Genomic DNA, 132,453 nt, shown 5'->3' with positions numbered 1-132,453 from the left:
ACCGCGGCCCGTTTCTAGCAGACCCGGGCGACTGGCGCAAAAATAAGAGTATGCAAAGTAATGGCGTCGCGACGCTTACCGAGCACTTTGAATCCGAGTCGATTCCCGCTGAAAGTTGTGACCAATATTTATTGTACATTGTCACCACCGGCATCACACTTCTTAGTTCACTAAGAAGGTTGGTGCAGGCGGTGCACATGCACGGTTGAGAACAAACAGAAAAATGAAGACTTGAGAGAAAATCGACAAAATGACGTCTCAAATGTTTTGTCTCTTCTACTCTTCGATGTGTCTTCTCTACACCAGTCTCAGGAAGACAGGGTTGAGAAGAAAGATAAAAAACGTAGAAGAGACAGAAAATAGACAAGACGACGTCTCAAATTTTCTGTCTCGTCCACGTTTCGATGTGTTTTCTCTAGCGCAGACTCAGGGAGGCAGGGTTGAGAAGAAAAATCAAAACGTAGACGAGACAGAAAATAGACAGGACAACAAGAAAAAGCTTGATCTAGACAACATCTATTTACTGGAAAATATGACAAAGGAAAACAAAGCACTATTGTGGACGACAAAAGAATGGGCGAAAGAAAAGTCGTATCAGTTTGCTTGGCAAGTGAATGGTAATATTCTCGTGAGACAAAAGGCAGGTGAGCTGGCGGTTGTGATTGAGTCTGCAGATGCTCTGCCTAAACTGCGTTAGATGATACGTGAAAGATTAAAAGAAGGATCCATCTTTTGTAATTCTTTATGTTTATAATGTGCTTCCTCGGTACCTGAAACAGCTTCTTGGTCACAAAAACGAGGGGTTTTTTTTTTCTTTTTTTTTTTGTTTTTAAGGTATTCACGTGAATGCACAATCTGCTAAAAAAAGCGCTTAGTTTAGAAGTTCTTTTTGCACAGTTTCAATTTTCATTCGATGTAATAATGCTGACCGAAACGTGGCATGCAACAGAAATTGAAGTCTTTGAAGTGCCATTATACTCCAGTTACGTTTTGAATCGCACATCTTGTCACGGGAGTGGTGTGTGTTTACATGTAAATAAATCAATAAAATGCGAACTTTGGGCTGATTATTGCTGTATCACTCAAGACTCTGAAGTGCTTTCTGCGAGAACAGGGAATACCGTTATAAGAGTGCTTTATCGACCACCAGATGGCCGCAGTATTTCGTCTTTCAGTTTTGCGAGCGGCTTTTACATGGTGTAAATGATAACCAGTACGATTTAATTTCGTGGGAGACTTTAATATCGATATGTCTAAAGATGGCGGTTGTAAGAGTGAATTGAATAAATTAATCGAAGCAAACGGATGTGTCAGCGTTATTAAATCTCTCACTCCAGTCACAGTGGGCAGTGAAACAATGATCGATATTTTTATTACGAACGCACAGCCTGATAAGATTACATTCGGAACGCTAAGTTCTAATATTAGTAACCACCATCCAGTATTACTATGCTTAAATGCCAAACCATATAAAAAAGTTAGAAACACAGGAACATTTGTATTTCAAGACATAACAGACGCAAATTAAATGATTTTAAAGCAAATATCTCTGAAATTAATTGGAGCCCATTATACAATTGCGAGGATGTTAATCTTGCGTATAATACATTTTTGGGGGAAGTCACAACTATCAACAATCGTCATCTTCCTTGCAAAACTTTGAAAGTGTCTAAAAAGATCCGCAAGCCATGGATAACGTCTGAATTGTTGAAGAAAATTGAGAAAATAAAATGCGCTATACCAGAACTTCCTTAAAACAAGGGAACCGTCTCAGCTTCTAAGTTTTAAGGTTTATCGAAATGAATCAACAAAAATACTATAAAAAGCTAAGGCAGTGTATTATACAAACCCTTTTCAGGCGTAGTCTACGTTTGCGGATGTTATCTGGAGAATGTTAAATTTCGGTTTATATTGCGTTCGAAATCGGCAGACTCTAGGTAGCATTGTCCATGAGGGGTGTACTTGGATGGTAGTTCTTTAGCTAACACATTCAGTGAATACTTTGCAGGCTTAGTTAGTGACAATACTACCACAGGTGCTTTTTGCAGTTACTTAGAGTATAGAAATAACCATTCTATTTTTCTTGAACCAGTCACAAGTTCTGAGGTTTGCTCCCTCTTTATGCAACCGAAAAATAGCAGTAGTTGTGACTGTGACAATTTGCAAATTCGACCTATTAAATACATACTTGATTTAGTAGCACCCTATCTGTGTCACATTCTTAACCTTTCCTTAACAACAGGGTTATTTCCTGAAACGATGCAGATGGAGAAAGTTGCAGTGTTACATAAGAAGGGTGATAAAAATATTCTCAGCAACTATTGACCCCTTTCTATCCTCCCGTTATTCTCCAAAGGCCTAGAAAAAATAATACATACCCGTTTAGTTTAATTTTAGAATAAACAAAACCTGCTGACTCCCGGCCAATTGGGTTTTAGAAAAGATCAATCGACCGAATTAGCATTACTAGAGCGAAAAGAATATATTTTAAAAATTTCGAGGAAAAAAAGCAGGTTCTCGGTGCATTCGTGGACTTTGAAAGCCTTTGATTTTATCAATCATAAAATCTCACTTAAACAAATTGAGCTTTATGGTGTCCGCGGGTTACCTTTGGAACTTTTACGCTCCTACTTGCAACACGGTTTCCAATACGTTTCTATTGGCCGATTTTTATCTGACGTTAAACCTATTCACTCAGGCGTCCCATAGGGGAGCATTCTTGGACAGTTTTTGTTTGATAAGTAAATTAATGACATTGTAAACATAAGTCCCGAAAAATTTGTCATATATGCCGATGACATTAGCCTATTCTTTTCTTCAGATAGAATTGATGATTTTGTCACAATCGCCAATGACACTTTGTCCAACCTTGGGGCATGTGCAAAAGATAACTGCTTAAAAATTAATACTGATAAAACTAAAGCTATCATTTTTCGACCCAAGAATAAATGCGTAAATCTAACCAGAAGCATTGAGCGTGACTCTAAGCCAATAGAAATCGTCAGTAATTTTAAAAGTCTTGGAGTCATATTTTCGGAACATATGTTGTGGGACCAGTGACATTAACCACTTACTTGCAAAATTATTAACCATCTTAGGTCTGAAACTCCATTATGGCAAAACGCTCCCAGGCAGTGTGAAGCTATTAATTTACGATTATTTGTTCTATTCTCATATGAGCTACTGCGACCTTGCCTGGGGTAACACCACCTTCGCAAACCTGCAAAAAATAGTTTTACTGCAGAAAAAATGGTTAGAGTAATATGCAACCTGCCTTATAATTTCCACACATGCAGTTTGCTTAAGATTGATTCTGAGTTTAAAATTAGTAAGAAGGAAACATTATAAATCGTTGTTAACTCTAGCGGCATTGACACCAAATCTACACGTTCACTTAACTAGACACATGGAGTATTGGAACGTTGTGTACCGTTCTACTAACTATGGTAGGCAAATGATGCGATATACCAGACCAAAACAGTTAAATTTCCTCTAGAAAAAAAAAAAATTGCATTGAAGCTATCTTTTTCGAGGCTTTGCAAACTCTTTATCTGTATCACTGATTTACGTCCCCCACTTAAATGAATCCTTAAATTTGTTTATGCTATATAGCATGCGCTGTTTTTGTTTTTTTGGATTTCTGTCTGCAACGAGTGTGCATGCCATCTGTTTAGGTGATTAATAACTGTTTTGTAATCTCATGCATATATATATATATATATATATATATATATATATATATATATATATATATATATATATATATATATATATATATATATATATATATATATATATATATATATATATATATATATATATATATATATAAACGAATATGTGCAGATGCATTAACCGTACTTAATCCAATTAATCAAAGAATCAAAGTTTTCAGGAACCCGCCGAAAGCCAAAAAACGGCGGAGCCAGGATTAAGTACGGTTAATTCATCTGCACATATTCGTTTATATCCTCCTCGGAGACCACGTACGATGGTGTGAAGTGCCCGTGTTGTATATATATATATATATATATATGTATATTTTTTTTCTGCAATGTTAACGTATGGAGCCAAGGGCTGGTGGAGCCTCCTTTGAGGCTTTATACAATTTGCTCCACCATGCTTTCATGGATAATAAACTATTATTATTATAACGCTTCACATTCTTTGTCTGATCTACGTGTCAATGCGTGTCCTCTACCCCATTCTCAGGGAGACAGGGTTGAAAAGAAATGTCAAAACGTACGTTTTGGTGTGTCGTTTCTACCCCAGTCTCAGGTTGACTCAGCACGGCGTTAAAAGTATTTTGCGTTCTCGTACGGATCGCACTTAACTCTCTGTTTGACATGTATTCCGTATTACCAATACGAGTCCTATCATCCGCATTAGTCTGCTTTGCGCGAATAGGCTCGAGTTCGCATTCGTCATGATTTACGTGTGGTGAATTTTTCAGGCTAAGAATTATTGTATAATGTCATAACTTCCTTTTAAAAAACTTTTTTTACTAGAATTTTATTTCCAGTAAAACATTATTTTACTTAACTATGGGACTTGTTTCACTTCCAGTAAAGCCGGAATTTACTAGAATATCACTGGATATTCTACCATAATTTCATTTCCAGTAAACAAAATTATTTTACTAGATTATGGGACTCTTTTCTCTTCCAGTGAAGCCAGAATTTACCGGAAATCACCGGATTTGCCGCAATGAAGCGGAACTTACCGTGTTTGTTTTTTTCGGACATCAACAGAAAGCATACAGGAAGACGCCTGTGAACTGTGGGTGATGTATGTTTACCAGATGCTGGACGATTCGGTAATATTTAAAACGCGGCTAGTACATATAGGCCTGAAATATCCATGTCTTTGTTTCACCGAGTCGGTACCACTCAAACAATTTGAACAGCTGCGGACAAACGCCATGAAACCAAATAGGAACAACCGAGTTCTTTGCCGCAAAAATATCTTTCAAGGTGCTCAGAATGTCGCTGCGTAAATTCCTAGATGCACGGTAGTTCAACAAATCAAACCGAGCAGCTGTACCACAAGGACACACAAACACCGTCACTAGCACGCTTAGCGAAAACCACGAACGTGCGGAATGAACGTCCACCGCCGTTGAGAAAACAGGGGCACAGGCACGGCATCTCCGGCGTCTTTTTCGCTCACTGGACTGTCCCCCCGAAAAAAAATTCCCGGCTACGCCACTGCTGGAAACCCTGCTATGATGGCTATGGTACCACGATCTCCTGATGTGCATAGCTCAAGCGAGTGTCAGGTTGATGAAAAATGCCGCGAGGTGTGATCCTGTTTTGATGAACTTTCACTTTTTTACACTGAGGGCACGATTGTGACCGACGCCTCACATCTGCGTTGATGTCCAGCCACACACAGCGTTATGTGACTAAACGCTGAGTAGCGCGTGTACAAGTGTGTGGCAGCGTATGCAGTGCGTGAAGCATAGTGTGTGGGATTTCCGTAGAGATGTTGGTCGCCGTGTGCCCATAGAAACGTCTCAAACGATCGTCCTGTTGCTGTCAGAAACGTTGACGTCTTAAAAGGTGAGGGATGCTTTAGATGTGCACAGTTCGCCTGTTTGGCTCGAGCGAAAACGGCAAAGTCTACTACTTGTCGAATTGAAGAGATCTCGTTCATGTGCGTTCGAGCTAACGCATCGGCGACGGCGTTGTTTTTGCCCGATACGAATTGTGTTTGTTTTAACTTCGGACACGAAGGACATATGACGTTTCTCTCATAGGGTGTGGTTGAAGTTGTTAGATTGAAACGCGTATGTGAATAGCTTGTTATCCGTCCAAATACAAAATTGTCTACCTCCCAGGAAATGGCGGAAGTGTTTTACAGCAAGATACAGTTCAAGTAGCTCTCTACCGAGTGCACTGTATCTTGTTTCTGCGGGCGAAAATAGTTTTCAAAAGAACGACACTGGACGCCCTTGGTCGCGTTTTAGCTCTAGTAGAACTCCACCTGCTGCGGTCTTGGATGCGTTAACCAAGATAAATGTCAGAGTGAGTGAACGGCGTTGCTGTCGAGAGTGCCTTTTTAATGGCCGAAATTCTGCAATGGTTGGTTCTGTCCGAGTTAGTTCGTTCTTGCGCTTGTATCTTGCGAGACGTTGATTGACTGGCTGGAGTGTGGCTACGCAATTCGGAATAAAGCAACCATAAAAAAACAACAGCATCTCCACGTGGTGAATGATGTTGATTGGGGCGAGGCTCTGGGGGTGCTTGTCTGCGTAGACGCTGAGCCGCAGCATGCCGAGCCTATCGTTCGTTACCATCCATGTCACGCTGCGGTCAAATGCTCAAATGCGTATATAACCACGTTCCATACCACATATTCTCTTTCTGACATGAATGAAAACGAACGAAAGGCTCGGCATGCTGCGGCTCACCGTCTACGCAGACAAGCACCACCAGAGCTTCGCCCCGATCAACATCATTCACCACGTAGAGATGCAATGTTTTTTTACCCCTACACGAGCACGGGACCACGTGCTCACATTCGTGAGCATGTGAGCGCGTGAGCTCACGAGCAGGAAGCAATAATCGGAGCGGTCAGTTTGGGAGGGATTCCATACTTGGGCTTCATTTATCCCCGTGCGACTGAAGCGCTCTGTGAGGCCGAACATACTATGTTCGCCGCGTCGGGCAGAGAGTCATCACCTAAATGTATCTTGCACTGTGCGTCCGGGTCACCTTTCTTGGGTTGCTTAAAAGAGTAAGGAGTTGTAAAAATTTAATTATACATTATATTTGAGTACTCCTGAAGAACCACTGCTAAAAATCCCCGACACATTTTGAAAGGCTACCACACCAAACTTGTAAATGCACTGAGTTGTAGCCTTTCAAAAGAAATCGGGTATTTATGAAAGTGGCTCTTTAGAATTTCTCAGTTTGTTATCTTTGGAAACTTTATTCACTATGATGTTGAGCGGTACTTGCAAAAACAGGCAACATGTATCGGGTAGTGCATCGCGCCAGTCCTCAGCGATATATTTTAGCACAACTTGATAGCACTCTTAGCAGCCGGTTTCAAGGGTCCAAAGTAAAGGAAGCTTTAGATACGTAGATGATTTCATAGTTTTTACTGCTTCCGATACCAACGCTTTTGAAGCAGAAACTGCGAAAACCATGACCCCTTTTAAGTAATGCCTCTGCACGCTTGACGCCACGCATGGGATGCCCGTAGACAACACTATATGTTTTCTTCACCTCAGGTTTTTATTTCTCGACGATCACATCCGCGTGCGCATAAGCCGCTGTTTCCTCTTCATTCAGCAAACTCCAAGCTGATCAAAATAAGTATTGTTAGCCTCTGTCTTAACAATGCATTCAAACATTCCACTGAGCATTTGCCCTTTGCTGGTTTTGAGCAGCACGCAGTGCGGTTGGCCGCAGCTGGGTACTCTAAGCACATTTTTGTTGCGGTTGCTGCAGGCGTTCTAGGAAATTACTGTCTCAAAGGAAAACAGTGGAAGCCAGCAGGCGATAGAGAAAGAAAAAGTTGTTGTTATATCGTATATTCACCAAGTGTCGCACCCTTCGAAGAAAATGGCTTTACAATCAAGTGTAAAGGTAGTGTTTTCCGCGCCCAATACGCTCATGAAATTGTGGAAACTAACAAAACTTGACGTGGCTGCCAAACACAGATGCGAAAAGAAGCACTGAACAAAATTTGTCGACTGTCAGACATTTAATGGTATATTGAAATCCGCTGTGTTGTGGCGTGCAGTACGTCGGGCAGACGGGGCGATGCGTAAATGATGGGCTTCGGGAGCACTGTAACAATGTGCAAAAACACAAGGTGGGTTTCTTGAGATGCACAGCAGGACATGCAGTTATGCTCCACTAATTGAGAGATGCGTTATAATTAAAAAAAGGCGAGGCTACGATAACACGTAAAATTGTAGAACCTGAACGCAATAATTACTTAGGCGAAACGTGTATCGCTAAGCCTTGGATAGCTCTATCTGAAAATGAACTTGCTTACCTGGGAGCAAGATAATGCTGTACCCTGAACATGCTCTAAGATGGTTGTTTGTTTTGTTTTGTGACGAAGTTTGACTACAAAAACCGGAACGCGTTTCAATAAAAAGTCATTTGGAAGTTGTCTCAGGGAGTCTCGGGAGTGCTGCACACTTCGTGGACTCCCTCAGAGAGAGCCACTCGGAAAGACCTTCTCTACAAAATCGCGGGAGCTTAGACTGTTTTATGTTTCTAAAAGTGAGCGTTTTGGTATTAGGTGATTATTTAGTACTGTTGAAACCGAAAGCCCAGCTTTTATACTACCGCACTTTCCCCCTTTCTTACGAGCCATCAAGCCGCTATTTGCAAACAAAATAGCCAAAGAAACAAAGAAATGAATCTAAGTGTTAGGCAACCTGAAGAAAGGCTTCGAGCTTCTGAAGGCTGCCATGCTCTGCGTTTTATAAGCGCTAGTGATAACGTGATTTCGGTAATGGTTATATTAAAAACAAACCTGAACAAATTTTGTTCGTGTTTATAATCCCGCTTTTTTCATACGTGAAAAAAAACGAAAATATGAAGAATTCAATCATTCCTTTACCTAAATAACTAATGCGATTACTTTAGAATTACTTTGTAAGATATGTAGATAATCCCTTCACAATTACTGAAAAAAATAATAAATTATAAGTAATTTCGTTACTTTTAAAGGAATACATACATGTTTACTTACTGCGATAACCTGCACAAACCTAGCACACGCAAACACGTTCATGAATGCACGTTGCACAAATCCCTGGCACCCTTGATTACTCTTGAATTTTTATAGCCACCTTTCTGAAAACACGATTCACCTTAATCATTATCGAAGCAAAGCGTTTTTCTTTTATTTTTTTATTTTTTTTTTACAAAATATCCGATTTCTTTTAATAATTTAGTTTCTCAACATGTTTTAGTTTCTCGGATGGTCCAAGGGTTGAATATCTTAGTAAACATAACATTCCCGCTGTAATTATTTGCGACGGCGGATACAACTGCCTGCTCCACTGTGCTTTACTGCGCATGTCACAGCCTCTCTGTATATACTCGTGAACAATTTTATGTTACATTGAAACCACAGCTACAGAGCAGCATCACGCCATTTCACTACGCATCTGAGTATAGTTCAACGAAAATAATCTGTTGGGCGCAGTGGCGTACCAACTTGTTTTTGAGTGTGGGGGGGGGGGGGGGGGGGGGGCAAACCAGAACCTCCCCCCCCCCCCCCCCCCATGTCCGGGGCGGTCTCTTGGTTTGCTTGTGGCACCGCCGGCTAGTGTTTGCCGGGCCCAGTGGTGCCTTTTTCACGGGGGCAAAACACATGCCTTGCCCCTTCCCCCCCCCCCCCCCCCCCACTCTGAGATTTTGGGGGTTAAGCGCCCCCTTTGCCCCCCCGGTTGGTACTCCCATGGTTGGGCGTAACATAACGCATAAAAAAAGTATATATAAAATTGTTATTTTAGCCCTAGTTCTAAAATGTGACCACAGTATTAGTCAGGATGACCCAAACGTGTAGCATCTATTTTGTAGCCCGTTCGGGCTTTCTTGGTTTAAGTTCACCGTTGGGGTCTTCTAGTTCAGTGCAAAACGAACATGGTGTTTTTTTCGTGTGCGTCGGGTACCATCGGTATTGCGTATCGTCGGTACCTTCTGTAAGCTCGCACTTCGTTCACCCCAAAGGATTTTCACAATGTTTGGCAACCAAATATCGTCACAACAAACCAAGAAAGTGATGTGCAACGTGTACGCATAACTCATTCAGAGTGAACCGGTACCCTTCACTATATCCATATACCGGCAGCGAGTTCACCGGCGTAGATGAGCAGGAGTGGGTATTGAGCCTGGGATCCCTGGCTTCTGCTGGGCGAGCTTTCGCTATGCGTGTTCCGAGCTGAGGTGCACCGACGTCTCCCTCGCGGACCTAGGGGTAACTTATCGCGATCCAAATAGAATTCGCGCCGTAGCGTGTGCGTGCTCATATTTTGTTATCCGCTCCCGCGCTATGATTTTTCTACAACAGAAGAGTTTTCCCATTCGTGACCTCCCTAAAATAAGCCAGATTCTGTCCGATCGTCATGTCGACAATATATATTGTATATAGTTATGAAGGAACAGCCCATGAAACAAAGAATGCGATGGCGCAATCCACCGCCCGTTAGATAGGGTACAGCTGGTACAGCCACTCTCATCTATCTATGGCAGACAGGGTTGTGGCAGTTCTGATGACAGGCTGCCAAAAAAATAGCCGTGTGTGATATTTTGTGCTTGATTGAAATTCCTCAACGAAACATATTGTTGAAACCCGGTGTAATGGTAGCCAGATCTTTGAGGACCTGGCGAAAGCATCACGAAATCACTGCACTGGGGAAAAGCAGCACAGCTCGCAATGAAAGCGGCTTTGGTCAATGGTGGGGCGCACACACGCTTTTGCGTATCTCCGGCTCCTCTTATGTCTTAAGGCAATAGTACTCCTTCGGCAAAGGGGCCCCCTGTTATCGATAGGCCGTGAAAAATTCACTTAGTTTAAATGAATTTTGTTTAGAACGTCCCAGGCGAATATATGGTATAAAAATATTTAAATCACTCACGGGCACATCGGCACACAAGTTTGTGGAGAGACCCCGGTGGATATATACACTCGCGAGGATTCCCCGAATGATCGCGAGCACTTCCGCGGCGTCTTTTGATTCGTATCCAAGCGTTCGGGAGCCTCAAGACTGAACTCCATGGGACGAATATGCTGTGAATAACAGACGACTTTTGGCCGTTCTGCGGGTGGAATCAACACAGTGGCTGCTCCGACCCGCGCAATACGAGTGTGCCGTCGGGCGGCGTTCGCCAGTTACTCGTCACATAATTCGTTCCATGGAGTTCAGCCTTAAGACTTCACAACCAACAAAATCACACCACCACCTGCCAACAATGTCGAACCGCGGAGGGGCCCATTCCCGGTAAGGCGTCTGCTTTCGATGCTATCTCCCCTGCTTTCCCCCAGTGCTGCGCTATCGCAAAACTCTCGCTGGATCCTCAAAGTTGAGGCTACCGTTCACGCCGGGTTTCAATAATCTGCTTCGTCGAACAACTTCAATCAATCACGAAATATCAACCACGCTATATTGTACTAGACCCACGCCTATTTGTATGGCACCCTGCCGCCACAACGCAGTCCGCCAAATTACTATATTTTCTAGACAGAATATAACTCTACCAAGAAGATGACTGAGCGTGGTGGCATTCTCGGCCATAGGCGGAGCTGGTTAAACGCCATCTAGCAAATACACGTAGAAATCAGTGGGTCGCGGTGACTCAGGCACAGATGATAGTGGTAGTTTCCGTTGATTGGCTCCCTGCCATCTGCTCGGGATGGGCGAGTCCTGACGTCAGCGCTAGTTCGGACGTATGCCAGATGTCAAGAGCTTCTTATAATGAAACAGAGGCCCACTCGCGAGAGGCTTTTTAGTATCTGTATAACTTGTACGTATCTGTAGCCAGAGGTTTCCCTCTTTCATCGATTGCTTAGATATAATAAATAGCCTGGTTTAAGCACTCAAAAACGAAAGCGGCGTGTTGTCGTCTTGTAGGTAGGAAATATGAGCTCAGGCCAACTCGGTTTCATGCTTATTGTCAGCACGTTTTTTTCGGTAAGTAAACATTACCTCTCACAAGCAATGAGCAAAACACTCTAATTACTCAAAAATATAAACGGCATCTAGGATTGCGAAAAAATAAAATTGATTATTCGGGTGCCTTAGTTCGTAAAATTTGAGCAAAATGGGGGTGCCTAGAACAATATTTGGAGTAGTTAAACCTCCCCCAAAGTCTGAAAGATTTAGAATGTTCCGCCAATAATTCAAGGGACTCTTTCAATGAGCCAGTAGCTAATATCTACAAAATGCGAAGTACAATCGCTATCCGCTAATCCCAACGTCGCAACACTGAAAAGATTACATTTTGCTAGATTCTATATCTAGCCCCAACCCAGCCAACGCTACGACCCGATGGAGCCAGGCGTGCACCGCCAAATGTGCATGGTCATGGCTCTCGTCATTTTTGTGTGTTTGAAATCACCGGCTCAACCAATTCACGCAAAAAAGTAAGCGCAGGACGCGTCCCATTTGCCGTGCGTGATTTATTTAGACAGTCAAGATGGAAGGGCTGCGTTACGAAATGAGAAATCGGCTTTGAGCTGAACGGATGTTCTGGAAGACAAGGTTTGCGGCAAATGTGCCGTATTGAAAAAAAAACAAAAACATTACGCCCAGTTTTAGCACAAAGCTAAGATTAAAGCGAAAAGGTCTAAGTGTTGATCCTTTCATACATGTGCATGCCCTTCGACATTTCAGTTCTCAAGAAACTTTCGTGTTGTTCGATGAATTGTTTACGCTCAAACTTGAAGTTGGCTACTTAGCAAATGATTTGCTGCGAAATAACAGGATACACAATGGGACCGTTGCGTATCCTGTTATGAAATGAAAAATAAAATGCTTTCGGCATTCATATACAAACGCAGAAAAACATAATTCTAAACGTATCGTTGTTATGAGTTTCTCCTTCTTCGCTTTAAATGGTATATTCTGCACGTTGCTCATTAAGTGAATCTGCAGATTGAGTGTCAGTTGCCAAGCGTAAATAATTAAGTTTTAAAAATCGGATATCAAGTTATTGGGTAACCGTTAGCGTTAATTTTAATGCAAAGTTCCTTGTCGTATACAGATACTGCGTTGAACAAGACGACTAAATTGCTACATACATGGAAAATTGGTGAGGAATGTCATATATCAAAAATATATTTGTGATGTTTCCCTCATCAATACAGTTAGGCGCTCAAATTTTAAAATTGTATGCAGTGTTGTTATTTCAATCATTAGGTGATCTTAAATTCAAATACTTTGGTCAAACCTGTTTTATGTTTTAAGTGGGACCAGTTATTGATTGAAATTCTAACCCAATTGATCGTTATCATTTTATCGCTAACTATATGATTACGCTCTTGCGTTGACGTCCATGCATATATCTAAAAAAAGTATAAAAACTAATTTCTACGAAATTACTGTGAGAGGGCAGGCGAGCTTGTGTATATTGTCACGAATGACAAGCTATGAGGCAGCAAATGACTCAGTAAACTGAACGTTTAAGGGGGGGGGGGGCGAACTTGTGCTCAAAAATAAAAGGAGAAAGAAAGATAACAACAGAGCGTCGCGGGCGTTGAAGGCGGCGAAGCAGCGGGATCGCACGCTGAGGCGAAACTGACTGCAGATCGCCACGCGGAGCCCCTTATGTACACGCGTTGGCTTCTGGAATAATCGGCCTAGAATGTTCGGCGACTGGAACTTTCGGAACTCGATCAGACGAGAATGTTCTCGAACTCACGAGAACGAAATGTTGAAAGAATAAATAAAAGAGCATTCCAGTGGCTGGAATCGAACCTAGACTTGTCCCTTGAACCTCTTGTTCCCCTTCTCCAGGGATTATTTTCATCATTCTTGTCCACCTCACTCGCACCTTTGCATTTAATTGCATTATAATTCTAGGCCGATCGTTTCAGAAGCCAACGCGAGTACACAAGGGGCTCCGCGTGGCGATCTCCAGTCAGTTTCGCTTCAGCGTTCGATCCTGCTGCTTCGCCGCCTTCGACGTCCGCGACGCTCTGTTGTTATCTTTCTTTCTCCTTTTATTTTTAGGCACAAGCTCGCCCCCCTTTAGACGTTCAGTTTACTCAGTCAAAAAAAAAAAAAAGAGCATTCCACTGGCTGGAATCGAACCTAAGCTTTCCGCGCGACAGTCAAGCGCGATAACCACTCGGCCACGCACTTTTTTTTTCTTTATTACCGGACTTGGACACTACACAGTAGCTAAAGTCACAGACAGTACGCATACAAGAGGTAATGCTAAAATTGCCAGCCGGCTTGCGGCTAGCAGTGTGGGGTTAAAATTTGCTCATGTTCACCTGCTTTTCAATGCAAGGCAGCCACTCAGGCGCGAATTTGTGAGCCTTATGAAGTTCAATAAATGAAATAGTGCTTTCACGGCAACACTCCCTTGCTTCACGCATATCATGGTCTGCATGGCGGACAGCCATCCGAGACCTCCAGATACCATGCAGGCCCAGCAACATAACAAGATCGAATGGGCGCCGCCCTCCTTTTCTACCGGAAGGTACCTCATCCCGTGAGAATCAAGTGGAAAGTCTTTCTTCAAGGTGCGCTGTAGGACATCCTAAAGGAAGACGCCATCCCCAAGAAGACGTGTTCAATAGTCTCTGTTTTTTTACGCAGGAAACAATGAACACCCCACGGGACAAACAAGCCCCTCTCTTCCATCCACGTTTTAACCGGTAATGTACCGGTAAGTAATTTAAAGAAAAAAGACTTGACCCCGGGTGGAACTGACATCTTTTTCACACTTTTCAAGACGGCCTGTCCTGGGCCTGTAGAGTACATGGTCCTGTACAATGGAACAGGAAAAACAGCATCGCAAACATCCTTATACAACCGCTTACGGGTTACTACGCTCAAATACTCAAAAGAGAACCGGGCCGCCAAAAAGCGGCATGATGCGACTACTTCTTTGAGGTACCCATGAATACCGCCAGGCACACTGGACGAGGAAACAGCAAACTCAGGCAAACATAGACCTAATCTTACTCTACAAACCGTACGCAAAAACGGATCACTAACATCACGAAAATAACGGAAGCGGTTTACTATTTGGCGCAAAAAGAGGTGCGATAAGCCTGTTCCTCCCTCGCGAACTCTTCGGAAAAGGTTCATACTGCTTATTCGCTCCCAAGACGAGCCCCAGATGAACACCGCAAAAACACGATGCAGTTTCTGTACGTTAACATGCGAACAGTGTAACACCTGCAAAACGTACCACAGTTTGCTCACAAGAAATAAATTGCAAACTGTGGCACGCGCAAACATCGAAAACCCATTACCCCTCCATTTTTCGGCTTTCTCGCGAAGGACTACTGATTGACTGCGCAAATATTCCTCACTCACACGATAATACTCAAGGGGCACCCCTAAGTACTTTACAGGAGTGGTGACCCATTTAACATTGGCAAACACACTAAGGGTAACACTCCACTCTCCATGCCAGAAGCCCAGACATTGATGCCAGTTGACCGCACTACCACTTACACGACAAAAATGTTTGACTATATTGACAACACTGATGATACTCTCGTGATTCGTACAGAAAATAGCGATGTCGTCCGCATACGCAAGGACACGAACTTCAGATGAAAATAATTTAAACCCACTGACAATGTCTTGCCTTATAATACTTAAACAGAGCGATTCCAAATAAAGGCAAAAAAGACGAGGTGACAAGGGACACCCCTGACGAACAGAGCGCTGCACTTGAATGCGCTTGCCTACGGACTGATTTATTACAAGTCGCGTTGTACAGCCGCTATAAGCCATGCGTACTCCTTCGCGGATCACTGACCCAATATTAACATGATCAAGAACAGCCAACAACACGTCGAGCGGTACCCGATCAAACGCTTTCTCTAGATCTATTTGTAGCATTGCCACGCCACTCTGCATGGCGTCGCAACACTCCAACACACTCCGTGCTTTATGAATATTTGTGAACATAGTCCTACCTTTAATACCGCATGTTTGGTGGGGGCCAACTATTTCCGTAATTACAGTCTGTAACCGCCTGGCCAGTATCTTCATAAATATTTTATAATCCACATTAGACTGATAGGTCTATACAAAGTTACCTGTCGCAGTTTGACAGTGTCTTCGGTTTTCGGGATTAAAATGATGTTGGACGACACGAAGGATGGAGGTAGGACACCCAGTTCGAAAGCCTCATTGAAGACCTTAGCCAGAACTATTGAAAGCCCATGCTTCAGCGCCTTATAAAATGCAGCGCTGAGCCCGTCTGGCCCAGGGGACTTTCCCGGGTTCAGGGCTTCAATGGCAAACAAAACGTCCTCGGCCGTGATGGTCGCTTCCAAAATCTCTTTTGTTGCGTTGTCTAACCGCGTCATTAAAGGGGCACTGACACATCAAAATCATACTTTTTTTATTATCCGAAACGATTGAAAACGATGCCTGGACATTGCCCTCAAATTTTGAAACTTGGGAATTCAGTATTTCTTAATTAAAAAAAACAATTCCCAAATGCCGAATTTGAAGTTCCCGCGTGATCTGCGCCAGTGCAGTGAGTCAAATTTTGCGGTCTCCTGGGACTCGACTTTCTTTGGGACCTCCGCCGTTGCCACAGCAACCCGAGGCGAGGAGGTGAGCAGGCGGGATAGAAGCCGGCGCGGGAAAAAAAGTTTCTTCCCCGTCCAGAGCCGTACTGTCCCCGTCTCGCCGTTAGCGCCGCCAAGTTTTCCGAGGGGGGATACAAATCCAGGAAGCGACATCACACCGAAATCTGATTTTTGGTATTTCAAAAAGAGGGGCCGTAGTGCGTTCGCAATTGCGTTAAAAAACATGTTTTACTATTGCTGTTATTAAATGTTATAGAAATGTCGCCTACAAAGCTTCTAAATTTCCTGATTTTTTACTTCACCGATCAAAAGAAGCAAGGAGGTGAGCGCGGGAAATATAAACGCCAAAAATAAAAAGGCGCGCGTGCGCTCGGGGAACTTTTTTTTCGCGATGCGTTGTTTTTTTTTTTTTTTGTTTTTTTGCGTGTATATGACTACTATTTGCATCGTTTTAGACAATAAAAAATAATACGACCTTTGGGGTGTCACTGCCTCTTTAAAGGCAAAAAGTCACGTTTAAAGCTCTCCACATCGACTGGACTCGCCGCGAATAAGGTACAGTAATAATCAAAAAAGGCGCGCACGATTTCCACCCTGTCGCTCGTGATTGCACCGTCACATTCGACCTCAGTTATCTCATTACGACGGGCGTATCTTTTTTCCATGCTCAGTGCTCGTTTAGTCGGCGCCTCCCCCGTTATGAACCGTTCCGCTCTCGCCCTGACAAGTGCGCCACGATAACGCTCTTTATCTAAAATCTCCAGTTTTTCCTTCACAGAACAAATGTCGTCTTTACATGCTCCCGGCATTATGCATTCCTCTTTGACCAACATTTCCAAATTCAAACGCAACACATTTTCAATTTTTTTTCTTCACTTTTAATTATACTAGCTCGTTCTAATGCCTTCATCTTTATCTCCTGCTTAAAATGTTCCCAGCTTAACCTATACCCACATGCCTTTACATCCCTTAATTTTTCTATTGCGGCCTCGACATCAGCTCTAAAAATGTCGTCATCCAGCAGCTGACAATTTAGTTTCCTTAAGTCCCAACTAAATACTTTTCTGTTTCCCGATTTTTTACCAACGCAGAACTTGACCAGACAGTGGTCGCTGAAGGAAATAGGACACACCGTGTAGTCGAAACAAAATGGTACCAACTCCAGCGATACATGCGCTCTGTCTAGACGGGAATGACTGGTCCCTTGAAAATGGGTAAACTGAACGCCCCCCCCACTATTGACACATTCTCCCACGTCCTCGAGGCCGTAGTCGTTAACTATGTCGCATAAAAGCACGGTGCTCGAGTCTTGGTACGGCGTAGAGCTTGTTTTATCGTGTGCAGAGCACACACAGTTAAACTCCCCCAGCAAACAAACAACCCGTTCAGTATCACAGTAGTGCCGAACACTTTCGAAAAACTACTCGGCCACGCACGCGGTTGCTCGCCGACGAGCGTGGCAATATTCACCACTGCCCTAGACTTCGTAAAAAAATCCGTCACTCGGGAGGGTCATACTGCAGTCTTGAGTTAAAGTATCCCTATTCAAAAATATATCTTTACCACAATTTTACTGCCAGTAACATATTATTTTACTGAATAATGGGACTCTTTTAACTACAGGTGATGCCGGAATCTGCCGGAAGTCATCGATTGTTTTGCCGGCGATTCATTTCCAGGGAAAAAAATATATATATTTTACTGAATTAAGGGTCTTTTTTTACTCCAGGTAAAGCCGGAGCTTAGCGGAAGTTACCGAATTTTCCTGAATTCACCAGAATGTATCGGACATCACCGGATTTTCCGAAATTCACCGGAACGATTTTTTTTTTTCGGACGTCAACGTCAACGGAACGCACTTAGGAAGAAGCCTGTGAACTGTGGGTGGTACAAGTTTAGCAGATGCTGGACGATTCGGTAATAATGAAAACGGTTGGTTCATATACGCCTGAAAGATCCATGTCTTGATTTCCCAGGGTCGATATCAGTAAAATAATTTGAAAATCTGTAAACAAAAGAAATCGGAACAAATAGCAACAACTGAGTTACTTGTCGCTAAAAATATATTTAAATGTACTCACAGTGCAGCTGAGTAAATTCACAGATTTACGGTAGTTCATCTAATAAAACCAAGCAGGTGAACCACACCGACACAAACACACACACACACACACTGTCAGTAGCACGTTTAGCGAAAACCGCTAACCCGCAACCAACATCCACCGCCGTTGAGAAATCAGGGGCACAGTCACGGTGTCGTCCCTGATGCTGACGCAATGGCATCTCGGGCGTGTTTTTCCCTCGCTGGATGCTTCTGAAGTCGGAGAGACGAAGAGGCGCAAATAAAGGTCACTGGAAGATTTGTTTATCCGCACGCCCAGCTGCTCTGGATGATACAGGTTGCGCGCATGGTACGGGAACCCGACACTGAGCGTCCGTTCGTTGCCGTTGCTCGTTGAAAGACAAAGAAACCGTACTTCTTCAAATGAGAAGACAAAAGTCCCACTCACATTTTTTGCACGCACCGAATGGAAGGGAGAGAGGGTGCATGGGGAAACGAATGACAGCCGGTGAAACTTCCAGCAAAGCCGGGTCGTCTGATTCACAAAAGTGGCTGCCGGTAAAACTCCAGCGAAATCTGGTAACTGATAGTAGCTGCCGGCAATTCTTCCATGAAATACTGGTAAAATGCGCTGGCTTCAGAAGAATACGGGTGAAACTTGACCAGTATTAACCGGATGTCACTGGAAGTTCTCGCTGAATTTTTCAGCGAGAACTTTTGGATGGGACGCGGCCCGCCGTACTCCTACTCCTCGCTAACTCTAGGCATGTCGATACTGCCGCTGCAGGTTTGTGCTTCAACGAAGGCTGTCACGAAGGTGAATGGGTGCAGTAAGCGAGCGTTGAACTAATTTCCCTGCAGCGCCGAGAAGACGCGGCGATCGAAACCGAAACCTCGTCATTCCTTTACATGGCTAGAGTGTGGTACGCCCTACCATGTCCAAAGATGCCCCATAATGCCACACAGGCAGTGTTGCATGCAGGAAATTACGGAAGTAGCCTATTCCTTTTACAAATTATCGCTACTGTTTTTCGTTCCTGCTTCAACCGAAGCTAGAAACTAACTCATTGGGTGCACAAATGAATTCTCCTAATATCATGAAAACCTTGTCCACAACTGGAAGATGTGAAACGAAACAATGTGCCGGATGCGAACCGGCTTTCGACGGTATTTCGTCCATATTTGAACAGTTCACTGAAATTTCAAATAAACGAAAGTTTATTCGAGCAACGACAGCTAGAATAAAATAGCATGAAATAACCAAACAAATGAAAAACTGCAAAGTCCATCACAAACACCGAAGAATTGTGCGTAAACACATTCTGCTTTTATGACTTTATCCGTAGTATCAAGATAAATCAAGCATTTTTTTCTGGCAATAACACGCGGCTCGACTGATCACGTAGCCAATTAAAGGGAGGGGTGACCCGGATAATAATTGCCGCGTTTCTCGGGTTATGTAAGCCACTCCTCTGTACACTTATATCGGAACGGTTTATGAAGCGGGCCTGCCGACAGACAATAGAACAGTAGATGCCATGCCTATATCAGGTTGAATCCCCTCTACGCCATAATTATTCTAGGACCTCTTCGCCTAAATTCTCCAATTATATTTTATAATCGAGATTCGTGTGAACTAAATTAAACTTATGGCAACTAGGATTCCCAGGTAAGTCGTTTGTGATGGTGGTAAAGGGCCCCTAGATGGATCACAGCAGAATTAGATTTTTACTGAGAAAGATATAAGCGAGGGGTCTATATTTTCGTTAATATATAAAAAAAAAACGAAAAAAAACTACAACTTCATTACTTGCTTCTTCGCTTGTCAAATATTTGCGAAAGAAGTTAGTTTACATCTCGAAATTTGTTTGTATTTTATTCAAGAAAATGTATATTGAAAATTGTTTGAGTGTTGACCAAAATGCGTTGCGAGTTTCTATCCTGTCCAACTGGGAATTGTGACGCCCGAGTTCCATTAGAGCAACGAACAGAAACAAATAGCGACAGGCCTCAATCCAGAGTCTTTCGCAATTTGACAGGCTTTGTAGAATAAATGTGGCTATGCTCAAACACGAGCACCATGCTCGCGAGGGTGTATTTGGCAGGCTTGCAATCACTCGTGCTTACTTCTCGAGCACCGAACAACTAAGCGCCTGCAGAAAGGTACCATTGTTAGCATGCTACCTGTGTTTGAGGCTTGTCGCTCTCTTTTGTTTCTGTTTGTCGCTTTAGTGGGACTCGGGCATAAGCGACTCATACAACGCTCTTACGTTCATTTGAACACAATCACAGATTTGAAAGTGTGCTTATTTGTACCCCATTTATTTATTGTGACCTCTGTTATGGTCTCCAAAAAGCAGAAGGCTGAAATGAAAAAAAAAAAAAAAAAATATGTTGAGAGTGCCTAGATGGGCACGTATTACAAAGTAACGTTTCCACGAAGAAAATAGCGTACTTAGAAAGGTCTCAGGAATAGAATATGCATTCGAAAACACAGTTTAATTAACCTCCTTTTGTTCACATTTACACTTCGTTAAAGGGCTTTTGAAAAGAAAATAAAAGTTTGATAGTGTGGTTGGGGCACGCGTGTCGACAAATAAATTCTATGCAAACAATATATTATAGAGCCATATTGACGACGAGAGATTTATTTGAAATTCTGTGTGCGAAGTTCATGACGTAAAGGGTAATTCCGAAATGACCATCTCGCTCCTGAAGGCGAAGCCGATCAACACCTCCTAGAAGACAAGGCCGTAGCGCTCTTCTCGTGACGTCGCAAAGGAAGGCCATCGAGGGCGCGCGTCGAAGCGAAGGCAACGCGCGTGGATCGACCGCCGTAACGCGTTTTTAGGCACATATGCATGTCATATTAGCTAAAATGAAAGCTGCAGATAGCAATGGGTATAGAAAACATTTTATTACACGATCAAAATATTACACAGCTAAATAATCGGTACGAAATGGCACGAGGTATGCGTATAAGACGTCTATAGAAAAATGTGACTGTTTTAAGTCGAAAACATTGAGTCATGCAGTTATTGTTGTAGGAATGCATATCTTATACAGAAATACTTCGACAAAATGGCAAGACACGCAGTGATTTGGAAACAGCAAAACAGAACAGTTAAAAATCAGGTAGACGTAGTCAACGCGGACAAGGCAAGACAAGTGATTCTCACGCTCATGTAAGCGACGTTATCGCGTGCAGTCACTGAATTCTTGCATCATACCCCGGCCACATGGCAAAATTAATGTAATTTCGATCGAGTGACATTATGGGGTCGACAAATCCGCTTGCGGCGCTCGTATAATCACTCAAGACCGCGAGCTGATTAAATCATATTGTCACGGGTAGTGACCAATAAACAATAATAAACAGAAAGAAATAAACGTTTAATGTGGCGAACTTGTGCCAAAAATAAAAGGGTACAAAAGATAATAACGGAGCGTCGCGGGCGTCGAAATCGGCGTAGCAGCAGAGTCGAACGCTGGGCGAAAACTGACCGCAGATCAGCACGGGGAGTCCCTTATGTACGCGCGTTGGGTTCTGGAACAATCCGCCTAGATTGTTCGGCGACTGGAACATTCAGAACTCGATCTGACGAGAATGTTTTCGAACTCACGAGAACGCAATGAAAGAACAAATAAAAGAGCATTCCACTGACTGGAATCGAACCCAGACTCTTTGCACGACAGTCAAGCACGGTAACCACTCGGCCACGCGTGCGGTCGCTCGCTGACGAGCGTGGCAATATATAACTGAATGAAAATATATTAACTTTTCCGTGTGGCAGGGGTACTAAACTTACTACTTAGTCTACTAATTTATCTCTCCCTATGGGCTCGAGCTGCCTTAGAACAAAACATAACTTATTTTGTATATAATACCATTAAGATTCTAGTATAAACGCGGTAAAGGCAATACAATAACCTTAGTATAAATAAACACAGAACCACAAAACAACGCACTTTCAAGAATCACACAAACTTGTTTTTCACCTTCCAGTGAAAACTAGATTACCGCGCATATTTACAAATGTCGACGCAACTGCATACGAATAACGACAAAGAACAAAATTGCAATCTATCATGCGATTAAAAAAACGATTGCAGCATTTTACTTACGTCCTACATGACCAAGAAAGCCCGTAAATAAGTTGTTTCTCACCTGTCGATCGTATCCATACTTCCAACAATATCCGTGACGAACACATTTGAACACGAACTCCAAGCCTCTCTCCGTCGAGAGAGGTCTATCGATTAATCGACCAGAGTCTTCGATGGCTAGTTGTCACACGTCACTCAAACCGTAGCAGGACTTGTTTCACGAATCCACGTAAATGCCGTAATATCCAAGCGAACACAAAAAAAAAAAAAAAAAAAACTACCCGAGACTACGGTGATGACAGATATACGACGGGAAACAAGTCTCAAAAGTACCACACACGAGAGCAGCGGCGACGAAAGGCTTAACGCTGTCGACCCATCTCTTGCTGGTGTGCGCTCCCTGCGACAATTACTGATTTCTTTTCGGTTTCCTTCCCTTCTGAGATGTGTCAGCGTTCCTTTTCAGACAGTCAGCAGCTCACACACAACGTAAATTTACCATAATCAGAGCCATGTGGCATCGGCAGCATCGCAGCCGGTCCTTTTCAAAAGTGTGGGGTGCTGCGGAACAGCACGTAGTCCCGCGGTTACGGGGATATTCATAAATATAAATTTGGTACTCTCAACCTTGGAAGCGCGTTGTATATTGCGTTTATATTATATATATAATAAATTGTACAAGACTGCACCTTTAGATCGTATAATAATGTCAGATAAACGCGCATGAACGAACACCACCGCGCCGCTTGTCTAGGATCATTTTTTTCACGTCGATAGCGTATTCTCACGTAGTTGCGCCATGGACTTCCTTCCTCCGCCATTGTGACGTAACCTCTCAGAGCGCTATGGCCTTGTCTTCTAGGAGGTGTTGAGCCGATCCACCTCTCCTCCACGCGCCCGAAATGCCGAGAGAAAGAACAAGTGGAAAGGAGGTGACTGCCGACACAACTGCACCTAGCGTCGTCAATATTGCTCTAAAATGATTTCTTCTTTTTTTCTTTTTTTTTTTCGCGCACAATAATTTTTTGACAGACGTGTCCCATCCAAACTGTTAATTTTTTTCTTTCTTTTCATGACTCTTTAATATAATCTGCTATGAAATTTCATTAATGTTGACACCACGACAAAAATCTTTCTCCACTGTGATGTGTTCTGTGTTTATTTCAGAAAACTATAACTTGGTTAAGAGTTTGCTGAGGAAAAAAATATCATTCGTGGTTTATTGCGTTTATCTCTTTTTATTTGTTATATCACTGCAAACCGCACCAAGATACGTAAATTTAATAATATAAATAAATGTAACAGGAAGGATTCACATAAAATGAGACTAGAGTTCTCAAGAAAGCGATGTGAACCTTCTCGGCGAGTCTCGTGACATTGTTCGGAATTAATTTTTCTTAGTTGATGTGGAATCATTTGATTATTCTTGCACAGCTGACTTTCTATGAAAGTAGCGTAAGTGAACTGATCCGCACCATTCCAACAAACTTTCCCAAACTATTTTCAGGTTGTTATTAATAATAATTAACACCTCCTAGATCTTCTCATATAAACACGGTTATCTCCTACTTGCCATTTACAGCGGGGGTATGCTCAAGGTACATAAACGAAGAGAACGATGATTTAAAGAAGATATGTGGACGACGGGGAGTCCAGGATACCGTTTCTGAGCGGATTAGTAATGGTACCGAGGCGGCTCCGGGCTCCTGGCCGTGGATGGTGGGGCTGTATACTGCACAAGACCGGTTCTTTTGCGGTGGCGTTTTAATAAGCCGCCAGTTTGTTTTAACTGCTGCTCATTGCTACAGGTATGTATACATTTACTCCCCTTTCTTTTTCTCCAAAACAAGGATTATGTTTCGAGAGCCCCCGTTGAGTTCCGGGATTTCAGATTGGTTTACGTGTGTATATAAAATTCGAACTGTTCATGAAGTATAGTATCTCTATAACCGTTACCGGGAACATAAGTGCGCGTGTTCTCGGGTACTACCAGAACGCCCTAGCAGCCCAGCTACAACTGCAGACCGTCCGAATCACTATACTGCAGCCTTGCCATACCGAATGCTCTAACAGCGTCTGATGCCAAGCGTCCCCCTGTTTCCGGTAACTGCGATTATGACCGTGCACAGACGAGGCAGACAAGTTTTGGGGCTGCTATTACGTAATCCTTTACGGAACACTTCTCAATTTTAATGTCTGTAAAAACTAAAAAATAACGAGTTTTCGTAACTGCACTTTTAAGCCAATATATAATTGGATAAGTGGTCGCTCTCTTTTTTTTAACACTGAATTAGTAAAAATTATGCAAAGTATTGATGTCTTGTTTTCGTTTTTGAGATGTTTGCCGTAATAAATGTTTCCGTGTTTAAGTCGCAACTTTATAAAAGAAGCACCCCCTTTAAACGGTCGTTTTCAGAGAAAAGAGGAAACATAAATCGCACCCCCCCCCCCTCCTCATAAACAAAGTATTTTTCTAAAAAAGTTGTTTCATATCTAAGTTGCACTTTAATTTGTGTACCCTAACACGCGGCCCTGGCGGCACGCCGCAGTTATTGGCAGGGCGCATGCGCAGAGCTCTACTTCGCGCGAATCTGGTTTCTGCGGTGGCGTGGTGCCAACACCTCCTGCTGGAACTGCGCCTGTGCCCACACTTGCTGGGGGCATGTTTGCAAGGAGCTCGTCGGCCTATAGGGTAACGCCACGCCAGACGATCCAGGCCTAAATTTGAACCTCACGGATCGGCTTAAAATAAGAAAATACAACTGTATTTGCTATTGGTAGGATTCCGTATTTTCGGAGTTTATTTTTCCTGAACTTCGGAGGGTGTAGAAGGTTGAGCGTGTTGGTTATTAATTTACGATAAGGAAAGAGGAACATTTAAGACAGACAAGAGCCTGTCTTGTCTGTTTGTCCTAAATTTTATTCTTTCCTTATCATTAATCGGAGGGTGTTTTTCGCCGTTTGTGTTTAGCCGAAAATTCGGAGTTTATCGAAGTTTATTCTTTGTTTTATTTCCGTTTCTCTAGAACTCGGAATTTAATTTCGCTCTGATTCCCACTAATAATAAAGGAATACCCAAGTAATATTTCGGTGTAAATGTATGCAAGAAAAAAAAATGGAAATAAATAAAACTCTATAGTAATGAATAGTATCTCAGAGTTAAAAGAGCGCGAAAAGACGAGGACTAGACGAAGAATTAAAACGGGCGCAGCGCCGACTTACAAAGGAGTTTATTGATCGCAAAATCGCAATATATATCTGCGTGTTCACGAATAAAAAAGAAGAAATTAGAGAAGGAATTCTGCCCACCGGATACACCACAAAAAAAAGGCGCTATTTCACAGCTTTGAAGAGCTCGTGGTAAAGAAAAAAAAAAACACGCAAGCCAGAGAACTAGAAAAATCATATCTTTGCCATATAGGGCCAGAGGAGGACTGCTTACACATGCAGCGTCCAACCTCACTATCTCAACAGCCTCGAGATTTTCACGAGTAAGCTGGTTCCTGTGACGCTTCCTGACACCGTTCGAAGTCGGGTAGGGAACCACAATCACGGCAATGAACGCCCCCATGACCAGACATGGTTGTGGAGACACTGCAAGCGTGCTCTCTTAAGCGGTCATTGAGACAGCGGCTCGTCTGGCCAAGGTAACGCTTGCCACACGTTAGAGGAAGAAAATAAACCACCCCCTCAGAACACGTGACGAAGCGATCCCGATGCGTCATGTTGCAAGCCGTGGCCTCTTTCGAAGAGGGGTTAACAGTTCCGCACAACTTGGACAGCTCGTCCGGAAAATAAAACGCCGACGTCACACCTGCCCGCAATGCGTTTAAGGTTGTGGGCCAAGCCGTGAATATAGGAAATGAGAACGAACTTTCTTCTTTCCCTTTCATCTGTTGACCTCTTCCTCACTTGTCAGAGGCCTGCCATTGATATGTTTGAGCGGAGACTCGGCGACCACTGTAAACACGTGGAAGGGGAATCCACCATCTGCGAGGTGTTCACTTTTTCTGTCACAGCTATGTTGGATTTCGTGATAACAAGACCTCCGCAGTGCATGTGAATACCAAATCCTCGCAATCGCCCGCTTAACAGCGTTTGAGGGAGTTGACTCGAAAGGCAACAGCGGCTTTCCAGCACGCGAAAAGACAATGCTGTATGTTGTGCATGTTCCACTTCGTAGTCTGTGTTTTCGGAGTGGTTTTCCCCATCATGAATAACGTCAACCAACTGGCCCAATTTACCAGCTTATGATTGTTTTACTTGTTGACAATTCTTCAATATATTCAGCAAAAGCGCCGAGTGCCATATCCTTGATTTTACAAATATTTGGCTTAGGTGAGCGTTGCTCACAAGCAAATTTAATTTTTCTCTTGTTTCATTTCATGAAGGTAATGCGATCTCAAACTTCGGCGTTTTCTCATTAGCACTAGCGTTGCATTGTAATAAAGTTTCAACTTTCGGCGATGCGTAGTTTATTTGCACCACCCCAAAACCGGGTGCCGCTTTTCTCAATTAAACCCGGTGGAATAGTGATACGAGTCTTATAGAGCGAGGGTGAGCGCCCTTCGCTGTCGAGTCGTTTCAATGTAGTATTCAGGATCCGTTGTAGCAACCACTAGAGCTGGCCAAAGCGTACAATTGTGAACGTCAAAAAAAAAAAAGAAAAGAAACGAAGGTAATTGTGTTAAAAAACTTCAAATATTAAGCTTCCGAGCGTCGTTATTAAGGCGAACGAACATTTTCTGTACATCAGCAGATGGGGCAGAAGTAGATAGAGCATTACACATGTCTTTTGATTTCGATACAAATATACTTATCTTAAAAATACAGCAAGAGTCGAACGAGTGCTGTCTTCCCCATTTAATTATCAGGCTTGGCGGGCATCAGATAAGGGAAAAACCGTCACGGAAAGTTAGCCAATTCACTAAAATCTAATATTTCGCTTTTAGTATTTTTTTTAAGGATGTTACAATCGCAGTATCGGCTGCAAGTAAAACAGGAGGCCACACAAATTTAAAAGAAATCGCGAAAAGCTGATGGCTTGTTAGGGGTCGATCAATGTTCCCTTTGGCTTCCTGTTTTCTTTTTTCTTTTTCTTGGGGGGAGGGGGAGAGGGGAATTGGAAGAGCATTTTTGTATGTGCGCGAAAAAATAACGTCGCAAACGTCCACAATGACGCTTAGTAGAACGTACGTGTTCATTTCAGTCACGCCATGACTAGTTCAGCAGCACATCCACGATGAATGCGCCGTCGACACAGTGCCGTTAGAGTGACATGACAGAAAAGACAGCGTCATTCTTCTATGCGGCATTGCGAGCAGGGCTTCGGCGCTCTATAAAGGCTCAATTTTAAAATCTGGCCAGAAAAGAAACTGAAAAAAAAAAAACAATGAATAGATTTGTCAGACACCATTTAGTTTTATAATTCATTATATTTTTAATGACTCAAGAGGTATTCCAGTGAAGATTGCAATCTTACATGCTTTGTAAAACCTCTTCTTAAAATTTCGACCTATACTGGTTAATTATCCGCCTTATTGTGAAGTTTATTTCATCCATGTCCACTCAGCTTGACAAGTTAAAGGTCAAGACAACAGGCGTGTAACTCTCGCCTTAAAAAAAAAAAAACTGTTCAAGTAAAATTTAAACACCCAGTTGAAGAAAACAGGAATTCGACAGAGTTCAGTCAAAGAAGCCACAGCACGCATACTCACGTGCAACCCCCTACTTGGAGAGGTTGTCGGATAGCACTCGCGAAAAAGCATTTTGTTGTCTTTTTGAACCATTGGTAAAAACAGCAATGAAGTGCTCTTTGGAGTAGAATTGTGGTCCTTTTAGCCTCTCCTAAGGGTTCGAGAAACTGAAAATCACATGGTGACATATCCGGAATGTAATCTGGATAGAGAAAACTTCCACGCTATCTGAGCTAATGCATCCAGTACAGTGGTCGCAAAAGAATGTCCAGTGTTGTCGTGTAACAAAAACATACCAGGAGAGAGCGTGAAGCTTCTCTTTTTCCCACTGGCTCTATGATGCGTGCGCAAGGGGCCCCTAAATGTAGCGTTTAGCAAATGATTTTCAAGTCAGGAACTTTGAATTTTCCCAGAAGCAGCCCTTCATCGTCAGGCTCACCTTAACCCTTTGGAGTCATGTGTCGGGTGACCCCCGACAAAAAAAATATTCAGGTTCTGGTCAAATGTCGGGGCTCCCCCGACAGGCCCATTTCTCCTTTGCGGTCACGTGTCGGGCGCACCCCGACAATTTCAACTTGCGCCATCTGTCATGGGCAATGTAAACTAGACACACAACTAACAGCTATGAATGATTAGCTGGAAGGATTACTGTCGTTGAAGGGCAGCGTCGATTCCCTTATGACAACTAACAGCTATGAATGAGAAGCTGGAAGGATTACTGTCATTGAAGGGCAGCGTCGATTCCCTTATGACACTGTCGGCCAAACTAAACGAACTTTTAGCCTTCAAGCCTATAGTCGAGAGTCTAAGGGAGACTGTGAACGGCCTACAACACTCAATGGATTTCTTTTCGGCCGACTATGACCGCCTCCTCAAGTTGGCGACCAGCAACGAACAGAATGACAAAGCCCTGCGAACGGAGCTTTCTCATTTAAAGTCAACCGTGGAGGCGCAGGCATCCGAGATCCAAGAGATGCGGGTCGCCCTAAACGACAACGAGCAGCACAGCCGTCTGCCAAACCTGGAAGTGCACGGACTTCCTGTCTCACCTCATGAAGATCTTATGTCGTTTGCTGAGACCCCATCGAAAAAACTGAAGATCTCAAACTTTCAGAAATCCAACATTTTTGCTCTTCATCCACTTGCCAGCCAAATATGCAAAAAGCCCACCGATTCTGATTAAATTCGCGTCTGTCCACATGAAGGAATCCTGGATGGCAGCGCGGGGTACGCTTCGTTCGCTGGGTCAGGATAGTTCTCTTCCCAGACTGTACTTAAATGACAACCTGACCCACGCGAACAAGGAGCTGTTTTGGCGGGCAAGACAGAAGGGCAAGGAACAGGGCTATAAGTTCGTCTGGGTAACCAGAGCTAAAATCTACGCAAAGAAGGCGGTGGGTTCTCCACCTGTGAGAATTAACAGTTCGCTAGACCTTGAAAAGATTCTTTAGATGTATAGCAGATTTCGTTCAGGTTTCAAACTTTTCATCTCTTCGAACTTTTTTTGGAAATTGCGAGGAAACGTTTTTTTCTGTAGTACACGTTAATATTCGGAGCATACGTAAACATTGGGCAGAATTCGAAGTTACCTCAAGAGCAATTGCTTCTTCAGTAGATGTATTTGTCTTAACAGAAATTAACATCCCCTCTTTTGCAACAGATCAGTTCTCTTTACCGGGTTGTCGTGGTACTTTTTCCACTCGAGATATGGGTCATGGTGGTGGTATCGCAGTTTTCGTGAGTGATAAATGGTCATTTTCAAATATTTCGTTGACGTTCGCTCAGGCCGAGTTCATTGCCCTTTCGGTGGAGAATTCGATCAATTCCATATGTTTGCTCGCAATGTATAGACCACCGTCCACAAATATAGGGTCTTTTCTTGTAGAATTCGAAGAAAACCTTAGTGATCTGAGTTCGTGTAGTCAATTATGCATTATAGGAGACTTTAATATTGATATCTTGAATGGGTCTAAATCTAATGTATGCAATTACCTCAACACTTTGGCAACTCACGGTATTGAGTCCGTTATTAATTGTCCAACACGTGAAGAGTTCCTTTTAGGGAGACTTGTCTCCTCATGCATTGACCACATTAACCTAAGAACTTCTTCGACTGTCGTGAAATCAGCAGTTATTAAGGAAAAACTTGCCGACCACTACTTTGAGGCCTGCCGCTGGTCGATCGGCGTTCTTAAATCGCGCGAAACATCAGGCCGCATTAATGTTACAGGTATCGACACCACGACCTTTGATAAATTGGTCTCAGCTTTTGACTGGAACCACTTTTTGAGGACCGTTAACTACACCGACGTTTATCCAAAGTTTGTGCTGGTTTTCAAACAGTTCTATGAAAGATGCCGGAGAGAAATATTCGTAAAGAAACGCAACCCTGATCTTGTATGGCTGAATGCGAATATTTTAGATGCGATAAGGGAAAAAAATGCACTATGTGCTCGCTGCTGTCGTTCACCGAATGATGCACACCTACGAATACTCTTTAAATCCTGCCGTAACAAAGTAAACGCGATGATTCGATCAGCTAAGCGCATTTCTTATCACAAAAAATTCTCCCAATCTCATTCGGATGCCCGTAAAACTTGGTCTTTGATAAATGAGCTCCGTGGACACCAAAGGCACTCCATTGATGATACACTGAAACGACATTTTGGAGATAATTTGCAATCGATTGTAGAGGATTTTAAGCTTTTTTGCTACTTTTTCTGGTCAGGCGAGAGATAGCCTAGATGCATTTGATAACCTAGTCTCTTCTTCAGCGTTCCTTCCGCCTTTTCAGGGAGCTGATCTATATTCCATTTTGTCTAGTTTCAAGAACAACAAGTCCCCTGGTATAGACGGAATTCGCTTATCTGACCTCCGCAGAAATATTGACATTCTGAAAGACGTACTTTTATTTATGCCAAATGGTTTTATTGAAACCGAGATACTTCCCGATGAACTTAAAACATCTATAATACGTCCTTTGTATAAAGGTGGTACCAGAAACAATATTGCAAACTATCGTCCGATTTCTCTCTTGCCCATCATCGCTCAGATCCTCGAAAAGCATGTGTTTAATATAATGACATCTTTTTTAGAAAAATTTAATATCTTATCTCCAACTCGATTTGGTGTTGTGCAAGGAAAAGGCACTCAGCCTCTTCTAGAAGATTTCGCAGATACCCTATACTCAGCATTCGATCACAATCTTGTTACCTCCGCACTATTCTTAGATGCGTCCAAAGCTTTCGACACAGTGAGCCATACGATACTGTTGAAGAAACTGTACAGCATAGGTTTTCGTGGTTCATTTTTTTCCCTTCTTAAAAACTATCTTTCTCACCGCTCTCAACTGGTGTGCGCATCTGAATTTCAAAGTTCTCAAACTGAACTAAAAGCCGGAGTACCACAGGGGTCTATTCTATCACCTCTTTTGTTTAACATCTTTGTCAATGACATCGCCACCATGGTACCGAGATGTAAGCTATATCAATACGCGGACGACACTGTAATTATGACCCAACACATCAACTATGCCAATTCCATCAGCCAGTTGCAATCTCAAGCAATAGCAATTATGGACTGGTTCAAAAAAAAACCTTCTTGACATTAATGTTAAAAAGACAAAACTAGTATGCTTCTATAATCCACACAAAACAGTCACTCTGAACATTCCATTAGTTCTGCACTCTTCTTTCTGCCATCAATGCAACTGCATTCCGGTTGAGTATACAGATAGCGTGAAGTATCTAAACATACATTTTGATAGTGGTCTGAAATGGAATGTTCATTTTACATACACCTGTAAAAAACTGAGAAGCATCAGTTGCCTATTATATAATACAAAACATTTTTTTCCTTTATCTGTTCGAAGAATGATTGCCCATTCGCCTGCATATAGCGTCTTTCGCTACTCGATCACCGTTTTCGGCCATTCTTCTGACTATTGGAAAACCAAGGTGGACTGCATCCTAAAAGCTATCCTGAAAAGTATCTCTTATAAACTTAAAATACCTGACAACGCTAATCTTTTCGAATATTGGCAACTACCCAACTTCCAAACCCTTTATGTTCATTCAGTGGTATTGCGGCACTTTTGGAATTCTGATTTCAAAATCTTAAGCCCACCCACACGTGATCTTCGACATACTCACCCTTTTCACATACCTTTTTCCCGCACTCGTTATGGCGAAAGTACGCGTGCGTTTTATGTGCCATATATTTTTTCTCACTTACCACCTGAACTTCTAAACCAAACATCCCTGGGCAAAGTTAAAAAAATGCTTAGAGGTATTTCGTTTTAATAGCGAACTATTAGTTTCGTTTTAGTAGCGAACTATCGCAGACTCATTTTGCTAAGTAATGTGTGCCAATTTTAAGCGCCTGCCTTTCTGGAACATTAATGAATATTCTGATGTTTGTAGGACATTTTAACAGAAGACCTTCCGTGATTTTTTTGTGTGCATATTTTCCAGTTTTGTGGTATTTCATTTTGCTTTGACATTGCTATTGATTTCCGTTTTAGTATGTACATAATATCTTTTCGCGTAAAATCTTCAAGTTATAACTAGAGTGACTAACTTCATGGAATTATGTTTACATTTTTTTTGTCTGTTTTATATTATTGTATTTTCAGTAACTACCCATGCTACATATCGTTTTTTTTTTTATTGGAGGATGGCGTCGCACAAGCCACGTGTTGGCTTTGGTGCATCCGCAATACCAAACTTTTCTATGATGGTAGCAATAAACAATTATTATTATTATTATTATTATTATTATTATTCGCACTCCGAAAGGTGCCGCAAGTGACGCTACACATTTTGTTTGTTTGTTTTTTTGCGAAATGCGCGGGCGGGAATGTCGCGCGCCCTTTTACGAGTTAAACATTACAGCCTTTACTCCGTCCGCATTTTACGGAAAGGCTTGTGACTCAAGTGACAGTGAATGTGATTTTAGCGAAGAAGACACCCATGATCCAAAGGAGGCATCTGAAATAATCTCTGATGAGTTGCCAGAGAGTGACGGTGACGGCACCGAGAGTGAAAAGGAGACGTGCGCCGACGCCATCGCGCACGTCAATTTGTTTGGTTGCTGGAAGTGGGAGTCGTCAACAGCTACATCCTCTTCTGCTTTGAGAAAATCAGCCAAGGCAAGCAAGCGCCGCGGCACCTTAAGTTTCGGAAGGAATTGATAAAAAGCCTTGTTGGAAATGCCCGCAACCAGCCAAGGAAACGGGGGCGCTCTTCCGATGGAGACTGCGAAGAGAGACTGAGTGGAAAGAACCACTTTATTTTTAAACTCGATGGAAGCAAAAGCAAGGACTCCGCCGTCTGCAGTGACAGAAAAACCAAGGGGCAACGGCGCAAAACAGTGTTCTACTGCGAAACCTGCACTCGTCAACCTGGCCTGCACCCTGCCGCTTGCTTTGAAAAGTACCACAAGCTGCGCAAGTACCGCTAGCATTTCAAGAACTGAAAGCACCCAGGAGAATGCAGAGTTATTTTCAGTTGAACATATTACTATATTAAAATAAAAACGTTAAATTTGAAGTCATATGTTGCTTGCATCACTTTTGCATAAACTAATTCTGACCTCAGGGGCCAACATGGGGAAAACTCCCATGTCCCCAAAAGGTTAAACGGACACCAAATTGCACCTACCATGTTGTAAATGCCGTCCACTATAAACCCGAATTGCGGCGAAGTTGAATAATTTCTCTCTTGTACGTTTGTCTGTACTCATCGCCATAAGTTCAACCTCATCGGTCTCCTCGTTCGCCTATGTACTTGCCACGACATAAAAGGGTTTCGTTTATTCACGTTTTAGAAATCATTTAATGTACTTTTTTTTAATTTTTGTAAAACGGTAGAGGGTACGTTCGGACTGTTTTATAGTGGTATTGCCGTACACCCCAGAAAGCATTCTATCTCGGTAACACCATTCTTCTAAAAGAAAACACAATTGATGTACATTTTTTTTCGCATGCAGATTGCAAATTGGTGTCGCCGAGCGAAAATGTTGACCTAGGGCGGCAACCGTTTTTATTTCAGCAACTGTTTTTTTTTTTTTTTTCACCATAATGTACGGGCCAAAAACGTATACATATCATGGAAAAAAAATGTTACAAAAAAGTGAAGGCAGTTAGTATGGCGCAAGACACCAATTTGCTGCCCTGAATCAGCTGGAGGAACTTTTTCCGATGATATCTCCGCTTTATTTATATCAGTTTTCCGAAAATAGTTCAATAATAAATCTTTTTTTTTGTTTTGTTTTCAGGGAGACAGCGGAGGACCTTTTATGTACGAAAAAGAAGGACATTGGTTTCTTGCTGCAATTCATTCTGTAAACGGTGAATGCTTCACCCCTTCTCTGCCATCACAACATATTAGGGTGTCACATTTTGTTAAAAGTTTTATTTTACCCGTCATGCAGGATTCGGAATCAACGAAACATAATTTAGTATGACGGACGAGATTCGAAAGAAGTGTATAACTAAATTTTATAAGTCTTACAACGTGACATTCAAAAGATGATTCAGTAGTAGACGACGAAACTACTTAATTGAAACTTTAACACGTTACCATATACTCTTGTCATGTATCTTCAATTCGCTTCTAGTAATGAACCTTTTAAGCAAGGGTTTGGGAACAAATTGACACTAGTGACAATTAACACTCTATACGTCAAAGTTTACTTACGGGTTTTTGTTGATATTGCTGGAACGTTCTTTATTACGTTGTTATGTAGAATATATGTTCATGTATACCATACACACATATAATCCACCATTGGCGTCTGCATCGGTGCGAGCCTAAGGATCCGCCATTGCCGTCACGACGGTCTGGATGGGTGTTGGTTCCAGCGCCTCTGGCTGCTGCAGAGTCATCCGCCGGGGGCGTCGTCGTCGTAGACGAACTCTGCCAGCTTTGTCCACAGCAGAGAGACGATCGCCTTGTGCCGACTGGTGGGCAGAATCCATTCGACGTACGTCGCCGGACGGATCTCGTCTGGGAGTTCCTCCAGTTTCGTTTTCCGAAAGCGAGCGTGGCGCTTGCACCCCCGGACAACAAAGGCAGCCCTCGCGGTTTTGCGGCACCGGCGGCACACCCCCTCGTGACGGTCGTCGTTGAAGAACTTATGGCGCAGCGCCGGGGATAGGAAAGGGTTGGTCGCGACGCGACGAACGAGGGTCTGAGTGCTCCTCGGTATGTCATTCGGCATCGCAGGAACGGGACGGGACGCAACCGCTCGTCCGGGCGTTCCTCTCGTTCCTCACGTAGGTGCCGCATGCAGGGTTCTCCGCCTTCGCTGTTTAGCACTTTCCTTGACGGCAGGCGGGTCGGCCGGGCCGGCTGCCTCGCCGGCTGAGTTGTGAAATGCGTTCGGCGCGGATGCCATCTGGCGAACTGCTGCTCACGCCTCGATGTGGACCCACTCGTTGACGTTGACGCCCGCATGTGCAGGCAGCCAGGAAATAGCAGCTTGGATGTTGAGCTTGTTTCGAAGTTCTAGGAACGCGACGAGCAACTCGGCGAATATTCCCGTGTACGTTGAGGGGCTCCCGCACGGTCGTCTGCAAGTTTCGTACGCGCGGGTCGCGTCCGTGAACAGTAGGAGCCTGTGTGGGATGTCTCTTGGTGCAAAAGTTTGAAGAACCCACTGGGATGCTTGCAGGAGTGTCACAAATTCCGCTTGCGTAGTGTCGACGTCTTCAGTGGTCGAAAGTGGAGCAGCGTTCTGAATGCCATAGGTGGTGTCGACCCACGCGACAGCCTGAACGTGCGTGGGTGTTTAATCCTCTCCTTCGCCGTCGTCGCCGGCAGTCGACAGCAAGGTTTCCGCCATACCAGTGTAGATGATGGCGTGCGCAGGCGGTAATTTGTGCGCGACGCTACGTGTTTGCGCTTTGGCAAAGCGTTTGAGTCGTTCCGAGTTGGTCGGTCCAGGTCCCATGTTTCGGGGGAGGAGTTTTCCGTCGGTAAGCGTGACCGGGGCGGTCCACGGAGGAGGCGAGTGCGGGTCTGCCGGGCGGACGTCCAGACTAGGAGACACGCGAAGCTCTTCTACTATGGAAAGCCCAGCTGTTGAGCTGCTGAGGCGATCTCTCTGGCCGAGGAGTGCCCGTTCGGCGAGTTCCGACAGGAGGTTCATGCCGCCGTGTGCGTACAGCTTCCAGAGGGGCGTGTTCTTAGGCAGTCCGGTGACGATGCGGATGGCTTCGCAATTGAGTTTCTCGAGTTGCTCCGCCTGCCTGGGCGTGAGGACGTGATAGGTATTGCCGTAGAGGATATGGAATTCAAGCAGCGACGTGTCGAACTAACGCGTTTCTCTCTTTCGCGTGCCCCACTGGAGGTGTGTGATTCTACGGATAAGGTGGAGGAAGGATCTGCACTGCAGGGCGACTTTCGTCACCCACGTGGTGCCCTTCCCATCTTGATCTATGTAGGCTCCCAGCATCTGAATGGAGGGTTTTCGCCGTATCCACTGCCTGGCCATGCTGAGGGCGATTTGGTTGCGCACCGCATCGGTCTTTCTGTGGGGCTCGTTGAGAACCACGACGTATTCGGTCTTCTCGGCCGACGCGCTCATGCCCACATCCCAAAGGAAGCCCTGTATGACGTCGAGGCCAAGCTGAATCGTGTGCTCCTGTCGCCCGCCGATCCCGTCGTTACGCAGATGGTGACATCATCGGCGTATACGACGAAGCGCAGCGACGGAACCGCTTCAACGAGTGGGGGAAGTCTTGCCATGACCAGGTTGAAGAGGGTGGGCGAGAGGACCGCGCCGTACGGTACCCCGGTCCTGTTCGATTGAGCGGGTACGATAAAGTCGCCGGCTTTGATCTTGTACGTTTGGTCGTTCAGGAAACTCTTAACGAAACTGAGAAGGTGGCCGCACACTCCGGCAAGCTCTGAGCTCTGGATGACCGCCTCGTGAGGGACGGTGTTGAAGGCCTTGCGAACGTCCACTGCCACCACCGTTCTCGTCTGCAGTTTCAAATAGGCGTCAAGGACTTGGTGGCGTAACACAAGGAGAATGTCTTGCTTGCTAAACCCGTGGCGGAATCCGAGTTGATGAAAGTGGAGCGAGAGTTCCCATCAAGGTGCCACAAGAGTCGCTGGAGTACCATACGTTCAGTGTGTTTACACAGGTTGCTGCTGAGGGAAATCGGCCGGAGTTAATTGAGCCCATTCGGTGGCTTGCCCGGTTTGGGATCGGCATCACCAGGGATTCGCGCCAGGTGCTCGGGAAGTTGCCCGTCGTTCAAATCTCGTTGATCGCGTGAAGGAGAAGCTGGAGGTAGAGCTTATGGAGGTTGCGCAGTTCTCGATTGGTTATCAGGTCTGGGCCAGGTGCGCTGCGCGCCTTCGTCCTTGCTAAAGCTGCGTGAAATTCGGCCATTTAAAATGGTTGGTCTATGTCGACCTGCTCCGTTACTTGGAGATCCAATGCCTGAACACGCAAAGCCATTATAATGGAGGACACTAAACCTGATTGTAACTATTACGATTGTCAGGCATTTAATAAAAAATATGGAAAAGGTGAAGGACAGTTTAAATCTATACACTTAAATACAAGAAGCATAAAAAATAAGGTAGATGACCTCGAAATATTTTTACACTCATTGAGTGCGAAATTTGAAGCCATAGTACTCACTGAAACCTGGTTATCTAAAGAAGACACACCACCGTACCTGCAGGGCTATAAATGCGAACATCTGAGCAGAGATGAAAAAAGGGGCGGCGGCATAGCTATTTATATAAAAAATAACCTACAGTCTCAAGTTATGAATGACCTAACAAGAATGGATGAAAATTTCGAAAGCTTATTCATTAGAACATCTAATACTGTAGTTGCTGCCTTGTACAGACCAACCTCCGGCAATATGTTTGAATTCGTGCAATTTCTTGAAAACGCACTATGCATCCTCGGGTCGTTATCTCTGTCATTCATTATTCTCGGAGATGTGAACATAGACACGCTTTCAGGTGACCGTCATGCGAGAGAATTACGCGACATCATCCATCAGTACGCCTGTGACAATGTGATAACACTGCCAACCAGGGTGACTACAGACACTGCTACATCTCTTGACGTCTGCATTACAAACCTAGATAGTAATCATATTACAGCTGGCGCTATATTATACGACCTTAGTGACCATTTTCCCATCTTCTGTTTTGGGTCTTATTCAACTGGGGAGCACAACAAAGAAAAACAAACGTTTTGGCACCGCCCAATAAATGACGGCTCACTACAAACTTTTCGCTGCCTTATAGAACAAGAAAGTTTGGATGACGTCTACGAAGAACGTGAAACGGACCGTGCCTATAAAATTTTTGAGTCTAAATTTAGACAGAATTATGATGCTGCATTTCCCCTGAGGGAGATAAAAAGAAGGAAGAAAATAAGAAAACCGTGGGTGTCTGGCGACCTGTATGAAAGAATTAAAGAAAAAAACCGCAAGTATCATGCTTTCATCATAAGTCGGGATCTCTCTCTTTTAACTGAATTCAAACGGTTTCGAAACAAACTGAACACCGATCTGAAGAGCGCGAAGTGCGATTATTATCAAGATAAGTTTCTGCATCATCACAATGATAGTCGAAAAGTATGGGACACCGTAAATGATTTAACCAATAGAAGGTCAACACGATATAGCTTGAGGGAAATATTAATAGACAATAGAAATGTATCTGGAAAAGAACTGGCAGACGAAATGAATCGGCATTTTATTGACGTAGGCACGTACATGGGGAATAGTGTCAGCGCAGATAACAGTGTGTCCACGATGAATCAGATGCAGTCTATCATGCTAATTCCAACTACGTCAAATGAAGTGCAAAGAATAATTGGAAACTTAAAAAAATGATGTGGCCGCTGGAGATGATGGAATAAAATCTTTACCTATAAAACAGACCGCGGGCATTATAAGTCCCATTTTGTCCCATATAATAAATATGATGCTAGAGTCTGGTGATTTTCCCGAAGAATTAAAAATAGCCAAGGTAATTCCTGTGTATAAGGGAGGAGGAGAGGAAAATATTAGTAATTATAGGCCGATCTCGGTTCTTCCAGTATTTTCAAAATTTTTGAGCGCATTATCAATGACAGGCTAATGAGTTTTTTTCAGAAGCACCAAACAATAACGCAGGCTCAATACGGTTTTCAGAAAAATAGGTCTGCGGAACAAGCACTAATTGATATAAAGGATAAAATTGTTGAAAATATTGAAAACAAATTATTGACTCTTGGAGTTTTTTTTGACTTACAAAAAGCGTTTGATACTGTGCAGCACAATATTCTATTGAAAAAACTTGAAATCTACGGTGTACGAGGAGTTGCACTAAGACTAATAAAAATGTATCTTTCAGATCGTTATCAATATGTATCTATAAATGACCATTCATCTAATAAATTGAAAATACGACATGGAGTTCCTCAAGGCTCTATTTTAGGCCCTCTGTTATATCTCGTGTACATTAATGACATTACGACAATACCAGGTTCCCCTGAACTAATAATGTATGCCGACGACACAAATATATTCTTTGCTGGTGCGACGAAAAAGTGCGTCGAGAAGTTGGCTAATGAATATCTTTCAAAATTATCAATATGGTTGCAAACAAATCGTCTACAATTAAATACAAAAAAGACTAAGTATATCATTTTTAAACCAGCAAATAAGCAAGACTATAGTTCCATTAAAGTAATATACGAAGGCACAACATTGGAGCAGGTAGCAGAACAAAAATTTTTGGGCGTCTGGTTTGCTGAGGATCTATCATGGAATTGCCATGTAAACAAACTAAAGGCTGATTTATCCCGGGTAACAGGATGCATTTATAGAATACAAAATTTGATACCGACCTGGTTAAAACACACATTTTATTATTCCTTATTCTACTCCAAAATTTGTTATGGTATTCTGGTCTGGGGAACGACGACGGCGGCGAATTATAATAAAATTATCCTTTTGCAAAAAGAAATCTTACGAATGTGTGAAAATTATAAAGGGGATGCCAGAAATTTAAGAACACAACCACTCTTCATCAAATATAATATTCTTAAGGCAGATCAAATATATTACTTCAAACTTTTACTGTGGATACATAAAAATCGACTTTACACCACACCAGTGAACAGCCTTAGTGCATATCCGATTAGAAATCCGAAGCGAAGGATGCCGGCCATAAGAACCAACTATGTTCAACAAACTTTCATTTTTCAAACAACTAAAACTCTAAATAGAACGGACTTCAACATTACCTTTAACAACACGTTACCTGGTTTTAAAAGGGATTGTAGAAGTTTTCTGGTTGGCAGTGAAATCGCATTCGCATTTGGATAGTGTATTTCACCAAGAATGCAATCACTAGATATAGCTAATTTCAAAGATTTGTTTTCATTGTATTCCTTCATGAGAACTTGCTTGTGATGCTGATATGTCGGAGGAGCACAAGATTGTATTCTAGTTTTTTGTTGTTACTGTTTGTTGTTACTGTTTTTGGTTTCTTACGACCAACACTCGTTTATAGATTTTTTTTTAGCAAATGAATATAGTGTCTATTTTTCTTGTTTCTTTGACTTGTTTCTCTTGTTTTATTTTACCTGTATGATGTTTTGCAGAATCTGTTATTATGTAACTACTTTGAGCTGCTGGACTTTAGGGGGCAGAGGCTTTGTCAGGCATCACGCCTTTATCTCTGCCCCCTACGCGGCAAACCCGCGAAACAAATAAAGAAAAAAAAAAATCTCCGATCATTTGGGTCGGTGTCGTGGAATCTCGGGAGTATATGCTAGGCTGGAGCGCCAGCTACTCCTCCGAGTTTCGCATGCGTAGGGCCGCTGACTGCGCTGCGGTGCTTCTTTTGGCTTTGCCCTGCCAATTGCGAAATTTGTGCCATATCAGCGGTCCGCTCATGTTACCGTTGAAGCTGGAGCAAAGGTCCCACCATCTGTCTAAAGAAATCGTATATCCGTAATCGCGCGCCTCAAGCGTTATAAGGTTCGGACGACATCGTAGTCGAAGCGTTCGTCCTCTCTCTCTCTGTACACACGTAGCGCGTCGAGGCGTTGTTGCCATAAGTAAGCCAGGTGCAAGTCTGGCGACGGCTAGTCCTCCGCTCCATGAAATGGCTGGGTACATGACGGTTTGGCTTCGTGTACTGTTCGTAGTAGGTGGGCCAGTTAGTGCGTTTCCGGATCACCGCCCGACGTAAGGACGGGTGTTTGCTCCAGCTCTGCGCGGAAGGAGTCCCAGCAGACGGCGCTCGCTGTTCGGTTCGGCTCCTGTCTTTGTTTCAGCCAGCACTAGACTCTCGCCAATGGAGTATTGTAACGTAAGGGCGACTGCAAAATAGCTTGAGATACGCTGTTCGTCGTATCACGGAATACCAGCAGAAAAAAAACAGCACTGGTGCTTGGTACATACGTTAGTGCGGCCCTTTATGCCTTCGCTTAGTTGTTACACTAGCCCTACCCATACAAGGGTGAACGCGCCAACAGGTGTGACTCGGCATTTTCTACGTTTTATAGCATCATCGTTTAAGAACGGAGTCCATAGTGGGCTTATGTCTCAGCATGGGCCTACGCTAGTCTGCTAAATTTTCAAGTTGAAGTTTTAAGACGCTTGTGCGCAGTGCCGACCAGCTAAACCTAGTGTGTTTACCCTCATGTTGAAGACGATTGTAGATATGTAAAAGCTGCCAAAATGTAATGATCACTGTGCTATTTAACATCATGCTTAACTTACACCGGCGTATAGTATCTCAATATAAGGGCGCAAACGAGCTGGTTTAGATTGGACATCACATAAACCCCGAGGCTGCAGGTAAAAGCGCCTAGAATCTCGAGGTTTATGTACTGAGCAATATATAATGGAACAACAAATGGTATTTTATATGACCCTCTCATTTCAGATGGCACTGAACGTTACTTCCTTTCAACAAAGTCCAGTCAGTTCAGGAGAAACTTAAAATTTAGTAGGATGTATTTGGTGTACAAAATTGATAAAAAAGTGATTTAAAACCATTGAATGTGACCTGCGTTATAACAACTTCGGCGCTTTCCTACGGACCGCGTGGTAGTAGGCGTGCCCCAATATGGAGTAAAATATTGTTTCACGCATTTGAAATTCGCTCGAATTAACTATAAAATATTACTTGAGACCTGCTATGCACAGGCGATAGATCTGTGGAACAAGCTTTCTGGTTCAGTTGGCGCTCTGCACTCGATTTTTGATTTTGAGAATTTCCTATGTTCCAGTTCTTCCGTGTCCCGCTACTGTTCTATCATGTATGTTAAGGACATACTAGGCCGTCGATCCACTATTTTATCTTTTATGTACTTCGCTTTTCAAATAGGGTTGCCAGAACATGATCTCTCTTTTATGCCAGTGATAGCTTTGTAAAATGTGGGTGAGTTTTCAATATTATTTTACACTGGATATAGCATTTTGTTTCTATTTTTTTTATAAGTCGTCTCGCTTGACTTTTTGAGTCCTGCTTTTGCCTTACCAGGGCTGGCAGTATTGTAAGATGAAATTAATACGAAATAAAGATGTATATTTGCTTCATTAATAACATATTATTGTTTTACTCCTTAAAGGGATTGTCCGGTCAAATTTTGTATTTGAGAAAATAATTGAATATCATTGTTATTTCCTCGAGATGCATCGTACGTGCAATATCTTAATTTTATATGCTCTCCGGATGAGTAATTGAATTTATACTGCGCCAATCGCACTCTAGCGTAGACGCTGCTGTCGGTGGCAACATTGGAGCTCTGACGTCACACAACACAAAGCGAGCATTTCTGTGTCGTCGTTTGCCTGCGAGTGAACGCCTCAGCGTGTTTCGTTTTTGTTGTTGTGTTCGACTTATTTCGTGGTGGGGTTAGATTTTCGTTGCGCAGTTGGGTGCCACAACCACCGAGCAGCACATGGGAGCCAAGACCTGAGGTTCCACACTTGTCCGCGAGACGTCCAGTGACGAGCAAAATGAATCGTCACCGTGCGTAAGGACTGGGTTCACGTCAATTTTAAGATCCCGCTTATGCAGCAATCTTCTCACGGAAGAGAGCTACGAGCTGAGCTCTTAGCGGACAGAAGGCTTGTAAGCTGAGGTGTGATACTGCGCCAAGAATATTGAACTACGTTCATCCACTCCTCGCCCAAAATCGGATTAATCAATTTGATTCTGCAGCGAAACCGAAACCAACAGGTACACCACCTGGAAACAATACAAGAAGTAGTATTTAACACGCGTGCAGCCAAATTATGTTTGACCCGCATGTGAAATTGGAGCGTGGCTAGGACTCACCAAGCTCGTCTTAGTCAAGTGACGACATGCATTTGAACGATTCGCCGTTTGCCTGCGATACGCGGACATCGCCTCGGAGGGAGCGACCCGCAGCCTCATCACCGATGCCGTGGATCCGCCGAAATGTGTACCCAGATGCCGCTTCGTGTGCCCTAGTTGCCGCTTCAGAGGCCAAATCTGCATCCTTTGCTTTGCAAGCGCACCTAGTTCGATCGCTGGTCGTCGCAGTTGTATTTGCGCGAAACGGCATACGTTTGCTCGAAGCTTATGTTTGTTTTTGGAGTAATATCCTGCTAAAAGGCGTGCCTTTTTTTGCACACGCTCGAGAACTGCATTAAAAGAACCGTATTTCAGTTGCGCACAACCTGGGATACTATATAATTCGAAACAAAATACAAGACGTCCGTCGACCAAAGCTGGTTATCCCGACCATACCACAGACCTTTGCCAACGTTATTAGATTACCTCACTTGTGGAACTCCCGCGGAGGGGGGGACCCCCCCCCCCCCCCCCCCCCCTCACTCACTTCAGTCCGCCTAGCGTCGTTCGACGTTCGAAGCGCCATCTATATTTTCGTTTCACAACTATGCGTTCCAAAGAGCCCAGCTGAAGCGCCAAACGGCGATCACAACACCGCCATTTATCCTGCAGCGGACACTCAAGCAACTGAACGTAACATCTATTTTGGCTTCAATCGGCCATTTCGGAGACGAAACAGATACAGTGGAACGGGTTACAGGGATGCTACCCGGCCTCCCCAGCGGACGCGGCGCGAATATGCCCCGAAGTTAAGATGAGCCTAGGTCGGGACGCGCTACCTGAAATCACTGCTGAGACATGGTTTTATGAAAACAATATTAATTGTACCGCAAAACCTTGCAAACTAAAGATATTGGAAAACATCACCCGCCCCTCATTTTGTGCTAGACTCCAATAAAAGTTACTACAAAAAGAGTGTTTTTTCCGTTGGTTTTCACCTTTCTAGTAACGTTGAAACGTACGTACCCTGATTAAGTTACCAAAGCAGCCGCCTGGCAGCGCGTCGAGCGACGCTTGGGGCGAGTCGTGGTGAGTGAGGTGGGGGGGGGGGGGGGGGGGGAGAGGGTACTGTACGTGTATGTGGCGTCTATGAGCAGTTCCGTAACAGAGCTAATCTAATCACGTTGACCTTGACGTTTTGTGACGTCACGCAGCAGCTACGGATGTCAGCCATTGACACTGGCGAATTTCGGGGTGCAGTTTCGTACATGCGCTCATGAAAGGTTTAATTAGTAACGGGAGATCATATATAAAAATAAAAATGACGTTTGTCTACATGAAGGCTCCCTCGGCGGAACGAGCGCCAAAACTTTAAGTATTTCCGGTTTCGACCGGACAATCCCTTTACTCGCTCGCTCCTTACCTCCCATCTGTACGTAAGTACTGTCTTAACTGTGTGTCCTTTATTCATTGGCATGTACCCTGAGAGACACTGTTAGCGCGAAGAGGAATTCGGCGCATCTTCGCGTAGAGCTGAGATATTTTTTTGGCGAAACAGAAGTTACGATTTAAGTTTTAACTATAAGGAAGACTTCCGCACTCTAGCAATTTTGAATACAAATCTCTCGTAAAAGCAAAAACGTAGAACAACCAGCATCATAAGGGGAATGTGGAATGCAATTCATATTTTAAATTGCAACAGGCGTGAACTTGGAAATTAGACTAAGCATTTTATGTGAGTACGATTTTCTTTTAAACTTGGGACTTATATTTATTTAATTTTTTATAAGCTGCACAAAAGAGCAACATGTTAAAAAATATTTCAGAGAAACGCTGCAGGTTATGCTTAAAAGTTAAGACCCTTAGGAAAAAGAGGCCGCACTAGAAACAAAGTTGAAATATATTGAATATGAATATTAATTTTGTATGCATTAGGTATTATTTTTTTTCACATTCGAAGTTTCCCCGTTTAATTTAGAGGGGAATTTTCTCATAGTGCAACGCATTGTCATGGTACACTTACACCGACGGCGACGCCACTCAACCTGGAAACGGGCTCCTTAGAGCTGCGCTCTAAAAACGTTGCACAAAGAACCGGAAGCACTTTGTACATTTAACATGGCGTCGAATCCCTGGAGTCACGGGCTTGACGGCTGAGCGAAGCTGACTATAAGATGGCGGCGAACGACGGGCGTACGTCTTCCACCTGTGAACTGGTTTTCGCGGCACCGGCAAACTGTCTAGCTTCGAAAGAAACATCGCTTAACGATCAAAGCAATTGGGATTTATCAGTTCGATTCCAGTCCGTGGAATTATTTATTCTTTCAAGCTGGCATTCTGGTAAGTTCGAGAACATTCTCGTCCGATCGAGCTCCGAATTTTCTACGCGAAAAAAGCCATACGCCGAATGTTCCTGAAACCCACGCGGGTACAAAAGAAACTCCGCACGCCGAGCGGAGTCAGTCTCGCCCAGCACTCGGTCCTGGTGTTTCACCGACATCGACGCTTGCGACAAAAGCCTTTCTCTATTTGGTTTTGGGCACAGGTTCGCCCTTTAAACGGTTTCTTCAGTTATGCGCCGCCTCATCATTTGCCACTCGTGACATTTTGGTAGAGGTGCAGGGCACCACATTCCATGCCCGTGAAACGTACCATTTACAACATCTGTAGGCCCGATCCATTTTCCAGTCCCGGAAAACTAGTCCCCGTTGACGAAGCGGAGACACGAGCCAGCCGCCGCCACCAAGGCCAGACTCCAGAGTTGGGTCAACTACAAGAACAGCCGAAGAAGAAGAAGACGCCGACGCTGAACACCACATCGCAGCAAGACGTAACTCCAGCGGCGTCCATCGTTTAGGTGCGGAACCCGCTACGGACTTTGGCGACTTTCAATGGCGACATTTACGAAGGTGCAGACTACTGTTTAAGCCTGTACGAGCGCGTTGCCTCGTTCAACGAATGGGGAGCTGAATATAGCCCGCGGAACGTGTACTTCACTTTGGAAGGCATGACCAGAACCATGTGCGAGAAAAAAAAAGTGTGGTTTTTGTCGTAGGAAGAAGGCCAGGCCAAGCTACGACGAATCTTTGGCTGCCAGCAGCCACGATAGCGGGCCGAAGAACTTGTGTAAGGAAGAAGCAAAAAGCCGAACGAGAGCGTTACAAACTTTGTCGAAAACGTTATCCGCTTGCATGATAAACCACGCTGACCGAAACGCTTCCGAAGAGAAAAAGCTGTGGGTAATGCTGCGGGGAGTGAAGGAAAACATCTTCGGAGAACTAGTTCGTACCCCACCTACCACCGTTAAATGATTCGTCACTCAGGCCACAAACATAGAACGTTCACTTCAAGCACGGGCCTCCCACTAGCAGCGACCCTCAGGCATCGGTGCCCTCTCGCCTTCCAGCTGCGACATCCCGAACATTCACAAGATCATTCGGGACGCCGTCCGGAAAGAGCTGAGTAAGTTCCTGCCTGCTCACAGCAAACGGGCTTCGCTGTCAATTGCCGAAGTTTCCGCGAGGACGCTCAACGAGCATTCCATACGGAGGTTCCTGCCAGTGCGGTAACACCCGAAGTGCCCTCCTTGGCCTACGCAGCTGTGGCTCGGCAACCGGCGCCAGCTGCCCGGTAGTGCTCCACTCCGCCGCGACGTGAGCCAGAGCCGCAGCCCTTCTGACTTCGGGAAGGGCATCTTCAGCTCGTCCTTACTGAACAACCAGCGCCTAGGACGACGGAGGTGAGGCGCACGGCCGATGGACGACCGCTTTTTTATCACGGCGGCGAGGCAGGCAACGTCTACCGGAGCTGCCCGTAGTGACAAATGGTCTTGCGAGGAGTTTCGCAGAGCGACCCGCGACCTCGCCTTGGGGAACGACCTAGTGACATCGAAGAGTACCTCCGACGACCCCTGTCCCCGGTGCCCAGTCCACTTTCGAGGTTCGCGTTCACCTTCGCCGCGATGAGGGTTCTCGCACTTCCGTCGCTCTCGTCGGGACAGCCTGGCTTCTTCCCTATCTCATCCGGAAAACTAAGTGTGGCAACGCCTGGAGGTGGCGCTGCCAAAGACAAGCGAACTAAAGAACCTCCAAGACCGGCACAGCACTCCCACCTTTCCCTATTTTGTTTATTTATTTATTGGGGGTTTTTCCCATTAAACGCTTAACTTCCTTAATTATTCGCCGCTTCATCATCTCGTGAGAAAAATAAATATATATAAATTGCGGGTTGTTGCTGTTTCATATACCGCCCCCCCCCCCCCTCCCCCCCCCCCCCTTTTCCTTACCTCCTTAGCAGAGCGAAAGCTAGAGAAATGGTGGCCTCCCCTTCAGCTTTTACTCTCCTAAAGTGAAAAGAGGTGGGAGGAGTTATCACTTTAGTCATAACCTGTGGCCCACTTTAGCTGAAAATTAGTAAATCTTTTATTTCCTTTTCTCTTTGAGAGGTCATAGGTTGATTAATGTTTCGCCATTACAAGTTAACTTAAGTAACTCTATATGGTCAAGGAGAGTTAAAAGGAAATAAGAGCTGGCGTTTTATTTTACAGCGAAGCTGTTTATGGGTTCAGTAGGTTTTCATGTGCATCAACAAAAACTAAACGCTCGAACCGCCGCACGCGTACGCTTTCCCTGTATAAAAGAATTCGAAGTAAATATTCAAAATAAAGCGTTGACGAAAGCGCGTGCAAGACGCCATTTGTTTTAGGATTTTGCTTTGCAACAGTTACTGCTGCAGACGCCAGCTCGTGCAGCGCGTGGAACACCATTTCATGCACTCTACTTGATGCTTGAGTAATTTAGCACTAAATTTCGTTTCACCTTAGCATGGACCGCGCATGCTAAACGCGCGAACTATTTGCTTTGGATCAGGCTTGGGCTGTTGCACAAGCGCTCGTGCAGCGGGTGCTCCAGTCAAGTCAGTCGAGGATACCCGCTCGCGCTTGTACAGCCTTCGCAGTTAGCCCATGCTAAGGTGAGACGTAGTATAGGTTTATTCAGTAGCTTAGCTATTAATAGGCACCATTTTCAAGATCAGTAGACTCTCAGGTAGATGATAAAGGTTTCTCAAACATGTGACGCTGTGTGATCCGCGTCAGTCATGTCTACGCTCGCTCCGCCCTTTCTTTGTCGTCGTTCCAAGCGCTTCCTTGCCTAGTTTATTTTCCGTCCGCTCTCCCGGATTGGCAGTCCCGTCGAGCGTGTCTACTTTTCTCCGGGTGGCGTTCCCATCGTGCGTGTCTAGTTTCTTCCAGCAAATTGGGCGGCTATGGTCGTCCACGCGAAATAATGACCACCGATCAAGACAACAATAAATGTGTGTGGGTACCTTTCGTCATGATGAGCAACGATCAAGACAATAAATGTGTTCGAACCTTCATTCAAAATTCCGTGCCACGCCTGTATCGTGTGTTAAACAGCTTCGCTTGTCATGCACCTTCACAGAGTGGAATGGATCATGACTTTTTTATATTAAAATTTATTGTCGCCTTATTTAGAAAGATGAGCTGCGTTTCTGCATTAATACGAAAGCCTAAGCAATTTTTTCATATCTCCGTAAAATCAAATTAAATATAATAATTTTGAAATATTTTGCGTTGTTTTATATGGAGTAGTTATCACTGTTGAAAAAAGACCGCTTAAGAACGGGCATATCTCTGTTAACCTTGTTGTTACAGCATGTTATATATCTCTCGATTACAGAAAATGTACCATCATTCCTTAGGGATAGACATGTTGTGGGAACAAGGTTAGCCTGCATGTGTCCTGTAAACCACTGTGGTGATACAAGTGCTATTTGCTGCTATCTAAAGGAAGTGTGCCAACATGTTAAAAAATAGCCCATGTTCTCTTGGAAACGATGCATGTACATGTTCCATTTGTAGATATGATGCCCACTCACCATTTCTTTCAAGCTGTCCCCCCAAAAGGGTCGTGCTTTTTTTTTTTTACTGCGAAGACATACTATGCATTGCCGAACACTCCGTTTGCAGACAAATTTAGCGCAAGAAGTCTGGACCAAATTCCAAATTTTCATAGACTGTGTTATTTATTTATTTATTTATTTATTTATTTATTTTACCCTCAGGGCATGAGCATTACAGAGGGGGAAGTGGTTGCATGAGTTAAAAAAAAAAACACAGACACAGATACACAGGAAAATACAATCAGTGAAGATCAGAAAAAAATGCGTTCCAAGGCTTTTTTAAAAAGAACATGATCTATGATGGAGACTACGGGTGCAGCCAGGTGGTTCCAGTCAAAGGATGTAGACGGTATGAAGGAATGGTGAAAGACGTTGGTGCGAGCATATGGGATGCCAACTTTGTGTTGATGGTCAAGTCTAGGTGAAACGTAAAGAGGAGGTATAATTAAATTATTACGCAGCGTGTCATTAGTGAAATAAATTTTATGAAACAAACTGAGACGGGCTACTTTTCTACGGGTTGATAATTCAGGGAGAGAAAGATTAGATTTCATAGTGCTTACGCTGGCAGTCCGATGGTAATTTGAAAATATAAATCTTAGTGAACGATTTTGGACGGCTTCAATCAGATCAATTAGTACAGACTGACCAGGGTCCCAAACAGAACATGCATATTCAAGCTTTGATCGTACGAGGGTTTTATAAAGAATTAGCTTCAAAGACTGGGGTGCTAAAAAAAAATTCCTTTTAAGAAAACCTAGCATGCGATTAGCGTTGTTAATGATGTAGTTAATATGAGTCCTCCATGATAAATCAGATGTAATATGAACTCCTAAATACTTATAGACCGTAACTAATTCAAGGGGATGGTTATTTAGCGTATAATGGGGCTGAGATGAAGTACAACGGGACACTCTCATAACCTTACATTTGCTGGAATTTAGTACCATAGACCATGAGTCGCACCAGTTTGTAACAGAGTTAATATCGTTTTGTAGTATGTTAGGGTCAGAATCATTAGTAATTTCTCGATAAATAACGCAATCATCAGCAAATAAAGACATTTTTGAGGATACATGAGAGGGTAGATCGTTAATGTATATAAGGAATAATAACGGACCGAGCACAGAACCTTGAGGAACACCTGATGTTACTGATACCATAGCAGAGCTTCTGTTATTTACGCTTACAAATTGTTTACGATTCGTTAGAAATGATTGTATCCACGTGAGAACCGCCTGATCAATATTTAGTTTACTAAGCTTGGACAAGAGCAAGGTATGAGGCACTTTATCAAAGGCCTTAGAGAAGTCTAGAAATACGCAATCTACTTTGGAGCAAACGTCAACGATAGAATGAAGGTCGTGCGTGAATGATACAAGTTGTGTTTCGCATGAGAATGTCTTTCGAAAGCCGTGCTGGAAGGGGCAAAAAAACTTATTTGATTCTAGAAAATTGACTATGTTAGAATAAATGATATGCTCTAAAATTTTGCTTGGGACACTGGTCAATGAAATCGGGCGAAAGTTTCGAGGGTTGAATTTATCACCTCCTTTGTGAACTGGGACCACCTTGGCTACCCTCCAGTCGTCTGGCAAGATACCTTGCTCTAAAGACTGGGAAAATATGCTCGCAAGAAGAATGGAGGAGTACATTCTAGTATTCTTCAAAAACTTGGAGTTTATACAGTCTATACCACATGATGAGGATAGTTTAAGGGAATCGATTATGTTCACAATGCCTTCAGGACTAATTGATATGGGGTACATTGGGAGGTAGTCATAGGACATGTATGTTTGATCATTATTTATAGGGAGGTCAGAAAAGCAGCTGATAAAAATAGCATTGAGTTCATTGGCACACTCTTCACAAGAAATAGGGCTACCATCATCGGCTCTGAGCTCTACAACTGTACTACTTTTCTCTTTCGTGGTGTTCCAGAATTGACGGGGGTTATTAATTAGCATAGACGGTAATGTAGAATTAAAGTAAGTACTTTTCGCACTACACACAGCTGCCCTGTACAAATCAGCAGAGGCATGGTATGCGTCCCATCGGTCAGCTGTGGGTTTGCGCTTAGCGGCGCGGAAAAAACGCTTTTTCTTGTTTCCAAGTCTCCCGATTGTTCTAGTGAACCATGGTGCATTTGAGTTCGAGTAAATTCTTTTGAGTGGGATGTGCGACTCAAGGAGCTCATTTACTTTTAGTTTGAATATATTCCAATTTTCGTTAACAGAACGCCTGAAAAAACCACTTAGAAAAGTGTCTAAAAACAATGCCAATTCACAGTTAATAGCATTGAAGTTTGCTTCACTATAATCCCGTATTGTTTTAATAGTATTGGAAGTAGCTTGTAAAGGTATATTTAAATCAATATGTAGCAAGCAGTGGTCGCTCAAACCAGGCAGGTACAAAATAGATGATAATAAGTCTGGACATGTCAACACAAGATCTAAAATATTTGCGGAGGTAGAAGTAATTCGTGTAGGTTGATCAACTAGTTGAGAAAAATTGAACTCGGAACATAAGTTAATGAAATCATTCCCTTCTGATGAAAATGGGTGGACAGTAGGTGGCGTAGTAGACCACTTAATGCTAGGATAATTAAAATCACCGAGGAGAATAATTTGTGACGTAGGAAACCGACTAACGATTGCATTAACCGAATCATGTAATTGTTCACAAAAAGAAGACGAAGCGTTGGGTGGTCGATAGCACACACCCAAAATTAATTGCTTGTAGTTTACAGTTACGCTGACCCAAAGCATTTCCAAGTCAGTTAAAACATCGACAACGTTTGAGACTATACCATCGGCCACAGCTATAAGAACTCCACCACCCATTCTTTCACCTCGATCCTGCCGATATACGTTAAATTTCTTACCGCACGTAAATATTTCACTGCTCGAAATTCTACTAGATAGCCATGTTTCAGTTAACAAAATAATTTCGCAGTCAGAAGAATCAATAATTGAACTAAGATCGTCTCGGCAGCGCATGACGCTCCGAATATTGCAAAAGAGTAAAGGAACATCACGTGCCTGATTCGAATGTTATCTTTGTACAGTTTTTGTAAAGAGAAATGACTGCCCACGAATACATGGAGATAAATGGCGTGCGCTTACACAAACGAGTCATACTTTCATAACGACACTTTCCGAAAATTATTTACAACTTTCAAATACAAGGGACAGTTCACAAACATTGACATCTAGTCTGGGCTGCTAGCGCTACATTTGAGCGAAAACAGCTTTTGGCCGGTGAGTTTATTGTCGCAGGGAAAACAAAAACACCTTAAAATTATTTAGGGGACACGCTATATCATCGGACACGTTTTCTTAAGTCCCGTTTTGTTGCACATGTACGCATAGCTGGTGACGCCAAAGTTCGTCTTTGGGGTTTCGGCATCGTTTGTGAAAGGAACTTCCTTGGTTCCCTGGCGATTCGAGGATATACCAAGGGAAAACTATTTTTTCCGAATTCATAAAAGAAAGTTAAGTACCAGGACCCAAAGAAGTTATGCGTTCTGGGGTTCTGATTGCATTGAACCATTACAGTGGTTGCGAAGGAAAGCCGAGATTTTTTTTGCCACCAAATTCATAACATTTTTTTAGAAATTCAATTGTACCAGTTGACAAGATAAAATGATTTGTCGTCAACTTACAACATTCCCTGGAAAAAAATAAACAGTTTCTCATAATGAATGAACAAACAAAGTATGTTGGCTCAATTCTAAGACCTCAATAGGAAGTAGTAGTGTTAAAATTAGAGAAAGTAAACAAAATCTAACTATATACTTATACGTATAAACTTTGAGACAACGGATCAGACGAAGAGAAAAAATGGGGAAAACACAACCATGTCTCAAAAACGTTATTGTATTTTCAAATTTTAATGTGAAAGCCTTAACTGTCCCACGGAGCGAGCAAACGTCATAAGCTTTGAAACCCCTCTAAACGGCCCCTTAAAGCCTAGACAAGCGGCACCTAGTTTCCTCGACCCCAAAAGAGCGGAGCAAAGCTGATGGATTTCGGCTTCGGGCCCATTGGCTAGCGCGCGTTGACGGGGCTCCCATTGGCCGTTGCGCGTCAGTTTCGAGGACCGCCACCCCATGGCGCTTCGTGTCCGTCAGCGCGCCGGTAACACGAAACGTCCAAGGTCAGAGCGGCGAGGAGTGGGCGCTCTCTGCCGTCGAGGCAAGTGCGCTGCACACGAAATAAGGGAGCGGAAGAATGCCGCGCATGCTTTCGCATTCACAACTCATAAAAAGTGCTTAGGAGTACCTTCAGCTCTTTTTATTTTCTTCGCTGTCCAGACGTCGCGTAGGTTAAAAAAATAAGCCCGATCTTTCAAAAGCTAGCCTGCACCATTACCCTTATTTCAGTACTCTAACCTACAGTCTAATGCGCTTTTGCAAAGCTCTCTGGTCAGCATCAATACTGGTACCCTCCTTTCCACTTGCCTCCTCTCCAGTGTTCGCTCTGCTCCAGTGGAAAAAGTGGTGGGCTTCGTGGAAGAGACTATCCTTTGCTTCTTATGTTGCAACAAACTAGAGTGATCAACCCTCAGACACCGCTTAAAATTTGAAAGTTCCTGAAGAGCCCCTCGGACACTTCGGGTGAACCAGAGCCAACACGTGTGACGATGATAGAACCCCCCCCCCCCCCCACCCCCCTCCCCCGAGTTCATGCCCACGAGTCGTCTGCAAAAAAAAAAAATACGTTAAAATAAGAAAAGTGTTTTGTTACAGGAAAGCTTATTACCTATTTAGCTTATGCTTCCTTTTAGCGTTTTAAAGCGCAGCTCTTAGGCGCCCGTTTCCGGCTTTCGCGGCGTCGGCGTCGACGTCGGCGTCGCCGTCACCGTCGGCGTAACCGCGAGGACACGTGACCCCCCCAAGGTCACGTGACCCATCAAGGTCAGCCAAAGTTCACGCGACCCCCAAGGTCACGTGACACTCATGGTCACGTGGCACCCAAGGTCACGTGACTCCTAGAAGTCACGCGACCCCCCAAGGTCACGTGACACCCAAGGTCATGCGACCCCCACGTCACGTGACCCCCTACCCTCAAGTCACGTGACACCCCCTCCCAAGGTCACGTGACCCCCCTGGAGCACATTCAAGAATGAGGGAAAAAGGAGGAGGAGGAGGAGGAAGGGGCTACCCTCCCCTCAGTACCCTTCCCTCCTCCTCCTCAAGAGCTGCGCTCGAGTTTGGCGTTACAGGGAGTTGTAAACAGCTTTCTTTTTTTTCTTTTATTGACCTATTTATTTGTTCAGTGCATCTCCAATTATTGCAAATATATTCCACTGTATTATTCTGTATCGTTATCTTCCAGTCTAGCTACAGAAAATCCCTCGATGTAGAAAACAGCCCAAGCCGAATGCCTCCTGAATTAGTTCGTGCTCAGTGTGTACCGACATGGCATATGCCCTGTGACCAGCATACCTCAGAACTCAAACACCGCTCTATGTTAAACGGTACGAGCGCAAAACATAAACATTTTAGGAAGCCATCGTTATAAGCGGCACGGAGGATAGAATTTAGATTTTAAGGAAAACTGGGTGTAAATGGTATAAAATTTAAAACGAAATATTCTGTGAGTACTATCTTCCAAATCAAAACTGCTCGTTTTTTTTATAATTTTTTACATGCAGCACAAAACACAATAAGGTTGTCCAGAAATTCTTGAAAGCAAACCTAGAAGAATCCGTTTAAAGTTTAAAAAGAAATTCAGCTTTGGGAGCCCCTGGTCCAGCTAGCTACCCATGTAGCACAAAGTGGGCTCCGAGAAAGGGGGACCGTCGAGGGTCCTATGTGGGCAGCCCACGTGAATCCCACGTCGTATTTGAAACTCAGGTTCAAGTCCACCTGACTTGGGCTGCCCACCGGGCTTCCATCGTGAGACCCACATCGGGCTTACTTTGTCAGTCTACCTCGGCTTCCTTCGTGGACCTGCAAGGGACCCAGTTGTCCAGTCCACACGGGTTGCCGTTGAGGAGCCCACGGTAAGCTTATTTGAGCAGCCCGCTCCCCCCCCCCTCCACACACACACACGCACACTTAAGGGGGACCTGCAAGAACCCTACTTGGGCAGCCCGCCTAGGTTTCTGTCGGGGGATTTCTGTGTGTCCAAGTAGCACAAAGATGACTTTGAGAGAAAGGCCGACGCGCGTCCCACTTGTGCAGCCCAAGTCTGTCCCAAGTCAGCTTTGTCAATCGGATCAAGTGGTGTCCGCGTGGGCAGCCCATCTGGGCTTCATCGTGGAGCACACAGTGGGCCTACCTGCACAGCCCATACCAGCACGACTCGGGAACATCATTTTGTGCTCAGTCATTTCATAATTTCCCTAAGGTGTGGGGTATTTCAGTGCATACCAAATTGAGCGTGACTGCGTCCCGCGTGTGCCTACGGAAATTATTATTATTTTTAAATATATATAGAACGTCTCCAGCAAGCCCATAAAATTGGGCTATTTAAGTGTACGAAATGGAGCAAAACAAAAGCTGTGTACATTTCCATATAAATTACCGCTGGGCAGGCAATCGAGATACGTAGCCAGCTTGGTCCCTCTAGAGACACCGAAATTTAGAACAGATACGGCATCCTGACTTACGTGTTTCAAAGTCACTCTCAAATCCAATGCGCTGCGTGAAAAATTTCCACTCCACGTAAAACGGCCTTCTCAACCTAGACCAATGTCTGCTTTGTTTCATGGGCGCCGCCACGTTTGTTTGTGATAACGCCGTGACACATTAGTGGTGCACTTTCTTACATTTTATAGTTCACGAACGTCAGAACAAGCATAGCCACAAAGCTCCGAGAGTAGTACCGATGCAAATAGTGCTGTAAAGAGCAAACATCCTGTTCAATACGCAGCCCCTTTCTTCACAAGAGCCTGCGTTTCAGATTAGTATTTCGCCATGTTTGTAGCTAGAGCTAGGATCTTGGACACTGGACTATACAGGGCAAATTGGTAATGAATTTTACCAAGCCTAAAAGTTCTCACCTACGTTTAAAATTACAATCCTCGGTGATTTCGTGTCACACTAAGCCGATCTCCTGTGTTGAATATCCAGAACGTTGAGTAAATATTCTGAATATTAGAAAAAAAGTGCCGTTTCGGGAGTTGCACAAGTAGTACAAGTTGGGCATGCCCACGCTTTGCTCTCTTGGAGCTCATATCTATGCTTACCCCCATATAGCCGAGGTAGAACCCAGGGAGAATTGCATGGGCAGCCCAAGTTAGACATGCCCACCCGGTGCCCACGTGGAACATAACTTTGTGCTAACTTTGTCCCCGTGGAGCCGAGGTTGAACCCGCGTGTGCATTGCTTGGGATGCCCGAGTTGGGCATGCCCCCGTGGGGCCCACATTCGTTATATATTTGCCCTCTTTGCCGAAGCGGAACCCACGGGTGCATTCCATTTGCTGTTCAAGCTGAGCATGCCCAAGTGGTGCCCCCGTGAAGCCCGCCTCTGTGCTAAATCTGCCCCTGTATTTCCGCTGTGGAACCTACGGGTGCAATTTTATGGGCAACCCAATTTGGGTATGCCAACAGTGTGCCTCCATGAATCCAACATTTTTGCTAACTCTGCATACGTATAACCTAGGTGTGACTCACGGCAGCATTTCACCGGCGGTTCAAGTTGGGCATGCCCCAGCTTTGCCACAGTGGCGCCCACATCACTATCTTGGCTCCCGCAGAGCTGAGGTGGGCCCCAAGGGGTTTCTAAATGGCCACCCCAAGCCGGGCATAGCCGCGTTTTGCCACCGTACATCACCCACGCGCAGTCAAGGCGGTGACCTAAGGAGGTTTAAGTTAGACAGCCCAAGTAGGACATGCCCCCGCTTTGCCACAGTGGCGCCCACATCACTACTATCTTGGCCCCCGCAGAGCCGAGGTGGGCCCCAAGGGGTTTCTATATGGCCACCCCAAGTCGGGCATGGCCACATTTTGCCACCGTACATCACCCACGCGCAGCCGAGGCGGCGACCTAAGGAGGTTTCAGTTAGACAGCCCAAGTTGGACATGCCCCCGCTTTGCCACAGTGGCGCCCACATCACTACTATCTTGGCCCCCGCAGACCCGAGGTGGGACTCACGAGGATTTTATATGGGGAGCCGCAATCAGGCATGCCCTCGCTTTGCCCTGTACAGCTCGCACCATTGCTAACATGGCCCACGCACGCCCTAAATGGGACAAAAGGGGGTTTTAGTTAGGCAGCCTAAGTCGGTTATACCAATATGCAACCGCACCATTGCTAACATGGTACACGCGCAGTCTAGGTGGAAACTACGGTGGTTTTACTGGGGCACCCAAACACGAGCACGCATGCGCTTCGCCGCTGTGAGGCCCTCATATCGCATTTGGCACCGCGTAAGGTCAATGTGGGTCCCATGGAGGTTTTACATGGATATCCAAAGTCGGACATGCCCACGCTTCACCACCATTGTGGCCAAATTATCGTAACTAAGCCTTCTGGACAGCTGAGGTGGGACCCAGGGCGTCTTACATGTACAGTTCAAGTTGGGCATGCCCGAGATTTGGCCTCCGTAAAGCCGATGAGAGACATGCCAGCGCTTACCTCTTGCAAAACCGAGATGGGGCTCAAGGGGGGTTTATAGATGCATCCCCACTCGGGCACGCCTACGCTTAGCCGCCGTGGATCCCACATTATCACATTTTGGCCCCCCTAGAGCAGAGGTGGATCCCACGGGGTTTTACATGGGCAGCCCTATTCCAAGTTGATATTGTAGGGCAGCCGCAATTGAGCATACTCTTGCGCAGCCGAGATGGGACCCTCGAGAGTATTTCATACGCCACGTGCGCTTTTGTATGAAGCAAACTGTGACACCCTCATTTTGGGTAGTGCAGGACACCTGATTAGGCCTCGCACTACTTTTGGCACGTTCGTAGAGCTTTTTCTATTTTTTTTCTGTGTAGCGCTGAACAACGAAAAAACACCTTTCGACTTCTGATATCGGCTAGATTCAACTGCGGAAGGCAATCGGAACTTACAGATTCATTCCACAATTGGCAAGTTACGAGTCTCTTATCTCTGGGTGGTGACGTAGAAATATATGGCGTCCCGAATTTTTTTCCACTTTTTTCTTAGGAAGTGCAATACGGTCGTTTCTAGATTGACGCTCCTATCGTCTTGGCTTATACCTGTGCTTCGACGGCGTTAGAAAGTTTTTGTTTTTTTGTGTTTTCCTTGTTATCGCGACCCGCTCCAGAGGAGGCACGCTCTTACATCTGTGACAGTTTGAAACACTCAAGATTGTAGTACTCCAAATAAGTTTTAAGAAATAACTTTTCACATTGGCTGCTCGGCAACGCAGTGGGCCTATGGGCAACCCATATCAGGCATGCCCATGCTGCGCCCACGTGGTATCAACGTGAGTTTCGCAGTGGCTGTCCAAGCCCCCTTTGCCTATAAGAGGTGGGGCCCCACATGGACCCCACCTCTTGTGCTACCTCGGTAGTTTCCTTTTGAAGGCCAGAAAACCCTCCTTGCCTGAGCGAACAAAAGGTAGCCTCCCTGCACGTCGCGTAGAGCATATACTGCAGTCTCAATTCTAAGGTGCTCAAATAGACGATTTGCTATTTTCCCAAGCGCCCCGGCCCGCGCGCGAGGAATTGTGGGAGAGGTTCTCCCTCGCCTGGCCGCTCTGCCTAGAGATCGCATTGCCTTGTCGCTTGTCTCCCCTTAATCCCCATTTTTTTATTCTATTACCTATTTTTATTTACCCCAGGGTATTTTTTATTCCTTCTAAGTGTTTCTATTCTCTTCTGCGCGCGATATTTCTTGCATATATATAGTATTTGTGCCTTTATTTTGCCTTTTTCGACGGGAGTGCCGACGGGCAACACGCCGCTTCGCGCGTCTTTTCCCGGGTGAGTACTACCGTTGCTAGCGATTCCTATCGCGCTGTTAGCTTTTCATTTTGGTTCATTTGACCCACGTGCAATTGAGAGGAGTCGTTTATGAACATGCGCGCACATGTCATAAGGACGTCCACTCAATCTGCTATGTTTCCCGCTTCCTGATTTAGAATGACTTAAAGCCCGAGTCAGTATGTTAAGACGGCCCATGGGAATCTGGTTTTACATAGAGTCGTCACCTGAAACGTTTACTTTACGTAATCTAATCCTATTCTTACATAAGCACAAGTTGACGTATTCCGGTCACACATCTCACGGAGTACTGTTCCCTAACACCCGAAGAGCCTAAGTTATTGCGCGGTTTAAACAAAGGGGCTGAATATTTGCTGCGCGGAAGCGTCGCTACTTAAAGAAATAGTTGCCGCGAGCTTGCTAAAAATATGCACTTTTCCATCAAACGGGTTGCGATATCTGCTCGTAGGCTTATTCCCGAAGAAATTTTTCAAAGAAATGCAGCGAGGAATGCCGTGAGCGGTAAATGTTTTGTTCGATTCCCGTCTTTTCCGACTGCGAAAAGAGCCTTTACTTAACAAGGCCAAGGATTAGAGATGGCAGTAATGACATTAGTGTAATGGACCTACAGTAATTAACTTACTTTTCGAAGTAATTAGTAATGTAATGAATTCCTTCTGTGGGCTAGTAATGCAGTAATATAATTATTTACCTTCAGGCAGTAATTCTGAGAAAATTACTCATTACTTTTGAAATTGCTATGTCATGAACAAAAAAATTCGTTTGCAAGCTTTAAGAAAGAAGAGAAAAAATATTTTGCATGGTGAAATGTTGTGAAAGCATCAGAGGAAATAATCGACGGCCACCTGAGCTCAAAGCCTGGTACGAAGAGCTGTACAGACGCACAAAGGAGGGCTGGGAAGGCGAAGGAGAAAAACTACCTCGTAGACATCGCTGGAAGGCCACGGTTTACGAACTCCAGGCACGACAGAGTCAAGGCGTCGCGTCATCACGACGCTATACTATACTTCGTTTATTCCTAAGCTGACAGTGCTGTGGGAGCTGCAAGCTAACCAGAACCAATCAAACACCTTCTATTAATCACGTGTCCCGTGCCTTTCTCTGCGCGTGGGTATGAACGAGAGCGTGGTTACGTGGCGAACGAAACAGGTGTGACTGCTCCAACAAACACGTAACTTCTACTGTTCATCCCTAAGCTGGCAATGCGTCAGCTTAGGGATGAACGGCTCATGGGCTACAAGGTGACGGGCACATCACCAGTGAGTTACACATAATTTAAAACCTGAGAGGACAAGACAAACAAATCCCCTGCCTTGTACTTTCGTCAAGCAAGGTCGAACCGTAAGCTTCGACTATTAAGAACAAGAAACGACCAGAATAAATAGTTATTTCCAAATGCCTTGTAAAATAATCAACATATTGTTTCATGCATCTTTGAGCAAAGCAGGTGCCGCTCCCGGTATGCCTCGCTGCCTTCCCTTGGGAAGTTTTTTGGGAATAAGCCTACGAGCAGAAATTCCTCCCCGTTTGTTGGGATTTAGGAGGCTCGCGCCATTACTGAACTGGCCACGCTTCTGCTTAGCAATCCTCCGGGCCTTTTGTGTGACAATGCGCAAAAACTTGGACTCCTCGGGTGTTTCGGAAAAAGGATTCTTGAAAGGAATGACCGAGTATAGTTCAACTATACTCGGCGAAAGCATTTTTTTGGCAATGCAGTGCAGGCACGTGTTCCCTTTCCCATTTGGAGCAAAGCCTGTGCGCGGGCTCTTCTCTCCACTGCATAACGAAGAAAAGTTATCGCCGAGTATAGCGCTCTAGGGAGAATAGTATTAGATTACGTCCGAGGCGGAAGGGAAACGTTTCACGTGACGACTCCTTGTAAGGACGAGCTGTCATTGCCCGACTTAACAAACTGACACGGACTATAACTTTTAAATCAGAAAGACGGAAACATATCACCCTTTTAGTAAGAACCTTAACCGTTGGGTGAACAGCGAAACTGGTGAGTGGACTCTCTTTCTGAGACACATCTAAAGAAGCTATTAATCATGTTTAACACTTATGTCGTGTGCGGCAGCAAAACCACTGCTCAGTATAGTTCACTTTGAGGCACATAAGATTGTTGCGGTGTAAACAGGAAGATCTGAGTTTTGGTACATTAAGACTGACTCAGCTCTTTGACGTCACATCACTGTGGTGGCGCTGCGGTCCGCGTTGCGCATGCGCGGCACCTTGCTTCTCCCGGATCTGGTTCCTGCACAGGCGCTCTAAGGTTAAACGAGGGTTTGTTTTGTAAACACTGTGTTGGTGTGCACGGTAAATAAAATGAGCGCGAATTGCTGTTTCGAGGTATTCAAAAGTAATGTCAAAGTAGTATCAAAGTAATTCTACTACTTTTTGAACGTAATTGTAATGTAATGTCATTACCTTTAGTCTTCGGTAATTTGTAATGTAATTTCATTATATTTTTGCACTTTTCAGGAAAGTAATTACTAATGTAATTTAATTACATTTTGAAAGTAATTTTGCCATCTCTGCCAAGGACACGCACGAAACAGTCTAGGCTCTTGACAAGGAATTTGGTGTTAACTCTTTATTCCCGTCGTTTGTTGTTCACAATGGTCGAAGCTTACGATCCGACCTTGCTTGATCAACGAGCAAAAAGGCTGGAGATCTGCTTGTCTTTTTCTCTCAGGGTTTAAAATGGGTTGACGTCGCTAGTGATGTTCCCTTCGCTTTTTAGCCTATAAGCCGTTCATCCCTAAGATGACAGTGCTGTGGAAGCTACGTTCTCGTTGGAACAGCCGAACGTCTATTGTTCGCGCCACATAACCGGGCTCTCGTTTATACCTACGCGCAGAGACAGGGACAGGTCAGTCGATCAAAGGAAGGTGATTGATTGGTTCTGGTGAGCTCGAATAGCTTCCACCGCGCTGTCCGATTATGGATACCCGAAGCATAGTGTTGTCGCGATGATGTGACGGCCGTGAATTCGCTTGCGTGGGGTTCGTGAGCAGTGGCCTTCCGGTGATGTCTTTACACGTAAGCTTCTCTCATTCGCCTTTCCAGCCGCCCTTGTGCGTTTGTCGAGTTCTTCGTACCAGATTTTGCGCTCAGATGGGCGTGGTTTATTTGCTATGATGTCTGTTTCACAACATTTAACCATAAAAAGTGTTTGTTATCTTTTTTTTTAAAGCTGGCAAACGAGCTTTCTCATTTGAGATAAAAGTAATTTCAGAAGTTTGAGTAATTTTCGTTAAATTACTGACTAAAAGTAATTCATTGCATTACTAAATTGACAGTCTTGAAAAGTAATCCATTACATTACTGATGAGCACAAAACATTAATTGAATTACTGTAATTTCATTAAAATAATTTAATTACTGCCATCTCTGGAAAGAACAGCCTACTGTCCTTCCACGGGGCTGATGAAGGATGATAAACGCTCAATGTCTGGTTCACGCGGTTGCGTAGGTTATGTTATGAGCAGCCATGGTAACAACTGATGCTATAGTTACAACAGAGTCACCGGGACAACGGTTTCATCCTGCACACCACCGACATGTAATCACCGAAGCCACAAGAGACAAGCGAAAATCGCGAAAAGATCTTTCCTGTCTAGTTCAGCGTCTTTCCGCTGGGTGACGTACGTTTCGCTGAAGTCGCGAATACGCAAGTACAACCATATGTAGCAGTGCAACCAAAGCTACAGCGACGCAGTACGCCATTTCAATGCACAGGTTACTATAGTCCAACCAAAATGTAGTGTTAAACCTAACTCACATAATTAGAAATATTTATATTTTAGTCTCATTTTTACAACGTAATCATTAATTTAGTCGGAATGAGCGAAACTTATTGCACTTCTTTTCTTTAGATCGTTCGGGTTTTCTTGGTTTAAATTCGCTGCAGGTTTTCTAGTGCCCTTCAAAACAATGATGAGTCTTTTTTGTGTGCGTCATTGGGCACCACCAGTGTGCTTTATTCTCTGTACCTTCTGTGTGTCTGGCCGTTTGTTCGCACCATAGGATTTTCCGAAGTTTGGCAACACAAAGTTGTCAGAACAAACTCATTAAGTGATGCGCAACATGTACGCACAAGTGAGAGAGAGGAAACCGGGACTGGTTCTTTGTGTCTGTACACCGGCGTAAATTCACCAACGTAAGTTAGGAGGGGTGAATATTGAGCTCATGACCCTTGGGTCCTGCAGCACGAGCTTTCGCTATACGTGCTCCGAGCTGAGGTGAGCCACCGTCTCCCTCGTATGGCCGGCGGTAACTGAGCGCAGTACAAATAGGACTTGACTTCGAGCCGTAGCGTGTGTGCGCTACCATTTCGGTATATCGCGCCTGCGCTATGATATTTCAGCAACAAAAGATTTTACGCACCAATGGCATCAAAGCACTGCAGCGCTGATAAAATTCACAGCATTGCTTAAATCGTTGCATATCTGCGTCTGTCGCAAGAAAAGAAAATTTGAGGTGACCTAACACGGTTTAATTTAGCTTGTGGTACTGTCCGTGTGCTTCAGTGAATGCGTCAGCTGGTGCTTCAAAACTTATGAAACATTGGAAAAGAGACGCCAATATGCTTGCATTGTAGGCGGTCGAAACTCAGCAGCATCAACCGCGATCCCCATACAAAAAGATTAACTGTAGCATAGGCGTGTGTGTCACGCCAAAACCCAAAACTGAAACCGAAGCAATAGAAGTCCAGACCTATTTGGCGCGATAACAAAAGAGGCAGTTCGCTCGCGAACCGCATCCGTCGCCGCTTCGCAAGCGCAGCTCAACCTAAAGTGTAAACGTGCCATCAGGGTAGAGAACGTCATACTTCATACTTCGAGTATGAAAAACGAGTTTCTCTTTTTATCCACACCTCCCGGTGAACTAGAGCAGGCAAGCAGATGCCCAGGCATTGTCGACGGAAATGGTCGTTATCACGCTGTTATCTAAATAGTAGCTTGAAAAATGTCGTCGTTCAATATCACCACGGTCGAGTTACACTGCATTGCTCTTTGAAATATACAAATATATATATTTTGTTTTATAAGAACGAAGTTGTTTTAATTATGACGGTTCATCTCTGTAATCTAGAACTAACGTAGGCATGAAGACGTCGAAACCCCAGTAAAGTTGCTCAAGAACTCAGGACGAGTCTTTCGGATTATACCAGGGGTCTTCCAACTTTATAGCTAAGGGACCGGGTTGGCTGTTTGTCGCAGCCTCGAGGGCCAGAAAATAAGCGAGTAAATAATACCAAGCGTTTGGTGAACGTCGCGTTGCGGTTTATTTACACGCGCTTATTTTAGCGACAGTAGGAGTGGGCCTCCTAGAAACGGAACGGTGGCCCGGGGGTCACTGAAGGGACCGCAGCTAGTCGCCGCCACGTGGGACGCATGGTCCCACGTGGCGGCGACCTCCGCGAGCCGGATCCGCCCCGCGTACTGTGTTTTGTAGAACTCCGACGTAAACAGTTATCCCATAGAAGTCATGAGTTTACTTCAGTTTTACGCTCAATAGAATAAGAGTAGAATCTCTAAAACGTTCTGACATCTCAATGCCGAAACATTTAATGTAAGGTCAAATTATCACGAGTCATTTCGAAGGAGTATCTTCGAGCCGTTCGGAAGTGGGCGGTAATACCGGACGCTAAGAACACATCTGCGCAGCGGGAAAACCACTTAATAGTTCAAATGTCATACGTGCGGTTTGTATCTGCGGAGGAGAGAAGGCGGATCCTACGCTGCCCACATCACCATGAGCTCATTTAACGTAGACACGTAGCACATGATGATAATGTAATAAGGAAGATGTGCCGATTAAATTTGAACATTTCTAAAACCAAAGACGGAGGCAACGAAGAGGGGACAAAAACAAGACGTCTTCATTGAGACGCCTTAACTCAACAAGGCTCCACTTGAGAAGTTTTGTGTTTGTCCACTTTTTGTAGCTTACGTCTTGAGTTGTAGAAATGTTTATGTAGCACTTGACTTATTCTCCCCAACTTGAAATACTAGAGCAGCCTGGAAGGTACATGCCGATATCGAGAACCATAGATTTACCCTTTATCATCTTGTATACACCACCTCATATATACCACATGTTAAGTGAGAAAACCATATTTAATGAGCGAAGGGATCATACATTACAAATTTAGACAGAAACATTAACGAACACATGACTTTTCAACTCTATGCTTACCTTTGGGCTTAGTCTCACGCAACACGTGTGTAGAAATTGCGAATATGTCTGCTACCACTGGATTAAATAATCTAATACGCAGTTACTCAGTCACAACTAACAGTAGTATTTCTCACGATGGTGCATTCCTTGTTTGTCGAGACATGTGTATCGAGTATAACTGGTTCAAAAAGCGAGTCGCGACTCAAGTCATACCAAATATATATTTCTGCACTGCAAGGTAGTAAGCGTGTGAGAGACAACTTCTGCAAGACGACTACATTTTGAAAAGGAAAGTCAGTAATTGAAAATGATTATAATCTTCCCTGTCTATTTACTGATATACAATCCCCCAGAGAATCGAATAGAAGTTAACGTTCCTACAAATATCCAGTTGACTTTGGCACCCTCCGAATTTACTTAGACTTGAAAAAATATTTTGTTTGAGCAGAACGTCGAAAATGTTGTCAATATCTGTTTTCAATTAAGTCTAATTAGGATATACATTCACTTCGGTGTGACGGACGTTTTTCGCTCTTTTCATTGTATGTAGACCGCAAGAATTTTTAATACCAATTTGAAAACGTAATTTGTTTTGTTAAGCCTGAAGTCAGGTTTCGCTCGAAGTAGCAGACTCATCATGGTGAATAAACCTCGAGACAAGGAACGAAAAAAGGGGGACAAGCACAGCACCGTCCAGGGTGTAAGATAGACAGGTGGGCAAACGAGAGCCAAATGAGAGACCGGATTGTGTCCCCCTCGGTTTTCTCTTTTTCTGTGGCGCCATCTATGTGGAGCACCGACCTGTGGCGACAGGCTAAACTGACGGAGATGGTTTCTCGTGGATTTTCAATAGAGGACTGTCGTGCTCTCGGTTTATTTTGCGCACTCTCCCATAGAGTTTCACGCAAATCCGATTCCAATTTTTTTTCTCTCGCCGCAGCGCCATCTGTCGCAAATCGGGGGTACCCGCAAGCAGACGAGTACACAATCCGGTCACGGCGCTGCGGTAGGCTTCTATGGGCCGTTTCCCCACCTGTCTATCTTACACCCTGGCACTGTCTCTATTTTAGAGACAGTGTGGTGGTTGTCCCTTTTTTGTTTCTGGTCTCAAGGTTTTTCTCTATGAACATTCAACAGCTCGAATGCGCAGTAACACTCATTTTAGCAGACTCTTTGTTTATGCTTCAAAATTCTGGCTTCATAAGCTTGATTCATGTAGTAACTAGTGACGGACATTTCATTAATCCTTAAGGTTGTTGGTTCCTTCTTTGGTTCATGTCCAGGTCTAAAAGGTCGTTTTGTAGTTTTAGGAGTACCACTTTCCGCGCTCCCGCTAAGAATATGATTCACTAATCAGTAAAGTGCATGGGTTTCCGTTGCCTCACCTCTGTCCCTAAACACCTGCGGCGAGCGTGGTGAACGCACATTGAAGGAGACGTGATAACCATTAAATTCAACTGTCGGCGTCGTTTGTACCGTTAAGCCGGAGTCGCACTTCTGATACATGCTAACAAACCCGGCCTACATTCATATTCTAACGCGAATCATCAAGAAATTCGTCCTTTGAATGCCGCATGAAAATGCGTTCAAGGAAAAAATTGTCACGCGGCATTCGCAGGCTTACTTTTTTATGATATATGGGCAGTGTGACCCCGGCGTCAGAGTTGCTCTTAACGTTCGGCCATTGAACCTTATAAAACCCATTTATACCAATATAGGTATATTAAGACCTCATCCCATGCATGTGTAAAGCGAATAAAACGCGTCACGGTATTAATTATTGTCTTTTTGTTGATCGTGAAACTGCTGTGTTCTCGTCAGAAATATTTACTTGGTCAATGGTTTTACCCGGGGTACAAACTTGAAGGTTAAATATTCCTGCTGCTTAACGCGGTGCGTCATCGAAAAACGCTGATTATGTTTGCGTTATCCTTTTGGCTAGCGTAATTAAAAATATTTTTAGAAATAAGGTCGTAGTACTTAAATACTTTAGATTCGTAACAGGTTGTCAGATATTTTACTAACCTCTTACAAACTGCAGCTAGTAATAGGTGTGCACTTAAGGATCACTAACCAAGGAGGTTAGTGAATGGAAATAGTCTCAACCATAAGACCAAGTAGAAAGCACAACATTGGCTTAGAATCAAATAGGAGCTGCTGTAGAATGTATAGTTACCACTTAGCTCAAGACGCTAGGTTGTGCAAGGTATTACCCAATTCAAAGGACACAAAAGTATTTGCCTTGCTCGCGCAGTTAGCATCGTATCTCCTTCAAATTATATTGCACAATTGTAACAACGTCATCAATCGATTGAACGCATCACACGCGTGCAGGCTTGTACCCGTCACTAAAAAATGCGAGAAACTACATATACAATTACCCAACGCAAAATTTTAACTCTTTGCTCCTACACTTACTCTTCCATAGAAGCAAGTGACCGTCAATTCAAAGAGGGTCTGTTTGTCTCGCATAGTTACTTTAACTTTACATCCTAGGGTAAGCAAAAAATAGAATATCTATACGAAGTCCGAAACGAATGTAGCACGGGTCGGCCGTATCACACTGCAGTGTTCTTTAGCTACATATCGGGTTAGGAAACGGCACCGCAGCGTCCCTTCACTGCGTCAACCAATGACAGCAAAGTCGGAAATCTACTATTTAACATTCTTATTAAAATTAAAAAAAAAAACTGACGCTAGTTATTATGTTTTTTCTTATCACTGGGATTAAGGAGACTAAAAACGACGCGCAAAATTACATGTCAAAATACGTATTCTATCGACGATGTGCCCTAATATTAAACGAAAGCCGTACTAAAAAACATTTACCATTTTTTCTATGACACAAAGAGCGGACGCACGGCAAGGGTTACAGTAATGTGGGCAACCTTGACCTTCTAAAAGAAAAGGTAAAAAAATAACAGTTGAAAAATTAATTAAACATTTGTATTTCCAAGATATGAGTCGTTCAAACATATTTTTAGCAGCCTGCCAGTTACTCTCGTTTTAAAGGGATACTACAACAAATTTTCGGCGCTCATTTTTTGGTCTATATGTGTTCAAAAGAGCAGTATCACATGGAACATACCAATATCTTGTTAAAAAAGTCTCGAAAAGGAATTTTAAAACGAATTAAACGATTAGCAAAGAGCACCTGGTGGATGTCGCTAACGCCTCGTTTGTAATGCTCGTCTAGGAACCATGACAGCTAGTGACGGAGGTTGTCTCGTCTCCGGCCACGACGAGAGAAGGGGGGAAGGAGGAACTCCCCTCTTCCCGAGAATCCCTTTTGTGTGTCGCAGAAGTCACTATTGTCCCCCTAGAAGATTATAGAAGATTAACCCATCACTCAGAATTCGTACAAAAGCAGCCGCTTCGGTGGCTGGTACGACTAGGCCATCCTCTCAACGTCAGCCTCGCCGTAGCTTTGCTCGTCTTGAGACGACCTACGTCACGATTGCGCTGGATGTCACGTGCTCTAGGCTGGGCCTTGTTCGAGCGCTTGCCAGAGTGGGCCGTTTATAACGAAAAATACAGCCACCAGGATCAAAATACAAACGTGCGATTGTCATTTACGGATATTGTGGATCATATTCAACCTATTTTTGAACACGACGGGAATATTTCAAATTTCGTTGAAGTATCCCTTTAAGTAAATTTCGGTCATGAACTGTATTTCAGCGAAATACGGCACTTCCGCTCTTGTTGTGACATTATACTAACTCTTGCAGTTTATACCCGAAGAGGTCATTGTTAATTGTCTCGAGCTTTTAGAAGGCACGGAATCGCTGGATGTCATCCTCTGTGTGTGTTCGAAAGCAAAGAAATAGTGAAGTGACAAAAATAACAGAAGCGCACAGACCTTCTCTACAAACTCGCGTGAGCTTAGATAGATTTTGTTTCGAGAAGTGAACGTTTTGATATTGATACTGCTGGAACCGAGAGTACAGTTCTGATACTAGCGCACTTTCCCCCTTTCGTACGGCCGATCAAGTCGCAGCTTGCAAACAAAATCACCCCCCCCCCCCAAAAAAAAAAAAAAAAAATTAATCTAGGTGTTAGACGACCTGAAGAAACGTTTCCACCTTCTGAAGACTGCCATGCTCTGCGCTTTATAAGTGCTAGTGATAACGTGATTTCGGTAATGCTCATATTATAAAAAAAAAACTGAACAAATTTTGTTAGCGTGTATATTCCCGCTTTTTTCTTTCGCGAAAAAAAACGAAAATGTGGAGAATTACAATCATTCCTTTACTTAAAACACTAATGCTATTACTTTACAAATATGTTGTAACATATGTAAATAATCCCTTACAAAATAACTGATAAAAGTAATAAAGTAAAAGTAAATTCGTTACTTGTGACGGAATACTTACATGATTAATTACAGGGCTGACATGCACAAACGTAGCACACGCAAACGCGTACATAAATGCACGCTACACAAATCACAGGCCTCCTCGATTGCTCTTCTTACTTTTATACCCGCCTTTCTGAAGGCACGGTTTACCTTAGTCATTATCTGAGAAAGAGGTTTTGGTTTTTATTTATTAAAATTCTGATTTCTTTTACTAATTTATTTTCTCGGCATGAACTGTGAATGGTCCAAGGGTTGAAAATATTGATAGACATAACATTCCCGCTCTAATTATTGGCGACGGCGGATAAATCTCCCTGCTCCTCTGTGCTTTACAGCACATGTCACAGCCCCTCTGCAAATGCTCGTGGACAATTTTATGTTGCATTGAAAGCAAAGCTACAGAGCAGAATGACCCCCTTTTACTACGCAGCTGAATATAGCTCAACGAAAATATGTTGGGCGTAACTTAACGCAAAAAAGTACATATAAAATTTTCGTTTTAGTCCTAGTTCTAAAATGTAACCATAACACTAGTCAGGATGAGCCAAACGCGTAGCATCTGTTTTGTAGCCCTTTCGGGCTTTCTTGGCTTAAGTTCAGCGGAGGTCTTCTAGTTCCGTGCAAGACAAACATGGCGTCTTTTTCGTGTGTTTCGTGTACCATCGATGTTGCGTATCGTCGGTACCTTCTGTAAGCTCACCCTTTGTTCACCCCATAGGATTTTCACAATGGTTGAAAACCTAAAGTCCTCACAACAAACCAAGAAGGTGATGTGCAACGTGTACGCATAAGTGATTCAGTGGGGGAACAGGAACCCTTCATTATATCCATATGCGCAGATGAGCAGGAGTGGGTATTGAGCCTGGGATCGCTGGGTTCTGCTGGGCAAGCTTTCGCTATACGCGTTCCGAGCTGAGGTGCGCAGACGCCTCCCTTGCGGGCCTAGAGGTAACTTATCGCGATCCAAATAGAATTCGCGCCGTAGCGTGTGCATGCTCATATTTTGATATATCGCTTCATCGCTCTGATTTTTCAGCAACACAAGAGTTTGCCCATTCATGACGTTAAAGCAGTGCAGCGCTGATGAAATTCCCGATATATCTTAAATTGTTGTCGCATATTTGTGTTGGTCGCAAGAAAAAGTAAATTCGAGGTGAATTTACACGGCGTAATTTACATTGTTTTACAATTTTAGCGCTTCAGTCAAAGCGTTGATTTTTATTTAAAATACAAATGAAACGTTGGGAAAGGTTCGCCAATCTGCTTTCATACTCGGCAATCGCGACTCAGCAACCTCAGCCGCATACTCAAACGGAATGAGGGACAGTAGCAAATGCGTGTCAGTCACGCCGAAACCCGAATTGAAACCAAAACCAAGAAAGTCTTGCATAGTTGGGAAATTATACAAACGTCCGTTCTTCCCACGTCACCCTGATATCTTTCTCGTCGTTTCCACAGAGAGACGTTTACCAGTTTAGTCCATCATATTTGTGACGTTTTAGAATTGAAGAATTCTCGTGCGCGGCTTCGATCTGCGTTCAAGTTGCTCGAGCAACCGCGTGCTTTAAAGAAAAACAGTTTTGCGGATGCCCCATTGTGCGACCCGGACGACCCCTATCAGCCAGAAATTTCTGTCACCCTTCTAAACTGTGAAAACCTGGTGAGCGCGACTCCCAACCTGTAATGTGCATTGGGAGTTTGCCGATTGAAAGTTTTGACGTATTTGTCTGTTAAGGATTTTTACCCGTTTTGTATTATCTTCCGCTTTGAGAATCATTAAATACCAGGTCTCGTAGCCCGCTCGGATTTGGCGGCTAACCAACGACGAAAGCGTGCGTGAAGCAGTACGCTAAGCGGGTCGTTCGATGTTCTCGCATTTCTGGCTATGTTCCCGCTTTTCTCGAAAACTAGCTGTTGGGCCCAGCGCAAAGGACGGAACAAACATTTCCGGTCTTTATTGCTTTAATGCCGAAACAAAAACATATTTTTTCAAAACAATCTCTAAAATTAGCCGGACTACGTCCGATTGTCGTGAAGTGAAAGTTGTCAAAATGTATATTGTATACTGTCACGAAGGAACAGGCGATGAAACAAAAAAATATGATGGCGCACTGTACCACCCGTTAGTATAGGGTAACTGGTATAGTCAGAATCATCCATCTAAGGCAGACAGCGTTGTGGCAGATGTGGTGGCAGGCTGCCATAAAAATAGCCGTTTGTCATATTTCGTGCTTGGTTGAAATTGCTTAACGAAACATATTGTTGAAACCCGGCGTGAACAGCAGCCGGATTTTGTGGACCTGGCGAAAGCTTCACGAAATCACGGCACCGGGGAAGAGCAGCATAGATCGGTACGAAAGCGGCTTTGGACGATGGTGGGGCGCACACACGCTTTTGCGCATCTCCGGCCCCTCTTATGTCTTGTGGCAATAGTGCTGCTTCGGCAAAGGGGCCCCCCATCTTCAATAGGCCGTTAATAATTCACTTCGTTTAATTTAATTTTGCTTAGAAAGTCACAGGTGAATATATGGTGTAAAAATATATAAATCACTCACAGGCAAATTGGCACGCAAGTTTGTGGAGAGATCGATTATATACACTCGCGACACTTCCCCGAATGATCGCGAGCACATCCACGGCGTCTCTTGATTCGTATCTAAGCGTTCGGAATCATAAAGGCTGAACTCCATGGGACGAATATGCTGCGAATAACCAACGAATTTTGGCCGACGGCTTTTGTTCTGCGGGTGGAATCAACACAGTTGCTGCTACGTCGCGCGCAAAACGGGCGTGCCGTCGGGCGGCGTTCGCCAGTTATTCGCCACATAATTCTTTGCATGGAGTTCAGCCTTAAGACTTCACAACCAACGAAATCACACCACCACCTGCCAACAATGTTGATCCACGGAGGGGCCCATTCCCGGTAAGACGTCTGATTTCTTGCTAGCCCCGCTGCTTTCCCCCGGTACTGCGCTTTCGTAAAACTTTCGCTGGGTTTCAATAATCTGCTTCGTCGAAGAACTTCAGTCAATCACGAAATATCAACCACGGTATAGTGTACTAGACCCACGGATATTTCTGTGGCACCCTGCTGCCAGAACGCTGTCCGCCAAATTACTATAATGTCTAGACAGAATAGAACTCTTCCAAAAAGATGACCGAGCGTGGTTGCATTCCCGTCCATAGGCGGAGCTGGTTAAACGCCATCTAGCAAATAGACATAGATATCAGTGGGTCGCGGAAGAGCCGTGTATAGATGGAGTTCGGTCAATAGGAGGCGCGGGCAGAGCCAGGGCACGCTCCAGACTCGGAAGAGGGCTTGGCATGCTCTCTTGACCAACCCGAAACGGAAAAGAATCCTCTTGCGGTGGTACCGAGAAACAGTTCTGATCCAAAGGAATATGTTCGTAAATGGTTTTATTAAGCGCGTAAAAGTGAAGTGTAGTAACTCTTCGTGGTTGAAAATAGGGTGCGCGTGATGTTTCGATCATGATCATGCAGAAAGATGTAAGAAACGAATCCGCCGCTCAATTCTGTTTTGCTTGGACAGAGTGTGACCGCTCGGACGGCAGATTCCCGGCCCTCGGCGCTTGGCGTAAGGATTATGTCAATCGTTCCGCTAGTCGCACTCTTCCACCATCATTTTGGATGAGCGTGATTGAAACATCACGTGCACCCTATTTTCAGTCACCGAGAGTTACTCCGATGCACTCATCAGGTTCGTTTCTCGCGACCACCGCCAGGGTAATATTTCCGGCTTCTGCTTGGTCACATTCGAATTTCTGAAGACGGCCTGGAACACGCTTAGCCCGCTTACGGCCAATGGCGCCCCTCATTTGTTTCCTATACTTTCAAACGGATGGCCAAACTCTCTATATATACGGCTCTGAGTCGCGGTGATTCAGGCACAGATGATAGTGGTGGCGTTGATAGGCTCCCTGCCATCTGCTCGGGAGGGGCGAGTCCTGACGTCAGCGCTAGTGCGGACTTAAGCCAGATGTCAAGAGCTTCTTATAAAAAAACAGAGGCCCAGTCGCGAGAGGCTTTTTAGTATCTACATAACCGTACGTAACTGGAGCCAGAGGCTTCTCTCATTCATCGATAGCTTAGATATAAGAAATAACCTGGTTTAAACGCTCAACAACGAACGCGGCGTGTTTTCGTCTTGTAGGTAGGAAATATGAGCCCACGCCAACTCGGTTTCATGCTTCTTGTCAGCACGTTTTTCGGTAAGTAAACATTCCCTTTCACGATCGATGAGCAAAACACTCTAATTCCTCAAAAATATAAACGGAATCTAGGAGTGAGAAAAAATAAAAAGCTTACCCAGGTACCTTAATGCTTAAAATTTGAGCAAAATGTACCTAGAATAATTTTAGAATGGTTAGACCTCCGCCATACTCTGAAAGATTCCGAATGTTCCGCCAGTCATTCAAAGATCTCTTTCGATAAGCCACTAGCTAATATCTACATAATGGAAAGTACAATCCCTATCCGCTAATCTCTACGTCGCAAGACTGAAAATATTACCTTTTGCTAGATTCTACATTTAGCGCCAACCCAGCCAACGCTACGACCCGATGGAGCCAGGCGTGCACCGCCCAATGTGCATGGTCATGGCTCTCGTCGTTTTTGTGCGTTTGAAATTACCGGCTGGACCAAATCACGCAAGAATGTAAGCGTTGGACGCGACCCATCACCGTGCGTGATTTATTTAGACGGTGAAGATGAAAGCGCTGGGTTACGGAATGAGAAATTGGCTTCGAGCAGAACGGATGTTCTGGAAGACAAGGTTCGCGGCAAGTGTGCTGTATTGAAAAAAAAAAGAAAATCAAAGAAACAAACATTGCGCGTAGTTTTAGCACAAAGCTACTATTAAAGCGAAAAGGTCTAAAGGTTGATCCTTTCATATTTGTGCATGCACTTTGACATTTGAGTTCGCAACAAACTCCCGTGTTGTTCAATAAATTGTTTACGCTAAAACCTGAAGTTGGCTACCTAGCAAATGCTTAGCTGCGAAATTACAGGATACACAGTGCTCGACCTGCAGTGCAGAGTGAAAGAAAATGCACAGAAATTAAAAAAAGAAAATGCTTTCGACATTCATATACCCCCAAACGCAGAAAGACATCATTCTAAACGTATCTGTGTTATGAGTTTCCCCTTCTTCGCTTTAATTGGTATATTCTGCAAGTTGCTCATGAAGTGAATCTGCTGTTTGAGTATTAGTTGCAAGCGTAAATAATTGAGTGTTGAAAATCTGAGATCAAGTTCTCGGATAACCGTTACCGTTAATTTTAATGCAAAGTTCCTTGTCGTATACAGATTGCGTTGAACAGAAGGACTGAATTGGTATAGAGACGGAAAATTAGTGTGGAATGTCAAAAAGTGGTTTGCTCTGTACGTTTAAACAGCCTTGATGGAGATACGCCACGCCGGATAATCGGTCTCTTAGCTGTAGATGAGAAATTAAGCCAGTGCAGTACAACCACTAACCTGGGGTTTTTAACGTGCATCACGCAGTAGTGATATCACGAACGCGTGCCAGTACGAAACTCATCCAGATGTATGGTCGAGCCCAGGAGGTTCCCAGCGCAAGTTTTCGCTCCACGCTCCGAGCTGAGACGCGTTAGCCCACTCGGCCACTTCCTCCCCCCGAGGAATCTGGGATATGAAGAAATATATTTGTAATGTTTTCCTCATCAATACAGTTAGGCGCTAATATCCTGGAAGGTTATGCAGTGTTATTATTTGAATCATTAAGCAATCTTAAATTCAAGGACATTGGGCAAACCTGTTTTATGTTTTAAGTGGGACCAGGTATTGATTCAAATTCTAAACCAATTAGTCGTGATCATTTTATCGTTGATTATTTGATTACGCTGTTGCGTTGACGTCTATGCATCTGTCTAAAAAAGTATAAAAACTAATTTCTACGAAATTACTATGACAGGGAAGGCGAGCTTGTGTATATTCACCACTGTCCTAGCAAGACTTCCTAAAAAAATCAGTCACTCGGTAGTGTCATACTCGACTCTTGAGTTGTAGCCAGGCTGCCAGGAAAGTATCCCTATTAAAAAAGTTTTTTTTTACTTGAATTTCACTGCCAGTAACAAATGTTTTTACTGATTAAGGGACTCTCTTCCCTACCCGTGATGCCGGAATTTACCGGAAGTCCCCGAATGTTTTGCCGGCATTTTGTTTCCACGAAAGAAATCTATTTTACTGAATTAAGGGTCTCTTTTTACTCCCGGTAAAGCGGGAACTTAGCGGAATTCACCGAATTTTCCCGAATTCACAGAATTTATCTGAAATCACCCGATTTTCCGGAATTCATGGGAGCGGACTGTGTTTTTCTTTTTTTTTTTGCCCGTCAACGGAAGGCATTTAGGAAGAAACATGTGAACCATGGGTGGTGTATGTTTACCAGGAGCTGGACGATTTGGTAATCATTAGAATGGTTAGTTTATATAGATCTGAATGTTCCATGCCTTTATTTCACAGGGTCGGTAGCAGTGAAAAAATGTGCACAGCTGTAGACAAAAGAAATCAGAACAAATAGAAACAACCGAGTTATTGTCGCGAAAAAAATATATTTAATGTATTCACAATGCAGCTGGGTAAACTTCTAGATGTATACGGTGGTTCAACTAATAAAACCGAGCAGGCGAACCACACCGACGCACACGCACACACTCTCAGTAGCACGTTTAGCAAAAACCACTAACGCGCAACCAACATCCGCCGCCGTTGAGAAATCATGGGCACAGTCTTGCGTTGTCACGCATGAGCGCAGCAGGAACGCGCGATTGCTGATAGCCGCCGCCCCAAAAGCGATATCTTCGGCATCGCACTTTTTCTTTCTTTTCTTCTTGGCAGCAGCCGATAAAAGTCGGTCGCGCCGCCGCCGGTATTGTTCTCTGGTTTTCGTGTTCGACAAGCTTGCCTGGATTAAGAAGTCCGTCTGCCCTGCTCCCGGTGTCGTCTTCTCGCCGTGGTCTGGAGTCCTGCTCGGCCAAGCGCAACAACAGTCACGGCGCCGTCCCTGATGCTGACACAATGGCATCTCGGGCGTCTTTTTCCCTCGCTGGATGCATCTGAAGTCGGAGCGACGAAGAGGCGCAAATAAAAGCCACAGGAAGGTTTTGTTTATCCGGACGCCCGGCTTATCTGGATGATACAGGTCGCGCGCATGGTACGGGAAGCCGACACTAAACGTTCGTTCCTTGCCGTTGCTCGTTGAAAGACAAAGAAACCGGTTTTCTTCAAAATAGACAGCAAAAAGTCCCCCTCACATTTTTTTCACGCACCCAATGGAAGGGAGAGATGGCGCATGGAGAAACCAATGACAGCCGGTGAAACTTCCAGAAAAGCCGGTTCGTCTGGTAAAGGAAACTGGCTGCCGGTAAAATTCCAGCAAAATCTGGTAACCGATAGTAGCTGCCGTCAATTCTTACATTAAATACTGGTAAACTGAGCTGGCTTCAGATAAAAACGGGTGAAACATGACCAGTTTTCACTGGATCTCACTGGAAGCTCTCGCTGAATTTTTCAATAGGGATGGGACGCGGCCCGCCGTACTCATAGTCCTCGCTAACTATAGGCATGTCGATACTGCGCCTGTAGCTTTGTGCTTCAACGAAGGCTGTCACGAGGGTGAATAGGCGCAATAGGAAGCGAGCAAGCCGGCCGCGTCGCCTATTGTTCGCCGCGACCTATCGGTAGCCGCCGCAGGAGCATCGGGGACCAACGGCGACGAACAGCACGGCGGGCAGTGTTTCCGTCGTGGTTACGAAGAAATTTAAGGCAGTTACGAATTCAGAAAGTTCCTTCGGTAGCCAGTGCCGTCGGAGCAGAATCATCGGGAAGTAATAGCAACGAACATCACAGAGGACAGTGGGTGATTACAAATCCGGGAAACTTCTTCGGTAGCCGGTGCAGAATCATCAGGGGGAAGCAATGGCGATGAGCAGCACAGCGGACAGTGTTCCCGGGGTGATTACGACCAAGTTGAAGGCGGTTACGAATCCAGAAGGTTTCTTCCGTGGTAATATTATAAAAAAAGGAAAACTCCTTCGTGAATCTGGCCGCGTGTACGACGTGAAGGAGGTCTGTTTCGACGGACAAGTGGATGTCACGGAGCGCCGTACTCCGCTAACAAAATTAAGCGCGTCCGCAAAAATTGTAGTTGGCGTTGAGTGGACTGTGGTAATTACATACGCTTATTTCTGAATCAGCTTGACAATAACTGGGCGATTTATTTCGCGCCGTTCCGCGATTCCCACCGTAGGCTGATGGAAACATCCAAGGGTAGGCTTAGGTGGGCGACCGCATTCCGCTTCTCGATTCCAGTCAAGTATTTGCTGCATACTTTAGAGTTTGGCGTCGGTGTCGATGCTGTTCCAACGTCGCTAGAATATAAAAAAGTTAATTGTATTATTCGTGAGCAGCTTAAACAAAGCGCGAACGGGAAAGTAAGAAACGCCACTAACCTGTATGGACGCACAAGTCGCACCCAGATCGCGGAGTACTCCGCCTCGTATGACTTCGAAGGAACGATGTAGTACTACGTGCCGTGCGCGATCTTTAACGTACTGTTGCAGCCGGCCACGCAGCAAATGCTGCGGCTTTCTTGGTGCGGAATAGTCATCTCAGAAATTACAGCGCTAAACCCGCTAGAACGCACAACCAACGCAGCGACTGGCAGAAGCTCCCCGATGCAATGGACTCGTTTGCCGCTAGGGGCGCCCTGGTCGGGGCTTGAATTGGATGCGCACGGTTCCCAAGGTATATGTATAGATGGTAGCGAAGCTTCCATAGAAGCCCATAGGCGCAAAAATGGCGGCTCATGGGGCGCAGCGCCATCTGTGAGACGCGCGGCAATGTCATTAGTCACGCTCGCCTGTGGCGTGCAGGAAGTGACGCTTTATAAAAATTAAACACAAAATGATGCAGTTTTCTTATGATTGTGACGTCACAATTGTTTTTGGCGCGAAATTTAAATGATTTTCGCCGGTGGCGCGAAATTGGAATGCTTTTTTTAATGTTCTACATGCATGCGCAAGTACCGTCCTTTATACCTTGCTTTACGCTCATAGCCTTGTTTGTATCAATCACTCCCATGCAATCTCTCTTGCAAAAGAACCAGTTTTTATCAGTTCTGAGAACCACCAATAAGTTACTATCCTTTTTCAACTAAGCAGGGTGTTACGCCATGGCTATGGTGTAACACCACAGCCATGGTTAACTATGGTTTGTTTGCCAAGAAAGACAAAACGGCACAAGCTTGGTTTACACAGTTTATTATATACAAACTTAGAACAGCACCATAAGACACTTAAAGCTACAATTGAAAACGAGCGTGTTGGTTGATATATACAAAAATTGGAGGTATAAAACAGTGAGGACGAAGACGGGAACAGGAGATCTTTCATGAAAGATGTCCTGTTCCCGTCTTCGTTGTTTTACTTTCAAGTTTTGTATTTGTGACACTTAAAGACAGAGATATGGTGTTGAAAACATAGTGAAATGATGTTTGGACAACTCTATGCACGCACTTAATAACCTTGCTTAATACTCTCAACAGGAGGCAGGTTTACGCATTTATCTTGCACTGTTCACGTTGAGAACTCGTAACAAGATTTAACCATATCAATCACAGGTAGAAGTGCGGGGCCATGCATTTATTTTGCATTTGAATGTCCACATGAATTAATACTTCAAGAGATTGAAAATAGAGACCTTTCGGTATAGTACATGCGCTCGCCACAAACATATTGTGCTCCACAGCTTGACTGTCTATGTGAGCGCTAGTACGCAAGAAACTGCCACAAACTGACAGGAAAAAAAGCACTAGAAAAAGGTTATGAATTTGCTCTGTTGCATATTGTTAGAACCATAATAACTCACCGATTTACCTTTCATCACAGTTTGACCTGCTTTCTGTATACCACAGACAACTAAACATTAATCCACGTTTATATTTCAAGTCGATGTGTACCTGCACAGGTACACATCGAAACGAACGCTTGTTCTCGCACACTCTTCAATCATGCACAGGGTTGCACAGTGTGTGCAGGGTGTCTACCAACCTGGAAAGCCTAAAATTCTCAAGTAATTCGCATTATATTGAAAAGACAAGGTAATATCAAGGCAACCATAAAAAAGTTTCTAGTAAATAAGAATAAGTGAAAGTGCAACGTCAGCGTGCAACGAAGGCCGATGATTGCACGTTGGTGCCGCTGCACTGAATAACGTTGCCCGACACGTCACTAGGCAGCGCAGGCCACTAAGTACTCCCTGAACCGAAGTAACGGTCAACATTTTATCGAAATAGTCAGGAAAATTTTGGGAAAATAGGGGAATTCGGAATAAGCGATGTGGTAGACACCCTGTCCAATCATTTGAGTGGGCGACGTACTCTAGCAATATACAGCGAGAATCGAATGAGTCTAAAATATTTTAAATAAAATTAAAAAATCAGTTTTGGATGCTGCGACACTGAAATTTTGATATTGATCCATGGAAAACTCAAGTTCATCTAGCTGAACCTATACGTTAATTGCAGTGTCTGAGCAGCGAAACACTTTATTTAAAGCATGCTATATTCCTTTGGACATCGCTGTAGACAGTAACGGTAACCCTTAGGCAGGGTGGGCAGTATTTCAGATACAAGTATTTGAAATACGTATTTTAAATACTTTGTGTATTTTGGATTTGCATTTAATTACAAATTGGGTAATGTATTTGACGTGCGTATTTAAATACTAAAACGTGGGTATTTCAAATACAATTGTAATTAAATACAATTTTGTGGGCGAAAATACATCCCTCAAATGTATTGTCACTGTCCAGAGCAGGAAGAAAATTACGTTCTGCACCGAATGCAGTGTCTCTCAATCAAGCACAAGCATTTAGTGACTTTGTGATTACGGTGCTAGTCCAGGGCAAGAATAATGACGAAATCGACGTTCGCAGGCAGACTTGCGAAATAAATGCCTGTGACAACTTGTGATGCTTTCCAGCCTGATTTCCATCCATATTTTCGCCTGGAACATTCTAAATGCGCGGGTCGACCAGAGTTTCTTAACTGGTGCGAGTTGCAACAATAAAAAAAAATCTCTAGCTAGTGGTGCGCGTCTTGGTCGTCTCGGTTCTTTGTTGGTCTATACCAAAATTTAATCGACAAAAAAAGCTGCTTGAAGCTCTGTACTTTTTTCACCTATTACGTCCAAGCTGGTTACATTTTTTGTGTGATTATATTTCTATTACGTCACTAGAGCCTCGAACACTAACTCCCGAGTGTGCGATGCAAAATTAAAATGAGATACCCAGAAACCCGTTGCAAGTGCCCTGAAGTCACTGACGCAAATTTTGAGGAATGTATTTGGAAAAGTATTTGGAGGAGACCAAATACATTTGGTTGTATTTGTATCTTGTAATTAAATGCTTTTTTGGAAATGTAATTAGATTTGCAATTAAATACATTTTTGACGAAGTATTTTGCATTTGTATTTCGATAAATATTTGCATGTATTTTGCCCATCCCTGCCCTTAGGGCTGTGAACGTACCAGCCCAAGGCAAAGGCTTTGTTCTGGCTGCACCACCGCCTGCCGAACCTGCTTGCATTCCTCATCTTCAGCTGAGCTTCCACAAGGGCAGCAATGGCTGGAGACACAAGGCTACATACGCTTTCAACTAACTCAGTGACAGTCAGCATATGACACCGTCGCTGCAGTCGTTGCTGGAGTCTCTTGTGCTTCCGAAGCTGTCAAAGTTTGGCCCTCAACACGTCCATCTTCCTCTTGCCCTCGGTGCGGGTGGCACAGGACCCTGCAAGGGGAAAGCAAAAGCAATTATGAAACCCTTCGAGAAACAATGAAAGGAGCAATGCACCTCCATTGTAGAAAAGGTGGAAGTATAAGTAAGCTTTGTGCATTATGACAGATACCTACGTTGGTGAGAAACTGCAGACGTTGAAGTCAGCGAAGCATCACAATCGGTAGGGGAAGGTTCGGGCGCCCACACATTGTTTTCTCCAGAAGGAAGACCATGTCCATCCATCGCGTATGTGTGATCCACTTCAAAAAACAAAACAAAGCAAACAAAGTGACAGAGTGGTCGCAAGAAGCTTAACCAGCTATAGCCGGTCGAGAACTAGGCAACAAAGTCATCTTCAAAGACTGTCCTAAACAATGCACACTATCAAAACTTACCATGAACTCTTGTTGGAGGGATAGACTTCGAGCTACAGGTCACAGCCGTGAGGCTGCTCCCCACATCTGCCAAGCAATGAGGAGGCAAAAACAAAATCTGTCAAAAATATCAGTCATTGCAATGTTTCACGATGTTCCTGCGGCATGTGGCAAGCTAGATTAAAAACATTATCATACATGTTTAGCATGTTTCCCAAGAAAGCACAAGTACTGGGAACACACTATCATAGAAAGGAAGGCTAGTACGTGACAGTCTGAGATTAAGAAGGCTGTGTCTACAGTGGCGTCCGACGGCACTCCAATCGCGCCTACAAGTGACGTCCGAGTGCCGTGCCGTCTGTAAGTGCCGTCTGGAACAATAAAATGTTCCGAAAACAAAAGCAAAACAAAAAAGTGATTCCAGACCGGGGATCGAACCCGGGATCGCTTGCTTATGAGACAGGCATCTTACCACTAAGCTAAACTGCTAAACTCCGCTTCGAGAAACTCGTTTGGAGAACTCGATTTATACGAGACTTTCGGACGGCACTTGAACGCGTGAGTGGAGTACCGTCGGAACGGCACTTGAACGCTCTGCAAGAGTGCCGTCGGACGGTACTCTAGACACTGCGAATTAAGAAACATAGCCTGCAACCCTCCTCCGCCAATTTGCAATTATTTTTACCTTGTTCCGTAGTGCCTTGCGTGTGACACCGTGATGATGTGGGCGCACCGATGCTACTGCTGCTGGCCGGTGTGGGCTTGCCCTCGCTGATCAATTGGCCAGGGCTGCTGCTCTGGACGACACCTCCAGCACCTATGCAAAGTTCATTTGTAAAGTTAAGCACACACGTTATGTACACTGAAACAGTTCCTTGTAGCTGCATGTGAAATACCTTCTGAATAAGCTTACGTTCTCAGTAATAATGAAAACAAGATTTCGTGCTCACCTGCAGTGGTCGAATATGCATGAAGGCCCATAGAAGGGGTCAATAGCTTACCAGACATCACCGGACAATGGAAATCACACATAGTGGCAGCAAATACAGCTGCTACAAGTTTCACCCTGCAGAGTCCACAGGAAAACGATTAAGTGCGATGCCAGCGGTGCAGTCATCACTTGGGCATCGCACTACCGAGCAGCGTCTCTTTACACGCATCAGGCTCATCGTCCCGACGAACGGAGCCTTGAACGCGCCCGGCGGTCCCTCGACGACAAAACGCGCAGAACGGCGCAATAGGCTTTAACCAGTACAAACCGTTCTGCACTCGGATACGTGGGAAAACTTAAGACCACGAATCGTTAAACGACTGCAAAGTGAAAGTTTGACGGGAGATACAGAAATGTAGGCACACCGGCAAACGCAAACAATGCAAACACGAGGCGTATCAGGACGGCGAACTTCGGCCGACGGCATAAACACCCGTAATAGCGACGTTGTAGAGGTCGCAACGAGTGTGCACAACATAATACATATTAAATACTAACTAAAAAATTCACGCAACTGAACATTTTCAAACTAAGTTATTATGCATAAATAATACTTTGATTTAAAGTAAACTATATTAGACACCGAAAATGTGTCTTTAATATTCTATCATCTTAGTGCTTGGCCGCGCAAAACACAGTAGCGCTGCGGTAGCGCGGCCTCCAGGGTGATGACGCTGACGATTGGTTTTGGGCCGCTTTTTTGCCCCACTTTCGCGACCCATGTGAATTGACCTTGCGGTTCCTATAAGCGAGCGTTGAATTAAGTTTCGTGTAGTGCTGAGAAGACGCGGTGATCGAAACAGAAACCACGTCTAGGGCTAGGGTGTGGTACACCGTACCATGTCCAAAGAGGAACCATAATGCCACAGAAGCAGTGCTGCATGCACGAAATTTCAGAAGTTGCCTATTCCTTTACAAAATATCGCTACCGTTCTTCTTTCATTCTTAAACCGAAACTAAACAAGAACTCACTCGGTGCACAAATAAATTCTCCCAATATCATGAAAACCTAGTTAAATGGAGATGCGCCTTGTCCACAACTGGAAGATGTGAAAGGAAACAATATGCCGGATGCGAATAGCATGATGATGATAGTTGGGAAGAATTCTGTATGTGGCCTATACATACAAAGCCAGATGACTTTGTCTCGACTACGGTCTAACTGTTTATGCGCGAGCACAGGCGTTCGACGGTATTTCGTGCACATTCGAACAGTTCACTGAAATTTTAAATAAACGACAGTTCATTTGAAAAACGACAGCTAGAATAGAATAACATGAAATAACCAAAGAAATGAGAAGCTGCAATGTCCATCACAAACACCACAGAATTCAGCGGAAACACATTCTGCTTTTATGACTTTATCCATTAGTATCAAGATAAATCAAGCATTTTTTTCTCACAATAACACGCGGCTCGACTGAGCACGTAGTCAATTAAAAAGAAGAGTGACCCTGAGAATAATTTGCGCGTTTCTCGGGTTATGGAAGCGACACCTCTTTGCACTCATATTCCAACGGTTTATGAAGCGGGCCTGCCGACAGACAATGGAACAGCAGGTGCCATGCCTAAATCAAGTTGAATCCCCTCTACGCCATAATTTCATTACATTTCATTTCATTTATTGTTCTCTCAGGGCCCGAAGGCATTACAGAGAGGAGTGGGTATTTTTTTTAAACGGAAACATATGAGTATAATGATACATAAGGCAAGACATAAAACAAAAGCTATTGAACATCAAAAAACTTAGTAATGGCAATTTTAATATCAGTAGCATCAGTTATCGAGACTATGGGTGCAGGAAAGCGATTCCAATCTATTGAGGTCTGAGGGAGAAAGGAGGCATTGAAAGATGAGGTGTTACACTGGGGGACGCCCACTTTTAGATGGTGATTAGTTCGTAGCGAAATGTAAGATGGTTCTAAGAATAATGTTTGACAAAGTGTTGAATTAGAGTAAAAAATCTTCTGAAAAAAACAAAGCCAGGATATTTTCCTGCGAAGAGAGAGGTTAGGCAAGGAAAGGGATGCTTTCATAGATGTGACGCTGGATGTGCGATGATAGTTCGAGAGGATGAAACGAGCGGAACGATTTTGTACGGACTCAACAGCGGATGAAAGGGTGATACCGGGGTCCCAGATAGAGGCTGAATATTCCAGTTTAGTACGGACTAAAGTCTTATAGATTAGAAGCTTTAATGAAACAGGAGCAAGCGAAAGGTTTCTGTTGAGGTAACCTAGTAAGCGATTAGCGCTATTAGTGACATATTCGACATGTAAATTCCAGGAAAGGTCATTGGTTAGATGCACACCAAGATATTTATTGGAAGTAACAGAGAGTAGGGGGGAGTTAATGATGTTGTAGGATGGACAAGTGTTATTATGCCTGGACACTCTCATAGATCTACATTTAGATGTGTTGAGTTCCATATGCCATTTTGAGCACCATTGTGGGACGTTGTTTATATCAGTTTGAATAACAGAAATGTCAGAATCGTTAATAATTTCTTTATAAATGACACAGTCATCAGCGTACAAGCTGATGGAAGAGGAAACATGCATAGGAAGATCGTTAATATAAATAAGAAATAGTAGTGAACCGAGCACAGAACCTTGAGGAACACCAGAGTTAACACTTGATAATGAGGAGTTAGTTCCGTTGGCGCAAACAAATTGAAAACGATTTGTTAAAAACGATTCTATCCAATTGAGTATGTTGTTATCTATGTTTAAGTTACGAAGTTTATGGAGAAGGAGTGCATGTGGGTACTTTATCGAAGACTTTGGAGAAGTCAAGGAATATGCAATCTGTCCTGGAACCCCGGTCGAGAACGACGTGAAGGTCATGGGTAAAAGTTAGGAGTGGTGTTTCACATGAATAGAATTTTCGAAAACCATGCTGTGCTGGGTGAAGAAAGAGTTCGAGTCCAGAATGTTAATAAGATTGGAATATATTTCGTGCTCAAGTATTTTGCATGGGATGCTTGTTAAGGAGATAGGACGGAAATTCAAAGGATTATGTTTATCACCGCCTTTGTGGAGAGGAATCACCCTCCCCACTTTCCAGTCTCTAGGTAGTATCTGCTGTTCAAGTGATTGGGTAAACAGTTTTGATAAGATGATGCTTGAATACATTTTGGTATTTTTCAAAAACGTAGTATTAATATTATCGATGCCTGCTGAAGTTGATATTTTTATGGTTTCAATAATATTCGCAATACCCTCGCAATCAACAATGACTTGAATCATTTGCAGATACTCACAAACTGGGAGAACCGGATGGTCAGAGGTAATAGGTAGTGAAAAGGATTTAGCAAACTCATCATTCAATACAAAAGGGCACAAATCACCTTGAACTTCAACTCCGTCATTATCCCTGAGCGTTACGTCCTGACTGTGACTGGGGCTAATAACTTTCCAAAATTGCCTGGGATTATTAATTAGCATGAATGGTAGTGTACTGTTGAAAAAAGTGGCTTTCGCTTCCTCCACTGCTTTTTTGTACTCCGCGGCAGCAAGATGATATACTGCCCAGCGTTGACCATCGTTCGAAATTTTAGCAGAACGAAATAGCCTTTTCTTTTTATTTGACAACCTCTTTAAGTCGTACTATACAATGGTAACTGGAGTGATAAAGATATGCTTCGAAGGGGCACATGAGCACTCATAAGTGGCGCAACCTTTCTTTTGAATAGATTCCAGTTATTTTCAACAGAGCGCTCCTCAAAGCCATATGTATATTTAACTAGAAAGAGGCATAATTCGTTATTTATAGATTCAAAATCCGCCCTCGCATAATTATATATTTTCTTAATTTGCTTTGCGTTGGAACATTTAGGGATATCTAACATGAAATGCAATAAAGAATGGTCGCTAAGACCGAGCATATCACTTAGTGAGAAGATAAGATCGGGTGATGTTAAAATGAGGTCTAACAAAGATGCGGTTGTTGCTGTAACACGTGTAGGTTGCGCAACAATCTGTGAAAAATTAAAATCTAGACACATGTTTACAAACTCATTGCACTCTGAGTAAAAGTCATTAACGGAAGTACGCACATCTGACCAATCTATGGAAGGGTAGTTAAATCACCAAACAGTATCAAGGGTGCACTTGGAAAACAAGCTATGACTGCACTGATCGCGTCATGAATCTTTGGGACAAAAGTGGCACTTGCATTTGGGGGACGATAACTCACCCGGAAAATATATTTCTTGTTTCTTATATTTACCATACTATCTCAACCCATACTATCTCAAGTTCAGAAGGGATGTTGGTGTGAAATGTTTGTATGTTATCAGCTACCGCGATTAACACACCGCCATTGTTTCTTTCGTCCCTGTCATGACGGTACATATTAAAACGTTTCTGACAGCTTAATATTTCACTATTGCGTATTTTACTTGACAACCAGGTCTCGGTGAGAACAATAATGTCCGCATTAGACGAGTCGACAATCGACGATAAATCCTGGCGTTTATGCATAACGCTTCTAATGTTAGTAAAAATAAGACATATTATTCACACAGATATCATCATTGGCTCTGTAACTCCTCTCTGATCGTTATGGCAAAACTGATGCAGGAGTGGAAATTCCGGGGTTACTACCAGATGAACTAAACATTGGAAGAGGGAATGCTTGGTTTGAAATTCCAGCTGTCTGTTCAGCTGAGGTTTGATAAGGCTCACGGAAGTTTAACTCGTTCACAGAGTCTGTGCTAAATGTATATATGTAGCATTTATTTCTCATGACTAGCTTATCGAAACGCAGCTTGAAAGATAGGCCTTGAGGCTTTGCAAATTGGAGTAGTTTTCTTCGAGCAAGACGCACGGATGGTATAAAGTCTTCACTCACAGAAAGGTGTGTTCCCTTGAATTTGTGCGCGTTAGAAAGCACCATCTCCTTATCTTTGTAGGAGAACAATTTTACTATGATTGGCCGATGTTTTTGCTGACTAAACCTTCCTAAACGGTGCGCTCTTTCGATGGATGCAAGTTCCAACCCTAATCTTTCGAGATACACATCAATAACAGCCTTTTCAGATTGCGCCCATGGTTCTTTGTCCGTACCAGGAATACCAAAAAAGATAAGATTTCACCTACGGGCTCTGCTCTCTGCGTCATCGCAGCGCGCCCTGAGCTGAGATATCTCGTTAACGGCGGATGTTAGTTGCGGATCGGAAGTCGTACTTATTCATGGCCAAGAATCCGAGACATTCGGTTTAGTTCCATTCCGCGACGACATGTGGCGCCTAAAGGCTGGTTCAGACATGTACAACGAGCGCGATGCGTCCGTTGCAACCGAAGCGACCGGAACGACCGCTCTGCGCTGCGCGTACACACACCTGCAACCACTGCAACAAGCGCAGCGGGTCGGCAGCACGGCGACCGCCTCTCCGTTGCCGTCAGCTGTTTCAGCGGTGCCTCCAAAAAGAAGGGGACGCGCTGCCACTCACTTGCGTAACAGAAAATAGACAGACCGTCTTCTATGACCTCAAGCTTTATTACTCTTTTCAGGATAAGCTTGCAAGGAAGTGCATTAAAAAAAAAAAAAAAAAAAAGAAAGATGCAGTACGTCGTCTTGCACGATCACGACTTTAATACACGACTTTGCCAACAGTACAAATCTCGCCACACGCCTTTTCTACGATCATAAAAGACGATGTAATCTTAGCAACGATATAGCAACGTAGAAATATAATTTGACAGACGATGCGAGCGTTCAGGATTGCTAACACTAATCACCTTTTTCGGGCGATGAAAACGAGTAAAAAATTCGCATCCTTTATATGGTACGCACCAGTAATACCTTGAACTTGGGCACACGCAAGGAATGCGCCAAATCAGAAATCCGGGCGATGTTCGAGGACACAAATGCTTAGAAAGCACCACTGTAGTCGAAGTAAACAAACACGACGGCACGGGCGTTTCTGCTGTCTTGAGAGTACAACCACGACATCGCCGCACGAGTAGGTGGATCTTCCCTTCTAATACGTGCTGGGTTATCATAGCGACACACGACGAAAATTCACAGTCAAGGCTAGCGCTTTTACGCGGAACGATGAACTTTCACCCCGACGTCGACGATCACCATCGACGCCATGTTTGCAGACAGGAGTCGGCCCGCGACCGGCAGACCGGCATGGAACGCGCTCGACCCATTCTCCTCGACCTGTGATTGGTCTGTCGTTGCGGTCGCTTCGGTCGTTTCCAACGCATCGGGGAAAGTTGGGCTCGCTCCAACTCCTTGCGTCGTGAACGACACATGCGTGCGTCCCTCCGTCGCTATGGCAACTGACGGTTGCAGACCGTTGCAACGGTCGTTTCGGTTGTTCCGGTCGTTCCGGTCGCTACGGACGCATGTGTGTGAACGGGGAGTAAGCCCCGAGCGAAATCACTTTTCCAATTTCCAATGTGCCCTCTGTTTCCGCCCGCACTGCCAATCTTATCTTCGAATCCGGAGAGGAGACATCGTAATGCAGTAAGGGCATAGCACTGATAACACGCTCAAGACAGCTCCGAACCTCGGAACCTCTCAAGGTCACAGCTGGGCGCGCCTAGCGCAGACGTGCAATGTGGAATTGCTTTTCCCGCAGTCAGTGTGCATTCTAAAGTGATAAGCTAACGCTCAAGACTATTGCTCCATCGCTAAAAGCCAAATTTAAACCGAGCAAAGTTAAAGCTATACTTCGTCTCACCTTAGCATGGACTGGCCCCAAAGGCTGCTCTAGCGCGAGACGGAAGCCTTGATTGGCGTTCGCGCCACACGAGTCCTCGTGCAGCCGCCGAGGTGTCGTCGAAGCACGCCACCAACAATAGCCCATGCTAAGGTTAGACGAAGTATTGAAGCGCGAGCCGAATCCTCTGCGTTTTCCTACCTCGCACCTACAGTGTACTAGAATATTCTAGTACACTGTATCGCACCGGCGGTAGTGCATCGGACATAAGGTAAAACGATGCTAAAAGTGCTCTGTTTCAGGCTCGGCTTTCTCTTATCACTGGGGCCTGTTAGAGAGGGTCTTCTGGCTTAGGGCACCTTGACTCAGGCTAAACTTTGTCTCACCTCAGCATGGACTATTGTTAGCCATGCATGCTAAAGGCGCGAGCCGTTTCCTTTGAATCACTCCTCGGTGGCTGCGCGAGCGCTCAGGCAGAGAATACTTCAGTCGAGTTTGTCAAGGCTAGCCGCTCGCGCTTGCACAACCTTTTCAGTAGTACTTCGCAGTCTCACGTTAACATGGACTAACCACGGAGGCTGCGCTAGCGTGAGACGGCAGCCCTGACTGCGTAGATTGGCATCCTCGCAGTACGAGTGCTCGCGCAGCTGCCGAGGCGTCATCCAAAGCGATTACCCCTGGCTTTTATTGCGCGTGGTTGCTAAAAAGACACAATTATAGCTTTGGCCGTGATACGGTGGAATATGCACGTCAGCTATTTATTTGTCTGTTTGTAAACAAGCTCACTATGGTGGGTGACAGCTCAAGAGTGCAGTGGAAGCTCCGCCTTCAGCGCGCGCTCCTTGCCTTCCGCCGCGCTTTGGCTGCGCGTGCACACTTGTGCTATCAAGGCCACAAAGCTCGTGCTGTAAGCGGAGCTTCCACTGCACTCTTGAGCTGTCACAGACTATGAAGTCCACTATTGGCGAACCCCTGCGCGCTTCCGGATTCGAACTTTTTTCCGTTTTGTTCCACGTCATTTTGCTTCCTGTACAGCTCGCCAGTACAAGGGTCGTTTGATAAGTTTGGTAAATTTGTACGATGAACTATTCAATAGATGACACCATGGCTGGCAAGTGTCATTCTTCAAACTAACCCAGGCTAGCTTCCAGACGGGAGCGAAGCGCTGTTCATGTTTTACAGACGGTTGAAGCGAACACTGTAGCGCTTGCCACAATGGAAAAAAAAACAAAAACCAACCCTGTGCAATGATCAAGCACGTTTGTTTTAAAAATGTTAACGTCCACGTATCAAAACCGAGTTGCATGAAGTTCATGGGGACCCTTATTCAACGTTGAAGGCTGTTTAGTTCTGGGTTCATTGGAGTAAACGTGGCAGAACGTTCCCTGAAGATGAAGCGCGCTCCGGACGCCGAGTTGAGGTCACCACGACGGATATTGTTGAATAAATTCCTAATATAATAATTGGAGGACAGTCGAGTGAATGTGCACAAGACTGCTGAGACCATAGACATCTCAAAATAACGTGTGCACAAAACCCTTTACAAAAAGCTGTGTGCGCGATGGGTACCAGCACCACCTCCTAGATCAGAAGGCCGTAGTGCTGATAATTTTTCTCCACATAAAAAGGCCGATCGTGGGCCGTGATTGGACGCGAGGGCTGCGTCAGCGTCTCGTGTCTAATCAGAGAGACGGACGCAGCGCTCGTATCCAATCACCGCCAGCGATCGGCCTTCTTCTGTGACGAAAAATTATCAGCACTACGGCCTTGTGATCTAGGAGGTGTTGGTACCAGACCGTTCATTCACCAAGACAACGCGCTCTCCTACGAATTGACTGTGACAATGGCAAAATTGGAAGACTTGGGCTTCGAGTTGATTCTTCATCCACCCCATTCTTCTGATATGGCGTCGTGTGTTTTATTCGTGTTCCCGAACTTCAGAAATCTGACTCTGTCGAAAAAAGTTCTCCTCGAATGAGAATGTCATTACTCCCGTCAGTTCATATTTTCTAGCCTTTAAGAAAACCTCTTTTTCTGAGAGAAAGAAAATTTAGAAACTCGCTGGGTCAAGTGGATAGTCCTCAATGGGGACTATGTTGAGAAACGACATCAACCTTTTGTTCTAACAAAGCGTTTAACCAGCTTTTTTACCAAACTCATCAAACGACCCTTGTACGCACGTTCATATAAAGGTATAACTCGGAACACAAAGCACGCTTTGCATTAGAGATAGACAAATAAGCGCATTACCAGAAGTCTACTGGGGCGCGAAACACCCTGGCGCCCTTGTGATATCAACTCACGCCGAGCGCGATGAATAGCCGTCGTTAAGTGGTACAGATAGAGACGGTACCAACGAATGGTTGGACCACACCGAGAAGGTCAGCAGGAGAAGCTCCGTCTCCACCTCGCGCTTGTCATTCTTCGTAAGTTGAAGCGTTACCCAACTTAGAGAGCTAGAGCCGGAGTTAGAGCTTCTAATGCTTACCATATATTGTAACAAACTGTATAATATGCAAGTTTTTGCAAGTCGTGTTTCCAGGTTCAGCAAAAACTCTGCAAGTAGCCTTGAAATTGTGGTAACCCACATGATTTTAAGCCCGTGTAGAAATTTGACTAAGTTGTCTGATAGTCACAGAAACATCTGTAAGCTCTGCAGTTGGTAATATTGTGCAAGGGAGAGAAAGAGAGATACTATATGGTGCAAATAAATAAATAATTATATGCTAGTTCGCCCATATATTTTATACCTTCAGCGAAGGCGAGGGACCCGCAACATTTCCTGTTTGAGTCCTGGTTTTCTGAGAGTCCCTAACCGAGTGTGCTAGCGCATGCTAGCTCGGGGCATATGGAGAGCAGAAAGATCAGGCTACAAAAACCCGGTGATCCTGGGTTCGTCCCCACCAATGAGGATGAGCATCGTACCGGCACGTGTTTGAGTTGCACAGGCTGAATTTCTCAGGTACAGCGTGAGCCTGTATCACCACCTCTCAAACGGCAGATTTAGCTCATGCGGAAACGCTCACGACGAATGTAGTTGCCTGGTTTAATCTTTTGGAAAGCTGCGAGGCCACATATTTGTTAAACAGGACTCTTTTGAAGTATGTAGTTAAAAGAAACGCAATTGGCGACAGCGGGCGATGATCTATGATTAAAAAATTCTACAGGGTCTCCTGTTTTCCATCCACCTTGATATGGTGGTCTGTCTTGTGTGCACTACTAGATTGTATTTTGAAGTTTATATTTTACTTATTATTTTCCTTTTGCTTCAGCACTCTGCTTTCTCGACATTAAACAAGCTCGAACGCTCCCGGAATATATAAATAGGCATACAGAGGTACGTGATAGGCGAAGAATTAATCTTGTCAGACGATTTGTGTGGCTTCCTCAGTGAGGTGCAGCTGCCCAAAAAACTCGTTCGAGTGCCGACATTTGTTGCGGGAGACCAGATTGAAAACTTTATAGAAAAATAAATATAGGTAATATCAAAATGCTCTCCCGGAATATACAGATAGGCATACAGAGGTACGTGATAGGCGAAGAATTAATCTTGTCAGACGATTTGTGTGGCTTCCTCAGTGAGGCGCAACTGCCCAAAAAACTCGTTCGAGTGCCGACATTTGTTGCGGGAGACCAGATTGAAAACTTTATAGAAAAATAAATATAGGTAATATCAAAATGCTCTCCCGGAATATACAGATAGGCATACAGAGGTACGTGATAGGCGAAGAATTAATCTTGTCAGACGATTTGTGTGGCTTCCTCAGTGAGGCGCAACTGCCCAAAAAACTCGTTCGGACTTAGCCGCCACAGCGAACAGTGCCGACGTTTGTTGCGAGAGACCAGATTGAAAATTTTATAGAAAGATAAATATAGGTAATATCACAATGCTCTCCCGGAATATACAAATAGGCATACAGAGGTACGTGATAGGCGAAAAATTAATCTTGTCAGACGATTTGTGTGGCTTCCTCAACGAGGCGCAACTGCCCAAAAAACTCGTTCGGACTTAGCCGCCACAGCGAACAGTGCCGACGTTTGTTGCGAGAGACCAGATTGAAAATTTTATAGAAAGATAAATATAGGTAATATCAAAATGCTCTCCCGGAATATACAAATAGGCATACAGAGGTACGTGATAGGGGAAAAATTAATCTTGTCAGACGATTTGTGTGGCTTCCTGAGAGAGGGGCAACTGCCCAAAAAACTCGTTCGGACTTAGCCGCCACAGCGAACAGTGCCGACGTTTGTTGCGAGAGACCAGATTGAAAATTTTATAGAAAGATAAATATAGGTAATATCAAAATTCTCTCCCGGAATATACAAATAGGCATACAGAGGTACGTGATAGGGGAAAAATTAATCTTGTCAGACGATTTGTGTGGCTTCCTGAGAGAGGCGCAACTGCCCAAAAAACTCGTTCGGACTTAGCCGCCACAGCGAACAGTGCCGACGTTTGTTGCGAGAGACCAGGTTGAACAATTTATAGAAAAATAATTATAGGTAATATCAAAAGGCTCTCCCGGAATATACAAATAGGCATACAGAGGTACGTGATAGGCGAAGAATTAATCTTGTCAGACAATTTGTGTGGCTTCCTGAGCGAGGGGCAACTGCCCAAAAAAAAGCTCGTTCGGACTTAGTCGCTGCAGCGAAGAGAGCCGACTTATTGTACAAGGGACGCGATTAAAAAGGTCACAGAAAAATAATTCTAATAATTATCAAAATTGTCTCCTGGAATGTGATGCTATACATACCGAGCTGTGCATGAAAATGCACAGCTCGGTATGTAAGCAATGCTTCTACACGTATTAAAGTTGAGGACGACGTATGGGACTACCTCTAGGACGACGTCGAGAGTAACATCTAGGACGACGTCTAGGACGACCTCAAGGACGTCATCTAGGAGGACGCGGAGGACGACCTCAACGACGACGTCTAGGATGATGTCGAGAACGATGCCTAGATGACGACGTCTAGGATGACGTCGAGAACGACGCCTAGATGACGACGTCTAGGATGACGTCAAGAACGACGCCTAGAGGACGACGTCTAGGACGACCTCAAGGACGTCATCTAGAAGGATGCGGAGGACGACCTCAAGGACGACGTCTAGGATGACGTCGAGAACGACGCCTAGATGACGACGTCTAGGACGACGTCGAGAACGACGCCTAGAGGACGACGTCTAGGACGACCTCAAGGACGACCTCAAGGGCAACTTCAAGGACGATGCCTTGAGGACGACGTCCAGGACGACCTCAAAGTACCGGTAGACGACGTTAGACCTCAAAGCATAATGTTAGACCTAACGTCATGCCGGCGCATACCCGCGTCCCACCCTCACGTCAAACATCTGCGTGTACCGGTTGACGACGTTAGACCTCAAAGCGTGACGTTGTACCTAACGTTAGGCCTGACGTCGGCCCAGCGCATACCCGCCCCACCCCCTCTGCCATACCACTGCGCCGCCAGCAGTTCGGCTGGCTCCTCGGCAAAGATGACCCCGTTGCTATGGAGCCACATGGCGCGTCGCACCCAATGGGAATTTAGGTGAAGTCTTTCGCCGGGTTCACTCCAAGGGATTGCCTTCGCATTAATACATATTTAATCTATTGAAATAGTAAATATTCGCGAAAAGTTTTGAACGGGAACTTCGTGCTGGCCGATCCATGTTTTCACGCTATTGCAAGCTCTCGATTATCACGGAAGTTTAGACCTCGATAACTCAAAATTGAACGTGAATTTCAAAATGCTCTCCTGGAATCGATTAAAGCTAAGATTAATAAAATAATGTTATTTCACCTCAAGTGTGTGTGGCGCTAAGATTTTCTTCCTGGGAAGTGAATGTCATGGTCTCTTTTTAATGGGGGTCTATGGGAACCAGTTCATTGATTCAGGAAGAAAATATAATGGTCGTGTGGCATTGAATTTCTTAAAATAGGCAGGCTATTAGGTCAATATTACAATCCTCCGAGTGCAAAAAAATCGGCGGGTTCTTTACTGAGTTACAAAAATATCAATTTTTTTGCCCATTGAGTTAAGCTGGGGCGCTGATGTGACTGCCAAGAGATGGCGCAAGTTGTAAGCAGCGGCGTGTCCCGGATTCCTGGGGTTGGTAACGCCGGACTCTTTTAACTTCGAAAGTTCGTTTTCCACCCGATTAACGCGTGTTATGAGGGCTCATTTTACTTCAGTCATGTAGGTGATGTTACTTCAGTCATGGTAGATCATAAATAGTGTAGGTTTTATATTAACAGGTGCAATACTATTTTTGCTCGTTTTTCTTCAGCATGATAGTTTGTAATTATTTTTTTCTTCTAATAAGAGCTTGTTTATAAAGAATTAAGTGCATCCGTGATATTTGTAAGCCACTAACAGTATTGCGTTTTTTGTTCCATCGTAAGTGTTTGTTGTAGGCAACATGTGTTCATTCTATTGAAAACAAATTTGTTTAATAAAAAGTTCTTACTATAATTTGTCATCACTTTGAACTCGTCCACATTAAAGCCTGTAACATAATGCATTTCAGTTTCGATAAGTGCAAACTGTTGTGTCCAGAAGTAGACACACGGAACGACGAGGAAGAAGCGAGCTCGAGCGACCGACGCGAGCCAGCGAGCCAGCCGAACGCTGCCGTCTGCCGATACCGGAATCACCCTGATTGTAAATAGTTGTTCTATATGTACTAAAGGTTTATTCGTAACGGCTGCGAGTACTCCATGGTCTTAGAAACACAACAAAGTGGCGACGAGGATGGGATCTACTTCACCCAGAGAAGTTATCGGAGTTTCAAGCTCAGAAAGAACCGAAAAGGAAGTTTGAAGAGGGAGACGGGGTTTTGGTGCGAGACTACCGAAAGGCAAAGAGAAGTTGGATTCCAGGCACGATTCTGAAGTGTCTTGGGAGAGCGCACTACAAGGTCAAGGTGCCCAACGGAGTTTGGAAACGACACGTCAACCAACTTCTTCGCCGACCAAGCCAAGTTGCAGGCACCGGGGAATCCGAGTCAGATACTCTGTTCAATCCCGAACCGGAGGAAAGTACATCAGCGGAACGTGGGAAACCAGATTTAAAAGCAACTGTCCCTTCTCCGGGTGCCCGAACAACGTCTGAAAGCGCGGATCGCCGATACCCCTCGAGAGCACGCAAGCCGGTGTCTCGGTACGGACTGTGATTAGTCTGAGGGAGTGTTGTGTCCAGAAGTAGACACACGGAACGACGAGGAAGAAGCGAGCTCGAGCGACCGACGCGAGCCAGCGAGCCAGCCGAACGCTGCCGTCTGCCGATACCGGAATCACCCTGATTGTAAATAGTTGTTCTATATGTACTAAAGGTTTATTCGTAACGGCTGCGAGTACTCCATGGTCTTAGAAACACAACACAAACCACTGCAATTGTTAAATCTATAATTTTCTACTTTTCTTATCTGGAATTGGTCAGGAATAAATTGGTGAAATGCTTTAAAAGTTCTATTAAGTGTACCCCCGATTATATTTGAAAGCCTGCTTCCAAGTTTAATCCGGGGTACAATTTCTAGTACTAAAGGCCTGCATAAAAGCATACTAAAATTCTGCTCAGACGTGTACTAGAAGAAGTATCCTAAAAGGATGGCGAAATGTTACTTCTGAAGTGCGTAAGAAGTGTACTATAATGCCTCTTACAGGCATGCTTAGAAGTATCCTAAAAGGATAGCGAAATGTTACTTTTGAAGTGCGTAAGAAGTATACTAAAATGCCTCTTAAAGGTATCCTTAGAAGTATACTAAAAGTATGGGGAAATGCTACTTTTGAAGTGCGTCAGAAGTATACTAAAAACCGGCCAATTTAGAGCATCAAGCATACTTCTGGAAGTGCGTCAGAAGTATACTAAAAACCGGCCAATTTAGAGCATCAAGCATACTTCTGGAAGTGCAAATAAAGTATACTCTAAGAGCCCCGTTTTTTCGCTAAGGGTATATTTGTAGCATTTCTTTCCCATAACTAGCTTATCGAAACGCAGCTTGAAAGATAGGCCTTGAGGCTTTGCAAATTGGAGTAGTTTTCTTCGAGCAAGACGCACGGATGGTATAAAGTCTTCGCTAACAGCAAGGTGTGTTCCCTTGAATTTGTGCGCGTTAGAAAGCACCATCTCCTTATCTTTGTAGGAGAACAATTTTACTATGATTGGTCGATGTTTTTGCTGATTAAACCTTCCTAACGGTGCGCTCTTTCAATGGATGCAAGTTCCAACCCTAATCTTTCGAGACACACATCAATAACAGCCTTTTCAGATTGCGCCCATGTTTCTTTGTCCGTACCAGGAATACCAAAAAAGATAAGATTTCACCTACGGGCTCTGCTCTCTGCGCCATCGCAGCGCGCCCTGAGCTGAGATATCTCGTTAACGGCGGATGTTAGTTGCGGATCGGAAGTCGTGCTTATTGTAAAGCCGGACTCTTTTAACTTCGAAAGTTCGTTTTCCACCCGATTAACGCGTGTTATGAGGGCATTCACAGATTCCTCGGTCGTACTCTGCTTTAAATTTAAATCTCGAACTTCCTGGAGGATATTGTTCTGACCTGCCTGTAGCGTCGGAACGATTTCAAGCACTTTATTAAATTGTTCTTCTTGGGGTTTGGTCGTGGGCCCGGGGTTAGATTCAATGTCCCCGCCAAGGAGCAAAAGCAGACTGTAACTAACACTTTCAACATACGTAGAAACAGAAAAACTGAAAATGCTGAGACATTCTATGTACAACGAAAAACAAGCCTTGGGGCCAGGCAGCAAAAATAAGCACAAATTGTTGCTTTTGACAGGTATTTGAAATCACTAAATTGTAACGATATCACATAAAACTTAGGCGTCTTGGTTGGGCAGTTGCTGCCTGGCCCACTGGTGAAATCGAAAGACGCAGCCGCTTTTTTTTTCAAGTGGCGCTGAATCCATGGTGGTGGTTGAAGGCGAAAGACTGATTTCAATCAGCGTCGTCGGGAGCATGTGATTTAGTCCGTTCCACGTGGAGCACTGAAGCGATGACGAGCTTGTAATCTCGAAAACAAATGTAGACGTCGCCGATGTGACGTTGCCGCCGATGATCGTGTTGCCGTTCACTGCCATAGAGGGCCACGTTGGTGCCAGGAACATTATCAGGAGCTGTAACGATATCACAAAAAACTTAGGCATCTTGGTTGGGCAGTTGCTGCCTGGCCCAATTATTCTACGACCTCTTCGCCCACATTCTCCAATTCTGTTTTATAATCTAGATCCGTGAGAAATGAACTAAACTTATAGCAACTAGGTTTCCCAGGGGAAGTTGTTTGTGCTGGTGGTGAATGGCCCTTAGAGGGATCACCGCAGAATTACATTTTTACTGAGAAAGACCTAAGCGAGCGCACTATATTTTCAATAATATTAAATGAAAAAAACTTAATGACTTGCTTTTCACCTAGTCAAATATTTGTGAAAACAGCTAGTTTGCCTCTCAAAATTTGTTTGTGTTCTATTCAAGACCATGCATATTGAAAGTATTTTCAGTGTTGCTCAAAAGGCGTTGCGAGTTTGTTTCCTGTTCAACTGCGTTTTGTGACGGTCGAGTTTCACTGGAGCAACAAACAGAAACAAACAGGGACAGGCCTCAATCCAGAGTCTTTCGCGATTTGACAGGCTTCGTAGAATAAAGGTGACTATGCTCGAACACGAGCACCATGAGCACGATGGTGTCTTTGGCAGGCTTGCAATCACACGTGCTTACTTTACGAGCACCGAACGACTAAACGTCTGCCAAAAGTACCATCGTGAGCATGCTACCTGTGTTTGAGGCCTGTCGCTCTCTTTTGTTTCTGTTTGTTGCTCTAGTGGGACTCGGACATAAGTGACTCAAACAACGCTCTTACGTTCATTTGAACACAATCACAGCTCTGAAAGCGTGCTCATTTGTACCACATTTATTTATTGTGGCCTTTGTTATGGGGGCTCCTGAAAGCAGAAGGCTGAAATTTAAAAAAAAAAAATGCTGAGAGTGCCTAGATGGGCACGTATTACAAAGAAATGTTTCTACGAAGAAAATGGCGTACTTAGAAAGGTCTGAGGAATAGAATATACATTTGAGAACACAGTGTGAACAACCTCCTTTTGTTCACATTTACACTTCGTTAAAGGGCCTTTCAAAAGAAAATAAAAGTTTAATAGTTTGGTTGGGGCACGCGTGTCGACAAATAAATTGTATCAAAAAAAGATATTTCAGAGCCATATTCACGGCGTGAGATTTATTTGAAATTCGGCGCCCGAAGTCCATGACGTCACGGGTAATTCCGGAATGACCATTTCGGTCATGAAGGCGAACCCGATCCACCTCTCCTCCACGCGCCCGAAATTGAGAAAAAAAAATGGAAAGGAGGTGACCGCCGACACAACCGCGCCCAGCGCCGTCAATATTGCTCTAAAATGTTTTCTTATTTTTTTTTTCTTTTCTTTTTTTTTCGCGCAAAATATTTTTTGACACGCGTGTCCCATCCAAACTGTTATTTTTTTTTTCAGGGCCCTTTTAAAATAATCTGCTATGAGATTTTCATCAATGGTGACACCGCAACCGAAATGTTTCCAGCCTGTGATATGTTCTTCGTTTATTTCAGAAAACTATAAGTTGCTCAAACATTTTCCTCAAGAAAATAATCTCATTTATGGTTTATTGCCATTTTCTTTGTTTATCTGTTGTATCTCTGCAAACCTCCACCAAGATCCGTAAATTTTATAATATAAATAAATGTTACAGGAAGGATTTAATCAAAATGCGACTATAGTTCTCAAGAAAGCGATGTCAACCTTCACGGCGAGTCTCGTGATATTGTTCGAAACTATTTTTGTTTAGTTGACGTGGAATCATTTGATTATTCCTGCAAAGTTTAATTTCTATGAAAGCAGTGTAAGTGAACTGATCCACACCATTCCAACAGACTTTCCCAAACTATTTTTAGGTTGTTATTAATAATAATTAGAACCTCCTAGATCATATAAACACGGTTATCTCCTACTTGCCATTTACAGCAGGGGTATGCTCAAGATACACAAACGAAGAGAAAGATGATTTAAAGAAGATATGTGGACGACGGGGAGTCCAGGATACCGTTTCTGAGCGGATTAGTAATGGTACCGAGGCGGCTCCGGGCTCCTGGCCATGGATGGTGGGGCTGTATACTGCAGAAGACCGGTTCTTTTGCGGTGGCGTTTTAATAAGCCGCCAGTTTGTTTTAACTGCTGCTCATTGCTACAGGTATGTATACATTTACTCCCCTTTCTTTTTCTCCAAAACAAGGATTAAGTTTCGAGAGCCCCCGTTGAGCTCCGGGATTTCAGATTGGTTTACGTGTGTATATAAAATTCGAACTGTTCATGAAGTATACTATCTCAATAACCGTTAGCAAGAACATAATTGCGCAGGTTCTCGGGTACTACCAGACGCCCTACTGGCCCAACTACAACTGCAGACCGTCCGAATCACTATACTGCAGCCTTGCCATACCGAATGCTCTGACAGCGCCGGATGCCAAGAGTTTCCCTGTTCTCGGTAACTGCGATTATGACCGTACAAAGACGAGGCAGACAAGTTTTGGGCTTCGATTACGTAATCCTTTACGGAACACTTCTCAATTTTAATGTCTGTCAAAACTAAAAAATAACCAGTTTTCGTAACTGCACCCTTAAGCCAATATATAATTGGATAAGCGGTCGCTCTCTTTTTTTAACATTGAATTGGTAAAAATTATGCAAAGTATTAATGTCTCGTTTTCGTTTTTGTGATGTTTTCCGTAATAAATATTTCCGTGTATAAGTCGCAACTTTATAAAAAAAGCACGCCCTTTAAGCGGCCGTTTTCAGAGAAGAGATGAAACAAATCGCATCCCCTCCACCCCCCTCCCCCCACAGACACAGTATTTTCCTAAAAAAATTGTTACATATGTAAGTCGCACTTTAATTTGTGTACCCTAACACGCGGCCCCGGGGTCACGTCTTAGGTATTGGCAGGGCGCATGCGCAGAGCTCTACTTTACGCGAATCTGGTTTCTGCGGAACACCTCCTTCTGGAACTGCGCCTGTGCCCACACTTGCTGGGGGCATGTTTGCAAGGAGCTCGTCGGCCTATAGGGTAACGCCACGCCAGACGATCCAGGCCTAAATTTGAACCTCACGGATCGGCTTAAAATAAGAAAATACAACTGTATGTGCTATTGGTAGGATTCCGTATTTTCGGAGTTTATTTTTCCTGAAATTCGGAGGGTGTAGAAGGTTAAGCGTGTTGGTTATTAATTTACGATAAGGAAAGAGGAACATTTAAGACAAACAGACAAGAGCCTGCCTTGTCTGTTTGTCTTAAATTTTACTCTTTCCTTATCATAAATCGGAGGGTGTTTTTCGCCGTTTGTGTTTAGGCGAAAATTAGGAGTTTATCGAAATTTATTTTTGTTTTATTTCCGTTTATCTAAAACTCGGAATTTAATTTCGCTCTGATTCCCACTAAAAATAAAGAAATACCTAAGCAATATTTGGGTGTAAATGTATGCAAGATAAAAAATGAAAAATAGATAAAACACTATAGTATGCTATAATATCTAAGAGTTAAAAACAGCGCGAAAAGACGTGGACTAGACGAAGAATTAAAACGGACGCCACGCTGACTTATTTTATTACTGAGTTTATTTATGGCAAAATTGCAATATCTATTTGCATTTTCACAAACAAAAGAGAAGAAACTAAAGGAAGAATTCTGCCCACCAGATACGTCACCAACAGAAAATAAAAACTAAATAGGCCCCATTTCACAGCCTTACACAGCACGTGTTAAAGAAAAAAAAAAACATGAAACTTAGAGATCTAGAAAATTCATCTCTGCCAGATAGGGCCACAGATGGACTGCTTACATATGCAGCGTTCAACCTCGCTTAATCAACAGCCTCCAGATTTTCATGAGCAAGCTGGTCCCTGTGACGCTTCCTCACACCGTTCGCAGTCGGGTAGGGAACTACAGTCGCGGCAATGAATGCCCACATGACCAGACACGATTGTGGCGACACTGTAAGCGTGCTCTCTTAACCTGTCATTTATACAACGGCTCGTCTGACCAACGCAACGCTTGCCATACTTTAGAGGAAGAAAATAAACCATTCCCTCAGAACAGGCGACGAAGCGATTCCGATGCCTCACGTTGCAAGCCGTGGCCTCTTTGGAAAAGGGGTTAACAGTTCCGCACAACCTGGACAACTTGTCCGGAGCAGAGAATAAAACGTCGGCGTCACACCTGTCCGCAATGCGTTTTAAGTTGTGGGCCAAAGCATGAATATAGCGAATGAGAACGAACTTTCTTTTTTCCCTTTCATCTGTTGACCTCTTCTGCTCTTGTCTCAGGCCTGCCATTTAAATCTTTGAGCAGAGACTCATCAACCACTGTTAACACGTGGGAGGGAAATCCAGCATCTGCGAGGTGTTCAGTCTTCCCGTGCTGGAAAGCCGCAACAGTGGCTTTCCAGCACGCGGTCCGTAGCCCTCACAAACATGGCCTGGACTAATTGTTAAAATAAAGTCCCAGAATCGAATACATCCTGCCTCAGGCACCGCATGAGTCAAAACAAGTTGCGAAAGGCAATCACTAAAAATGCCTGAAAGATGATCGAGTCATTGCCCAACAAAATGGTAAGGCATCGGCATCTAACAAATCCAGAAAATCGTCCACATACCGGAAGACATTTGCAACCTAATATATTCTCAACTGAATTTTGTGCACGTGCCATCGCTCTTACTACTTCGTCCAACGACTAGAGTTGCACACAAGTGTTGCTTTGATAAGTGTCGATACCTTAAAGGCAATAAACTCCTGGAGGTTGTTGCTGAGAAGCTCGTATTCATCCCACCCTATTCCATCAACCTACCCCGTGGCCGACCGAGGTGCAGTGGTGAAGTATGTAATGGAGAAGTTTCAACTGCCCTTTTCGGCCCATTTTGGGCAATTTCTATAGTGCACAGCTTTCAGTGTTACAAAAGTGCCCACCCCTCCTTGATCTAAAACAAAGATATGATGCCCCGAACTAAAAACCAAAACAGTTGCCTTTGACGCGACCTCAAAGTACAATGACATGTTGTCATGAATGACCCGAGATTAGAAAGTTGACTGTGGTGGCCTTACCCAGAACCATTGACCTTGTGTGCTCACCAAACTTAATTGTAAAATACTTTTCTTATTTCCGGTGAGGACATTGGCATATTGAGATTTGGTGTTTACCGTAAAAAATCCTTATTGACCTAAAATTTACCGGAGGGGGTTTTTCGTAATTTTTCGTATTTATACTAAACTCAAAACCCTAGATCATATTGGCGATGTAGACATACCTTTTCCAACATATCTTGCCACATTTCATTTAATGACACCTTTAATTTTATGAAAAACAGGCTGAAACGGAGTAAACTTTCTACTTGTTTACAGAAAGCATTGAAACGAGAGTACAAAATAAATACCGCTTTAATAGGTCTATATATTCTACTAAATTATCCAGCGTGTTTTGTCACGCATTTCCAAGTGTTTTTAAGTAAGCAAATCAGTTAAAAATGGCCCAAAATGTTTATGTTCACCTGTTATAGTAAACAACACGCCAATATATCAAACAAAACTTGTGTGTTAGTAGTAAGGGAAGCAAAGGGTATTTAAAAAAAAGAAAAAAAAAACGTGTTGTCACACATGACTTCTAACTGTTGTTTCTGAATAAATGCAAAATAGTGAACATATAGCAAAAACTCAGTTTATAAAAACTAGAAATCATAAGGTAGGTCTGAAGATTTATGCTCAAGGGTGACAGACGCCCTATACATGCGCTAGATGACAGCATCCATTGCTGACCTTTCCTTGTCTTAACGAGATACCGAGACACCGAAACCGTCGTTGACAAGCCTCCACAATGGCGAAAGCTGGGGAGAAGAAGGGAGCCTTCATGGGGGCTTTACTGGGGTGATGCCACCTTTTCTAATACCACTCGCTGACAAACCAGCAGCCATTTTGTTCCTCGGAGATAATCCGTGAGCTTACAACCCTCCCGGAGACAAGCACCTTATCTCACAAGTTCGGAGCAGCGTTGTGGAACCCACGCAGGGAGGATTAGCATTTCCTCCCTCGGATGGGAGGGCCGATGGACACAAACGCCACTTTCTGGCGCACGAAAAAACAATGAGGAACAAAATGGCGGTGGACGAGGGTGTGGGAAAGGGAAACAGGCAGTTGGCATCACCCTATGCGAAGCGCACATGAAGGCACCTTAGGGAGAAGGACACAGTAGAATATAAAATGACAATAACCTCACCTGCTATGACAATGATGCAGTGAAGTAAACGGAGTAAGGGGAAAGAAAAAGTGAAAGACGTTTACAAATTTCTGTATTGCGCAATTAAAGCGTAGCTCTTGAGGAGGAGGAGGGGAGGGTGCACCCCTCCTTTTCGTCCACGCCCTCTTTTTCCCCTACCCTCCTCCTCCTTCATAACTCCCCCTTCCGTCCTCCTCTGCTGCTCCTCCTCCCCTTCATTTCTGCTTTCCTCCTTTTCTCATCTCCTCTCCTCTCCTCCTCCTCCTCTCCTCTTCCCTCCTTCACCGCCTTACCCTCCCCTCCTCCCTCTGCGTCCCCTCCTTTTTTTATCCTCCGTACCTTCCCCTCCCCCCACAGTTCCTCGCTAAATTTATTTGAGGTAGACGCCACGTGACATCAACACGTGGGGAATTGACGGCACATGACTTCGTGTCACGTCACCGACGAACAAATTCAGTTTCGCCGCTATATTTGGCGGAAAGTTGACACCACATGACCTCAACACCAGTTCAATTTCCCGCTAAACTTAGTGCGACAGTTAGGCCGACGGCAACGACGACGCCGACAGCGACGACATTATACGCGGAAACGGGCGCCTATGAGCTGCGTTCTTGAATTGAAGGTAGGTTATTACGGCGCCCATGAACAGCTGCTGCAAAGCGTCTATAAATAGCCAAGAATTCACGCAACAAACGAAAAAATGTAGAAAAAAACAGGCTGACCCGGTCTAAGAGCCACAAACGGAACCACGAAATTTCCAAGAGCCGCGGTTAGGGGGGGGGGGGGGGGGGATTTTCGTTTAGAGGAATAAACAATACTAGAGCTACTTTCAATCTATCCGAGCCAAAAGCAGTCCAATTGTACTTAATGTAGCAATAGAGCAAGATTACCAAACCGCAACCTGTCTTTCGATTTCAATTTCGATTCATTTTCGAATTAAATTTTGAATCATTTCGTTTTTGGGGAAGCGCTCGTGTGAGCGGGAAGGGGGGGGGGAGGTAGGGGAGGGAGCCGCGAGCCGCACTTTAACATGCGAAGAGCCGCATGCGGCTCGCGAGCCGCAGCTTGGCCACCCCTGGTCTATTGCCAGAATTGAAAATCTTGAGAATCGTCAGTTTTCACAACGTAAACAAAATAATGATTCGTCTAAAAGTTCGTTTGAGCCTAGTGTAGCTTGAAACTTTGAGAACAAACGAGGAAAGCTTGAATGAAATTATATATATATTTATATATTTATAGGTCAGAGATACGTACTTGCGGAGTTGCTATGCTAGGAGTTTATTGCATGTATTTCGACAGTTTCGTCGAGAGGCTCGGCTTCGTCAGGAGATGGCATACATGTGAGGGCATCAGACTGTGCAAAGCAGTGAGTGACCAATGGGGCGAGGAGGACGTGACGTCACGAAAAATAAAACTAAAAAGACATATGGAAAAAAAAAACAATTAAAAGAAAATCAAACGCCTGAAAAAGAAAAAAAAAGGCTTTTCTTTTTTTCTTTTTTTTTTTTTTCCTTTTGAGCGCGTTCCCAAGTTAGGGCGGCGTGTTTCAAAGCTAGAGAGGCATATATGAGATCTCCGACACTGCGGTGGGTACAATAGGTCATAAACGGACGGCACAGGCTCTGTAACGACATTTTCGGTACTAATTGTCCGTAAGGCTAAGCCGATGTGGGCGTCCGTCTCCGCGACGGTCACCCCGCGTCCCCTCGGGTGCCGCACGCCGCGGAAGAGAGGGGAGAGGGAGCAAGGAGCAGATCGCGGGGCAGGGGGGGCGCAGGGGAAGCCGTCGTCGCACCGGACAGAGAATTAAAAATACAACTTTAAAAGATAAAACATTAAAGTAAAACTTAAAATAAATACAAATAAATACGCATGCCTAGGGTCAAGACCGAGTAACATTGCGTGCAGCAGGACAGCAATGCGCGGAAGGCGCAGATTTGCTTCACCTTTCAATGAAAAGAAAAGAAAATTGAATATTAGCGGATCTCGCATATGAATGGGTAGACAACCGAAAAAGGACGCAATGTGCACAGAAGCGCGTGTGGAAGGCTCACTGTTTCGTACACACACACACACACACACACACACACTCACACACACAAAATAATGGTTCAGTTCCACCAGCAAATACAGTGCCACTTGGTCAGGGTGAGAATGGTGCTCCCTGTTAATTCTTAGACAACGTTTTAATCGCTGCAAGTGTTCCTGGATTTTCATTTATTTCTTTATCGATTATGTTGAACGGTCAATTAGTAATTCAATCGCCTCAATCGTGGGAACGGTCAATTAGTAATTCAATCGCCTCAAAGTAAAAAAAATAATAAGATTGAATAATTTCAGGTGGAGCGGGATTAAACCACGACCCGTCGGTTGTTAGCCACACACAAAACACACTATGCGCTTTCATCTTTTTTTTTTTTTTTTACTTTTTGTGAAAGGAGTTTGTTATTGGCACATACCAGTCACATGGCCAAGTCATTGGTTGCACGCACTACTTAGGCATGCGCACAAATAAAAGAAACAACGAAATCTTTCGAGCATACAAAGAGAAAAACATCAAAACACTTTGACCCACCCGTATTCTAAGATATCTTGTGCAAGAAAGCTTTTTGTTGCGGGACACGACGATTTTTTTAATTGCTGCTTTATGTTGATCCAGACGTTGTTGACATCATATGGTGCTGTGCTAACTGCGCACAGTGTTCACTCTGCCCTCTCCCGAAACAGCTGCCACGCGGTTTTCCGCACACGCGCTGCCTTCATATGCATTGTCCGGGCACAGCGCCGAGGAGAGCCATCGCAAACAACGACTCAAACTCTGCTCTCAGTTCCTCAGCAAAGTAGAAAAAGTTTAGAGATTCCCAGCTTGGCTCAACGTTACATTAGAAAATATTCGAAAATCAGCCCAGAAACAGAAGGCACCATTACAGTCCAGAAATAAACCAGGAAGAGTCTCTTGGTCACCACAGAAACTGTAGTTCGTTCCGATCGGAAGGTAAAAGCCCTCGGTTTCCAACCAAGTGTTTACTGGCGGGGTTTCTGCGGGAAAAATGATAAAGAAGTTTTGGGATTTCGGGGGACAGGGAGGCTGCACAATCGCATAAGGACTTCTTTTCATCCGGATGATAGGGAACCGTTTCTGTAGAAAAATAGCTGGATATATGCTGCTGACTGTGTCCCTAGAGTTTTTCCTCTTTCCCTTGCTGGAGATAGTCCCACGAGTACCTTCACTCGAAGCATTCGATCGCTTTGACAATTTCCTTATATAATCGTAGGCACTTAGCTGTTTTCGGTTTCTCCGATATGTCAAACACCCACTTTCTACGGTGCGCGCCCCGAAGGCTTTGGAATCGCCACCACGTAATTTCATTATTCCTTTTCCTATTCCATTTTTCGTTCCTTTAGTTCCCTGAACAAAAGAAAAAAACTGGAGTTATTTTTACTGTGATGGTAACATGCCACAATCAAATACGTCCATTGCCCTCAAAAGCTTCTTCTCTTCAAAAAATATAACGGAAACATTATCCAGTAACGTTTGGAGTTACAGGTGTTTAGTTCGCAGTTGAAGCCCTCTGATTCCTTCATCGCAAATACCAGTGGGTACAACGTTCATTCCTTGCTGACTGACAATCGTGCACACAATTTGTTCGCTTTTTTTTTTACAAATATTTCGGCAGATATGTTATTGTAGAAAAAGCATACCCAATCGAAAAGAATGTTGCCTACGTTGATGAGTTTTAGGATCTCGTTCAAAATTCATGGTCCACTCTATCCAAAGCATGGAACAAGTCAACTTAAAGGACCGCCAGAGGCGTGTTGAACGCTTTGCTGATCTGCCTCCAATGTTGTTTGGGAAAGGTTTTTTCAATATAAAATACATTTTAATAAAGGGCTTCGAATTTTGTTTTGGATAACATGAAAGGCTTGAGCTCCTAAACCACGGACCAAGAGGAAGGCACATTTGAATAATAGGGACCTCAACATATGCGTGAAAATCAATACCGCAGTGGATAACGTTAACATATCATACTATTTTGCACATTTAATGTAGAATACATTTTTGACGACGCTGATAAGGCAAAAGTCTAAGACGCAAGAATGAGCGTCAAAGTCACACGCCTATTTCAGACGCAAATGCTAGAAGCAAAAGCGTTTAAAAAGAACTCAAAACTAGAGTAACTTGTTCGATGTAGGTGTATCGTTCAGCACTCTGTTCACAAGTCAGACCGACGCAGCCAGCTCCGATGATCAAAACGCCCTTGGTCATTTTATTGTCACTGCTTATACAGCCGTTTACACACAGATAAGAGAGGGGGTGGTGCTGGCGGCATGGGGGCGGCACTGCCAGCATGACAGGACAGGACAGGGCAGGGCAGGGCAGGGCAGGGCAGGGCAGGGCAGGGCAGGGCAGGGCAGGGCAGCATGAGTTTGCACGATACATCTCCCTTTGTTTAGGGAAGGAAGAAATCATAAAAACAAGAACACCCAGTTTTAACTAATTTGCTCAAAGTTTCTGTTGTACTCCAAACGTCTGGGAGCAACAGTTTCTCGCGTGGATCTTCTGGGCACTGGAGTCATATTAGATGTATCTGGCGACCTTGGATAAAGCTGTATTTCCGCTTCGGCGTCCCCCGAGTCGTCATCATCAACGCGGTCACCTGATTACTCGTTGCTGGTTTCTTCCGACGTAGCCAGGAGATGTTGACGATTCCGCCTCAGAATCTTTCCATTTTCTGTTGCCACTTGGTATGACCTGGGCGCGACAGCTCCCATCACCCTAGCCTTTCGAGACCAGACCTGGCCTCTGACTCTTACGACCTCTCCCTGTTGGAGAGGGTCAAGTCGTCGTCCTGCTGTTTCCGGCTGGCGATGCTTTTTGACGGGAGATCTCGGCTGTTGGCTGAAGTCCGGGAGCCGCGTACGCAGGCGCCTTCCCTGCAGCAGTTCTCCTGGAGCACGGCCATCTTCTAAGGGTGAGGAGCGGTAATTAAGTAAACCCAACCAAAAATCTTCGTGGGCATCCCTTGTTTTTTTTTAAGAGCCTCTTAATGATTTGCACGCCCTTTTCTGCGAGGCCATTAGAACGCGGAAACTCCGGGCTAGAAGTGATGTGCTTGAACTCGTACTGTTTGGCGGATGCCGCGAAGTCACGGGACAAGAATTGCGGCCCGTTGTCAGAGCAGACTTCTACTGGTATCCCATATCTTGCGAAAATGGCCCCCAGTTTGTCGATTACGTTTCTTGCAGACGTATCGGTCAGCTTTTCCACCTCTGGGAAATTTGAGTGCGAGTCAAATACGGCGAGATAGGTACTTCCCGCATATTGAAAGAGATCAATTCCTACCCTGTACCAAGGTTGATCTGGGGTTTTTCGCATCAGAAGAGGTTCACTCGGCTGCCTGTATGCATACTTTTTGCAAGTTCCGCATTTGCTTACGATAGCTTCCATGTCCGCATTTAAACCCGGCCAGAAAACCAAACGCCTTGCCCTAGCCTTGCATTTGTTGACACCGAAATGCCCTTCGTGAATGCGCCGCAGCGTTTCCGGACGTAGTTTCTTGGGAACAAGTACTTTACATCCTTTCAGAAAAATTCCTTCTACAACAGAAAGCTCAGAAGTGAACGGTTTCAGTTCCCCTTCGATTTTTTTGTTAAGAGATATGTTTTCCTCAACTGCTTGCAACTCAGGGTCGTTGTTTGTTTCCCGCGCAAAAAGCAGTTTTGTTTCATCACTCACTAGTGATGCCAGAATGCCGACCGCATGGACCTGCACGTCGGTGAAACCGGCCGTGTCCCCCGACGCAGCAGATGTCGCCCTTGAAAGCATGTCAGCCAGGACCAGGTGTTTACCTGGAATGAACTGTAGTACATAATCGTAGATCAGTAGCCGAAGAAAAAATCGCTGTAGTCTTGGTGGCATTGCACCGATGTCCTTTGTTGAAATGGCAATCAGTGGTTTGTGATCAGTTTCTATTAAAACCCGCCGTCCATAGACAAAGTGATGGAATTTTTCACAGCCGTACGTAATTCCCATGGCCTCTTTTTCAATCTGTGAATAGCACTTTTCTGCGTCGGTCATTACCCTTGAAGCGTACGCGACCGGGCGCCAGTCACTGCCATGACGCTGCAGCAGCCCGGATCCCAGACTATCTCGTGAGGCATCTGACGTTATTTTCGTTTCCTTGGCAGGATCGAAAATTGCCAGTAAGGGTTGGCTTCTAAGGGCTTCGCAGATTGTGTTCCATTCTTGCATGTGATTTTCCGTCCACTCGAACACAGTGTTTTTCCGAATTAGGTCTCGAAGAAGCTTTGTTCTCTCCGTCAAAGCGGGCAAATATTTCCCAAAATAGTTCACGACTCCAAGCATGCGTTGTACCGCGAGCTTATCGGCAGGTACTGGCATGTCACGTAAACAGCTTACTAATGTGGGAATGGGACGGATTCCATTTTCGCTAATGACATCGCCCAAGAAATCTATCTCTTGTACACCGAACTTGCACTTTTTCAAGTTGAATGTTAACCCGGCACGTTGTGCTTCGTACAGCGTGGCTTTAAGGCGCTCATCATGTTCTCGTTTAGACGATCCCCAGACCAAAATATCGTCCACGTAAACCCTTACACCTGGCAAAGTATCAAATATTTCGCTCCACGTTTTCTGGAAGACTTCCGATGCTGAGGAAATACCAAAGGGAAGACGAAGGAAACGGTAGCGACCGAACGGGGTGCCAAACGTGCATATCTTTGACGTCGCTTCGTCTAACGGAATCTGGTGAAATCCCGAGTTGGCGTCCAGTCTACTAAAGAACACAGCTCCAGAAAGTTCGGCCTCGATCTCCTCGCGTTGTGGCATTTGGTAGTGTTCACGCTTCAGGGATGCGTTAACATTTCTCGGGTCCATGCATATCCTGAGGCTGCCGTCACTTTTCTTTACCAGAACAAGAGGGCTTACCCAGTCTGTGGGCTCATCTACTTTCCGGATGATGCCCGATGCCTCCATTCGCCGTAGTTCGTCTCGTAGAGGCTCCCGTAGCGTCAAGGGCACCCGACGAGCAGGCTGGACCACTGGGATCGCGTCGTCACGTAGCACCATTCGGTACTCTCGTTTCACACACCCCGTGCCTTGAAACAGTGGGCGGAATTCCTCTAGAATGGGCGCAACGTTCTCTTCCGTTACAGCGTCCACCGCTCGTGATACTAGTCCCAGACACTCGCTCGCTTGCAGCCCAAGATTGGCCTGGCTTCGTTTGACGATGAAGAAGTCGATTTGCCAGTGACGCTTGTTGATGATCACCTCCTGCGTTACGACACCGATGTGTTTAATGACATTTCCGCTGTATGAGCGAAGAACGGCGTTGCTCGGCATTACGACGGGCTTTGTCCGGAATCTGTTGTACACAGAGAGAGGCAGTAGATTGGCTTGTGACCCCGTGTCTACTTTCAGCGAAACTTGTTGTTCGGACACTTGGGCCTTGACAATCCAATCCCGTTCTTTCTTGATGCCGCAAACGCTCACGTCCAAGATGTCGAAATCCTCGCCATCATGCTGCACCTCACCGACATCACGTTTCCTGCAACAGGCTGCGAAGTGGTTCCTTCCTTGACAGGCGCGGCAAATTTTTCCGAACGCGGGACATTTCCGCGGCTCATGTTTCCTGTTGCACTTGGGGCACTGATTGGTGGCTCTCGAACCCTCCGCATGGCGCCGGTAGCTTCTTGTGGTAGAGTCCACTGTTTGTTCGGGAGCGTGCCACGCTTCATTTTGTTTGTTGGCGACTTCTGCGGCCTTGCAAATTTGTTCTGCTTTTTGGAGCTTCAAATCTATCTCCCGCAGCATTTTTTCGCGCAGCTTCTTGTTGCTGGTGCCAAATACCACTTGGTCACGAATCATGGAATCTGACAATTCACCAAAGTTGCAATACCTTGCTTGTTTTCTCAGGTCACAGATGAACTGCTCCACCGGCTCCGCTTCGCCCTGCATTCTTGTACGGAAGACGTATCTTTCATACACCTCATTTTGCTGGTCAGAACAGTAGTCCTCGAACTTCTTCACCACAGCCTCGTAGTTAGTCTTGCCTTCTTCCTCGGCAAACGTGAAGTTGTTGTACACTTCCAGGGCGTCGTCACCGGCGATGAGCAGCAGCGTTGCGGTTTTGGCAGCGTCCGTCCTTGTTTTTTTCTGGCGCCGTGGCTTGAAGGTACAATTCAAACTTCTGCTTGAAGAGCGTCCAGTTTTTGGTAGCGTTTCCAGACAGGAGCAGAGGGTCGGGCGGCTTCGGCGGTTCCATGACCGCCTGTCTAGATTGTGGCTGCGTGAGCCACTCCTGACACCATGTATCGTTCAGCACTCTGTTCACAAGTCAGACCGACGCAGCCAGCTCCGATGATCAAAAAGCCCTTGGTCGTTTTATTGTCACTGCTTATATAGCCGTTTACACACAGATAAGAGAGGGGGCGGTGCTGACGGCATGGGGGCGGCACTGCCGGCATGACAGGACAGGACAGGGCAGGGCAGGGCAGGGCAGCATGAGTTTGCACGATACAGACCAGGCGAACATAATGTCCGGGGCTAAGGCGCACGGAAAGTTGAGTAATTAACTAAAATATGTCGAATAAATTTGTAATTAGTAAAAAGAAACATATAGTTTCAATGAGAAGCTTGCTGAGCGTAGTAAAAAACATCAAGTCACTAAATGTGAGCAAGATTTAGAGCACCTGAGAAACGCGGTTGTGCTCCAAGGTTACGGCTTGAGTAACAGGTGCAACACTATTGGTGACTCAAAGCACGTGCTTTCAGGCTTTCACGGAACAGCTTCCTGCTTTCTCCATCATGCGACCAACAATCCCGTTGCATAAACTTAAATTAGCGCGAGACCGTCTGGGCAGGCTCGAATGTGGAGCGCTAGGCGCCGTTTGTTCAGTTGGAGTCGCCAATAGTAGTGCGAAAACAAGTATATATATACCGGCAACGTCGCGCACCTAAATCACACCCGCGCTTTCCACGTACTTCAAATCCTTGTAAAATTTGATGAAGAAATGGTTCTCGATAACGGTCAGCAAGTTTATAGTTGAAACCACATGTTTCTTTTCACTAATTTTTAAGTTCGTCCACAAATTGTGTTTATTTTTTTTATTTTTTTACATATCGTGACGATTAGTCTGATATATTTGTCTCCCTGGTCGTGCGACTACCGCGTCAGTGTGGATTGAACTGTTTGCCTTAGGCCAAATTTCTGAATACTAAAATCAATAACAGTTTAAATATGTGATGTGACTGCGACGGTTATTAGCGACAATGATTGCCGTTTAGTTGGAAGTTGCTGTGTTAATCTCTATTGATTAATGATTCCTGCGAGAGTAACTGACTCCGAAAAATGCATTTTCTACGTGTGAGGAGTTTAGTTGTTATCAACGTAGTGCCACAGTTTTTTGCTCCGTCTTAGAACAAACGCTCGGTATATTACTATAGTACATATTTCTTCTATTCTGTAGTTATCAGGACTGACAGATATGTCGTCGTGAACTCACTAACCGTTGTTTTATACATCATTTGAAATGGTGGAGGCATTTTGTGTTTTGACATGACTTCAGCAATTCAACATCAAATTCATATTTTTGCCATTCTGCGATTCCCCTAATGCTTCAAGGGACAAGAACACCACAGGCTTTCCTTCAGTTCGCCTGGGAAGTACGAAAAAAACCAATTATACCGTACATTGTCAACGAAATAAAGGCAAAAATGACCATCTAGGAAGGGTCCATGACGATCTGGAAGATCAGGTCATTTGCATGGAAGTGGACTATGTCTGTGTACCCCATCAGGACAACTGTATATTTTTTATAGTATGTATTCTTCTTAAAAAAAAAAAAAAAAACTGAATTTGTATCTGTTATAACTAACCTTCTTATTTTACAGAAAGACCTTGCACTATTGAAATTAAAAGAACCGGTCAATTTTACAAGGTATATTCGCCCAATCTGCCTTCCTCAACACTGCGAAGAACCGCCTTCAGATGCCAGCATCTACGGTGCGGGCTGGGGCATGACTTATGGTAAATGGTATTCTCGCCTCATTTTGTTCACATATCAATTATCCTCAACAAATAAGAAAGAAAAACACATATTTATGAAAATATAAACCTCAAGCCTCTCAATACGACAGATTCCTGTAGCACGCGACAGAATCCTGTCATTGAGAGGCCGCGGATGCGTAAATGCTAAAAACAATGCCACCGAATGCGGGCCCTTCCATATGTTTTCTTAATCTATTTCTTTGGACCGGCCTGCAGGCACACGCTAGTTTTTGAAATATCTGGTACAAGAGCGATGTTTTTTACATGTTAGCGTTCATTGATCGGGGGTGTGGATAGATCCACTTTGAAAAACAGGAACTAGCAATAAAACAAAGCATGCATCCTTATGTACACGCTCACTATATTAGTTCTTTCATGGATGTACGTAATATAGTGAATATTTTATATTATGTATATTCCAAACCAATATTATGAAATGTCTCTATACTTACACTGTATTGAGACATGGCAGCATACTGGTACATGTGATAATAAAGGCTATGAACGCCATCGACTAACCTAACTCGTAACACAGACGTCGCCGACAAACTTTTGAAACTGATAATTGACCAAAATTTAACCCTTTTGTATGAAATTTACGTGCATGATCATATAGTCACTGCAACAATCAGTATTAGGAAAGTTAACATTCACGCAAATCTGATTCTCCGAGTACTGGGCGTTTAGCACAGCACAACTCGCAGTTTCAAGGGTGTTCGCCGCATGTTTGATACGTGACTAGATTATTTTTTTGGAGCTAAAGCAATCAAATGAATGCAGTTTGCCAAAACAACTTAGTTGTTTTGGCAATTATTGATGCACAATTAAGTCTGACAACGAGCGCCGTCTGCCAACTAGTCTTCAAATTCCAAATGAAGGGCAGCTCAACTTGCCACTGCCCGTCAAATTACATTGGCATCGTGCAGTTGTATTATTGTTGGCGCTTGTGGCCCATACTAACGTATATTTAAACAAAAATTTAAAAACTAAAAAGTTAAGCGTGAAAATCGATAGTGGATGTGTTGGTTGAACGGAACTTTGCCCTGCAAAAATTACGACAGCTGGAAGGAATGCCAGCCGAGGGGGTGTACGCATGCGCTGATTACTTTTAAAAAGGTCCACTGCTATCAATATTGTGTTTAGAACATCGTTCCGTAGCTTAAGTTTTCAATGATTGTATTGCTTCCGAAGAAGGTTTGAGCCGGACATCCGTAAAACATAAATTGTGTTAAAGCGGCAGCCTTACAGGCCCAATACATCTTGACGCCTCGTAACGTGTGATGCTGAAGTGCTCGTGGCTCAGGCGATGGTGGCTGAAGCTTCAGCTCTGGTCTGCTAAGCTCCGGTCATGCTAACTTCGGTCGCGTGTTTTCGGAAGCGCCGGTCGCCTAAGCTGACGTGACCTGATGTTCTCGACGTTATCCTACACTCTAAAAAAAGGGAGGAGAAATGGAGGAAAAAGCGACGTTCCTCCCTGTCGCCTGCAAAAGGGAGGAAATCGCACCCGTTCCTCCATTTCACCGATTTAGATGCAGCGCCACCTGATGGCGCTTGAAAAAGGGACGAAAATTCCTCCATGTCGCGGCGGCAGCGGCGGTTGAACCGCCGCTGTCGCCGCGAACATGTTCAATGGCGGTGACGGCAACCTGAGGGTTTGGTTACCGTTACCTATCCCACTACTGCCCATGCGGGATGCTAGGAAAGAAAAAGCGGAGCTGCGGGGGCTGGCGAAGATACACTAGATTAATAAAAAACAAAAAAACGAAAAAACAAAAAAAGCGAGGCGCGTAGCGCGGCGTGCGTGTCGCAAGAATCACGCGATTGGTTCGGTGTCGATGCGTTGTTGCTGTTGTCGGGTGTTCTACTTGTGTTTCGTGTATTCTGTGTGTTCAGTGTTGTATGTGTATTTACAATGTGGCGGTCAAGGGGGGGAGGGGGAAATTGGAAAACAAATTGACACTTCACCAACATATTTTTTTTTGTTGTTTTGAGCGCCATCTGGTGGAAGATATATGAATTACTCGAGGGGAGAAAGTTTCCTCCATTGGGCGAAAAAAGGTGGCAATTGTCCTCCCTTTTTAGGAGAGGAACTTTTTCTCCACGAGCCGAAATAGGTGGCAACTTTCCTCCCTTCCTAGGGGAGAAAATTTCCTCCCGTTTTGTAGGAGGAAATTTTCTCCCTTTGTAGAGCAATATATGATACACGCGAGTTCCTCCTTTAAGGGAGGAAGTACTACTCCCTTTTTTTCAGAGTGTAGAGGTTGTCCTTGAGGTCGCCCTTGAGGCAGACATCGAAGTTGTCTTAGATGTCGTTCTTAACGTCGTCCACTAGGACGTCGTCCTAAACGTCCTTTCTTGACGTGGTGCTGAGTGCATGTACGCCATATTGAAACATCGAATTAATTACCGCACAACATATTTTCTTATTTTTTTTCACTAATGTTCCTGGAAAGCTGCAGCATTTCATCGCGTTTGGTAGAATGAAAAAAGCTGCATCAATTTTGTCACACAGAACGTATTTATGGGCTGGATTTCATGAAATTGTGTAACTCTTTCAATCCTTTCAAACGAAATTCATCATGGAGCTAACCTCAAACCATGCGACCTTTAATCCGACGTCTTATTTTCGCCGCCGCAAGTAGGAGATGAAAAAAAGCACAAGAAAGTGAACTGTACGACTTGGCGCTAACCCTCGTCAGCGGTAGCGCGTTTTTTGTCCGTGGCGAGGGATGCGTAGTTAAGCATACTTGGTTATGCATACTTTGCTTTCAGGCGATATGCGAGGCGAGTTTTGCCTAGTCAAATATACACAGTCCGCATTGAACCGTCGGCATAGTCACACATTGTCCAGCATACTTATGCCGCAGTATACAGTCGCTGTTGAATAATACTTCATCTAGCATACTTGGTTGCCAGGCCGTCGCCAGCGAGTTACATTAAGTGCAAAATACTTCGTTCACAGACGACCTTCGGCTGCAGGTCATACTTAACCCAGCATTCTCAGCCCGCAGGCGACCGTTGTACATGGTCCGCGGGCGAGCGGCCGGGGGTGGGTTATACCTAGTCCAGAATACCTCGTTCACCAGCGACCGTCGGCAGCGAACAATACTAAGCCCGTAATACTAATTCCACACGTGACTGTCGGCGGAAAGTCATACTTTGTCCGGCACACTTTGTCTGCAGGCAACCTGTTGTGGGCCACTCAAACTTAGTTTAGCGAACTTAGTGTGTAAGCAGCCGTCGGAGACGAGTTAACTTGGTCCAGCATGATAGCCGCAGAAGACAGTTCGTGGCAACTCATGTCTTGTCCATCATACTTAGTCCGTAACCTAAAGTCACCGGTATGTTATACGTAGTCCAGCGCAGTGAGTCTTCGGACGATCGTCGACGGGGACACATGCTCATTAAAGCAAACTTAGCAGGCAGCCATCGGAGGTGAGTCATGCCTCCGACGGCTGTCTCGCACAATCTCAGCATACTGAGATCGTGAGAGTTAGTGGCGTGATCGATGCTTAGTTCATTATGCTCTCCATACTCCGCAGATGGTCGTCGGCAGCCCAGTCAGACTCATTCCAACATAATCATACTTAGATTAGATAGTAACCGACACTACGATCTAGTGAAGGCTGTCAAGCACTATAAGCCATGCAAAACCACGGAGATGGTTTTCTTTGTGAGTTTGCTATCATAGGCTAAGCTAATTCCGCGGCCAACATTCTGGGACATTCCGTGGAATGTAACGTTTTCAAGGAAACATCACAAATCTAATTTCAACTTTCAACTACAACTTTCTTGGTTCTCTGCAAGAGAGAAGGGGAGAGAGAAAAAAACTGACTGTTGTCGCTTGACAGCGTTTCTTATCCCCACCAGCAAGATGAACTATTTTACAGACTCGTGATCCGTACAGCAAAGTTTACATAGAAGCAAAACACACCATTAAACGAAAAAGGACCCGAGATGCCTTACAAGCATTTCTTAAAGGTCAAAGATTGAATCGTACTAGGCACAAATAAAGGTCGATCTACGAACTTCATACCACTACGGCATCGGGAATCGGACTTTTTAATTACGCGCTCACCAGAGCGTGAGCACACGGCGCTGTGCTCACGCTCAAAACAAAAAGTAAACCTACATTTAAAAGAGATTTTTGAGTCACGCTAGCGCGGGCCACTACATTAGAGAATACAAAAACGAATATCCCTCCTGCTCAACATCATGAAGTCCGTGCCAAATCGAGGCGTACATATTCATGACATTAGGCAACCAGAACTGCAGCATGTGGAGGCCGTAGACTCCACTTGAGCGAGGCGTTGACCATGTGTCAACTCAACGGCTTGCATTTGCACGCACCCTCCACTTCATGCTGGAGATTGATAGGAAAAAAATATTTTGCATTACAGACGTTTGTTACGTTAAAAGAAGTTCATAATTGTAATGCTCTGTCATTGGAACTATTTTAAGGTTTATGAAATCTTGTAATGTGGGAGCGTTAAACTCCACATTGCACATAATTCGCATGATTTTCTTCTGGAGCATATCCAGTGATGGATATTTGTAGTTGTTGTGCTACACAACAATAAAGCAGTAATTATAGCAAGAGTAAAACAGGGAGTTATAAAGAAGGACTAAGACCGATAAGGGTAAGATATGTGTCTCCATCTTTTAAATACTGGCAACACCTTTTGAAAGTCCGCGATCTATACATTGGACTTTGCGTCCCTGCTCATGTACCTATTAAATATTACACCGAAAACCTTCACTTTTTTACAAAGTAAATATTTTTCTTTAGAAAGAAAGCCCTTGAGTAGATGAACACACCATTTATGAACAGAAAAAGTATTTCATTAATCTTATTTGTATTATTACTGGACAGTTTGAGATCTTACAGTAACTTATCTTCTGCAGAAAGCTATTAGCCGCACATAAAACCTGGTGGACAAATTCACCCGGAAAAAATAAACTAGTGTCGTCCGTGTAAATGATAAAACCTGGACTGTATTTAATATTTACTGAGTTATTTATGTACAAGTTGAACAGAAGGAGTCCAAGGAAACTCACCTGCGGCACCACTGACATGAGTTTCCTTAAGCTAGATTCCTGACTTTCTATCACGACACACCGATGCCGATACTTTGAAAAAAAATGCTCTCGAGAATCGTTGAGGCTACTCCTTGCATTCCGCATGCATTTAATTTTAGAGCAGATTTCAATGGTTGATGTTGTCGAAAACTTTGAAAATCAATAAAAAACCCAAGGTAAACAATTTCTTTGTGGCATTGTTTAAAATTAGCGATTTTTGTTTTATTAGCGCGATTTCCGTTGAATTCTCTTTCCTAAAACCAATTGGCAAGATGTTAGGACATTGTTCTTATCACCAAAGGTGCATCATATGGAGTGTATATTTTTCTGTTGCCATTTTGAAAACACTTTCACCACAGGAAGAGGTCAGTAATTTGATTGGTTGTTTTTATGCTCAGACTTGAAAATAACCGTAACCTTAATTGCATTCATCTTTTTTTTTTCGTTCTATGATACAAGGCAACTAGCGCAACTGAGAAGATTAAGATATTTTGTCAACAAAAGGAGAAATTTATAATATTGTGAATCTGGCCTACAGGATTCGACGCAAAGAGCCTGTAAAGCAGCGGAATTAAAACTGCACGCTTCCAAAATATTAATTACTGTCTTTGGATTTTTTATGACTATCATTTGAAATATTCTCAGGAAACATTGCGATGTCTGTTGTTTTTCTGCTATTTTCGGATATTCGCAAGTCGTTGATACCCAATAAATTTGGTGATGCGCAATATAAAAAGCGCAGGCTCACGGAGACTTATTTGTATGTGATTGGTTTAGTCTGTGATATCATACCTGTAACGTCGATTAGCGCTCTGAGAATGCACTTTTGGCACTGCTTGATTGGCTCTGTCGGTGGCTTTGGTGGGACTTAAAGTGAAACGGAGTCCACATGCCACCGTTGATGGCGAGTGATACTTAGTCCTCCACACTTAGTCCCTGGGTGGCAGTCGGGGCTCGTAGTTGGTTCCTCTATAAAGCCTATTCCTCCTTATGTGTAATTACGGCACCACGTCTGAAAGACGAAAGGTGTGGGCGCAAGGGAGCTGCTGCAAGTTCATAATTGTAGATTTACCTGAGCCCCTGGTGATGACACAAAAATAAAGATGGAAAGATGTCTCGACCGCAGCTCACATTTTATTGCCACAAATCCATTTAAAGGAGCTTTGAGACAATTTTCAGACTTTGGCCAATTAACTGCGGAAATTATTCGCCGTCACCTATGAAACGAAAAGCAGGAAACCGTATTTTCTTGCGAGCGCTACTTCTAATTTCAGAAAAACAAGGAAACAAGTCAAAGGTCAATGTGCCTCTCTACTCTCCACGTCAACTTTCGAGTGACATACTCTGGGGGTTCACGTAGTTTCTCCTTGGGTCCTCTCTTCAAAGACCAGCCGCTTCCTCCGCGATTGTCCACTTTTAAAGGATCAGCATCGTCGAAGGTCGCGGCGAGCAATCGACACAAAGGACGATTCGCCACGGGGCTGATGGCGAGTGTAACAGCGGAGGGGGACAGGTTTTTTTACTTCCGCGTATCACCCAGAGACGGTGTCATTTAAGTTTCCGTGACCCCGGCAGGCGGCTGCAGACCAAAAATAATTCGTTTTTTGCTTTGCTATTACTCTGCAGAATAGCATTTTTTTTAGGAAAGGTGACACGTTATCGGTCACTAGTGCTTGCATAAACAATATAAAAAATGTAAACCGCCAATTATTGCAACATTGAAATCATTGCACTGCCCCTTTAAGTACGGTCTAAACTAGAAAAGACAATGGGGAACCGGGGAAAAGGGGAAACAATCGCAAACTATATACTCTCAGGAGTAAAACACACAGTACGAAAACCAAGTATCTCTGTCAGTTTGAGGTCAAAAAGGTGGTGAAGCTAGATGCTCGAAACGGTACTTCACAGACCGAACAAGCACATACAAAACAGGCTACTTCAAAGCCGTGTGTTCTAGAAAAGCACCCATTTACACAAAAACGTAAAATTTGCTACGAAAGACCAACACAAAAACGACACAAGTTTTATACAAATGTTCTCCTCCCCTCCCTTCCCACAGAAGTTATAGGTCAAGAGATATTTTCTATACGGCCTCCAAACATAGGGACGACTTATCCACTGTGTTTCTATGGTTTCCGTTCATAATTGACAATTTCAAGTCATGTTTCTGGCCATTTTTGTCTGTTAAAATCACAGAGGTCGTCAAATTTTGCAACGGTACCAAAATTTGATTTTCTTGGGCGTGCTTTGAAACCCCCAATACGGATCCTTATCGTGGACATGCACCGTCTATGTTTGGTCAAACGGTCACGGACGCTGAGCGTGGTCTGACCAATATAGCAAAAACGAAATTCAGATGTGATTTTGTAGACAGTCCTTGAAATACGCGCGAAACGTTTTTCTTCGTGTGTGTCTGTGTGTTTTTTTAAGGCAACATATTGGGCCGAAGTGGACGAAGTCGATCTTTTCAAGGTATTGTCTAGGATAAATGCCGCACGGGGACCAAATTCAGGAAGATTTGAGGTTATGGGGTACTCAAAGAAAAAACGTGAAGACAGCGTGCTTTTCCTGCCCGGAAACTCTTTTAGCCTTTTTTTTTTTTTTTGGACAGAAGCTTTTGAAGGTATTTTACTTCGTTGAGACGGCTGAACAGAATTTTGAAGACTCCGCTATAGCGCTAGCACCGAATTTTCGGACTGCGTTACTTATCAGATTGCGAACCGGACCCGACTTGGCAGTTTTTGAATGGCAGTTGGTGTGAAGGAAAGGATTGGTCTTGCAGTCGCCTGCACGTTTGTGAGGTGACCTTTTTTTTATATGTTTGTTCGGACTGTGAACTATAGGTTGGACAATTCAGCTTCACCATCTTTTATAGCGCAGTAATAAGGCGCCCGTTTCCGGCTTGAGTGGCGTCGCCGTCGCCGTCGCCGTCGCCGTCTGCATAACCGCACGCTGCATTACGGGTGAATTTCCCCGGTAAATCCAGCGTAAAAACTTCCCCACTAAATGTACGGGAAAATTTTTTCCGCTAAATCTAGCGAAAAAATTTCCCCGCTAGAATCAGCGGGAAAATTTCTGTGCTGAATCTAGCGCAAAAGTCACGGCGGGGGTCACGTAACCCCCGCCGTGGTCACGTGACCCCCCGAAGTCACGTGATACCCCCCGGTCACGTGACCCACGAAATCACCTGACCCCCACGTGACGTTGGGAAGGGAGTCACGTGACCTTGGGGGTCACGTGACCCCCAATGTCATGTGATTACACCCCTAGGTCGCGTGACCCCCCTCCCCCCGAGAACACGTGACCCTAAGTACCCTTCCCTCCTCCCCCTCAAGAGCTGCGCTCTAATTCGGCGTTACAGGGAGTTGTAGACGGCTGTCATTTTTTTTTTAGCTTAATCTGCCGGATAGACTTCGTGTTCGTACCTTGTGTTTTGTCCATGAGAGTGTGCTATTGGTGTTTTTTTCCCCTTTTCCGTGGCTTCCTTTTCTCTTCTCATGTTCAGGGAGGCCATATGTAAATGGATTTGTAGATTCAAATAATGTTCTACTGAACTCGTTTTATTTTTCTGAGGGACTACACAAGAATGACGACATTAAAACTACGAGGAATGTTCATGCGTCCTAACCGGGCGCTGCTCGCAAGGCGTCTGCTTTCTTCTCCTCTCTTCTCTCTTGCCGTGGGGCGACTTGAGTTGTTTAGTCTACCCCCACGGAGGTCTGGCCGTCTGGCCCGCAACGGGGCCCCCGAGCTGGTGTCGGGTATCCCCGGTGCGTGCCAGCCTCCTCCGCGGCTCGAGGGAGCGTGTTGCGGGCAAGACGGTGCTGTCGCTGCAAGCCTCTAGATTCAATGGCAATAATATTTCAGCTTTATTTGAAGCGTCATTTTTTTCTTCCTGCCGTGTTTTCTGCCTTCATTGCAGCCTCGGTTAATGATACAATTATGTAACGCAACGTATCAAGAGATAGCTGAGCTTGCGATCGTGTCAGAATTTCGGGGAAATAGGAATTGATAGAGTAAATGCCGATATAAACCTTCTCCCTCGTTATTAACTTGACGCGCCACAAGCGGATACTTAAAATTTAAAGATTCAAGGCCCTACACCGGCTCATTAAAAAACAGAAGCCAAGAAAAACTTATCATCAAACTGTGAATGTAAAGAACTCTCTCCACTCTTGAAGAATTTAAACTTGCCTTAATAATTCTGATCAATCCGAAGTTCAAAGGTGTATGTTGAGTGTGCAGTGAATCCGAAACCAGTAAATGCTCCCCCAACCAGCACAGAAATTCATAACGCACGCATGACACACGTAAGGCTCATTCTGTGTTCACCGGGTTTTCTCAAAATTATCAAAGCAAGTTTAATTTTGTTTTTCATCCAACATATTATTCAGAAAACTAAAAGCTTAAACGTATTATGTTTACTATTTAAAAAAAAAGCCTGCTTGCATTGCATACATTTTTTTACGTGCCTGTAATTCTTTCGTAAACAATGAATTCTTTTTGCATGGCTAAACCAAAACACCAATCCCAATTTTTTTTCTTTACGAATGTATAGTTTTATATTCTTATTTTGGGTACAACCTTTCAGTTATATGAACCTCTGCGTTATAAATAATAAACAATTACAAATCGGATATATGGCACCCAAAGAACGGTGAAAAGTTCTTCATCGCTGCACATTCCCAATAAGAATCTTAAGCTTTTCAATTTTCTTCAGACTATCTACCTGTTTCCGATGAGACGGATGAATCATTAAACGAACCAGATGAAGACCTCAAAGATTTTGTGGATTATGAGAGTTCAGCAGAAGAAACGAAGGATGCGTCACCACGGAAACGAAAGCGCATTTTCTTACCTTTTTTCCCAGAAAACTTGAGGGAAAGAAATATATCCTTAATTACTAACGAACAGTGCGAACGACAGCTTCGACAATTTACCACAACTGTTCCAAAGTACGTCATATGCTCCGAAGAGGGAATGTGCAAAGTAAGTATGAATTATTGTATATTTTCCTGAGAATAAAATGTACTTGGTCGGCAGCCGCACAAAAAATTAAATGACCCCTCGTGCCATGAGTCCCTCACATGCATTCGAAACTGAGTTGAACTATGTCTTTTTCGCCTGAATATATCTAAAAAAAGTTTTACCTGCAGCTTTGGGTGTAAAAAAACTAAGAACTGTACTCAACTCGGAAATGCGACATATTGGTTCAGTTTCCCGCTGAATGAAAGTTTGTTAATGACAACTTGGGATTACAAAAGAGGCATCGGAACTTGAGTTAGAACTTTATGAAACTGTATTGGACTGATCCCTTCTAAAAGAAGCTGAAAACGCTATGTTGTTTGCGTATTCAGTAGATGTTTTGCAAATTTGCAAGTTAACATTGTGACATTCCTGGCACCAGACTTCGAGAATGTATCAAATGTAAAGAAATCTAAAGAACTGCACAGTGCTCACCTTACGTAACAGCTGTTGATAAAAACGGTTGCAGTCCTTATTGAAGATTAGTACTAAACCATAAAATAAATACGTATGATGAAAAAAAAATTAGGGGCTATCGGCCGAGATAAAGGACTCTGAATCGTGGAAATCTGAAACTCAATTGTAACATTACGCTAGTTGTGCTATAATGCATAACCTTAAAAGCAGGACGTTACTTGCATAAAATACTTGCAGGAAATGAACAACAAATAGGGGCTGACGTCCCCCTAAGCTTCATATTTATAAAAGCAAAAATAAACATCTCAAATGCCGGTAGCAGTAGTTTTAGTATTAAATGGACAAACTTATAAAAAAAAACAGCAAACACTGCTTTATTTGATAGAGAAAACAGCTCAGAAAACACAGACTGCGAGGAGGAGCATAAACAAAAAGACAACGCTGTATGTTGTGCATGTCCCACTTCGTAGTCTGTGTTTTCTGAGCGGTTTCCCCATCATGAATAACGTGCACCAACTGGCCCAATTTACCAGCTTATTATTGTTTTACTTGTTGACAATTCTTCAATAAATTCAACAAAAGCCCCCAGTGCCATTTCCTTGATTTTACAAATATTTGGCTTAGGTGGGAATCGGCTCACAAGCAAATTTAATTTTTCTCTCGGTTCTTTTCATGAAGGTAATGCGATCTCAAACTTTGTCGTTTTCTAATTAGCACTAGCGTTGCATTGTCATGAAGTTTCAACTTTCGGCGATGCTTAGTTTATTTGCACAGCCCCGAAACCGGGTGCCGCGTTTCTCAATATAACCCCGTAGAATAGTGATACCAGACCGAGGGTGAGCGCCCTTAGTTGTCGATCCGTTTCAGTGAAGTATTCACGATCTGTTGTAGCAACCACTAAAGGTGGCCAAAGCGTACAATTGTGAACGTCAAAACAAAGAAACGAACATATAAAAAAAAAAAAAAACTTCAAATAGAAAGCGTTATCAATGGAGGCCCTTCCGAGTGTCTTTATGAAGGCGAACGAATATTTTCTGTACCTCACCAAATGGGGCGGAAGTAGATAGAGAATTATACATGTTATTTCATTTCGATACAAATATACTTGTCTTAAAAATAGAACAACTGTCGAACGAGTACAGTCTTCCCCATTTAACTATCAGGCTTGGCGGACATCAGGTAAGGGAGAAATTGTCACGGCAAGTTAGCTAATTCACTAAAATCTAATATTTCGCTTTTAATTATTTGTTTTATGGATGTTACAAACCCAGTATCGGCTGCAAGTAAAACAGGAGGCCACAAAACTTTAAAAGAAATTGCGAAAAGCAATGGCTTGTTAGGCGTGGATCAATCTTCCATTTGGCTTCCTGGTTTTTTTTATTTTTCTTTAGGGGGCGGGAGGGGGAATGGAAGGGCACTTTTGAATTTGCGCGAAAAAATAACACCGAAAAAATTCAACAATCAGGCTTAAAAGAATGCACGTGTTCATTTCAGTCACGTCATTACTAGTTCAGCAGCATATCCACGATGACTGCGCCGTCGACACAGTGCCGTAAGAGTAACGACTGAAAAGACAGCGTCACTCTTCTAGGCGGCTTTGCCGAGCAGGGTTTAGGCGCTCTATAAAAGCCCAATTTTAAAATCTGGCAAAAAAAGAAACTGAAAAAAACAATAAATAGATTTGTTAAAAACCATTTTTTTATTTCATTGAATTGGTAATGACTCTAAGAGGTATTAGAGTAAAGATTGCAATCGTTACATTGTTTGTAAAACCTCTTCTTAAAATTTCGACCTATACTGGTTAATTATCCGCCTTATTGTGACGTTTATTTCATCCTATGTCCACTCAGCTTGACAAGTTAAAGGTCAAGACAACCGGCGTGTAACTCTCGACCTTAAAAAAAAAAAAAAAAAAGTTGTTTAAGTAAAATTTAGACACCCTGTGGAAGGAAGAAAACAGGAATTCGCCAGAGTTCAGTCAAAGAAGCCACTGCACGCACTGTCACGTGCAACCGTCTGCTTGGAGATGTTGTCGGATAGCACTCGCGAAAAAGAATTTTGTTGTGTTTTTGAAGCATTGGTAAAACCAGCAATGACTTGCGCTTTGGAGTAGAATTGTGGTCCATTTAGCCTCTCCTAAAGGGTTCGAGAAACTGAGAGTCACATGGTGGCATGTCCGGAATGTAATCTGGATAGAGGAAACCTCCCATTCTATCTGAGCTAATGCATCCAGTACAATAGTCGCAACATGATGACCAGTGTTGTCGTGCACCAAAAACATACCAGAAGAGAGCGTGAAGAGTCTCTTTTTCCCAATGGCTCTATGATGCGTGCGCAACGGGCCCCTAAATGTAGCTTTTAGCACATGATTTTCAGGCCAGCCACTTTGAATTTTCCCAGAAAAAGCCCTTCATGATCAGGCTCACCTTAAACGGACACCAAATTGCACCTACCATGTTGTAAATGGCGTCCACTATAAACCAGAATTGCGGCGAAGTTGAATAATTTCTCTCTTGTACTTCTGTCTGTACTCATCGCGATAATTTCAACCTCATCGGTCTCCTCGTTCGCCTGTGTACTTGACACGACATAAAAGGGTTTCGTTTATTCCCGTCTTAGAAATAATTTATTACACTTCGCTTTGAATTTCAGAAAACGGTAGAAACTGTTCGGACTGTTTCAGTGTGGTATTGCCGTATACCACAGAAAGCATTCTGTCTCGGTATCACCATTCTTCGAAAAGAAAACACAATTGATGTACAATCTTTTTCGCATGCAGATTGCAAATTGGTGTCGCCGAGTGAAATTGTTGACCTCGGGCGGCAACCGTTTTTATTTCAGCAACTGTTTTTTTTTTCTCCAGAATGCACGGGTCAAAAACGTATACATATAATGAAAAAAAAAAAAAAATTACAAAAAAGTGAAGGCAGTTAGTACGGCGTGAGACACCAATTTGCTGCCCTGAATCAGCTGGAGGAATTTGTTCCGATGATATCTCCTCTTTATTTATATCAGCTTTCCGAAAATAGTTCAATAATAATTTTTTTGTTGTTTTCAGGGAGACAGCGGAGGACCGTTTATGTACGAAAAAGAAGGACAATGGTTCCTTGCTGCTATTCACTCTGTAAACGCTGCATGCGACTCTCCTTCTCTGCCATCACACCATATTAGGGTGTCACATTTTGTTCAAAGTTTTATTTTACCCGTCATGCAGGATTCGGAATCAACGAAACATAACTTTTGTATGACGGACGAGGCTCGAAAGGAATGTGTAACTACATTTTATAAGTCTTACAACGTGACATTCAATAGATGATTCAGTAGTAGACGACGAAGCTACTTAATTAAAACGTTAACAGGTTACCATATACTCTTGTCATGTATCTTCAATTCACTTCTAGTAATGAACCTTTTAAGCAAGGGTTTGGGAACAAATTGACACTAGTGACAATTAACACACTATACGTCTAAGTTTACTCACGGGTTTTTGTTGATATTGCTGGAACGTTCTTCATTACCCTGTTATATATAATATATGTTCATGTATACCATACACACATACAATGCACCATTGGCGTCTGCATCGGTGCGAGCCTAAGGATCCGCCATTGCCGTCACGGCGGTCTGGCTGGCTGTCTGGTACCAGCGCCTCTGGCTGCTGCAAAGTCGTCCGCCGAGGCGTCGTCGTCGTAGACGAACTCTGCCAGCTTTATCGACAGCAGGGAAACGATCGCCTTGTCACGACTGGTGGGCAGAATCCAACCGACGTACGTCGCCGGACGGATCGTGTCAGGGAGTTCCTCCAGTTTCGTTTTCCGAAGGCGAACGTGGCACTTGCTCTCCCAGACAACAAGGGCAGCCGTCGCGGTCCTGAGGCACCGGCGACACACCCCCTCGTGAGGGTCGTCGTTGGAGAACTTATGGCGCAGCGCCGGGGATAGGAAAGGGTTGGTCGCGAGGCGACGAACGAGGGTCTGAGTGCTCCTCGATAGGTTATTCGGCATCGGAGGAACGGGACGCAACTGCTCGTCCGGGCGCTCCTCCCGTTCCTCACGTAGGTGCCGCAGGGTCCTCCGCCTTCGCTGTTGAGCACTTTCCTTGACGGCAGACGGGTCGGCCGGGCCGGCTGCCTCGCCGGCTGAGTTGTGGAATGCGTTCGGCGCGGATGCCATCTGGCGTACTGCTGCTCGCGCCTCGTTGCCGTTGACGCCCGCACGGGCAGGCAGCTAGGAAATTGCAGCTTGGATGTTGCGATTCCTACGAAGTTTTAGAAGCGCGGCGAGCAACTCGCCAACTATTCTCGTGTACGTTGAGGGGCTCCCGCAGGCTCGTCTGCAACTTTCGTACGCGCTAGTCGATTCGGTGAACAGTAGGAGCCTGTGTGGGATGTCTGTTGGTGCAAATGTTTGAAAAACCCACTGGGATGCTCGGGGTTTTGTCACGAATTCCGCTTCCGTAGTGTCGACGTTTTCAGTGGTTGAAAGTAGAGCCGCGTTCGGAATGCCATGGGTGGTGTCGACCCACGCGATAGCCTCTCCTTCGCCTTTGTCGCCGGCAGTCGACAGCAAGGTTTCCGCCATGTCAGTGTAGATTATGGCGTGCGTAGGCGGTGATTTGTGCGCGACGCTACGTGTGTGCGCTTTGTCAAAGCGTTTGAGTCGTTAGGAGTTAGTCGGTCCAGGTCCCATGTTTCGGGGGAGGGGTTTTCCGTCGGTAAGCGTGACCGGGGCAGTCCACGGAGGAGGCGAGTGCGCGTCTGCCGGGCGGACGTCCAGACTCGGACACACGAGGAGCTCTTCTAATATAGAAAGTCCAGCTGTCGAGATGCTGAGGCGGTCTCTCTGGCCGATTAGCGCCCGTTCAGCGAGTTCCGACAGGAGGTTCATGCCGCTGTGTGCGTACAGCTCCCAGAGGTGCGTGTTCTTAGGCAGTCTGGTGACGATGCGCATTGCCTCGCGATTGAGTTTCCCGAGTTGCTCCGCCTGCCTGAGCGTGAGGACGTGATAGGTATAGCCGTAAAGGATACGGGATTCGAGCAGCGACGTATCGAGCTGGCGCGTTTCTCTCTCCCGCGTGCCCCACTGCGTGATTCTACGGATGAGGTGGAGGAAGGATTTGCACGTCAAGACGACTTCCGTCACCCACGTGGTGCCGTTCCCATCTTGATCTATGTGGGCTCCCAGGATCCGTATGGAGGGGTTTCGCCGTATTCACTGGCCGGCCATGCTGAGGGCGATTTGGTTGTGGACCGCTTCGGTCTTTCTGCGGGGCCCGTTGAGAACCACGACGTATTCGGTCTTCTCGGCCCAACGCGCTCATACCCACATCTCAAAGGAAGCCCTGTATGACGTCGAGGCCAAGCTGAATCGTGTGCTCGTGTTGCCCGCCGATCCCGTCGTTACGCAGATGGTGACATCGTCGGCGTATACGGCGAAGCGCAGCGACGGAACCGCTTCAAGGAGCGGGGGAAGTCTTGCCGTGACCAGGTTGAAGACGGTGGGCGAGAGGACCGCGCCCTGCAATACCCTGGTCCTGTTCAGTTGATGGGGTCCGATGAAGTCACCGGCTTTGATCTAATATATTTGGTCGTTCAGGCAAGTCTTAACGAAACTGAGAAGGTGGCCGCACACTACGGCAAGCTCTGAGCTCTGGATGGCCGCCTCGTGAGGGACGGTGTTGAAGGCCTTGCGAACGTCCACCGCCACCACCGTTCTCATCAGCAGTTTCAAGTAGGCGTCAAGGACTTCGTGGTGCAACACAAGGAGAATGTCTTGCGTGCTAATCCCGTGGCGGAATCCGAGTTGATATGGGTGGAGCGAGAGTTCCTCTCAAGGTGCCACAAGAGTCGCTCGAGCACCATACGTTCAGTGAGTTTACACAGGTTACTGGTAAGGGAAATCGGCCGGAGGATATTGAACCTTTGGTTCAGAGCACTGGCGTCCCTACTGAAAAAAAACATTTGGCGCCTAATGAAAATAAACGGGTTCATACCGGTAACAGTTTAACCATACCGGTCACCAGTTTGTCAAAGGGGTCGCCCGTATGGCTCAAAGGGGTCCCCCGTATGAGCCATAACGGTCACCTATTTGGACAAACAGGTCACTCCTTTGGCAAACGGGTCGCTCGTCTGGGCAAAAGGGTCGCTCGTTTGGGCAGATGGGTGACTCGTTTGGGCAAAGTTGTCGCACGTTTGCTCAAACCGGTGACCATTTTGCAAACAGCATCGGTTTAATCAAACGGCTCTCCGGAGCCCGTTTGATACTGAACGTACAGATCGGCGGCGTGAGCACGCCTAGCGTTTCAGCTGTGGCAGCCAATGTTTCCGGAAGGCTGGGAGCGGCGGTTCATCGATTTCAGATTGTCTGCGTAATGCAAGTAATTATATTTATATTTTAATTGCGCTGGTGTTCGCTTATACTGCAACTTAGACTAACATCTTTTTTTTGTTGTTGTTGTTGTTTTACGTAAACGCGCGACGTTGGTAAGCCGATATTTTTGACAGAACTTTAAAAGTTTGTCCATCTTTGTTGCCTCAATTTACTTATTCAGCTCGAATCTCTCTCGCAGAAGACGCGACCGCGTGAAAGAATGTTCGTCTAGACTCCGTTTCACTTTAATTCAAGACGCAGCGAAGGTAGCACGCGTACACGCGGCTACCTTTGCTACATCGGTCCGAACGCATTTCTTCTAATCCTCAATTGCGCGCTTCTGAGGATGCTGTTATTGTTGACCTGTTGATGAAGCGGAATTATCCGAAACGTTTTATTGATAACACGCGCAAACAGATGGGCCAAGGAAGAAGTCAGGATAATGGACGACTTAGGGCAGGGCAAGTAACAATACCCTATTTGAGAGGCGTTTC

The 132,453-nt window shown here is 44.4% G+C and overlaps 1 protein-coding gene and 1 pseudogene across 1 annotated transcript; both read left to right on the top strand.

Moving 5' to 3' along the window:
* The first annotated feature begins 35,548 nt into the window (after window positions 1-35,548).
* Window positions 35,549-36,394, top strand: LOC120841167 (annotated as a pseudogene).
* Window positions 36,395-73,999: 37,605 nt separating this feature from the next.
* On the top strand, window positions 74,000-128,907 carry LOC115329812 (enteropeptidase-like). Its single transcript, XM_040212043.1, has 6 exons — window positions 74,000-74,048; window positions 100,706-100,931; window positions 114,645-114,840; window positions 114,914-115,049; window positions 124,870-125,138; window positions 128,650-128,907. The coding sequence occupies exons 1-6, from the start codon at window positions 74,000-74,002 to the stop codon at window positions 128,905-128,907; spliced, it is 1,134 nt and encodes a 377-aa protein (XP_040067977.1).
* Window positions 128,908-132,453: the final 3,546 nt, after the last annotated feature.

The sequence above is a fragment of the Ixodes scapularis genome, unplaced genomic scaffold (genome assembly GCF_016920785.2).
Source record: "Ixodes scapularis isolate PalLabHiFi unplaced genomic scaffold, ASM1692078v2 PGA_scaffold1__304_contigs__length_218370807, whole genome shotgun sequence".
Classification (NCBI taxonomy): Eukaryota; Metazoa; Arthropoda; class Arachnida; order Ixodida; family Ixodidae; genus Ixodes; species Ixodes scapularis.
Note: the sequence above shows the minus strand (reverse complement) of the source record. Positions and strands in the feature narration are given on the sequence as shown.

Coding starts and splice junctions, on each gene's coding strand:
- LOC115329812 (XM_040212043.1), top strand. CDS start 74,000: ATGAGCCCACGCCAACTCGGTTTCATGCTTCTTGTCAGCACGTTTTTC. Junction 115,050..124,869: donor GGGCTGGGGCATGACTTATG/GTAAATGGTATT, acceptor AATTTTCTTCAG/ACTATCTACCTGTTTCCGAT. Junction 125,139..128,649: donor CCGAAGAGGGAATGTGCAAA/GTAAGTATGAAT, acceptor TGTTGTTTTCAG/GGAGACAGCGGAGGACCGTT.